The sequence below is a fragment of the Echiichthys vipera genome (genome assembly GCF_963691815.1).
Source record: "Echiichthys vipera genome assembly, chromosome: 11".
In the NCBI taxonomy this organism is placed as follows: Eukaryota; Metazoa; Chordata; class Actinopteri; order Perciformes; family Trachinidae; genus Echiichthys; species Echiichthys vipera.
In genome coordinates, this window is record NC_139836.1 from 25,013,723 (window position 1) to 25,157,171 (window position 143,449).

Sequence of the window (143,449 nt, forward strand, 5' to 3'; positions counted from 1 at the left end):
ACAAACATATATCCAGACATAGAGGTTCTTGTCTACACCTGTTAATGATCTCACATACATACAGGTCATCAGGAAGTGTTACCCAACTTGATTAAGGACAATATGACCCTCCTCAGGTTTCATTTTAGGTGTGGACACCTGGTGTCACACCAGAGTTAGAAAGGAAGGTAGAGCAAAAGGTAAAGAGAGAAAACTATAATTACCACCTTGCTTCTGTACGCCTCCACCAAACAGTCTCCTTACAGTTTACACCCATTTCTGTCCAGACGTCCATAATGTACGGTGTCTTGTCTTTGTCTTGTCTAGTCTACGCATGGGATAGTGAGAAACTAAATTTATATTCCTTGTATGTCTTGTTCATGTGAGGAATTGACAATAAAGCTGACATTGACTTTAACTTTGACTTTGTTAAATTAAGATTAAGGTATTAAGTGTATTTTTTGGTGAAACATGGATGCTTTACACCAAGGGTGTCAAAGTGATCCAGTAAAGGGTCGTGTGGCTGCAGGTTTTCATTCCAACCAATCAAAAACACACCTGGTCCAACAAGTCAACTGTGTGAAGACAGTTCAGGTGATTGAGTAAGTCGAGTCAGGTGTGTTCTTGCTGGGTTGGAAGTAAAACCTGCAGCTACAGCAGCCTTTTACTGGATCAGTTTGACACCAATGCTTTACACGCATCTTCAACCCGGCCATAATTAAGGTAGCGTACAAATTCTCAAGTTATTCTTTTAGTATTTAGTTGTTCTTGAACCCCAAATGCATTCTGTGAGGTCACGGTGACCTTGAATCTCCAAAATGTAGTCATTTCATGTGTGAGTCCAAGTTGACAGTTGTGCCAAATTTAAAGACAATCCCTCCACCATTCCTAAAATATGACGTTCACAAGGATGGGACGGATGGACAACCGGAAAACATGATGTCTTTGACCCCGGCTGTCGCTGAAAAAATAAAAAAAATTTAAAACATAAAACAGATCCATACATAATCAGAATCCTTAGAATTAAGTGGACATCATGCACGTTTTACTATCAATGATAATGGGGATCTCCACGTGAAATTTTTCTTTTCGTTTAAGCTGTGAGCAGCAGCTCTATGTCGATTGCACGCTCACTCAGTAATATTCGTAATATTTCACAAATCTACTGTAAGTTATGGCAATCAATAAACCAATTTAAACTGAACTGAATTACTTTAGAAAAGACACTGCAATAATAAAGTACAGAAATTCCAGGGAAAGGGATCGGAGAAAAGAATAGCAATAGAAAAAGCTGTTTCTAAACAAAGAACAGCAGTAGATAGATTAAAATTGAAAAAAAGAAAGAAAGTTGCAACAAAAAGAAGGAAATAATTGCAAGAGAAAAATTAACATGAGCAGAAAGAGAAAGAATGAGGGCCTTATGCAAAAGTTGTGATTCTATATGCGCTGCAGTAATGTGAAGGCTAATTACATGTACCGTTTTTTTTCTGTGTGTGAACAAAGACAGACAGATTTACATGGAACAGTAAAGTCAAACTAATCTGCTGGCCGGTCGGAGAAAGGGGGAAAAAAAGATGGAGGAAGAGAATAAAAGAGCGAGAGAGTAATAACACCAATCAGACAGCATTAGCAGAGCAGAGACCAGTAATTTGAGCTGTGAAGTGTGACTCATCAACAGCTAGAACTGACACACACACACACACACACACACATAGAAAAGCAATCAACCACTTGTACCACTCTCCCTCTTTCTTTCTTTCTTTCTGTACTGCAATCACTATTCTCTAAGTAACTCACACACCTCCTTTTTATGCACACACACGCACACCTAATCACTCACATTTTTCATTCACACAGAAACACAATAGTTTGCACATGCCCGGATTCTTCACATCTTTCTTTAATCTAAACATACAGACACACATGCAATCACACACACACACACACACACACACACACACTTTTTCTCACACTCGCGTCAACACACCCACACACACACAAACACACACACTGCATCCCCAGCTTGACATTCACACGCAGTGCTGCCAGCCACGCCACATAAGAGGTCCTTCCTGTGCTGCTCGCCCACCTGCTGCATCGCATACCATAGCACTGAGAGAGAAAACATCTTTTCAACCTTTCTGAGTGAGGAACACTTAACGTGAAGTGCCATCTTTTCTGCGAACATCACTCAAAATGTCCCCTTTCTCAGCAGGGACGTACATAGGGGAAATGGTCTTGTGCAGGCGGTGGACAAGTAGGTCTGGTTGTGATCTTTCGATATTAGTTTGGTACCAAAAGAAAGTCACAGCCATGTGATTTGAGTCCATTCTTCTACCAACCAAAGTAACATTACTTTTATGTAGGTAAGAAAAAACAGTCCTGCAATATCATCAGCTCAATATGTTACTGTTTATTACACAGTCATATACAGTAAATGTGTTAACTTTATTACAAACTCAGGTTCACTTTTATAAACTGCATTGATACTCAAGCAGGCACACAACATAGAAATATCTGTTAGCAATCAGTAACCATAGAAACATGCTTTGCCATGGCTACACGGCTGCAGAACTGTGACTACAGACCTCGCAATACACATCATCACAAACAATGATCCGTGTCCAAATATGGATTCAAGATTTCTTCTCTCTCTGGGGTGAATGAATTGAATTTGCATGTTATCATCTCTGTCGCAGGCTGTGTTGGGTGCATTTGTCTGTTTTGTCACATCAATTTCTCTGTCCATATTCGAGGCGAGGCTAAAATATTCAATTCAATTCAATTCAATTCAATTTTATTCATAGTGCCAAATCGTAACAAAAGTTATCTCAGGACACTTTACAGAGTAGGTAAAGACCACACTCTATGACTTATTTATGATTTACATAGACACAACAATTCCTCTGTAGAGTACAGTGGCAACGAAAACCTTCCCTATAACAGACAGGAACCTATAACAGGCGGGACAGACCCAGCTCTGTGGAGGACGGACATCTGTCTGCACCGGTTGGGGAGGAAGAAAAGGAGAGAGAAAGATAGAAAAGACAAAGACAGACAAAAGACAGAGAGACAGACACACTTCCAGAGATGCAAGCAGCCAGCGAGTAACAGTAACTATAATAATATCTATAGTAATGTGAATATGACTTATATCTTATGGCAGTTAATACAGCAGAATAGTAGAAGCAAGCACAGCTGAGGTGATAGAATATGACAATGATAAATACAAACATGATCAATGATGAGTAGGGGCAATAGCAGCTACGATACAGCAAGACATACCACTCATGGTGTTTTTATGGCTACAAATTTTATAATTTATAAGACTAGTGGCAGAATAAATGACTAATAGTTATAGAAGTAGCAGGAAGCACCATGCAGGACCCTGGCAGCAGGCACCACCACGATCAGCAAATACTGCTGACATTAAGCCAGATCTGCGTCTGGCCTCGATGATTTACCAAAATATTTGGTTTGACTCTGTCTGGATGGTCAAAGCTCAAATAAAAATCTGGATCTCTGGTCGTTTAAATAACTTTTCACTTGAGCTTTTGTAAGAAACTCCTCTTTGATGACCATTTTACTATATTACCGCATGGTGAATGTACAGATGCTTGCCTGGTTGTTGTGCGTTGCTGTTAAGCTCTTGAGAGTTGAGGTTTACTTTTTAAGGTGAACCATAGGCATCTTAGCTGCTTTGAGCACCCACGTATTTAGCTTACAAAACCTTTCTCATGACTTGTAAACATTTAATTAAATTGACCATGTGTTGGTAAAATGTCCATGTTTGTAAAGCACACTTAATAGAAATCACATTGAAACCCAAAGTTCATATTTGTCCAAGGCTGACACTTTTTATTTACTATTTATCATATAAGTTATCTCAATAAATAAACACTGCAAAACTCCTTCATGTTTTAATGTTTCTCTTCAGTAAGTGACCGACACCTCGTGATCGCTGCTGTCCGGTCACGGCTTTCATGTACTCGTCGCACTGTGACTGAGGCTCTCGTCCGGCTGCGTCTCCACAATACTCAGGTGTAAACTTTCATCTCTCTGCTCACATCCCTCTTCCTCGCCTTGTCTTCCTCTCCTCTTCACTCCCCTTTCTCCGTCAATACCCTGGGCCTGGTTCTTCAGATGCCCGCCATCACTTTGTCCTATCCCATTGCCCACACCTGTCTTGTTTTTACATCCTGGTTCAGTCCTTGGTGTTCTCAGACTGTCACTCGCCTTGATGAAGTAGTTCTGCAGCTCTGCCACGGGTCCCTTATCAGAGAACAGATGGTGCAGGTATGCCTGGGCGAACTGATCAGAGGTGATAAGGTCCAGGTTAATGGAGGAGGACGCTGATGCTGAGGTGGCATCAGTCCCAGAGACTCCTCTTCTTCTCCCTGTTAAGTTCAATTTAACTCAGTTAAATACAACTCGACTGAGAAAGGCATCGGCAGTTTTCTTGGTTACTTCAAGAAAGTCTACCTGTCTCTGTCTTCATGGTGGATAGGGGGATGGTCACACTTTTTCCTGTCTCTCTGTCTGTCAGAGTGAGTCCTGTCATGGATCCTTCATCTGGAACCTCACTAGAGGGGTCACATGATGCCACGAGACCGCCTCGACATTTCACGACACACACTGTATTAGACTTATAACGCCTAATGAAGAGATTGGGGTGACAGGATCACAGGAAGCATTAAGAAGAAAACAGACAATTTCAATCAAACTAATCATTTGATCAGTTTCTTTGTGACCCTATGAAACACTTTTGCACTCAACTTAGTTCATAAGGAGAGGGGCTGTCTGGTGCTCAAAAAAAGGTTTTAGCTTTCATTTCATTTGTTTTTCCTCATACTCACCCTGAACTCACGTCTGTCATAAATGCAGCCATTGTCTATCTGTCTGGATATTTTTTAACCATAAGCAGCAGCTCTAAATGTAATCTGTAAGTTTAGGGCTCAACTTTTCTGGCACCATGATGTGCGTTTGTGTGTTTTGCTGTCATATTTAGAGCAGGCTGGAGAGCTTGTCTCATAGTAGACAACCAGCTCCTGCATGACTGTGATTTCCCCTGTCAGTAAGCTTTATTAGGCTCCTGCTTCCACTGTAGAACTGTGTGTATACTGTCTGACAACATGGTGTCAAAAAAGCTTTAGTGTTTGTAGTTTGTACTTCCTGTCCTCACTGTAGTTCTGTTGTTCACCTACAGTCTCCAGCTACAAAGAGTCTGCATGTTTAAACTCACAGTCATTGCCAAAAGCAGCCCCAACCAGGAAGAGCTGACATTCCGGCCAAAAATGGTAAAAATAAAATAAACGAATTAAAATATACAACTTTTCATGTCTCACCCACACGGTAAAAACAGATACCATTCCCAACTTGTAGCCCCATTAGTGACCAAAATAAGCATATATAGTATGTGGTAGACAGTAGCCTACAAACCCATCAGGGTACCACACATATGTGGTGAATTGGTAGATTGCTGCAGCTACTGTATCACCTGTAAGCAGGTATGATCTGTGTGAGGTCTTCCTTGTATTGCTCCAGTGCAGCCTGAGCACCCAGGGGCTCAGCCTGACCCTCAAGTCCAGCCAGGTGAACCAACATCTGGGAGTGAAATGCTGCTCCACTGGCCCAGTGCCTCAGAGACCTGCAGGAACAGACAGCGTCAGAACAAAACACACCTCATGATCACGATAATCAGCGTTACCTACAATAGATGATGGTTAGCATGCCCCCAGTTTGGAGAAGCAGCCAGGAGTACCGACACAGAAGCTAATCAATGTACTGCTGTGGATGGGGGCAGCACTCTAAATGTATTTTAGACATCTGAAAGAAGGCACACCTAAATAAGTTTCAAATTTAGAATATTTTTGCCACTTTACCTTGCTGTCGGAAAGAACATTCCTCCAGTTTTCACAGAGCATCTCCCCCTCTCTCTTTTGGATATCCAGCCTCTGCCCTCGTCCACAGCATCTTCTCTGTTGGTACTCCTTTCTGCTTCTCCAAAATGGCTGCCTGCTAACCGCCATGGTAATACACTGTCTCTTTACTCTCTTCTTCTCTCTACGCTGTTTGGCATTTTACCCTGTGCAACATTTCTCCCACTCCCCTGTATGCTGCTCTACTGTGTGATTCTGATACTGTATGGTACCATTCTCTACTCCACTGTGCTCACTTCTACTGTTTTGTCTCACCTGGATTCACAGTCTCCCCCAAGCAGACAGGTCTTCAGCTGGGTGAGCGTGAGGCTGAGCTGGGCCTCGAGTCTGATGGAGTCCTGGATCAGCTTGCTTTTGTCATTCAGGTTGATCCTACATCGCTTCAGGTACTCCTCCATCCCCTCCTGGAGCTCCCAGACTCTCTGCTGCAGGTAGAAGTGAATGCATGGAAATTGCAGTATGGTAACTTTTTGGAACAATCTTGATATTCAGATTTGATGATTCGAACCCCCCCCCCTAAACTTCCTGTGTCCCTTCATCACTTTCTTGTTAAATTATAAATCAATATTTAATAGAATGCACAGCAGGCTTGTGGGAAAATAAAAGTTGGCTGATATGTCTCAGTAGAGAAATACATGAGTGTAATCTATTTTAATATTTCAGCAAGGTCGGTTATTACTTTCACAAAATTCTCATTACTTCTCAAATCTCTTTACCTGGCACGATGATGACCCCGCTGACTTCCCTTTTGCACCTGATGACTGTTTCGATGACGTGTAGGCCATATCCATCACCATAGTAACCACGAATCCCACCAGGCCGGCCAGGCGTGGCTCATCTGAGAAGGATGACAGTCGGCCAATGAGATCCTTCAGGTAGGTTGGCGTTCGGCTCCCTATATCTCGCTGCAGCTGGATGAAAAGAAATGAACAGAAGTATTGATGCCTGAATGATCACCGAATCCCACCATGCTGCTTTTTTACCATCTGTCTCAATAAAGTAAAAATGCTAGGTGAGTAGATTGCTGTCTCTACTTTTTAAGAACAACTCTGAACAGAATTTTGTCATCATATTGCTTGTTTCTTGGCATTGTCGCGGGTATTGATTTGACACCTCTTTACGATCCCCAACAGGACCATATTTCTCGTACTGGGTGGTGCTTCATTTCGCAAAAATCGCTCTTTCTTAATTGTCTCAAGGCAACAACATCTTTCTTCCCCCTCCTGTTCGTCTCCATCTGCACTGCACGACCGAACATATTTAAAGGTGAAATCAATGAGCAGTTCACTCGTTCAGTCTATTCCAGGAGGAGCAGATGGTTGTAGTCAGTCTATATTTTTGCTCACACTGTCACACTTTCTTTTAGATTCTTATTAACCTGTTGCATTTGTTCCTGGAGGCTGGCCCGGGAGTCAGAGCTCTCGCTGCGATTGGCTAAGAGGAGAGGGTCGGCCACTCCGAGGTCAGGGACGGCACCACCTTCCAACATGGCATCGTAGAGGAGAGAACCGATGGCATCTTTCACTTGAGAAAGCTCTTCTTCTGATGAGAGCAGCTGGCCCATAATGGTATTATTTATATGTGTATGTGTAGTGACAAACCAGTATTTACTCCTAATTCATTGCAGCATCTGAGAAAGACATGAAACAAAGTGAACTACTTGTAGTACAAATACAAACCTTCATATCTGAATCACTTGCACTTAAAGTCACACTCAGATTAAACAACAATTACAGTCTCTTATTTCATGATACTATGCGTTTGAGAACAAAAGTCTTTAAAGGCAACACAAGCAATATAAATATAGTTCATTCATCATATCAGCAAGATGTAACATTTTCCAAATACCTCCCAAATAGCACCCTAACATTTCATCCTAACATCCCAGAAGCATTTCAGTCACATGTAATCTCTCTGTTACTGCAGTGACTTGTGTTTTGGGCAGCCTGCCTCTCTCTCTCTTCAACTCCTCTTTCACTTCCTCTTCCTCCACCCCCGTCTGCTGCAGTGGAGAGATGAACCAAGACAACACAGCAGCAGAACGTAGCTCAGCAGTAAACCTAGACCTCCCCCTGGCTGCAGTGACCAGGAAATGCAACTGCTGAGGGGAGAGTTGTCACATCTTCAAGGGCAAGGAAGTCATCCGGGTGGGGTTTTGTCCCTGTGATCTCCATCTTTTTTGTTGTCTTTCTACTGTTGGTGCATGACGAATTGAAAACCTCTGAGGATGGTTATTGTGCACTCTTTCTTATAGTGCTATCTTTAAGTGAATGCATCATAGTTAAATTAAACTAATCCTCTCTGTGCCGGGGGACTCCCTGTAAGAATCCAAAGGTCCTTGGGAATGAAAGTAATAGCTACAAACTCTTTATTGCTTTGTTAAAATAGGCCAAGGGCTTTTTTATTTAGCTAAATGGAACAGTGGCCTTGGTGGTGGTGGTGGTGGTGGTGTGATGTTGCCTTTTTTTTACTTGATCAAATATGGGGCAAGGGGATTTGGGATTTCATTTTTGTGTGAGAGATGTTCTTTATTAACTGGGACAAGGGCTCGTGCACTGTCGAGCTCTCAGAGGTTTGCGTGTATTACAGCTGATGCTAAATGAAATAGCACACAAAACATCTGCTTTTCACAATCATTGTCTCAGTTGTCAAAGGGATTTCAAAATGTTATGTTATCTCCTTTCCCATTAGTGTGATGTCATTTTGCACAAGCACCATGTGCCATTTTCTGTGCTTACTCCAAAAGGAGTGGGAGCCACGCCGGGCACTATATTATATTATATTATATTATATTATATTATATTATATTATATTATATTATATTATATTATATTATATTATATTATATTATATTATATTATATTATATTATATTAGAATATGTTATATCATAATACGCTATATCATATTATATACTATTATATTATTTAGCTATATGTTTATTACATAATAACATATAGTAGTTACAATTTAATTCAACTATGATTATTTAAAGCTGCTCAAATAAATGTTTTTATATTAAAATGAAATCAAATAACTGTGTAAATTGAAACAGAGTTATTATTATTATTATTAATATTATTATTGTTATGGACTTTTCTGTTCCCATATTATATAATATTATATTATATTATATTATATTATATTATATTATATTATATTACATTATATTATATTATATTATATTATATTATATTATATTATAGTATGATATAGCGTAATATGCTATATCATATTATATTATATAATATTATATTATTTAGCTATATGTGTCCTACATAATAACATATGGTTACAATTTAATTCAACTATGATTCTTTAAATCTGCTTGAATAAATGCTTTTATATTAAAATTAAATCAAATGACTTGAATTTGAAACTGAGTTATTATTATTATTATTATTATTATTATTATTATTATTAATATCATTATTATAGACTTTTCTGTTCCCTTAAGATATAGAGAGAGTTTTAGTATTTTCCAGCTCACTGTATCAGTTTAAACTTTAAAGATGTAAGATTTTCATCTATTTAATTGTCTTTTAAGTTACTATCTATCGAAGAGTGAGTTAAAACAATGATGACTGATCATATGACCCACTAATGAAGGCACTTCTACTTGCCTTTTGCTGAGTATTACGATACCCATGTCTGTGGCAACACTCATTAGTGACGCTGCTTATTTCTGCTGTAAAGTCGGGCACTTTAACATCGGGTCCATGAAGATTGACTCACTTTTAGAGTCAGTCTCAAGTGGCCACTCCAGGAACTGCAGTTTTTGGCACTTGTGCGTTGGCTTTTTATTTTTCTTCTTGTCTGTGATAAAGGTGACTAAGTGTACTCACATATTTATAGTAGGTAAACCAAGGTGTCAAAGTGAATTTGACAACGATATGGTGATGTTTAAAAAATTGAAGGCGGTGAAGCTTTACGCAGCAGGCACGAAAACAAACCACGCATGGACCAACACACACCAACACATTTCCTCATTTCATTCTCTCCATGCATCCTTCTCTCCCTCTGTTTTCCATCTTCTTGCTTTTCCCCACTTTCCCTGTTATTGTTGATTTTGATAGCTTCTGTCACTTTGATGCCGAGTTTACGGTTTGAGCTCTGCTCCTGGGTGAGTGTGTGTCTCTCTCTCTCTCTCTCTCTTTTTCCACTCTCTCTCTCTCCACGGATGCTTGGCCCTGTTGACACACTTCACACTCCTCTGAGAGCAGTAAATATTTAAATGCAGTCACGGCACACACATTTACACACATCAGCACTCAGAAATGGGCATGGACGCGCACAAACACATGGTTAAGTGGTATAAATTCACTGCTCCCTCCCCTCTCCCGCTGCCGTTGATTTGTTCGCTCTGTCTCTTTGTAAAGGTCTCATTTCCATCTGAGAGTGAAGTGAAGATGAAAAGAAAGAAAGTTCAGAGGAGAGTGAAGACGAGATGATGACGAGAGGAGAGAGAAAGGAAAGAGAATATGTGGAGAGGAAAAGGAATAAAAGATAAAGTAAAGGTGATGTTGATAGAAGAGAGGAATTGGAGGACAATGAGATGGACTCAACTTACCTTACACACACACATGCACACACACACACACACACACACACTGGCCTTTTAAATAACAAGCCTCTTGAAACCTCACTGAATATTAATCATCACACAGAATGTGTAATTTTACGAGATAATGCCACTTGATGATTGATGATTCAGGGAGTGGACGGATAACATTTACATCTGTGTCACTGTGGGTTGAAGTGTCTGAATGAGTTTAAGTAAGACGAAGGAAAGTTTCTGTGTGTGTCCATTGTTGAAATCCACTGACGAAGGTCCTATTTTATTATTTAGGTTTGGATCGGTATTTTCGGGATTAGTGGGAAATTAAACCAAACATTGTTGTATGCTGAACATTCGATCTATGTGGTATACAGTATTTTGAGATCGTATGACCAAAGTTTCAGCCACAGCTCTTGGCCTTCCTCAGCAGATGGACGGAGTTATCCCAGTTGTAAATCACACAAACACATTTCTAGCTCCAAAACATGTTTGTAATAACTTAGGGTGCCTTTGTTTTCAACCTGGGTTCTTCTCCAAAACCGGAACAATTTGTCCTTTCGTTCTATGAATTAATTTTGTCACATTAAGGTCAAAAGTGTGTGCTGTGAGTCTGTTGCTGTATAATCTCTAGTAGGAACAGATTCTGCATATGAATGTAGAATCTGAAGGCAACAGGACAAGATCTGGGAAGCAAAGGCGATCCGGTTTCCATTTGCAGTCCAAGTAGCATCGACCAGACGAAATTGAGCATGCTTTGGTTGCATGCCGATAAACGGACCGTGTGGAGAGCAGAGAGGCAGTCGTGCAATCACAGAGAGCATTGGCTATTGTCTGGCAACAATTAAGCTTTACATTAGCTTTTTGTTTTTGTTTATCTGCATTCATATGCAGAAATCTGTTCATAGAGACGTCGTCGCTTAACTCCAACTCCATTCTCATGTGGCTAAGCGGACTGTAAACACTGACCGCTGCTCAAAAGCGAAAGTCTTGGCCTGGATATCCTCTGGCTACACCTGAAAGCCTGAAAAATTAGCCGTTGTCCCCCAGAGGCTAAATTGTCAGATCGCCGATTGGTTCTGAGATTGGTTACATTATTGTAAGGCTGCACTAATTCGATCAACATGATGGAGATGTAAAACAGAGCTACTGTTTTTTTGTTGTTGTTTTGGGTTTTTTTTGCCCTGCTCCATGCACATTATTCTTGTATTTATCCCTTTCTCTTCATTTCTTATTTTCTGTTCCTCTTTCCCTTATCATCATTACTCCTCTCCGCCCTCCACCGTCGTCTTTATTCCCCTCCCTCCCTCCGATCATTTATGGGGTGTGGAGGAGAATAAAAACAAGTTTAATGTACAGTAATAACTCATGCCATGACTGGTGTGCCAGACAGCATCCATTTTGTGAAGCTGTCGTGTTCACTTAGCAGCAGTGGGGCTAATTATTGAAAATGGCAGCTGTAGGAGTATTAATGTCTTCTTTCTACATGGACACATCCAGTGTTATGCGCTGATGAAAGTAGTCACAGGATACAGTTTAAGAGCATGAGAGTGATAAAAAAAACTTTGTGAGAGGATTGTGTCTTGTTAGGTAAAAGGTCCATAAATCCAACTGTATCCATTTTAATTAAGGCTGTCACTGACTAAAGGTATATAAAAGTTTATACCTTATGATCGGACACGACCTCTGACTGTGAGATGCTGGTAATTATGTGACCCACCATGGGTCCAGTATATGAGACAGTAGAGAAGCTTGATGCAAATAGAGACAGTGTTAAGAAATCTGTTTTATATTGCAAAGAAGAAAAAAACGAATATGTTTTTTGTTTGTTTTTCTGGATAAAACATTTTGTGCTGAATGGATGATGGAAGGCATTTGTTGAATACATGAAATATAGGAAAATAGTAAACTTGCATGGCATATCATGTTTACACCTTTATAGAGTACTCATGAAATATCGTCTACACTAGTTGAGTGTCTGCTGATCCACCACTCTGGTCCAAACTGCAATATCACAGTAACCATTGGATGGATTGGATAGACATTGGTGAGCTTAACTTCTCCTGTGAAATATCTCTCAACTTCCACAAGATGGGTCTGCACACACTTTGGTACAGATTTGGTTTGGTTTGGTTTCATTTATTGTCCACAATGTGGAAATTTGTCTTTGGTCTCAGGACGGCAACAACAACAGCAACAGCTTACACGCAAACATCCTCAGGGCAAAAAGCAGGACAGCAGTGGCAATAACAATAAAAACGCATCAACGGGACATGGTGTTCAGTGCTCCAATGGCATTCGGGATGAAGGAATTTTTAAAAATATTACCATTTGCCCTGGGTACCTTGTATCGTCTACCAGAGGGAAGAAGTTCAAACTCTCTGTTAAGTGGATGAGAGGGATCGTTTGCTATTTTGACAGCTTTTTTCCTAAGCACTTCCTCGTACATACAACTTAATTGTTCCTGTCTCATCCCTATGATTTTTGAGGCTAGGTTTACTATTCTCTGCAGCTTGCTTCTTCCTTTTATGTTGGATATTAGTGATCCCCTAACTCTTTCTCCCAACTACAAGGTTGACATTATGTTTAGTCTGTGAAATGTAACTCTTGATCATTGATAATTGATCATTGATAATTCGATTGATGCCGTGTAATCTGGTTAGCATGCTAACACACTAAACTAAGATTCAGATTCCTTCTGTGACTTTGCAGACTACACACTGAATTCAGTCATTGATAAATTGCAGCCTTTCAGGGAAGGAGTGGCTATGAGACAAACTTCGGGGGTCAAAAACGATGTAAACCTGGCCATCCAAATTCATGGAGCACATTGTAAACATTGCCAAATGGTAAATGGACTTATAAAGCACTTTTGTAGTCCTCTGACCACTTAAGGCACGTTTTACACCACTTCACGGGCGGAAGTAGCTCAGTCCATAGGTGACTTGGCTGGGAACCGTAGGGTCGCTGGTTCAAGTCCCCGTGTGGACCATGTATGGAGCGTGGACTGGTGGCAGGAGAGGTGCCAGTTCATCTCCTGGGCACTTCCGAGGTGCTGTTGAGCAAGGCAACAAACCCCCAACTGCTCGGGGCGCTGGTCACTGGCAGCCCCCTCGCTCTAGCATCTCTCCACTAATTGCATGTATAGGCCCTGTTTGTGCATGTGTGTATTTCGGGTCTGTGTGTGTAACATGTATAATAATAAGAGTGAAAAATTCCAATTTCCCCGTGTGGGATAAATAAAGTAATTCTTCTTCTTCTTCTTCTTCTTCACCCATTGACACACACATTCATACACTGACTACAATGTGGATCAGATCAGGAGATATATATCATTCAAATACACATTTACACAATTTTGACTTCAGTATCTTGTTCAAGGACACTTCGATATGATTGAATAACTGATCTTATGATCAGTGGACGACCTGTACTACCCTGAGCCATGCAAAGAAAGAAAAAATTCTGACAGACTTCTCTTTCTCTCTGGGCATTATGAAGCATCCTTTATGAAAAGATTTAGTTTGTGTCCACTACACTACAGGAATACCAACTAATAAATGTTTCAGTGTAGGCTATATCCCATTTTAATATAATGTTTTTTGCCTTTTCTCACTACTCAAAGACGCTTGACACGTTTATGAGAGGTTTCCTCACAGCTTTAGAGCAACACCTGTTCAGAGCTGCCTCCAGTTAATACACAGCTCTTTTTTGTGTCCCTCTGAAACTGGTTTGTATTAAATATGTACATGTGTAGCTTGTTGTTGTCAGCTTTGTTGTGTGTGTGTATGTGTGTGTGTGTGTGTGTGCGTGTGCGTGTGTGTGTGTGTGTGCGTGCGTGCTCTGATAAGAGATCTCACTTCAATTAAAATATGAATAATCACAAAGTGAAGGCTTGTTGTAGCCTTTCTGTCGTTGTATCCCATTATCATGTCATTATTACAAAGACAAATGATACAAACAAGTGTTACACATTATCACATTCATTAAGTGATACATGTTACGATTATTATGTAGATTGTTTCTGTTTGTAAAACCATGTCTCCAGTTTTTTCCATCAGGTTTTTTCCCCACTGTGTAAGAGAGACCCCTGCAGGCCAACGTTAGTAACTGCAGTCTGAATGCGTATTTCCGTTTCCGGTGTAAACAAACAAGCCAACATGGCGACTGTCGTAGTCAAATAGAAGGCATGGCAAACTCCTAACATATATGAGCGTTTGTTAACATTGACACATAATACAACATAATGACTGAACAGACAAGGGAGGATAGTTTAGTTCGCTACTACTGCACCGCCGGTAACGGGATGGAGCCGTTCTTAATCGACGAGGTGAAGAGGAAACTGGCAGCTGAAGATGTGAGTGTTATTTAGTTTTTTTTTTTTTTTTTTACTGTTAGTACGAGTGTTGAGACAAACTACCGGTCACAATGGGTGTTCAAACTTTTAATTTAATTTGATAGACAAACGTGTCACGGACGCCATTTTGTTTTGTAGCCGTATTTAAACCCATTTTAAATTTATTTGAATGAACTAGCTTGTTACAAGTGGAGGGAAGTAACTAAGAACTATAAACCTTTTCAAAGTTGTAAATGTGCCCTATTTTATTTCCTGTCGCCCTGTATGTGGATAAAATCAACTGACAGGAAGTTAACATGGACCAAGGCTGTTGCCTAGCAATGGAATTTCGTTGAAAAGGTCTATAACCAAGTACATTTACTCACGTTCAAATGCGGGGCAGTCCTTATTTGTAGCCTACTTTACAGTTTAGCTGAAAATGTGGTAGACATTTTCAATGACATTCCATTGCTAGGCAACAGCTTGGGTCCTTGTTAACTTCCTGTCAGCCCAGAACGCAGGTTGTTGCTTAGCAATCGAATTCCGATGAAAAGGTCTATCTATACCTTTTAGTCCACTACACTTATTTAATGCTTTAGCTATGCAGAACAAATCAACAAGCTACCTAGCAGTATATACTTTATAATGCAATATTTATTATAACATTAAGTAAATAAATAGACCCACAGATCAGCTGCAGTAATAAAGAATAAATAAAGTGATGTAGGCCTACACATTACATCCATCATAAACATTTGGCCTGCCATGTGGGAACCATGTTGATGCTTATACTTTTGTACTTTTAAATGTAATTTAACAGTTTTTATTGTCAAATATTGATATCATTGTCCACCTCAACAATCTGGTGTTGGCCCTCTCATAATCAATTTTCAATGTTTAATTTAAGCATTATTCAACATGATAGATAGATAGATAGATAGATAGATAGATAGATAGATAGATAGATAGATAGATAAGCTTTATTTCAGACTCAAGGTCCATACAAAAAGTAAAAGCAAGACACACAGTACAAAATGATTAAGAATTACACAATGAAATAATAATAATAAAAACAAACAAAAAAAACCATAATAATCTAATGACTGATTTTTAAAAGACACTTATACCAGTGCCCCAAAAACTGAGACGTGAAGCGCGTGTAACTATACATAATGTTCACCATTGCCACAACATTTAGATTCTCAGAATTTAACCGGAAGATGAACCCGTGCATTACATTTCTCAGATCCGCTTGCAGTGTGTTCACTCCCGTGCTCACAAACAGCTCACTTTCAGGCAACACAGTTATCAAATATGTTTTAAATATGGGATTGGATTGGAGGCCTTTTGGCTACATGGTGAAGTCTTTTAACACTTGTCTGCTCTTTTTATTGTTTTGTGTGTCCAGGTGTGTCAGATGCCTGGTAAAGTTTTGTTCAGCTCCTCTGTGGGGATCGACAGAGTCAGCGAGCTCAAGGCTGCAGAGAGGCTGTTCCTCCTGTTGAAACAAGACTCGCCTGTGCAGCTGTCTACCCACACCAGCCCAGGTACCAGCCTGAAACATTAAATATACAGCCACATATAATATAAGACACAAGGGATACCCTGGCAGTTATTAAATTGTATGCCTGTCCTTCAGTTCTTGTGTGCCTTACAATAATGATCTTTCCACATCACTGAAGAAAAAATCTCAAAGGAAAACAAATCTACCATGAATTTCAGTTTGGCTGCAATTGTGTATTGACTTTTGTGCTGTGGTCTCTGTAATGTTTGTAGCAAAGGCAGCGTCTGTTCTGCAGTCCAGAGTGTTGGGTGAAAAGAATCTGTGGACCAGTGCTGTAATGACATGGAGCCGCCTGCAGGGGGAGCTGGCACACATAAAGACTACTGTCAGTACACCAAGCACTTCCCCGAGAGTCACAAAGAAGAGGGACGAGGGTAAAGGCAGTGAAGAGCCGACTGTACAGAGAGGGAGCGGGGAAACCTGTGGAGTTGAAGCTCAGACACTGGTGAAAAAGAGAAAGAGGGATGATGAAGAAAAGGAGTCCAATGGTGACATAAATGCAGAGGAAGAGAAGACATCTGCGAGAGAAAGAAAGGTGCTGTATGAGGAGGATGATGAAGAGGGGAGGAGGATGGTTTTACAGATTAGTAACTGTGGACAAACTAGAAGTAACGGAATTATATCAGAAACAAATGTGTATGGCAGAGGATCAGTTTGTGTCCATGCAACACCAGGAGGGGACCAGACTTTGGAAAGAAGATGCAGGAAGATAGGTGACATGGGAAGGGAAAAAAATGAGAAACATGGTAATGAGATTTACACTTATTTCAACATTTCCTTTTTACATTGCTATGCTTTTCATTTCTTTTGCTGAATTATTTTTTGTTGCCTTCCTTCCTTCTGCCTTGTTTTGTTTGCCTCCATGTAATAAAGAGAAGACGACTGGAGCCACAGATAGGATACTACTGAGCCAACTAGAGCCTTCTCCTCCTGTCCCAGTCTCTTTTAGGATCAGCTGCAAGTGTACTGGATCTCTGTCCCGATGCTTCGGTGCACAGGTAGTAGAAGTTAAAATACACATGACAAAGGGTATAGAGTCAGTATTCTGTCTCTCTGTGTTCAGAGGAATAGTGTGTGTTTATCTATTGTGACCAATATAGGAGGTGAGCAAAGTGATTGGACTAGGTCTGAGCAGACTGCTGGGCTGGAAGGCTGATCTGAAGAATCCACAACTGGAGGTATACTTTTCTTTACTGTGTTAAAATCTTCCTGATCGTGATGATTTGTGTCCAGACAATTTAAAAGATAATGCTCTGTATGTCTTTATGGGAAAATAAAACTGGTGATATATTAATACATATCCCCACTCTCAGCTCTCTTGCCCTTTCTTTCCAATGCAACATCATTAGCTGTTTTACTTTTGTCTGCAGGTTACTGTTTATCTGAGCGATGACCACTGCCTGTTGGGGATTCCACTAACCAGGTTATTACCAGAGAAACATGCTCTACATGCAACACTAAAACAATTACTAATGAGTGTCCATCAACAGCCATTAAAGAAGCAGACTTTCAATAATAATCCAAACCTCAGAAACACAATGGATATAGAAATGTTGGTGGGTTATACACCTGTTTCATATTGCAACTTTAAATAATGTGATAAGCAGTCATAAGTTATAGGTCTCCTGTCTCTCTCCCTTAGGTTACCTCTGGCTAACCGGAGCTACATGAAAACTACAGGACTGAGGTCTACTGTAGCCTGGGCTATGGCCTCATTGGCTCAGATACAGGTACTAACACACTGGTGATGGGTGCGTTATTTATGACTTCTATATATTCATAATAATCTATCTTAATAATGTTAGTTGCCTATAACTTGACAGTCTGTGTGGTAATCATTTGTACGCACACCAACTAGACTGTGAATGTTATATTGCACTTCACTTCCACTGTGTATGCGGCTGACCACCTGTATGTGCTGTATGTTATCTTCTGTTTCCCAGCCAGGCTCCTGTGTGGTCGACCCAATGTGCGGGGTGGGAACCATCTTAATAGAAGCGGCACAGGAACACAAGGTCAGGATAGAAATCTACACAGAGCTCTGCTGTGTCCTTCAAGTGTAGAAAGGTCTGAAAAATTAAGGGTTTAGGTTTTGAAATTGGACAAAACATAAAACATATGAAAAATGGTTCAGTCATGGTACACACAGCTACACTCAATCCAGTTGTTGACCTGTTGTTTGTTTCAAAGTACAATATTAATACTATAATACAGTCTAAGTGTACAATTAGTGTACATTTTGTATGATTTAATCATCTCTGGTCTCAAGGGAAATATCTAGGTTTTTGTTTAAAGATAATACATAGTAAATGATAGTGTACTGTAGTGTGCAATTACAATACCACTATTATGATCTGATTCATATCTCTCAATGGGATCTTCAGGCTGTCCATTTCCTGGGTGTGGACATTGATGACGGACAACTGCAGAGGGCCAATGAGAACGTAAAGTTTGCAGAGTTGGGAAACATGATACACCTGCTGAAAGCTTCATCTATGAGTAAGAAACATGCTCAAAGTCAACCCTTTAATGTTCCTACAGTGTGTGTTTCAGTAAAATCAATTTCCAGGTAGGAGTTGAATAGTAAAGCTGTGTATAAATTATCCAAAGGTCAAAACTACAGTATTTTGACAATAGAACAGATATTACAAGTTTCTAGACACACACATGTCTCTGATCATCATACATATACCATTGTCAGGGGTTTTATTAAACCTGCCTGTGTTTATTTGTTTATGTGTGTCACAGTTTGTACGTGTAATTATATATCTAAAATGGCATCAGCTATACTTTGGAATATGAAATAAAGTTGCATAGAAAATACATTGACAAAAGGCAGGAATTATCTGCCTTTTGGAAAACTACCAAATAAACATAAAGATGTCTCACATTAAAATACACCGTGAACACTTTTAAAGCATTGTCAGCAACTTAAATGTGTCACACATTTAAAAATAGTGTCATTAATCTCTTAGATAAATTGAGTCATGAATCTCAGGTGATGAAGCGTTTTACTTGATCCATTTTTAGTTTTTAGAAATTGCTTTTATCTCGCTTGTATTCAGTTGTGGGAATTCAAAGCTGCGTGTTTTGGATGGGAAGTGAAGTGTGTGGGAGGTGAGAGTGAACCCTGCTGTCATGTATTAAATTACCATCTTGGCATTGCCTCCCCTCCCCTCTGTGCAGTGCTGCCTCTGCCCAGCGCCAGTGTAGATGCAGTAGTCTGTGACCTGCCATTTGGCAGGAAGTTTGGCACCAAAACAAACATGGCTGCCAACCTGCCACTCATCCTCACTGAGATGGAGAGGTGTGTTCCTCTGTGTGCCTGGTTTAATTGTTTCTTTTCGAATTGTTCATTGAATCAGGAAATGTTACTGTGTTACTGTGTTACTGTGTTACTGTGTGCGTGTGTGCGTGTGTGCGTGTGTGTGTGTGTGTCAGAATTATCAGCCTATTAATCAAGTTGCCAAGTTGCCCATCTGAATTACTGCTAAACTGTATAAAACGTAGATAATGTTACATTTTTTATGAAGTTTTTCAAATAATCATCAAGAGCATATTGTCTGTCCAATTAAAAGTTCTCACTCTAATTAATTTGATTCATATTTGTGTGTCTAGAGTTCTCTGTATCGGTGGTACCCTGGTTCTCCTTCTGAGTCCTCAGTTATCCTGTCTCCTGAAAAAACTCCTCTCCCAGAAAGACACTGGACCAACAACTTACCAGGAAACAAAGCCTCAAACCGGGATACAAGACTGCCCGAATCCATCAATGTCTTCCACAAAGCAGCAGACATTCCCAGTCCAGCAGGGGGTCAAATCCCCACCTACCCAGAAAACAGACGCTCAGTCTGGGCTGCAACACAGTGGGCCTCCACATCACTACTCCTTGAAGCACCAGGCAACTTTTAGAGTCAGTTTAGGTGCGATAGATGGACTTATCCATAAATATGTCAAGGCGGACACTTGATCAGTGTTTGTGGAAGTTACATTTCAAAGTAATTAGTTACTTTTATTAGTTACTTAAGTAGATCACAGTACTGAACTAGAACTACTTGTTTTGATTTTTCTGTTTGCTTCCCAACTGTTTTTCAATTGCAAATAATGAGGAAATATATATTTTTGAAACAGTGTTGAATTGGAAAATGTGCCATTCCAGACGACAAAAACACTCAATCCGTCTCATCTACATTTAACTTGCATTCAAATCATCTTAACTGCGTTTGAAAGAAGACTTGTGGTGTGGGTATTTATTTGTGCTTTTAAAGGATTATTCTTAAAATTCCATTAGAAGATCAAAACCAACAATGCCCCTGTGTACCACCCTGTCTGTGGTACACAGCCCCAAGACCATTGGTTCCTACTGAAGATGCAAAGTATATATATTTTGTAGTTTCACTTTTAAAAGACGGATCTGTCATTTCCTGAAACCAATTGGCACTGCAGTCTTTAGTAAATGTCAGTCAAACAGCAGTGTATCTTCTGAGTAACACGGGTTTGGTTCGTTTAATAGGATTAATGACACCCCGATGGTTTATGCCTAAATTCATGTTCACTCAGTGCAACTGTATGGCTTACAATGTATCAAATCATCTGCAGCGGTGTGTGTGCGCACTAGAAAAAGCTCTACCAGGCTTTTGTTGCACAGACAACACCTTTAAGTATGATCAATTCACTGTCGGTTTTGTTCTTTTGTTGACCAAAAATATGGACTATCACAATCATTATCCTGTAAGTGGCACTGACATGACAACTGTGAAGTTTTCTGTAATGGGACTTTTGTTCTGCCCGCAACGTAGACACTGCAGCTGAATCGCAATGTTGCCATCTGCCGCTGTTTAGCCCTGCTTAGCCCACTTTTATGCCAGGGGGGCCAGACGAGGCCACGCAGGGCTTAGTGTTTCCATTCTCTCCCCCCTTTGAATGAATGATTTAATGATGAAAATCGATAGGGTATATGTTTGTTATGGTGTTTTTCTCTGATCCTTTTTAAACTGAGCCTGAACAAATAAATTAACAAATGTCTGATTTGTATCTTATTGTATCAGTTTAGTATAGTTTTATCACCACACACTTATGTTGAAGATATTTGCAATATTTTGATCTAACAGCTCCATCTCCAGAGAGAAGAAGAAAGAGAGAGAGAGAGTGTGTGTGTGTGTGTATGTATGTGTATGCGCCATGATGTCCATTGCGCATGCTCAATGCGCAGTGGCAGCCATGTTGGAGCTACAGTGGATTCGGGCTGGGATTTTCTGACGCCGTATGTTTTTCTTTTAAAATATCCGTTTCATACATTGTTAGAGAGGGTTTCGTCAAAGCTGTGCGCGATCGGCGCCGTAAGCGGCAGTAAGTGGAAATGATGAACTCCAGTGTCGACCTGTCCCGGCGGAATCCGCAGGAGGATTTCGAGCTGATCCAGCGGATAGGAAGCGGCACATACGGAGATGTGTACAAGGTAAAACTGCAGTGAGGGAAGCAGCCACGGAGATCCATTATCGGACACTCAGCGGATAAACATCTCACCAATGCGTTCCCCATGTAGCTCTTCAGTGTTGTCATAGAAACACATAATTTAGCCAGAATTAGCTCATACATGTCTTATTGTTGTGACGATATTTACGGATGCAGCATTTAATTGCTACTCATGTACCTCTTTCCATTATCGGACACATATGATGTTTATGGCTGTTGTTGTTTTGGCCTTTCCACCGGACTACTTGCAGATATTGTGGACATCCGGGCAATTAGTAGTCAAAATTATAAACTACAGAGGACTCATAAATCACAATGGCTACTGTTAGTTAACTGTTGGAGCTCGAGCGCATTCGTTAACGTGAAATCTGATTTCATACTCACTTTAATACGTTTCAGTTATCACAAAAACAATTCAAACACGCTACGATGACTAAATATGGTAATGTGATTTTAAACGCAGTCAAAAATATGGCTGTGAACAATTACGGTCAATATTAAGCGAAACAATTCATTAAGACGTGTCAGTTAATAGACGTTAGCCGCTCCAGCTAAACGTTAGCTGTCCGAGAACGGATGCAGCTTAGCTACCCGATAGCATCCAGAAGCTAACCAGGCTCTTCTCTCGCTCGTTTCGTGGGAACATTTGTGAGAAAACAACAACAACCTATGATATGTTACATGTGTTAGTAAACAGAAGCAAACGCAACGTAACAGCGTCACCATTAATCATAATAGTATTATAAGTAATAATCACCGTTTTGCCCCCGGTAGAGCCTGACAGTTGCCTGCCTGAAAATCCAGTTTGGCTAAAGCAAAAGCTACAACAACAACACAACAACTGTCATTGCGACACCGTTATTTGCATTATTCATCGTTTCGACACAAGTAGTCGCCTTAAATAAGGAAGCGGGGGGTTAATTTATGCACATGTTTTATTTATGTCGCGCTACAGCTGTTATCTGGAGGTCCTACACTTTAGTGAGGCCCTGTGCTGTTAGCAGCAGACAGCCCGCATCCTACAGAGGAGCCAGTTCCTGGAGTACAACCACCATGTTTGCTTATAATGCCACTTTGAATAATTACAGTCATAATCACAAGATGATTTAGCGGAAAACAACGTGGAGACACAGCGAGGCCATCAAGCAGGCCATGCAACATTTATAATGTTGCAGAAAACAGTGAAGTAATGCTGCAGGAGATCAAAACAAATTCAACCATGCAGGATAGGGTTGCTTTAAATGCACACAGCTGAGCACCGTAGGCATATGTAAAGTCCTTGTATGATACTGTACTATGCACACCATATCAGATTATTTTAAAATATACAGTAAAGTATGATACCTTCAAGAGAAGCACAGTACTGAGTAGGACAAACAAGTAATGGGATCGTATTGATGTCTCATTCTTGCTGGGCTTGATTTGCACATCAGCTTTCTATAGTTAGTTAGTTAGTTAGTTAGTAGACCAATCAGGTTATGCAGGATTACACATCCAAACTATTTTAGCTATGGAGTTGTTTGTTTTGCAGTTGCTCTGTTGAGGTATTTAATTTCACTGCTGTGTGAGGGAGAGGCCTTCGGCAGTCTGGAGATTCATTAAACAAAGTAATAGGACTGGGTGTTTGGTTAACCTTTAAGCTCTTTGTGGTAATTACAGAAGTATCAATGTATTTCACAGACTAAATACATGAATGATTATAATTTGTTTCAAAGGTATAGCTGCCGCTTATTCCAAAAGAACATCCAAAACTCTGCTACCTGTCATTATTTATCCCCTTGTTTGTGTTGTCCGTGTTGCAGCCCTCCCTCCCTGCTGCAGCTAATCTAGTTTGTTTCTAATTTAGGTTTGATATCTTGCCCTGTTGCAGACACATCAGTCTGACAGGACCAGGCCAGCACCTCAGAGCCAACTTGCCTGCTAGATCTATCAGTGCATTGTGCACTAAAACACTTGCATCTATTTCACATAATTATGATGAAATCATTAGTTACAAATCTCCATTTTTACAGACAGTTGATGAATCCATTCATAAAGCTGACGATACTATAGAGAATGGACTTATTCTGTAGCTTGAGTTCATAGTAGTTGAAGGACACTTTGGGGGTTCAAACCTGACACCTCTGGGTTAAAGGATGTCCATTCAAGCACCGGGGCACTTGATAAACCTCATCGATGACTATATTTGGTTCTCCTGCTGTGTGACAAATCTGTGGCTTGCATAGGAATGTTTGAACAGGAAACAAAGTGTGAACATAGCTAGCTTGTTCTCCCCTCTGTTTGTACCCAGTTTGTATTAGTCAGAAAGTGAAGGAGGTGGATCGTCTGATAGTGAGACTGGCCTCCTGACTCCCCCAAAGAAGATTCCGTTATTTCCCTGTGGATCGTATCTTTAGCGTGCCCAACAGCATCTAGGTAATTCAGTCGCACCAAAACTCTCCATTCGTACTCGGGCTTATGCAATTCTTGAGTTGCCCCTTAAGGCAGGGTGAGGCAGTTCTGACTTCTACAGACAACCCTGAGGCTGTCTAGTAAAAAAAAAAGAAGAGGAAAATACAGAATTTAGGGTTGTGCAATGATCAATGTGTCACACTGTATTGATTGTCATTGCTCTCACACTTTGACTTCTCATCGAACAGTCAAGCGTAGATGACACCAGCCAGGCATGTTAACACGTTATTTACCATTCCTGAACACAAATCATTAGCTACGTGTTGATATTGGAAGTAAGCCACCTTTCTTCCCTTGTACTAAGGGGACAGCACTGAGTGATTTACGCTTTTTAAACCTGCATTAAGATGTTTCTCATATCGGTGTCTTGAAATACCAGTCCAAGGCAAAACAGTTTGAGTCATTTAAGCACTGAGAATTCCTGTGACACGATGCCAGTAAACTGCACACGGCACACGTATGTTTACAAGGTCTGACTGGTGTGTGTGTGTGTGTGTGTGATGCTTGAAATTGAAGAAAACCAAACAAACTGACGAGGAGAAATATCTGATGTTGACCAGCCATGCTTTTTATAAAAGGCCTGCTCGCTCACTGATGTTCAAGATACTGTTTGTTTTGATTTGTCGCTTTGTGTGGGCGAAGTGGAGACGAGACGACGCTCTTCTTCTGCAGTCTCGAGAGCTTCATTTAATGCCAACTCATCTTCATATATTTCTCTACAGCCATACAAACCTGCTCCGCGGGTGCTGCTCTAATAGCTGCCTTCATGCTCTTCTTCACATATGGCACAGGCCAAGTATTTACCAATACACAGGATCTGATGTAACGTGTTTTCTCAAGGTGACGGTGGTTTCGGATTGAGGAAGTAGAGGCAGACGACAGCCTTCAGCGGGGGTAGGGATCAGTTAATGACAAATCAATTTCAGTGGCAGTATGTGCTCTCGAAACATGCCAGCCATCTGGGTATTTTTGGACTCACACGTAAGGGGCAAGCAATGCTGCCAGTGTTTGTTTATGCCTGGACACGTTTTTTTTTCTTCTGTTTTTGAGAGTTTACCAGCACAGAAAGGCAAAATATCCCAAAGCTGTCAAGGTTTGTTTTGGGCATATAGAACAGAATAGAAATACTTTATTGATCCCAAGCTGGGAAGTTGCAGTAATATAATCATTAGAAATATAAAATAACATGATACAATAGTACATTTGGCCAAATTAGGGGAAATGTGTCCCCTTGAAATGCATTGCAAGACAAGAAGGCCTTCATCTCTAGACCATGACTCAAGTGGCTTTTTGTGTACGCATGCACACTTGTAATGTAGTCTATTTAATACAATACGTCATTTACTTAATAAATGTGGCGACTGTAACCATTTCCTGTGACCAGACCTTGGCGGGTGTGTGTGTATGTGTGTGTGTGGCACAGCTGGGTAGCCGTGGTCCAGGAATGCAGGAATCTTCACTTCCTCTCTGTGTGTGTGTGTGTGTGTGTGTGTGTGTGTGTGTGTGTGTGTGTGTGTGTGTGTGTGTGTGTGTGTGTGTGTGTGTGTGTGTGTGTGTGTGTGTGTGTGTGTGTGTGTGTGTGTGTGTGTGTGTGTGTGTGTGTGTGTGTGTGTGTGTGTGTGTGTGTGTGTGTGTGTGTGTGTGTGTGTGTGTGTGTGTGTGTGTGTGTGTGTGTGTGTGTGTGTGTGTGTGCGCGCGCGCGCGCACGCGTGCGTGTTCGTCCGTTCATGTCCTATTGTTTCACACTAGTCCAGCAGCCTGCAGCACAAAACTAGATGATTGCATTGTCATATACACACACACACACATGCACATATGGCTGTAGAGTCCCAGTTAAAAGCTGCTGGCCCAGAACCATCCTGTTTTTGTCACTTTTCCTCCAGTTGTTTGCGCACTGTGGTGGATATACACACCACAGGCTGCATTCACAATAGCTCTGAAGCAAGGCAAGGTTCCTGAGATCCACTTCTACCTTAGATAGGAAATGGAGTCTCCATGCCGGCAGTCTGGGTTCTGTTCCCCAAGTACAATTAATGTACGGTGCAGGAATTTGTCTCTGTGGTGCAGTGACATTGATAACTTGCATAGTTACACAGTAGTTAATAACACGGTGTAGTGGCAAGGGACAAAACTGGATATACCAGTAAAATCAGCCCTCTGAAGTCATTTTTGCTCTCATAACGTTACAAAAGAAGTTCATAAACAAGGAAATCACATTGCCCTCAATCAAGTAGCGATGTTCAGTGTTGTTCGGTGGTAAAAAATTCAAGTCATGACACCTTTCGTTTAGTAAGTGCAGTCTAATGTGTCTTTCAGATGCATTCACAGCCCGAAGTGAAATATCTCACAGTCTCTCCTTTACAGGCTGTGAGAACTGACATGTCTATCACCTGCTCAGAGCACTTCATGTATTCTAACTATGTCAACAAATGGCCAAGCTGACGTTGTCACATTATCTCGAGTAGTAAAAGTACAGTTAAATCATCTTTATAAAGTTTAAATCAAGATCGCGTGGCCATTGTTTACCACTTTTTATCAAATACTAAACGATGAACAACATGTCTGCGAGGATAAGATGTTGGTTTTGCAGAACGTCTGCAGTGCAGCCAGTGAATGGTATGACACTTCTCTGCAGTGTGGGTCGACACAAAAGAACTAATGGTGCGACAGGTGAAGAAGTCTGTCGGACCTCCCCCGGCGAACGCCCATATTTACAGCTCTGTGTTGCTGCGTTTGAAGTGGAAAACTTTCACTCAGCGGGTTTTGACTCTGCTGAATGAGCATTGATCTGATTCATTAAATCAAGCAAATGGTTTCCTCTTTTCACCGCCCCACATTTTAAGCTTGTATTAAAGGCCTGGAAATTGATTCATTATGAATTTATTGTGCATTACCATGAAACACAGGAGTTAACATAAAGCAGCACACTTCAACTGTATTGCTTTAAAGCATTTTTTGCATGTAGGGTGTGTTTCTCATAGCTTGATAAGGAGTTTAGATTTGTACTTCAGGAAACAAGTTTAGGCTGAAAGGGTATAGTGAACTGTGTTGTGGTGGTAGCTTTTTGAGCTGTACTTTACCAAGCAATTATGGGCATTCTCCCCCCTGTGCGCTGAATATGTCACATAAACCCAAAGCTGCCAGTGGGATTACATCTGTGAGGCGTGTTTTGTGCACCTTGGTGTTCATACCTCTGCCAGGCTACAACTCTACTTCTGAGCTGGTTCAGAAAATGTGAACCCTGTTTTAGCATAAGTATCAAATCCTATTCTAAGATTGTGTGCTCATGTGATGTAGGTGGGAGTGCTCAAACATGGCTTTGGCTAAATTATTGTTTAATACCAGATGAATGCACGAACAAATAAGAGTGGAAGGAATGTTTGACTGTAATTGCTGGAGTTTTTCTCTGACTCTGCAACAGCAACAACATACACGCTGTATGCACGCACTGTATGCACTCATACACACTCTGTTTGGGTGGGTCAGTGTGGTAGGAGTGTGTGAAGTGTGTGGTATGTAATGGGACTTCTCAGACTGACACCAAATGTGAATGCCATTGTGGAGGGAGAATCGGTCACATTCATCTTCAACCGCACTTTTTACTTTGGTAGTGCATAGAGGTTTTAGTTTTGAAACACCGACTTCCGCCTTGATCAGTCATGTAATGACGTAATTTAGAAGTAAAGTGATGTTCAAGTTTTTTTTCAATAACAAAATGAATGCATTTATATACTGCATTGGGGAGTAGTGCAGTGGGTTTGTGCCTCTGGCATTGATTTTGCTAGTTTGCTCTGGAGCTTCAGTGATTTCCTCTCAGCCCAACTGAGATGTATTGGAGACAAATGTCATTATATGACTACTGGCAGAGCCCATCACTTGCTTTAAGAAAGAAGGCTCTCAATACTAAATGCTGGATTCAGTGACTCCTCTGGGTGGATGAACTGACAGTGCATGGACGAACGCTTTGAGTGCTTAAAAACAGTTACTTTTCTAAATTGAAGTGTGTGAGCGTGCATGCGCATTTATGGCCGTTTTGCTTGAGTGGGTGGTTGTTTTGTTGAGAGACAGGTGTGCTAATTAAAACCACTGCACATTTTCACCTCACCTGTTCCCCTCCTCGGGGGCCATGTGTTGGTAACGGTTGAGCTCTTAAGACTCCGGGAACACAAGCTGCACAGTTGTGCCTTCACCTACTAATGAATCACACTTTAAACTCAATTTATACTCATTAAAGGGTGCTTTTTTCAAGTAGGTGTTGAAGATTAAGGTAAAAGAGGTACCTGAAGTTTGTTAACCAGCAGAGGAAGAAGAGGTAGGAGTAAATGTTTGACAGTAATATACTATATGAACACTGTCATGTAATGCCGATAAGGGGGCAGAAAACAAGCAGAAGCCATTACTACATGGCCTAATACATTGGTAATCTAGGTTGGGATTGGGAGGTCACCTGTTTGAAACCTCAAATCTCTCGGAAAAATCTAGTCAGAAGAAGTGAATAAACAACTAGTGCAGTAGCTTTTGCCCCAGGCCTTAACACCCTGACTCACAGTAGAAAGCCACCGAGCAGCTTGTTGCTCTCTCTTCAAAATAAGGGTTTGAAAGAGTCAAGAGACAGATTGGTGATGAGATCGTAAGTGAGTGTGAGATTGAATTCGCAGCGGAAAGTGCAGCGCAGAAGTTTTCCGAGTTGCCCTACATAACGTATGACACGGTGACAGGCGAGGGGGTGACTAGGATGAGAGAGACACTAATGAGCTCTCTCTTTTAAATAAAGACGCCACGGCCGGAGGCGTTATGTCTTCGGGTTGTCTGTCTGCCCACGTCTCAGGAACACCTTGAGGATTTTCATCAAATTTGGCACAGACATCCACTCGAGCATGAAGTGATTGGACTTTGGAGGTCTAAGGTCACTGTGACCTCACCAAACTTTGTTTTGTACATAACTCAAGAACTCCTGCACCAATTATGACGGCATTTAGCACAAATGTATATTATTCAAAAGGTCAACTTCACTGTGACATCATAATGTATTTAACGCCATAACTCAGCAACAGAAGAGGAGACATTTGGTCAGATACCGAATTGTTGACGCGGATGTTGAAACTGCTGATTGTTGAGATTTTCTGTGCTTCCAGGCTTGAAGATGTGGTGTGAAGCATCCACTTTTCACCCAAAAATACACTTCATAGCTTACATACAGAGTTTAACAATGCACTTGATCTGTATAGTGAATTTTTATCCCCAATATCAATTTATTCTGGACAATCCAATAGAAAAAAAAACTCTAAAAAACAAAGCACCACATTTAAAATTATTACATGAAGAGCTGATTTATTATTCAATCTGGGAGTCCCTGCCCCATCACCAGATAACCAGAGAGTAAGGGAGCGAATCCTCAGACATGATCCTGTGACCTGAGACGACTCGTCTCTACCACGAGGAACACTAACCTGAGGTGACCCCTGACCCTATCAGACACTCTCAAGACGACTGTCACACAGGATTAACCGTAAATACTACAAGCACGTCTGCCAGAGATGTAGTGAATGGACATTAGTTCAGTTTAGACAAAAGTAGTATAAGCAAACAACCTTTGTTTGTTCCTACAGTAGCTGCAGGGTCACAGCTCAAGCTGAGCGGGATGATCAGCACAGTGAGTGGTGCTGCGTGTTTGTTTTTCATGGTCAGAGAGGAGAGAGTGAAATGCCACACTGATCCTCCACTGAGCTGGCCATATGCTGAGTGTGTGGCGCACACACACACACACACACACACACACACACACACACACACACACACACACACACACACACACACACACACACACACACACACACACACACACACACACACGGCCTAATGGAGGTGTTAATGGTGGATATAAGCTCAGTTTCTCCATAACTGTGTAGTAAAAGCCCACATCAAGCCAACTGCTAATCTGGTATTAAAATACATGGCCTTGGCTTCTTAATTTTTTGATCCCTTTTTTAGTTCATTGTCATTTGGTAAAATGTCCTGTAGCCTGGGCATCAAACCCAAATGGTTATCAGTACTGAACAAAGTTGTCCATAACGCAGTTAATTCCAAGAAGCTGTCATTGAATGTTTTCTCCCATTGACACTCTTCTTTATTTTTTCTAAGATGTGACAGTTTCTTATTTTAAATCTTATTTTAAATCTTGCTTTTTGACTATTTAATGTACTTCATGTACAACTGTTTGTGTTGTGTTTTTAAGAACTTTGGCCTATTTTGTTAAATAAAAAAGTTATTTTACTCAAAGTGTAGTAAAGAGAAACACATTGATTTGATTTGGTATAAATACCTGAGCTGCAACGAATTAGCTGATTAATCAATTAGTCGTTAACTGGCAACACTTTTGAGAATCGAACATCACATTTAAATCATTTTTTTAAAGAAAAAAATGTCAGTTCTCTGATTTCAGCTCCTCAAATATGAATATTTTCTGTTGTTTCAGTCCAGTATGACAGTAAATGAAATATCTCTGAGTTTTTCACCATTTTATGACTTATGACCGAACGATTAATCAAGAAAATTGACAGATTAATCAACAACAAAAATACTTATTTAAAGTTAACAAGCCTTTTCCCCGTGTACACACGAGCGTCTGCTCAATCACTTCTCCCTTTGCCCTGTGTCACCATCACGCCCTGTCTGCTTTGCCCCAACGTGTTACTGTCAGGTGACATAATGAGTCATACATTTTCATAACATTGTAGGTTTGGAGCCATTAAATGTAACTAGTAACAAACGTTGTATTTAGTGGTTTCCTCGTTTAATAATTTGTTCAGTCATTCGTTTTTTCAGTCACCGCTCCATCACTAATGGGTTTTTCTGAAACGTTGGGGAATGATGGATTGTTCTGCTGTGTTGTGGCATTTTCAACATTACACCGAGAAGCCTACAGAGGTCGTCGTTTATTTATTTCCACAAGAAACCTAATTGGATTTGACGCACTGGGACATTTTAGGAATCACACTGATTGGTGCAAAAGTTTGTGAAAGTGTTTCACAGTTATTTCTGATTGGCCTAACGCTCATGAGCACAGCATGGTTGTTTCTTTCGCTGTTAGTTGGTGATCAAACCTACAACCCCAGCGTTACACCAGACCGCATGCTTCAGAGTCCAGTCAGACCGCTTGTTGTTGCCACCAGCAGTGACACGGGAGCGCTATGAGTCATCTCTGATCCATCTGCTGACTGAAGACATACTGTCTCTGCTCTCCACTCGGCTTCTTTTCTCTTTGCGTCTCTTTGTGTGTCCTCCCTCCCGCCGCAGCTTTGTTTTGGTGTGGGTTGGCTTCTAGTCTTTCCTCACTCGCCTCTTTTCTTCTTCTTCTTCACTCGATCTCCCTCGTTCTTGAATTGAGGAAACAATCTCTTGCCTTCCTGTTAGACAAAACTAATAAAAAATCAGTTTTAATCTCAAGTTTCACTGATTCATTTTGATATTGCAGCTGTTTTTCCTGCGGTTATCCTTGAGTTCTGTGTTTTATTTTGTCTTCTGACAGCCCCCTTGTGTGGGCAGTACTTCAGTGTCTTGTTGGTGAAATTTGAGTTTCTGTAGTTGCTACTTCTTTTTTTCTCTTAAGCCATGGTGGATATCCCTGCTCATCCAGTTTGCACATTAGACGTCACAGTATCACAGAAAACTTAAATGCAATTTAACGTAGATTTTCAAAACATCTCTTGTTGATACTGTAATAGGTTTGGGACATTGATTAAGCCAGTGCCGCAGGTCTTCCTTCAATAATGGCTAACATGTCTTTCCCTGCACTTTTAATGTTTAAGTATTTTCTGGCACTTGTTTTGTATTTCATACTTTAAAATAGGGATGAGAATTGACAGTATAGATTCTGCTTACTGGTCCGATTCTTTATCAATTCCTGATCAATTTTCTGTGTAAATAAAAGTCAATCTATTGCTGGTGTTTCCACAATTCAGTTCTTACTTGAAATTAGCATGTTACAGACATTATTAGAAGCCCTTTTCTCATGGCTTTTGCCGTTTCGTCCTCTCTGCCATCACTCCTTCTTGTTGCAAGTTTCCAGCAGCATAGTTGAGTTTCATTGTTGCACATTGTTGAACAATTGTCAGAAAAACATGTTGACATTAATAAAAGGAATGTGTGAGCTCGGAGGCATACGATTCCGGTTCTGACTCCGAGTTGTTACCGGCTCTTAATTCCCATCGAAGACGGTAGAGAGCTTACAGGAAAAGAGAGAGAGAGATGGGGAAGACCTGTAACAAAGGTCTGTGGTCGCTAGGGTTGGGACTCGAGAACCGGTTCCATTGAGAACGAGTCACAAATTGGAAACGGAGCCAAAATCATGGCGTTAAAATAACATTAGTGCCATCCAGGCAGGCTTAGTGAAAAATCTAAACTCAAAATGAAGCCCTGCAAATATGCTCTCATTTGTTCACTGTGTTCAGGGATAATAAAAACATGCGTTGATGCTGAAAACCTGCGTAGGCCTACTTTTCTCCACACATCAGTTAGAGAATCGATTAAGAATCAGACTGTTGGCATTGGTATCAATACAATCTTCCCTAGTGATGTGTTATTATCAAAATGGATGGAGGCTTGATGGATGTTCTTATAGAACAGAACGCTTACCATGCAATATGTGACAAGTGTCCAGATAAAGTGAACCGTCCAGAATGTCAGATGTTATTTCTCTCTAATGTTGCATATGCAGGTGAGGCTGCAGCCAGGATCAGGGTAGATGGGGGTGTTTCTGTTTCTGTCCATCTCTGCTCTGAGACCAGAAATGTTAGAGGCATGACACAATATGTTTAGGATATTAGAGCTGCTGTTTGGTCTCTCACGTCGAAAGACTTTGTTTTATCGGTTATCCTAAAACTTATTTTTCACACACATACACACACACACACACACACACACACATACACACACACAGGCTACTTCTGCAATGTCATACACAGTCAAACTTGCATATTCTTGGCCTATTTGAAAAACTTCATAAAAAATGTAATATTATCTACATTTTATATAGTTTAGCAGTAATTCAGAGGGGCAACTTGATTAATAGGCTGATAATTCTTAGCAGTACATATCACACACACACACACACACACACACACACACACACACACACACACACACACACACACACACACACACAGGCTACTTCTGCAATGTCACACACAGTCAAACTTGCATATTCTCGGCCTGAGAGAAGCAATTCATGTTTCCTCTGAAAGACCATCTTTTATTCATGCATATTTCATATAGGGCTCCTCTCCGGCCTCACCAGCTCTGCTGCTAAATGTAAACACAGCTCACTATTTATAGAAATCAGCCTCAGTATCCTGCAAAGCCCTGCTTTTCGACAAATGCCAGCTTTTCAGAAATACGGGAAAACGGTCTTGATTTCCTGTTGAAGTCCATACAACATTCCTGTGTTGCTCCGCCTGTGAGTGTGTGTTTTCAACGAGTTGTGGATGTGCTAAACTGGCTTCAAACAACATATTGGGTGATAAGTGCACTGAGCTCTCATGGTGAAATGAATTAAGCCTTTTGTAGATGGCTTTTTTGACACAGAAATTCTGCATTTAACAGTAAAAGAAATGCATTAAGCCTAGCTGATACGATAAAGGATGAGGGTTTGTGTGTCCGACAAATGGATTAAATGTAATTGTACGACAGTTCCAAAGAGGATTCATCTGTTCTAGCATGAGTTACACTCTCCAATCATTGTTTGCTGTTTCTCCCATGCACATACAGGTATGTCTCCATCCTAGCTGTAAGAACTTTACTGCAACTGTGTTGGTGAGAGATGTTGGTGAGAGGATAAAATGTAATCCAGGGTGGCTAGTTTGAGTGCAGATGTATGAGGTTAAAGGCTTATCAGAAGACAAAGTGCTGGTTTGTACTGACGACTAGTGGGTGGACCGGATTTTCCAACTCTGGAAAGTTCTCACTTTTGGCAATCGTCTTTTCCTCCGTGACTGCTGTGAACCAAAATACACGCTACAAAGTAGGAATATATGCTCGCACGTATCTGATTAAATTACCTCACTTTCTCTCTTTCCCTCTGTTAGGCGCGTAACGTAAACACAGGAGAGCTGGCTGCTATCAAAGTCATCAAACTGGAACCAGGTGAGTTATCTCCTCCATCTTGATATTTCTTTATCTCCCTTTTTGCTGCTAATCTGTATCTTCCTCTCTGCCTTTCTCGTTTTCTCTCTGCAGTCCTCTCTCCATCCTTTTCCTTTGCCCCCCCCCCCCATCAGACTCTTTCACTCCTTTTGTCACTAATATAACCACGCCAAGCATTAAAGTCCCAGATTACAAGTGTGTGTGTGTGTGTGTGTGTACACAGGTGAGGACTTTGCTGTCGTCCAGCAGGAGATTATAATGATGAAGGACTGTAAACACTCCAACATCGTAGCCTATTTTGGAAGTTATCTTCGGTAAGTGTGTGTGTGTCTGTATGTGTGTGTGTCAGATGTACTGTGTGCAAGATATTATGGTCTGTTTAGTTTACAGCATGTATGTTTGTTTGTCAGAGAGTCTAAAAGACGGATGTGTGAAGGTAAAATACTTTTGTGTATGTGTGAGGACTTACTGACACCGTGTTCTGTGTGTGCGTGCAGGAGGGATAAGTTATGGATCAGTATGGAGTACTGCGGAGGAGGGTCTCTGCAGGATATCTATCATGGTAAGAACAACATGCACACAGACACACCTTTTGATGGGAACCATGCTGTTTTACCCTTTCTCACTCTGTCGGCCTCTCCCTTGTTTCACTCCTCCAGTAACCGGGCCTTTGTCAGAGTCACAGATCGCCTACATGTCACGGGAGACCATGCAGGTAGCGTATACAGTATACTTATTGTCATTGGGGTCATTTTTCTAGTAGAGGGGGGATAAACAAAGATGCATGTTTTGGAAGATTGGAGCATCGACACCAAAATCATTAATGATCTGTTTATCAGCTCTAGTGCTTCATGCTAGCACTTTAGCATTGACTCAGTTGGCTACTTGTCGTACATTTACAAAGTCAAAAAAATGTTTTATGGGCCCAAGATCGAAATGTGCTCTACATTTTAGAATTGAAATAGTATCAATTGAAATTTAAACATACATCAAAAGTAAACAAATATTGAGACCAAGCAGGACTTACCCCAAAGCACCACAGCTGCAAAACATTACAGAGCAAACACTGCAAAGTGTTGGCGTTATACACTGTCATCTAACAGAGGCACAGATGATGTCGGTGCTGCCAACTGTAAATTGAGTCAATCTCCCAAACGTCTGATTTTCATTTAACCAACATTTGTTTCTGGTGAAAACTCTCTAAATATCTCATTTTATAACTATTTTAAAGTTGAGTCTGTTCTGTTTTTCACTGCCCTGTTGTCATTTTGATCACATGACTGCTTCGCTTTTTCCGCAACTGCCAATAACACCAGCCGCTGTGCGATTCTGTTCACAGGGTTTATACTACCTACACAATAAAGGCAAAATGCACAGAGACATCAAGGTGAGTGTGTCGAAAAACTGTGTGGAATATGCACGTCAACAAATCTTTAAATTCATGAGGCCTTAGGAAAAGAATGCAAAGAAAGAACATACATTTAGTGATGTTTAAAATAAAAATTGATCCCCAAATTATTGTTGAGACCAAGCTGATGGTGTTTGTTTCTGGGAAAATGATTATTGATCCATGACTGCAGGGGGGCGTTGATCAATGACAAACCAATTTGCAGCAAACGTGCGCTGCTGAATGCACATCTGAAGTTAATTTAAATTGACGTGGAGTGTGAAATTTTGTGTTTGGATCCTGATACGTGGCATGTTTGTCTCTGACAGGGAGCCAACATCCTACTGACAGACAACGGCTATGTTAAACTAGGTGAGAGGAACCGGCAAAGCTTCTTCAATTACCTTCTGCTCCAAAAGACTGAATCTGAACGGCCTCATTTACTGACTTGTTTTTTTTACTCACCTCCGTCTCTCTCTTGTCCCCCTTTCGTATAATATTCTTTACTTCTCCCTCATCACATTCCTTCTCTTTATCCCTTTTCATTTCTGCCACTCTCATTTTCTTTCCTATTACCCTCCCCCCTTTTTTCTCTCCGTAGCTGACTTTGGTGTATCGGCCCAGATCACAGCAACTCTAGCCAAGAGGAAGTCGTTCATTGGAACTCCATACTGGTTAGTTGTGCTTGTTTTTTCTCCATCAGCTCCCTTGATACTGCCTATGGATATGTATGCAGGTATAAAAATACAACCTCCTACTGCATCCAAAAGCATCGATCCGTTGGGGAAAATGTGGGAAATCAATGCATTCTTGTACGTCAGGCAGTATGAAGGGATTTTTTCTAGCAGAAATATAGCAGAAGGGGATTTTCTATATGTTTCATACATTTAGCGGATGGGTTTTATGCAGCTGTAGTAGAATCAGACTATTCACTCCTTTTGTAAAACCTCAAAGCCCAGTTCAGACCAAAGATTTGTGACAAGCCAGCTGATGGTGTCGCTTGTGACACGGCTTGATACGTCACCAGCAGCTGGTTTTGGAACATAAGGCACGTCACCTGTTGCACCAGCTAATCAGCTCCACGCAAAGTCCGCTGGTCAAGTCATTTAGAAACTGCCAGCTGGTCGAAATGGCATAGTTTTGGGCGGAGGCTGAATGAGCATGCGTTAGTGGGTAAGAGAGACAGAGCAGCGGTTAGGGAGTAAATTAGGAGAGGGAGCGCCGTTATTGAGAACAAAGCAGAGAATAAGAGAAATAAAACCTATTTTTTTCTTTTTCATCACTACTAGAAATGCAGCTGTAGCAAGTATCTCACTATCCCCGATCATATTTTAAGATGCATCAAATTCTATCCAGTTACAAAAAAGCCTGAAAAGTTAGAACGGAAGTACAGAGTCGTTGCTATGGAGACGATACACACCATCCCGTCCCATTGCATTGGTGTAAACTGTCAGTAGTTTCAGAACGTTGCAGACCTGTGCACCACAAGTATTCGGCATCTCGTCTTGATGCAAATATTCGATCTGAACTGGGCTTCACAAACCAGGACTGAAAAGCACCAGGGTCCATGAGGTGCTACTACAGAAGCAGAGTCACGATAAAGTCATAGAGGTTAATATCAGGATCATGGTGGGGCCCCTCAGTGCTGCTGCTGCTGCTGCTGCTGCTGTTGTGCAGCTCGTGCAGCAAGAGAGTAGTAGTAGATCTGTGTGTAGCTGTTTAATTAACCTGATTTAGTACTTGGTGAAAAAACTAGGACACACTTTTACTCCTATTCTCTTCCTCTTTTCCTGTTTTTTTCATGCCCTCCTTCTGTCTTCACTCTTTCCCTCTGTCCCTCCATAGGATGGCTCCAGAGGTAGCAGCAGTCGAGAGGAAAGGAGGTTACAACCAGCTGTGTGATATCTGGGCTGTGGGCATTACGGCAATAGAGCTGGCAGAGCTGCAGCCACCAATGTTTGACCTGCACCCAATGAGGTGTGTGTGTGTGTGCTTTGTGTATTTCAACATATGTTGTATGAAGTACCATAGAACAGAAACGCCTAAATGCTCCAGCGGTTACTCCTCTGTTTTAATCTCATCATTATATCTGAATGGTGTGAGGCTCTCTAACTATTATGTATCAACACTCTGCTGTAAATACTCAACGTTTAATTGTCATCTCTCTCTTTTTCCGCAGGGCTCTCTTCTTAATGACCAAGAGTAATTTCCAGCCTCCTAAGTTGAAAGATAAAGTCAAGTGGTAAGACAAGACAACACAACACTGTCCTTTTACTATTTTCAGCCACTGAGATACATTTCCTGTTGAGATGACCCATTTTATCAAATCTGTGCCTTTCTAGTTGCAAGGAAAGACAAACCCTTTCTCTTTTTTTCGCTCTCTCTACAGGACAAATAACTTCCACCATTTTGTCAAACTAGCCCTCACCAAGAACCCAAAGAAGAGGCCCACAGCTGAGAAACTGCTGCAGGTGAGCAATAAAACAGGATTTTCAGTAGCGTTACCCACTCCAGCTATAATATTACTTATGGATACACTCTGCAGATTAGACCATTTCCACAATAAAGCGGACTATGCTGTTGTTTGTGTTTTATGTAGTATGTAATACATGATATAGACCAAACCAAAAGCCCAGATGACACTCATATTACGTGGTAAAACATTATTTTATATTAGATAAACTGGACCAGCACCACTGCAAAATGTAAACAACAGAAGCCAGACACAAAGTCCACATGTGATAATATTTAGTCACAAGGAGGTTTTGTTGTCTGTTCATTCTCACTAATGCCATAGTGATTACTCCATGATTAATTCAAATGTTAATCTACTGTATGACAGCTCTAATAAGCAGTTATTTAAGTTTGTCAAGCAAAACGCCAAACGTCTGTCACAGTGCCTCAAACTAGTATACTTGAATTTGTGTTATTTAACGGCGCACTCACACTGTCCGTCCGTACCGTGCCCCAGGCTTTAGGGTACTTGTCCCCCCCGCAGCCCAGGCCCGTTTGTACTCACACTACCTGGGCCTCGGCGAATGCTTCTTGCCTGTCCATACGTCATCACGGCTTAACACGTCACACGCATTGACTGACGTCATCTCGATGCCTTGCTTTGTTTACAAATCTTTCCATAGACCTCAGAGTTTTTGTGCGTCTTGTCGACTGTTTTTGAATAATTTCATCGACCAAATCTGCAGTAAACACTCCACCTCCGCATCACACCAACGTGAACCTTTCACAACCGTTGTTGTTGTTAAATGTCCGTGCATGGTCTGTCTTTTTTTTTTTTCTATGTCCAAACAGGCGCCCATAAAATGACGTCAGAGCCGCCGTAGGCCTCATGCTCCTGCTCGGACACGTGCGCACACTCGTACATGTGTAAATGCTCTTACAAAAGCCCACCTCTCCCAAACAGTCCGTGGCCGGCAAGCGGGCTGCAGCTAGGCGCGGTGCGGTTGCACTCACACTGGTCAAACGAGCTAGGCTTTACCCGTAAAGCCTGTTTGGGCACGGTACAGATGGACAGTGTGAGTGCGCCCTAAGTATTGGTCAGGCAGACCGATACTTAAATAAATACGACACAAGTGATCTTTAACACACCTCCCTCTCTTGTCCTCCAGCACCCTTTTGTGTCCCAGCCTCTCAGCAGGACGCTGGCAATAGAGCTGCTGGACAAAGCCAACAACCCCGACCACAGCACCTTTAATGACTTTGATGACGATGACCCCGAACCAGAGGTAACTTTGACCTTCTCAAGTTTTGCTTTCATTACAAAAGTGTCATCAAGCTTGCAGAGGCCAGCAGAGTCGTGATAATGCTTTTGCTGGATCTTGCTTCCCTTCAAATCGTACCCTTCTCTCTCTCCGCAGTCTCTCTCTCTTTTCCCTGGCACATGTGACTCATCTTTCTGCTCTCTTGTCCTTCTCCCTCTTCCCCCTCCTTGCCTTCTCGGTGCTCTTTTCTCCACTTCCTCATCTCACTTTTCTTGGCTTTTATCATCTCTTTTCTTCTGCTCCTCTTCTTCCTCTTTCCTCTCATCTTCCTCCTTGTAGCACTTCTCCTTTCTCTTTACCTTTCTCTTCTCCTTCTTCCTTCCCTCCTTTTTTTCTCCTGTCTTCTTGTCTCTGTCCCACATCCTCAGTTTAAGTACAGGGGTCATTTCCTACCCATAAGCCCCGGTGCTCGACGTGCACCTCGTTTTGCGGCCCGTAGGAAGGTACCAGTTTGGGCTGCGGTGTCTGCAGTGATGTCATTCTAACACAAACGATACTGTTTTACACTTCGAGGAGGACCACAGAACTGAATGAATAGAAAGTAGATTTCCATTCAATTCTGTGTCTGCTGTTGCTGTCATGGAAACTGGCATTGGTATGTAATTTATCAGACAGCTGATGGAGTACGTTGGCAGTAATTAGTTCAACATACCAGTAAGCATTTGTATTTAACGTGATTTACTGCTTCATCAGCTGGTGTGGTTATTTTCATATAATCATAGGATTACAATTATAGGATTATATAATCACAGTTTTAGTGACCTTTATTTTAAAAGAATGGAATATATTCCATTTAAATACATTTCATAGACCTACATGTAGATGCCTGTCACTGTTTTTTTGTTGTTGCTAGTATTTACTTTGGGAAATGGGCTCATTTACTTTGTTAGAGGTTGATCAGAAGATTGATACCACACTCATGTCTTTGGGAAAACAGCCAGCCTGGCTCTGTCCAAAGGTAACTAAATCTGGCCTCAGGCACCTCTAAAGCCCACTAATTAACACATGATATCTATGTTTTTTAATCAATATAAAAGTCAAACAAACTGTGATTCTTGGGGAGGTTATGTGCATATTTTGTTCTCTTTGGACAGAGCCAGGCCAGCCCTTCCCAGTCTTTATCCTATGCTAAGCCAACTGCCTGCTGGCTGTAGCATAGCATTCATATTTACTGTACACATGAGAGTGGGCTCAAGCTTCTCTTCTAACTCACAAAAGAAAAAAACTAACTTTCCCAATATGTCCAAATATTCCTTTCATTTCTATGTAGCTGTAACAAATATTCCAACTTTCTAATGACACACACTGACCACTCTCACAGAAATACTAAGCTCACTTCCATGACAGCATTATTGCCATCTTGGCTAAAGCACAGCAGATCACTAAATGGCAGCTCCTTTCTTTTCCGTTCTGTGGCTGCGACTGGTCGATAAAGAAATGGTTCAAGTCATGAAGATGGCTTCCAAAGTGTGACATCATCACATTATAATGCAGAATAGGGCATCCAAACCAATGTCCAGGTCTAATTGTAATTGCAAACTACCAGAGAGGTAGTGTTTCTCTTCTTACTCTTCTGTTTTAGGATGGTTTTAGGTGAGGGGAAATGTTTAAACATCAGCGGTACAGTAAAGGCTGCCCATCTGTTACTGCAAGCAGCTTAAAAATAGAGCGTAAGGATGGTTTCACCCAGCTCTGATTAAAAGATCAAAATCTTCTCTCTCCATTTGGGGGTTTGGAAACGCAGGATACGGGCTGCATTTAAAAAAGGGTTGGTAGTATTTAAATGTCAGTTATGGAAGCCATCTTCATCTACCTTTGCCAGTACCGTTACTAACCATGAGTTGTGTGTTATGATAATGAACTTTGCATATATAAGATTGGGTTTTTGAATTGACAAATCTGTTAGTGGATCTGTACTTCACATGGTCTTTGTTTCTCTTTTGCAAGCACGGTTTGAGGTTGCTGTGTTTTTAGCATTTCTACAAGGAAGCATTTAAAAAAGATTAAAGATTAAGAGTTGGATTCCCATGTCTTTTAAAATATATATTTATATAAACCAGGTTGAGGTGTGATACTGTGAAAATGCCTGTATTCAGAAACTGTGACTTGAAACGAGCCGTCAGGGCTTCTGTAAAGTTGTGATGCCACAACAGTAGAGCGGGCTGGGCTTTTTCAGGATGGGGGCTTAGGGCGGACTCACACTGTCCATTCGTACTGTGCCCCGTGCTTAGGGTCTGCTCACACTGTCCTCCCGGACCATGACCCGGACTTTAGGGTACTTGTCCCCCCTCCCTCTCCCCCCCGCGCCCCAGCCCCGTTTGTACTCACACTGCCTTGGCCTCGGCCAATGCTTCTTGCTGTCCATACGCCATCACGCCGTAACACGTCACACGCATTGATCGCGTGTGTGTGGCTTTATTTACAAATCTTTCCACAGACCTCAGAGTTTTTGTGCGTCTTGTCGACTGTTTTTGAATATTTTCATCCGACCAAATCTGCAGTAAACACTCCACCTCCGCATCACACCAACGTGAACCTTTCACCGCCATTGTTGTTGTTGTTAAATGTCCGCGCATGGTCCGTCCTTCTATTTACATGTCCGAACATGCGGGCATAACGCCACTGCCGTAGGGCTCGTGCTCGTGCTCGTACACGTGCGCACGCTCGTGCTCGTACATGTGCAAACGGCTCCGCTAAAGCCCACCTCTTTCAAGCGGGCCGTGGACGGCCCGCTGGCCGCAGTTGAGCGCGGAGCGGGTCCACTCACATGGCTTAAAGGTACTAGACTTTAGCTGAAAAAACGGTTTTGCCCGCGGTCAAAAGGACAGTGTGATCACGCATTACTTGAATTGATGCGGGCCTGGGCGCGAATGTGTCTTGCTTATACTTCATCACCCCTCTGAGATTTAGCTTCGTCCTACTGTTTTTGAACATTTCCTCGGACCAAATCTGCAGTGAACACTCCTCCTCCGCATCAAACCACCGCAAACCGTTCAGCAGCATCTTTTTAAATGTCTGCCGCGAGTGAAAGCTGCATATAAACAGAAATCAAGACTGCCGTCAGTGCTTGCACATTGCTCGTACATGTGCATCCATGCTTTGCAAAAGCCTGCCTCTCTCAACCCGGGCCGCGGTTATACTCCCACTGGTCAAACGAACTAGACTTTAGCCGTGAAGCGCGTTTGGGCACGGTACGGATGAACAGTGTGATTGCGCCCTTAAAGAGACAGGCGCTAAAATGGGGTATTTTAGACAGTGTGAATACAGGTATATTCAGACAGACCGTATGAGAAAAATGAAGTGTTTTTTGAGCATTAAAGCATGTAATTGTTCAAGTAGAAGCCCCAAATACAAGTATATGAAAATGAGCATGATATGGGATCTTTTACCTCTGTTATGTTTAAAGGAAATGAAACCGCCTGGGTTAATGTGCAGGTCAGTGGATAGTGTGTGATGCCAAGACCGTTCAGCTGTTTGCCACATGGGTCACTTATATTAAAACATACGTGCTCAAGGTACTGTATGGCCGTCTAAGACAAAGAATATCCTCTAGCGTATATGTTTAGGGGGTATTTCACCTCACAGAGACCCATGAGGACAGTTTAAACACTAACGGAAAATGTTCATGTTGTTGCCAGGGACAGTTTGTGTTGCCCGTGTTCTGTGTTGCTATGTCTTGGTTGTCTGGTTGCAGAGTGTGGCTGGCTGTTTTTTTTGCTGTGTCATCAAATCCCACCCACAGGAAATAGCAAAGGGATTGTGTGTTTTTTTTAAAAGCCTATTGTAATCTTCTCAGTGCCGTGTTAACTAATACATTGGGTATATTCTTTGAACAGCTATTTGACTGTGTGTGTGTGTGTGTGTGTGTGTCTTTCTCTTTCCCGATAGTCTCCGGTCTCTGTTCCTCATCGTATTCGTTCCACAAGCAGGAGCACCAGGGAGGGAAAGACGCTGTCAGAGATTAACTGTGAGTCCACGCACAAGTTCAGTGTGAAAGAATACATTTCCAGGCAGAAAACAGGAGTGACCTCCAGAACGTTCTAACTGTCTGTATTTCACCCCTTAATCTTTCTCAGTTGGTCAGGTGAAGTTTGACCCTCCATTGAGAAAGGAGACAGAACCTCATCATGAACCGGTGAGTTAATAGATGTGGCATATATATGTGTACGTGTTGTGTGTGAATGTGAGCGTACGTCTGTGTGGTTGTGACTTCACCAGTACCAGCATGGCTGATCCTCACCTACTCACAGGAAGCATCCCGACCAATCCATGATGTTGCCGGTCTGTGTTGAACCAAACATGAAGCCCATCCACACAGGATAATATTTAATTAGGGATGTCCCGTTCTATGCCAGCTATGATTCAAGGATCTTTTAGCGAGTAGAGACGAAAGCAGATTGCCAGAGATCAGAGTGTCTGGGCTTGTTGTTAGAGTCAGGGTGAGTGGTTTACCTGTAAATGCCCAGAAGGAGCTTAGAGTAGCTTTGAAGGCTCCAGTTGAGGGGATACAGGATGCCTCCTGGTTGCCTTCCTGTTGAGGTTTAAATCTGTGGAGACCCTTGCATAGAACCTGAAGTGCTGTAGGGCTCATTTGTCCCACCTAGCTTGGGAAGCCTCAGCATCCCCCTTTATACGCTGGACGATGTTGCAGGGGAGAGCAACATCTGTTGCCACCAAGACTCAGACCTGGATAAGCAGCAGAAAGCGGAAGTATGGATGGATTTGCATGAAGCAGTAACCGTCTAGTGGTGAAAAATGGTGAACTGTGAAGTGCTGCTAATATTAGCTTTCTTGCTATATTGTCTCCTCATTTACATGGAGACATGGATACATATATACCAGATAAGATTGAAATATCAGGGCAGAGGTTGTACCCTTACTGTTTTGTTAGACCTACTAATTTGTTTATGCTTGATTTTGGCATAAAAATGCTATGTTTTCATGCAAAGATCAGGACTGGGCTTGTAAAAATGTGTATTTTTGGAGATGTAGCTGCTTTTTAAGATGTTTTTTTAGAAACTAAAGAGGGTTCTGCTATTGCCCATCACTTGTAGACACTTGCTGAAAGGAGAGTTTGCTTGTGGATCAATGGGGTGGTGCAGGGTTCATGCACAGTCACGGCGTCTTGTCAAGTCCTCTGCTCCCTCACTCCCTCACACTTGTTCTGTCCTTCCTTTGCACTTTTTCCCACAAACTCCGTTTTATATTCGTCCCTTGCTTCGAAAAAGTTGAAACTTCATCCTAAAATGCCCTGTCTTTCCTCCCTCCCTCCCTCCCTCCCTCCATCTATTCTATTATCAATTACTGTGAATTCATGTTATGAAACTTAGTCACCGGTGTAGGTCTTGGCAACATTCATCTACATTCATCAATTGTCCTTCAGTTTTATACCCTGTCCTTTTAAAGTAACATAACAACACGGGGTCTCTCTCTGTCTTCAGTCATTGTGGGTTTTAGCCCTTAACGATCTGTGTAGCATTTTAAAATCAATAAATCATGACCACATTACTATTGTAATATTGATCACATAATTTCTGATTAGTAGAAGAATTTCATTGCTCAAAAGAGACTCTGCAAAAGCAGATGGTGCAAAGAGTCATTGTAAACTTTCAGCATGTTTAACTCTCTTGTGTAATACGACACAAAAAAACAAACAAACCCATAGCAACACAGGATTAAGGTAACATGTGGTCTAAATTCAAATAAATACTAATAGTAATACCACTGGAATGAGACAGAGGCTATTAACTCTCATTGTTCACTGAAGAAGGCAACACAAAGCTATATATACTCATTGTTTGTTTTAGCTTCACATAGCCCCGATGATATATAAATGTACTATATTAATGTCTCTCTCCTCAGTTCTGCCGATTTTGAACCCCCATCTACACCAGTGTGCTCCATCCTTCCCTTAACCCATGCCCCGATTCATCCCCTCTTCTCCTCAGATTAATATTCTTGTATCTCCCCTCTTCTCTGTCTCGCTCACCTACAGACTTCAGAGCCCATTTTGGCCTTAATCCATTTTTCATCCATCACCCTCCTTCTTGCATAAGTCCCCTCCACCCCCCCCCCCCCCCCTCCCCCACCCGTTCCCTCCATCAGTCCAGGTTAATGTATTAACTGAGGTCTCTCTCGCTCTGTCTTGCTGACCAGTGTGAATCTGAGCCCTATCTGGACTGTGTTGAGGAGCTCTACTATACCGCGAGATCTAATCTGGTAGTACTCTTTCTATCCGTCTCTCTCTCTCTCTCTTTCGGCCTCTCCCTGTCCACCTGTATTGATCAGATTATTTTTTCTCTTTTTCTTTTCAATCTGTCTTCATTTCTTTAACCGTATGCCTTCTTTTTTATACCTCCGTCTTACTCTCTCCATTTTTCTCTTTCATTCTTAATCTGTCTCTGAAGGGCAAGTCCTTGTCCTTCCCTTTGGGTCCCTTGCTTTCTGAGTCCTTGCTGTAAATTTTGTTTTTTTCTCATTTTTCCAGAGTGCTGATTGTTTTTGGCTGCTCCGTGTCCAACGTGTGTTTCTGTTCATTTTCAAAGTTTTTGTTCCATCTATTCTGGTCTGTCCATCTGTTACTTTTTCGTTATTCTCCTTCCAGGCTTGGTTTTTTGCCTCACTAACTGGTGTCGTAGTTGTCATGGTGATGAGAGTCCTTTGTGATGTTGTTTCTGTTTCCAGATATACGTACAATACACACATTCGCACAAAAGTTACAATCAATCAGATCAAATTTGTGTGTTTGTTATTTAGGAAATGTGTGTGCGACAGACAAACACACACATGCACAAATGAAGCTCAGAGGTCAGATTACAGTCATAGAGCTACACCTCTGAATGCTGTTATGGGGGCAGTGCCTTGCTCAAGGACACTTGTGAGGGGTTTGAACACAGGCATTCCTACTCAAAAACATTAACGCTTTTGTATCCAAATTTATAAACACACTTGACCTTTTAATGTTTGCTGTATTGTACCTAATATTTGTTTGACATTTCTCTCTACAGAGTGTGTGTCTCTCTTCCCTACTGCTTATGTATCCTCTAATCTCTTACTTCCTATATTTTCATGCGTGAGTGTATCTGTATGATTGTATGTCTATCTGCAGTATGTGTGTTTTCCCTCTGCTCGCTTGTTACTCGATGTCATTATCTTAAAACAATGTTTTTGGGACACGATGCTGCATTCACATTGTGGCTTCATGTAATAGATGTTAGATGAAGATAGAGCTGCAACGGTCAGCCAACTAATCAATTTGAGTCGATGTATAGAAAGTTAATTTCAAACTATTTAGATAATTGGTTAAAAGTCAGTCATTTTTCAGTCAAAAATGGCAGGAAATGTTAACTGTCAAATATGGAGATTTCCTTCTTTTCTCTGTTTTTATATAATTTAACTAAATAGCTTTGGACTGACAAAACAAGTTTGTTTAGTACTTTTTTTCAGACCAGAGCACAGAAACAGGCAGAACACATTTACACTATGTCTGCTTTGAGGTGAAAAAAGAAAAACACAAACACAGACAAGAAGAGAAAACCCCCAACATGAATCCCGCTTTCCCTCCCAACAACCCACGTCAGGCACGGTCACAATAAAAAAAAAGTAACCGAATAACATGTATCATAAGTATTAAGTAAGATAAAGTAAAAAAATAATAATAATAAAAAAGGGGGAGGAGGGGTGAAAGACACACTAAAACTAATGGCAAAAATAATTAACACAACAACAAAATGGGGGGTCTCTCTCCTTCCAGTGTCCTCAGCATCGTCAGGAATAATAATAACAGTAGTATATATAGAGAATATATATATATACAGAATAACAGTAACAACATTGAATTGGATTTGTGAAACTGGGATAGATATTTTTCACCATTTTCAGGCATTTTATGGACCAAACGATGAATTGATTAATGTAGAAAATAATCAGCAGATGAATCCTTAATGAAAATAATAGTAAGTTGCAACCATGTGTGGAAGCAAGTCTAACCTAGAGTAATGAATCACAACTATATTATATTGTCTTTCATTCAGGTGTAGAAACAACACTTTTCTGACATACTTGACTTCACTTTGACACATTATTGCTTATGTTTTCTAAAACAGTGGCTCCCTATGAATCTAAGGGTCGGGATCGACCAGAAATGTATGAGGGCCCCTTGTACATTTTGGGTGGATCACTGAGGGGTCCACCGAACAGCTTTTGATCAATCATTGCTTAGCAACATTAGCTAGGTACAGCAGGCCTGTCAAACTCTGGATTTCTCTGAATGCTGGAGTGGTGTGCGTAGGGCTCCAGTGAAAGAGATACTCTTGTTTTGAAAGAGTTTGAAGGATAAAACACTTTTCCAAAGTGTGTTTATGTAAGATGTGATTGTTGGCATCATGTCTGGCAAAATATATAATCGAGTGTTACTTCTCAGGCATAAGCAGCACATTGATTAATTAGGTTACAATAATACTAGCACATCCACTGTGCAGTATTTCAGCGTAGTTTAATTAGCGATCTACAACTGATAAAACTTTCTAACTATAGTTCAAATTTCTTTAATTTTTGCTTTTGTCCAGTGAAATACTTGGTACTTTTCCCCCCTAAGGGCCTACAATGAAACATTTGGAGGAACTGGCCACAGTTCAAGTCCACATAGAGGCCATAACATGTGATGACAGGTCATAAGCAGGCATCTAGAAGTTGCCTCATTTTAGGGCGTCACACGGTAAAAAAGGTTGGAGAAAAACTGGATTAAAACCAACTTTTGTGTTTTACCAACTAAGCGCATATTATTAAACAGAGCAGGATTACTGCAGGTATCTACATGTGTCAACCTGCTATCCATGTTCTCCTAATGAGGACAAATAATAATAGGTACAGTTTTTATCATACCAGCAAACTTGTCATTGTCTTCTTTATCAAAACTATGAAGACAAGATGCAATACCTGCCATGGTTAACATCTTTTTGATATATATATATATATATATATATATATATATATATTTTAGGCCACAATGTGAACACAGCAAGAGTCAAAGCTATACACAGAGTCAGCCATGCGCTCACTGTGTCCGTGGTTAGGAAATGAACTTGTTTTGATTGTTGTTTTACTGGGGATAAGATTATTTCTAGCAGTCACCATGGTTGCTACAGTAGCAGCCCCTGCAGTAATTTGACTATGAAACAGAGTTTCAGTTGTAGTCACTATTCCAGTGTGGTTTATGGTGGCGCTTGGCCAAGATCTTCAGCCCTGTTTATGCCCCTGGAGAAATCAAATGCAGTAGCACCTACTTCAATAAGCTACTTCTACCTAAGTGTTATGTCACAGGAGTAATGTAATTTGTTTCTCTCGTAGGACTTGCAGTTGGAGTACGGGCACGATTCACCGAGTCTACTGGGAGGAAACAAGTAAGTCTCTCGTGAACTTACCGTCCTTTTGTCTTTTGCACATTTTTATTTGTGATGTCTATTTTTTAAAATATTTTTACACCTTCATCTCGTTATCTCTCTGATGCTTCAATCGCGTCCCATTCTTTCATCTACAGTTGCAGTTAGTCTACAACCTTGAAGGAGGTTGTGGACTAACAGGGAGAGCCAGAATATAAGATAGGACGAGTTTTCTGTGGGCTGTATGTTTGATGATTTATTCATAATTGCAGCTTGAGGGTGTTCTGTTAGCTGTGTGTTTGTGTGAGCTTTTTTGCTTTCAAGTGCGCCTTGTAAGCAGAAAAGCTCAGGTTCAGATCAGGGCAGATTAGTTTTCAAGCATGTCGATTTTTAGTCCTGTTGAATAAACTACTTTTATAGACGTAATTATTTTTCTTCTTCTCAATTCTACTTTCAATTTGTCTGACAAACAGGAGTCTTCTCAAATCTGTGGAGGAGGAGCTACAGCAAAGGTAAGTCAGAGCCTTCCCGTATCCTGATTCACTCAGGGCCTCTTGATTCGCTGGTGTTCTAACCACACCCACCCTTCAGACATTCATTGTTAACGGCCGGACTAATTGAGCCAATCACATGCAACTAACGCTGTTGTCATGACCTCAGGCTGTCGACGCTGCTCTCAGCACTTTGGATTCTTCTGGGTTTTGTTTTCCCTCTGCGGCTTGCTTCACGCTTTGATGTCATCAGGAGATGGCTGTGCTTTTATAGGAGCTTTCTGCAGAGCATGGCTTACACACACACTCACTGACTCACAATCTCATGCGTGCGTTCAACACACATGCTCATATATATACAGTTTTCCAGTCAAAGCTGCACTAGGTGTCTTTAGCAATTTTATTGGCAAGTCTGTGGAGACGTTTTCTTGCCCCAAAGACAATGATGATCGTCGTGCTTTGCTCTTTTCTTGAATCAATGTTTTGTATATATGATCTACATAATGTCAGAACTATGATATTCTGTAAGACTGTTTGGAGACACACTTAAAATGTAGTTTCTTAAGTTTGAGTTCTCAGTTTTTGTCTTTGTTTTGTGGACAGACGTGGTGGTAGTAGTAGTAGTAGTAGTAGTATGTATATACTGTATGTATCAATATACAAGAAAAAGTTTAATTTATGTGGCCTGGATTTGGAGATTCTAGCTGTTTGGCGTAAATGCAAGTATATTCCCTTTGAATGGAGGCGTTTATTAATTTAACAATATTGAAAAGTTGTCCCTTTGGAAAAGATGCTGTGTTCCATCAAAGACAGGGTTTATTATTACTGTAAATTCTCAAATAAAAACTGAGATCCAGGTAGAAATCTTAAAGATGCAGAAAAATATACCTGTTGTGTGATGTTATTACGCTCGCTTTCAAGTTTCAGTAATATGATTTATATTCAAAATTGATTTTAATTGCTTCTACTGTGCTTTGCTGTTATTTTGATCCGTGTAAAGCTACTTTCAATGAAACTTACACTTTCTGCAGATGTTTCACATTAAAAACTTCCACTGGCTCAAATGCAAGCAGCAATCTGCGGCCTGAAAGATGAAGCCAATACAGAAATTCTGTAAACATGCTTTCTTTCTAATGGCCAGCAGGGGGCAACTCTACAGGCTTTTCGAGCCTACTTCTCACTTGATTTATTACCTCAGTAAACATTTTCCTCATAAGTTTATGCTCTCAGTTGCTAGTTTCAAGACTTACTCATTACAGCACAATGTTAATTTTGTTAGTTTTTGTCCTGTTTAGAGTAAAATAGACTATAAAGCAGGGGATTATATAGAGCATGGCTACCTTTTGATTGACAAGTGGCTACCACGACGATGTCCTCAGGTTGTAAGTCAGCTCCACTCCTTGCTTCTCCTCAGCTCTGCCCTCTCTTCCAAATATGGTCACTACTGTCTTCAGAAGGGTAGACCACAAACCAATAGGTGACGTTACATCGACTACGTCCACTTCTTTTATCGGTCTATGTTTAAAAGGCACCCCTCCCCTTCTGGGTGGACATTACTATGAAACTTCTGCAGGAAGTGTTGCGTTTCATTGGATAGAGCTTATCGCTGATCAAAAGAACAGCAAAGTAGAAGCAATTGCAATTATCTTGTAAGAGAGTTTAGCGTTATCTGTTCCATTTCAGAACTAAATTAAAACTAGCAGATTAGAAAACAGGAAGGTGTCACTAAAACAGAGAATCAGGATGGTAAAGTTGCTATGAATTGACAGATTAGAGGTTAAGTCTACTGTGTAGAGTGGTGTGTAGATCTGCAAGGACTGTACAGGTTTAAGAAGTACAGTGGGGTGTCATCGGCATGTTATGGCTGCTTCTAGGTGGTTCTGAGCTCAAGGAATAATTGGACATTGCACTTTTTTGTTTGGATCTGTTCTGTCCTTTCGGATCTGCCCAGGGTTCAAGGGTCAGAGGTAGTTTGTGGATAAAGCTTCACTCAGATCTCCCTCCCCTGTTCCTTCTTCCTCCATCCTCTTGCACCTCCTCCTCCTCCTCCTCCTGCTGTTGTCATCTCCTACCTCCTTTGCTTGCTCCCCAAAACTCTCTGCCTCCAATGCCCTCCCTGCTTCAACCACTCTATTTCTGTTCTCTACCTCCCCTTCTCCCATCCCTCCCTTCTCCTGCCTTACCCACCCTCCTCCTATCTTCACCTCCACTCCCAGGGGCCATGTGGCACACTTAGGGGATGATGATGATGAGGATGATGATGGTGCAGATGATGATGAAACTCACACTCAGTAAGTTCTCTCCCAGTCTTAGAACTGGAAGCCTCTCCTTCCTTGTCTTCCCCCATCTCTTTCTTTCCCCATCTTTTGGAAGAGGAAAGGATGAGGATGAGGAGTAAGACAAGGCGGAAGGCTTCCGGTCTTTGCCACAGTTTCATCTACGCATTTCTATGCAGCACACCCCACCATCACGTCACATATGCCACCTGTGTTTGCGTGTGTTTACAGCCTGTGTGTTTTCTGTGCCATCACTACTGTCTTGTGTGAAGTTTAATAGCTACTAACAGTAACCCTAACCCTAAAAACTCACCTGGAGGTTAATTAATATAGAACATTGTTTGTTTATTTTTCAGTTATTTCTATATTTTACTTCCTTAGATACACAGGGAGAGAGAATGTCTTTAGCCATGGTGAGGGCTCAACACCACAGTATTAAAGAGTGCATCGTAGCTACATGTTAACCCAGTTACATAGAAAATTTCAGGCATGTCGTATCATTCAGTTTTCACCGGACTCTAGCTGTTTTTTTGATGCTTGAAATAGGAGCTCTGCGTTTTGGTGCTTAGATAACCGATCCTCGTGACCTTGAGATCTTATTTGCTGTTCTCTTGTTTTGTTCTCCACTCGCACCGCCATCTGTGTGCCTCCTTGCTGTGTGTGTGCATTCACGCTGTCCTCTCCTGCCTCTTTAAAACTGTATATTTGGCGTCCAGCCTCATCCCTTATTGTGTAGAAGCCAAATGTCTGCGGCGGACCAAAGCATTCTTTGTAGTCAGAAAGGCCTCAGTACTTAGCACACACAGTACAGGGACTGCAAAAATAGAAAGAACCTGAATTCCTAAATGGACTGCAATCAGTACTAGTGTGTAGTGGAATCAGAGCTACGGTACCTGGCTACAAACATGTTGTATAAGCTAATGATTTGTGCACAAAAACACTTCAGAAACTATTTCAAGTGTATACTCGCAGTTCAACATTTGTGCTGTGCTGGCTATCTATTACATGCCTGGCTCCTGGTATTGCATGTTTTGTCATATAAGCCCTGCCCACATTATTCAAGCACAATTTGTAAAAGTAGGAGTGGAAAAACAGATTTGGGCACAATTCAAAATGGTGGAAAAACGATCTTGAGGGAAGAGAAATTAATTTTGTTTTGCAGACTACGGTTGAAAAGTTACATGCCAAGACGTCAAGTTTGTTGTGAAAGTGCTAGCATCTGGCCAAATTGCACCAAATGAACCGAAACATGCCATTGGGCTTACAGCGACACATCCATCAAGTGTGAAGTAGTTCAGGTGAACGCTTTATAGTTTGATGCATTCGCGGTAAAGGGCCGGTAGATTGTTCCAAATCAACCTGCTTTCTTTTTTTGGGGGGGGGGGGGGGCGGGGTTAGCGGCCCTAAAAATTTCTGCACCCATAGGTGTTTTCTTAGACCCTTATATGCTCTCCGTGTAAAGGCCAACTGCCACCCACCACCATGCCACATTTCCCAATACAGTGTCTGTATGCTACCCTTACCAAGCTCAATCACATTCTCAGCCCTGAATGTGTGAACCGCGTCTGTTACTCATGAGTTTTTACTGATAAGATTTACATTAAGAGCTTAGGTCAAATACCTGTTGACCAACCATCCAACCGTTTCACGTGACTCATTTTTATGTGTGTTCCTGTATTTGTGCGTCACTCTGATTTGCCCCCAAGTCTTTGTCTGTTTTGATGTGTGTGCTCCGATTGGTTCTTTGTCTGTCAGTCATTAACACGCCGCTCAATACATCTGCATTTTATAAGGCAAAATGGATAAAGTCTCTGTGAATATAGTGCTGGTAAAATTATAATTCTGTTTAAAAAATAAGGTAGAGAAGCTGATCAATTTGGAATATTGGCTGTAATCGTATTTTCAGTTTTTCAGTGTCAGCGCTGCTTTTCTCAGAGACTTTACACATGCTCCATCTGTAACTGTTCTTAATGGTCTCTAATGTGCCATTTTCAATTTGTATGCAGTTGGTAACCTGTTAAAGTAGTTCTCTTTTATCTGTCTTAGTGTCAAATAATGTCGGGCTATGGTTATACTTGTCATTTTAGGTTGTTTTTTTTCTAACTCTCTGATCACAGACACCAAATCTAATCCAGTCTAGAAGCCAGAAGATGTCTCCACATCTTTATTGATTTATCTTTTTTTAAACAAGATTTTAACGGTGTGGTTGTACTCTTTTGTCTGTAGGTGATCTAATCTATTCACAAAAGAGCAATTTAAAGAAATTGACAGTACCAAGTATGGATACGTTAATATGTGATCTTATCAAATGTGTCCTTTATGATCAAAGTGAAAATGGCTTGAAAATGGCAAGTTGACCCATAGCCTCAGTAGTAAAATGTTGAATACATTGCAGTTTATTGTCTATTTTCTGTTTTGTCAAGGAGTATTTTAAATGTTCTCTTCTAATTCTTCAGTAAATCAAGCACTATCATGAGGCCAAAGGTCCCACCTCCACTTCCTCCCAAGGTATAAACAACCGAATGCATCAGTTCAGTCAGTGATTTGTCATTTTAGGATTCATTTAAAAGTTTAGTCTTATTTTTTAACATGTTGTCTTGAATTCTGTTTGTCATTGAAAATGTGAGGTGACTCTTTGTCCTTTTTCTGCATTTCCCTTCAGCCCAAGTCGATCTGCTCGTCCCAACAACCACAGCAGCAGCAACAACAAAAACACGATGATAGCCAATCACACAGCGAGGACGACGGCGGAGGGGGAGGGACCATCAAACGGTGTCCGGTCCCAGAGACGGCGAGCCCCGCCAAGCCGGCCTCAAACGTCCCACCGCGGCCCCCGCCCCCGAAGCTGCCACCCCACCGCCGCAGCAGCCTAGGTAACGAGAGCCCAAAGCGCACGGACGTCGAAAACTCATCCGCCCCAGAGGATGATGGGAGCTTTAGGCATTTCTGGGAGTGGCTCCACACGCCTCACACAGAGGAGGAGCTGGAGGAGGCGTGGGAGGTGCTGAAGGTGGTGAAAGAGGAGCAGGAAAAAGAGGAGGAAAAGGAAGAGCGTAAGAGCAGCCACTTGGTAGATTGATAGTGTCCACAGACCCTGTCGTTCCCTTCGATTGGTTGTGTGATCTCCCATTAGTCAGTCCCCGTAGTCTGATTTCTTTGTTCCATAAGCCCATTAATAACAGTGCTTTTTAAATCTTTTGTTTGTAGTTTCTTTCGTCCATCAGCTCCTGCTCAATATAAGTGTTTGTCTATTTTTTTTTTGTCCAGTCTGATTGGTTGTTTAATCCAATCAATCAAAAACTAATAGTCTGCTACCACTCCCGCTCCCCTCCTAGGAGGAAGAAGGAAGAGGAGAAAACATTGTCCTGGCTGATCAGAACTCAGGCAACAACACATGATGGTGACATGATGTGATAGAGTAGATCTGTCAGGAATAGTGTAGGTTTAGTTCTCTGTTCATGAGTCTTCTTATTATTTGATTCACTTTATACATTTATCTCATCCGTTCTACTCAACAGAAATCAAACATCAGAAAACTTACATTAAAGCACTAATTAGTACAATAAAATATACTTTTAAAGGCACATTTTTGTCTCTCAGACTCCACTAGAGATGGAATAAGAGCAAGAAGAGAAACACCAAAGCAGAAGCAAACCCTTTTTGATTCCAACGTACTAAGAAAAACTTAGTAATACTGTAAGGAATACAAGAAATGCATTTATCAAAACACATTCAGTATGACTGGAGTATTTTGAACATTCCCAGCATGCCTGTATGATTTACATTTGATAATTTCCAGTGCATTAATCATTTATATTTTCATTACTTCCGCTGAAGTCAGAGTTCTGTGAAATCTTCCTTCAGTTTCTATGCAACCGCAGGGCTAGATATTTAGCAGCAGTTTGTTAGTTTGGTTCACCTGCTGAGAAGATAGGTCCTATGATGACAATAACTGTTGGTGCACAGATCTCTTTCTCTCTTTGGTGTTTGGGGTTGCGCTTAGAAAAAGCATTGAAAGATACGGTTGAAGAAATCAACATTAAATAGTCTGAAAACAAGGCGGAGCAATAAACAGTAATAATGGTTCTTTAATCTTCAGCAGACACACAGTGGTGGATTTGCACAAACCTTTTTTTAATAGAGCAGGATATGCAGGATATCAGTCATAATTTACCAATATCTATGTGTTGCATTAACACCTTACTTCGCTCATGACTATATTTGATCCTCTGTGTTCTTCCTGCTAGCCTGCTTCCTCCTTCCCTCCCTCTCTGCCCACAGTAATCTGTTTATTGTTTTAGTTTAACTCCTCTGTGTTTTCAGTCCTGCCAATCAGATTGTACTCATTTAAACCAACTATATGCATTCTCTGTCGTTCACACCATCTTTGAGACGTTGAGTTGTGTGTATGTTGTTGTAGGAAATGGGCTGAACACAGCTCCACACTGTGGTGGAGAGCGGGACACTCCACCAGAGAGACAGTCCACCATGCCACCGAGTGTCCCCATACGGAAAGACAAGAAGGACGTTCCGGTAAGCAGCCTTGGCTCTGCAGCAGTGGCTCTCAGAGATCTTTGAGGAATTTCCTGTGTCCAATTTTAAAGTGAATGTTTCACTAAATTTCCTTTTTTTTGTTAGTCGGGCACTCTGTTTAAAGTAATTGGGTGCTGTGTCTGTCGGAAGCCAGTGAAGGATCACATTCTTTTCTTTGCACTAGCGGCTCCTAATGGTCATTCGGGTGCCTGTGCAAAGACAGGGTGGGATTTAAGCACCTCTTAAGACAACTAACAATGCACAGGAAGGAGCTCAAAACACATTTCAAACCACTGAGTTTGCAGGAAATTTAGCTAGGGATGAAATGGTTACCGGTTTAATGATAAAACCACAGTAAAAAGACCTGACGCAAAGTATTTCTGTTTCAGAATTTAGTCATCATTTAAACTAAGTGCAGATGATACTGTCCACTACCAACCTAAGTGGGAAACAGTGTGGGTTTGTTTTGCATCATGTGGCAGAAGGCGGTGACAGAGCTCCAGAGCTTTTTCAGCCTTTTGCGAGAGTCTAAGTCTTAAGTGTGGTCGTATTTTGGTTTTTAAGTGTGCTGTGGGAAACTTGATCAAAGATGATCACCCTGTCTGCAGAACATGCAGAAAGAGAATCGCTGTAAAAGTGCATGTTACTATTCCAATGTTTATTCAAGCAAAAAGTGCTTAGTGCTGCTAATTTTACTTGAGGTTTTCATTACAAAACTTGGTGTGTATCATGCGTGTTCAGTCACTATAATTGTGATGTGAAATGTTCACGTTTCATCTCTAAATTTAACATTTGAAAAAGAAAAATTGGTGCTGTAACAACAACTAGGGTCTGTATCTTTATGTGCTCATGATCCAGTGCTGACTTTGTGTGCGTGCATGTGTGTGTGTTTATCTGTCTGTCCCAGAAGCCGATCAGTAATGGCCTGCCTCCTACACCTAAAGTCCATGTAAGTAACGGTCTCTTTCTGCTCTTCTTTATAAAACTCACTGTTCTTGTACAGGGAAAAAGCTTCCTTTGCAAGGATATACCATCATATTAAATAACCTGCTTCACATGGTTTGTTGAATTAAATCGTATTATCCGTTGGTTTTATTGTATAGAGACTCATGAAAACTTAAACAACCCGGCAACGAACATCAATATTTAGCTCAATGAGGTTTCCTGTTCCCTGAGTTAAAAAAAACCCTCTTTGCTTTTGAACATCTTAATCTGCAGAATATTCAGAAAATAATCTTTATTCATCTTCATCACATGTATTCATCTGCTCCTCCTGTTCCTCCAGATGGGTGCATGTTTCTCCAAAGTGTTCAACGGTTGTCCTTTAAAGATTCACTGTGCCACCTCCTGGATCAATCCTGACACCAGAGGTAACCAACAGGAAACCTCATACATCCTAAATCCAACCACCACGACTCTCGTCATATGTGAGGGGTTGCTTTGCTCTACACAGTGGTGTAATGTCTGTTTCTGTGTGTGTGTGTTTCAGACCAGTATTTGATATTCGGAGCTGAAGAGGGAATCTACACACTAAACCTTAACGAGCTGCATGAGACCTCGATGGAACAGGTGAGACTGGAGATCATGCGCTTTAAGATAATAGCAATATACTTTATGAAAATACAGTTTTCACCTGCTTTACATTTTGGTTTATACTCTTCACTGTTGTATGTGAGACATTCTGAAATAATGCTCCTCTCCAGTGTTAAATAGTCATATATATATATATATATATATACATATGTCATAGATAAACCCCAGATAATATCAGGAGAATCAGGTCTGGAGATAGTCCAGAGTTTCTTTTAAACTGTGACATACTATTTAACCTAGGATGTAGATTTGTGCATCTTAATTTCCTCTCTACCTTGTATCTGTCCGCAGCTCTTTCCTCGGCGGTGTACCTGGCTATATGTCATGAACAACTGTCTTCTTTCCATCTCTGGTGAGCTGCAACACGTCTGTATGATGGAACTGTTTGGAAGTTGACTATATAAATTGTTTTATTCTTAACACTTTTAAACATCTTGTACCTAAATGTCGACATTAGCCAATCTTTACTTTTACCCCTTATTGCCTGTTCTCTTTTTGATCCTATTTCTTTCCATTCCAGGAAAAGCCTCTCAGCTGTACTCCCATAGTCTGAGTGGTATGTTTGAACAGGCCAGACAGCTACAGAAGTTACCAGTAGCCATTCCCACACACAAGCTGCCTGATAAGATGATTCCCAGGTAGCTCTCCCAACAATGTCCTTTTGAGAAACTGAATTGTAAACTCGTCTTTACGTATATATCCGTCTGAAAGTCATAGAAAATTCAAATAACTTCAATGAAAACAGTCACTTTGAATCATCTCAACACAGAAATCCTTTTTGAGTGACTCTGATTTCTCTCTTTGTCTGTTTATAGGAAGTTTGCGGTATCCAATAAAATTCCTGACACTAAAGGGTGCCAAAAGTGCTGTGTAGGTGAGTTGTAGTGAAGAAAGATTTCTTTTTTTGTCACTGGTAGAGCCGCTTGTTCAATGGCTCTGCACTACCGCAAGTTCAAGACTGATTGTGTTTAAATGTGTTGACTACAAACAGAAACCAGACTTGCGTCCACTACCATACTCTTGACCCATTTCCTACAAATCCTACATTCCTATGCAGAATCTCATTATAGAGATGAAATAGTTTGTATAGCAGTGTAAAACCGCATAATGCAAACTTGTAACCGTAAATATTTCACAGGTAAATGTGAGTTTAAGATGCAAAGGTTACCAAGACAGAGAATTCAAAGTTACTGATAACTGGTGTTGTTTCTCTGCAGTTCGTAACCCGTACACAGGCCATAAGTACCTGTGTGGAGCCTTTCAGTCGAGTGTCATGCTGTTGGAGTGGGTGGAGTCCATGCAGAAGTTCATGCTCATCAAGGTCAGTTTTTGATCAATGAAACCTCTCATTTGTGTGTCCTGACCTCCCGTGCTAGCTCAATTTATTCCCAAACTCCAAATGTATGCAGAGTAAACATGTGACGTATTTTTTATAAGGTTAGGATGTGTTGTTTAAAATGTTTAAATCTAAGCTCTAAAACACTTAAAAATGTCTTTAAATATAGTACTCAGCTACAACTGTCTATTCTATTTCTCTGGCTGAACGTACTGCGGACATCCTTCCTTTGGGAGAAGTCATTTGTCGTGTATCCTGTGAGATTGCAGACAACACTAAAGCAACTTCCCTTTCTCACCAACTTTCTCTTCGTCTACTTGACAGAACATCGACTTCCCGTTGCCGTGTCCGTTGGAGGTCTTTGAAATGCTGGTGGTGCCAGAGCAGACTTACCCTCTGATCTGTGTGGCGGTCAGTAAAGGCACAGAACTCAACCAGGTGGTGCGGTTCGGCACCGTCAACCCCAACTCTACCTCCTCCTGGTTCACAGAAGCAGGTGTGAACAGTGAGACCAGTTCTTGTTACGTCAAATGAACAACACTTGAACCGCCCTGAGATGTCGCGCGAAAATAACTCTCTGATCTCCTCTTTCTCTCCGCAGACACACCACAGACGTGTGTGATCCACGTCACGCAGCTGGAGAGAGACACCATCCTCGTCTGCCTCGACAGTGAGTCCCATTTTGACACATGCGTTTACACTATAAAACAGATTCACCAGAACTTCACTCAGCTGCTTCCTCTCTCTACCACCTCTCTCCCTCTGCAGGGTGTATAAAGATAGTGAACCTCCAGGGCAGGTTGAAATCCAGCAGGAAGTTGTCAGCAGAGCTCACCTTCAACTTCCAGATTGAAGCCACAGGTAAAGCTCGGGGGAAAAGCCACACTTGTATATAATACCTACAGTACCAGTCAAACCTTTAGACACACTTTCTCATCTAAGTGAATGAGAGAGCTTGTCCAAACTGTTGATGGTACTGTACACACAATTATAACTTGTGGCATAAATATGGAAACCAAAATGGCTTTCATGAGCTGAAAGAATGAGTGATATTTGTTACAATTTGTTACGGCCTCCAAACGATTGAATAAATTGACTAGTGGCTCAAACTGGAGAGCGAAACATAAAAGAAGGACACCAAAGAAGATAGAACTTTTAACGGTTTTTATTAAACAACTTATCCCAACAGGAAACAAACATTCCTGAAGGAAAAATAGCGAAATACAAATGAGGATCTTACCAAAAAAGAAATCGGCAAACCCAAAAAGGGACCTGGAGATGCCGGCCAAACTCAGCAAAAATGGAGGGGGGACCAGGCCACCCCTTATAGGGACGTTGGAGCTGGCCCCCCTCCCTACCTAACAAAACCAAATTATAAACTAAAAACCAAACGCAACTTGAATTGACATGCTCATCTTCTAGTGGCTTTATACAATGCATGCGAATGTGTCTCTCATGTAATTGCTTCTGTTTCTTTGCAGTTTGTCTCCAAGACAGTGTCCTGGCCTTCTGGAGGCACGGCATGCAGGGACGCAGTTTCAAGACCAATGAGGTGAGATCGATCCCGAGTGTCTCTGTAGGTGTGTGCCCGATTTAAGAAGAGAATTCACACAGGATTCACTTCACCGGGCACCACATAAGGGGTACATGACAATCAAATAGTGGTACATGTCCATCACAGTGTTCTCCAAGGTTTGAATGTTTTGTTCTGTCTGCCCAAAACCACATAATATTCAGTTTAATACGATATAAAACAGATGGGAGACAGACATTTTCAGATTTGAGAGACTGAAAACAGCCTTTTTTGCAACTTTGCATGAAAAATGACTTTTTTTAACGATGAATCGATTATTGTAGTTGCTCCAGAAACTGGTATTGGCATCGAAACAACTTTAGACAAAATACACCAATAGTTCTTGATGAGAATAATTAAGTATGTCATCATGTGTCCGATACTTTAGCTGGTTCATTTTTTTAATTAGCCTAAAAGAGATTGGGAGAAAAGCTGAAGGGAGAGTTCCCCAACCCATTATTTTATCCCGGTTTTACTAATGAAGTGAAATGTGTCACCGTTTCTAAGCATATAAGCGTATTAGTGCATGCCGCAATCCCCTTCTGTTATACCACCTAGGTCAGGTGTCTGCAACACGTTCTCTTGGGCCACACGCAGCTCTTCAGGCCCTTTTCAGTGGCTCTCTGTAGCTTTGCCAAAAAATTATATAAACAATGTGTAAATCATGTGTTTTTTTGCACAGTGGACAAAATATTGAAAAAATATTAAGTGAAAATATGCGTCACACCCTTGGTCTACGGCCCAGTGCCTCTCCCTGCAAGCGGCTAATCTGGAGTTGGTGACCTGCACTCCTGGTGGATAAATCCCCCCAAAAAAAAATTAGTGTGGAAAACAGTGTTTCGTGGACATAATAATTTGCTTTCACATAATGATGGCTTACCTATATGCTTGATATGTGGTGAGAATTAGCGAACAACCACAATTTTAGGACAGGTGATAATAGGAATAAAATATCAACAGTAACTGTATATAAACCTTTATGACCTGTGACATCAAATATGTTTTGCGGCTCCAGACAAATTTTATGTGCTGGAAGAGGGGGCAAAATGGCTCTTTTGATAGTAAAGGTTGCAGAGCCCTGACCTAGGTCATCACTGACAATGTCCTGGAAAATGACCTCTTGCACCAGTTTTCATTGACGTGAATGGGGAGAAAAATCTGGTCTGGCCATGCCTCAGTGCTGCATTCATTACATGTCAGCAGAATGGAAAGAATGTGAAAATCTCCCATTATTCCAGCTCTGAATCCTTTAGACGTCACATTAGACGGTAACACCCACTGCTTACCTTTTAATTGCAGCAGATAACGGGACATTTAGCCTAACTTAGCTTTCTTTGAATCACGTTTCATTTGTTTTTTATTTGTCTCAAATGCTTGAAATTGTGTTTGTTAGCATCCTACATTACATAAAGACATTCGGACTGATTTCTCCCGGCGAGCTCTGACCTTGTCCTTGTGCCTCGTCCTTGTGTCTGTTTTTCTCTTCTTTCTCATATATTCATCAGATCACCCAGGAGATCTCTGACAGCACACGCATCTTCAGACTACTGGGATCAGACAGGTGAGAACGCACGTACACACCACCTCACTTCATACACATTACACACACACACACACACACACACACACACACACACACACACACACACACACACACACACACACACAGACCCAGGTCTCTGTTAACATCCTCTCTGATGTCTTATTCGACTGTATGCTGACTGTAGAGATCCAGATGCTGAGGACATAGGCCTCACTTTGCCCAGGTACACTCACAACAGCTCACAACGCTGACTCTTTCTTTCGGGAAACTCAAGGTCTGCTTGACGCAGGATTTCATGGATCAGGAGCTTTAAGACTGTGTGAGAGGAAGAGGGAGTGTGTCTGAGGACATTGTGGGGGGATTTGACCTGTTGTCATAACAGCATAGACACCAAAATCATCTTTGTCTTATCTGCTTCTGCAAGCTCACAGTAATATAACTGATAACAATATATCAAAGTCGTAGAAGCTCTTCAGTGCGGTAAATTGTGTCAGGGATTATTCAAACCTGCACAAAATATCATTGTTTTGAATCACCAAGAAGTAGGGACTGGATCATTTTGGTGTTTATGTTGTCATTACTGAGCAGCTGAGTCATTTGAGTTAGGACGTGTGAATGTGTGAGCCTTTGGGTCCCTCTTATAACAGTATTAACAGCTTTCTCACTGTTATCCTCAGGGTAAACAGAAGGGAAGGGTTTAGTGTTGGAGCAAGTCGTCTCCCTCTGCTGCCTTTTTCCTAATAACAGGGCTTTTACAGGCTTGGACCATATCCTGTGTGGGTTGCTGGCTGTCTGTACACATTTGCTACAATAAATTCTGGTTCTTTATAATGTCTTCATACTTTCTTTTATTCAGTGTTGTACGTATTTTTGCCAGAAGCAGATGGGTTGTTCTTTTGTGTGGGATTTAAAGGTGAAATGAAGACCGATTCATGATTTGATACCTTCCCTTTCCGCTAAACCGGATGTTGCGTTGCTTATGTCTTTGACTGTGTGTGTTTGTCTTTCAGGGTGGTGGTGCTGGAGAGCAGGCCTACAGACAACCCTACAGCCCACAGCAACCTCTACATCCTGGCAGGCCATGAAAACAGCTACTGAGACGCACACACACACACTCAAACACACACTTGCACACAAACACACTCTCTAAACAGCCTACCACTAATGCAAGCGAGGGAGTGAGCAACCGGGGGAGACACACTCAGCCCGTGGGGTGCAGATGTGGATTCCCAGTTGCAGACGTTTAAAATGCAGCGCAGTGTTACATGTGTATTAGTTAAGCGTGTTGTAGTAGGGCAGTGGGCTGTGGAGAAGTTTCTGGGATCTGCACCTTAGTTCGAGCAACTTCAGCCCAGAATCCTTCCTGATACCATCCTTCTTTTCCCTGCATAGCGCACACTGGGCTGCACCCAACACGGAAGTCTGACGTGAACACTACTTCTACTACTCGTTCTACACATACTATTACTACTACTGCTACTTGCGCTAAAGCTTCACAGAAGAGCCATCTTGCACAGAAAAACCTTTCTCTCCTTCGTCATCCTTTTCCTCTGTCTTCCTCCTCCTCTTTCCTGCCTTTTTTTTAAACTACACCTTTATTTATTGTGGCATGATATAACTTTAACAACAAGGATGGCTTTCCTGTTTTATTAGGGTTTTTTTTTTTAAAAAAAAGGAATAAAAAAAGAAAAAACAGACTAAAAAATCTTCGCCACCTCTGCTAGCATCGAATTCTGATACCCGTCACCACACCACACAAGTGCTTAATTGACCTCTATTTAATTGTTGTAAATATAAATGTAGTATTTTTTTGAAAGAGACGAACACTAAAAAGACTGGGGGCGTGTAGATAGATGTGTGTATAGTTGCTCTGTACAACTGTGGAGACAAACAGAGAGACAAAGAGGCGCGGAGGAGCGACAGTCCGGTTAACTCACTTCCTGGTTCCCCTGATCATGTGACGAGGGTCAGGAAGCAAAGAGCCCTGCGGCGTCCTCAGGTGGACGGCTCCAGCAATCTGATATTAACTCTAATAACGTGGAGCTCAGGACTGAACTGAGCAAACGCAGGAAGCAGCACCGATCGGTCATTTTCATGTTGCATGTGCCACCATCGAAACTTCCTGCTTGTTTGCACCATAGCAACAGTCGTCGGGGCAACAGACATTACAAATTCTGTTCATTTAAAGGTTTTTCCTCCTGTTTTGACATCTTCCCTCTTTTTTTTAAATGCTGTTTTAATCAGAAAGCTTTTTTTAATTTTGCTGTTTTTTATTTTTAATGAACCACTGGTGTTAAAAATTTGCACAGAGAAAAAGGTATTGGATAAACAAATGTGATGTCATTGTAATATGTGACCTTATGTGTATGCACAGTGTGTGTGTGTGTATGTGTGTGTGTGTGCGTAGACATAGAATATGCACATACAAGTGCATCATGTACAGATCTGGTCTTTAACAAATGACAGTTGCGTTTCTGCCCGAGGCCACTTGAAAACAGCACTAACAGATATTAAAAACCAATAGAAAATCCGGATTTACAAGGAAGGAAACATTTATATTTATTCAGTAGACCTGCTATATATATATATAAGCCCTCACGCCTTCATTTCTAGCACTAAATTGAACTTCTGTTTGCACCATATAAAAGTACAATGAGCTGTTCTGTTAAGACAGTTGCATGAAATAGTTGATTTAGAAGAATTTGAATAACCCCTCCCATGTGGTCCCCCAAAGAAGATGTAACAAACAAACAGATTGTTTTTTAAATACAGCTTCAGAAAATACGGATGAAGCCAGGACCACATTGACCGTACAGAGTAAAATAAAACTCTCATCCTTAGCTTCTGTTCTGCTGGCCTCTAAAACCAAATGGATTTCCTCATAGAAAGCCTGGAATTGGGGCGGCAAGTTGAACTTCTGTGTAAGTCCAAACGTTTTATTCCTTGTAGGTTTTAACTGCGGCCTTCATTGCTGTGACTTTTTTAAAGGCCGACATCTGTATAAGAGATCACTACATGCATGTATATGTGCAGTGTGTGGTGTGTAGAGAGTCGACATGTGGCAGTTACACTACCGGTCTTTACAGGCTGTGACACTAGAGGTTGCTTCAGAGGACGTGGACGCTACGGTTGGCTAAATTTTTGCGGTGACACCGTCGCTAAACCTGAATCTTACAGAGCTGAAACGTTTCGTTCATTTTCCAAGTCGACCCCTTTATATGTAGGAGTTGATTTCCCATTCACTGATTAATATTCTCCATAGAAAAAACGATCTAAGCTTATAAGTGAACCAACCAGCTGTGACATATAGTATATGGTATATTCAAATGTAAACAACACACATGCAACACTTTTTAGATACTTTAAAGTTAAGGAGATGCTAACAACAAAGCTGAAATCCTATTGACACAATAAGAACTGCAACAATTCCAGTATTTTGAAATCTGTAAAACGGACAGAATGGGAGATTTATGAATGGATGACAACACTCCAGCTCTGTAGAGACGTGTCACTGAATGTTACCGAGGTGGTTGTAAACGGGACGTGTCGCCATGTTGGGGGACAATTTAAGGAAAGAACGTAACAGCTTTCTGTAAAACGTTTTCCTTCCACTGCTCAGAAAGTCTAAATGTCACAATCTGAAGTTTGTTTTGTCACTTCACCAACATGGCAGCGTGTCCCTCCTTTCAAACTCTCAGTGAGAGGAGTGACAACAACGTCCCTTCACACTATCCCACATGTGTGTCACTGTCACGCGGTTCAAACAGATCCTCTCACTGGATTCCAGCTCCTGACGCTTTGTTTCACTGTTTGGGATGAAGTATTATAGTCAGGGCTCCACAGTAACAGATGCCAGGTTGCAACCAGTTTAAGAAACTGTTGGCCTTTAGTTGGTGAGTGTTAATTACTTTTTAATATCTCATCTCATCTTCATCCGCTTATCCCGGGTCGGGTCGCGGGGGCAGCAGCTTTAGCAGGGGACCCCAAACTTCCCTTTCCCGGGCCACATTAACCAGCTCTAACTGGGGGATCCTGAGGCGTTCCCAGGCCAGTGTGGAGATCTAATCTCTCCACCTGGTCCTGGGTCTCCCCCGTGGCCTCCTCCCAGCTAAACTTTTTAATATATAGAAAATAAATATGTTTTAATATATTTTGCATTAGTCATATTCAAATATTGCGGCTACAGTCTGAAGCAGAACTAGACGAATGCTTGTGAAAATGCTGCCTGTGTGTTGTCACATGCACACGCAAACATTTTTTTAAATTAATTAAGTTCGACTGACCCGTCAACATCAAAATAAATGTGCAAATTGATTTAACAGACGAACCTGAATAATAAATAAAGGAACTTTGTAATCTCTTAGGTCACATTTTCATCATTAGGCTGACGTGGGACTGCATTGTGTCTTAATTACTCAGAACATAAGATAACCAAAAAGGGCAACCAGAAGTCATTGGATTGTTACCAACCTGGCAACCGCTTTTAAAAGTTAGTGTTGAGCCCTGTGTTTTAAGTCAAGAGAGCTTGAATCCACTGTGAGGACATAAATTGTGTCCTTTTTTATCGCCTGTGCACACTTTTCTTGTATAAAATGCCAATGTGGCTTTGCGCCTGGTCAATAAGCATCAGAAACATGACTCATGTAAGACATGAAGACAGCCATGTAGTACGTTTGGGGTGGAAACTGCTTTCCCTACTGCGATGCCCTTCGGAGGATATAAATGTCACACCTGGGGTTGATTCACTTTCAGGGACGTTTGCTCACACCAGTAAGTGAAACTGCTGACAAGTGTAATTTCAGAGCCTTGAAAGTGGATCCCTACCCCGAGATGAGCTTCATCTTAGCCACGATCATGTTGATATGCTGTACGTGCTTCTAGCCAACACCCATTAATGCTAAAGTGGCGTAGTTTCAGGGCTGCAACCAAGTTTGATTCACACAAACATGTTAGTGAACAAAACCGTTTTCGCATGAGCTTCTTTGTTCAGTGTCATAAAGATGGTAACACTACCAATTATACTTATTAGCCTCACAATGACATTGTCAGCCATTAAGCCTAATCAATCACTTTTTATATATTTAGGCTCAATTCATCGATATCCTTTCTTCCTTTTACGGTTCATCGTATACTCTGGAAAACAAATGTGTCACATTCCTTTACATCAGGGCTCAGTTGATCTCCAACAGCATTTATTTAACACTCTCTATTGTTATGCCAAAATACATTTTAACGTCCAAATCAAGATGTTCGACCTCGTGGTATGATCAAAACCCCTTTTCTGATTCGAAACACAGCCGTCAACAGCGTATAATGTTCAAACGTGTTCTCTTTGTTAAAATGTCTCTGTCCTCTCAGTTGAAGTCTGTGAACGATGACAAGCTCAGAAACCAAGACAAGTTACTAAAACACATGAAGACAAAATGAATCGGGTTTTCCTTGTTTTCTGAAATACCCGTTTGCTTTGATTCTAATTATCATATTTTAATCCCAAGAGAAGACTCATCCTGTTTCATAGCTGCACATCTTAAATCAATCGGTCAAAATCTCCTACTATTGTCCTCTGTGGCGTTCATAACTGTATCTTTTATCGTAAACTGTCCCTTTTGCATAACTAAGTATGTCTCTGTGGGATTGAATGACGACTTGATTTTGTAATTTCTGCCATAACAGACACACAAATAATCCATAATCCCGTCACGCGGGTGCCAACACGGCCTTCCATTGTGCTGAAATGTCAAAAAAAGTCCATTTGTGTTTTATCACCTCACTTTCTCCCGGGTCAAAGCGCGTGTGCAAATAATTCACAGGGGTTCGCTTGAAAGACGATGCGGACGCCAGACGGGTGGATTTTTCTGAATGTCAGAAAACGATACCGCCCTACAAAACGCAAGTGCAGCAAGTTTGAAACCACCAATAACACCAATTCTGCACCATTTGAGCCTGAAAGTACAGAGGCTAGGATCGGTTTGGATCCTAGATATACAATTTAAATTACAACTATTCATTCAGTAGGACAGTAAACAAACTTTAAAGCAATTTTTTAATTGTTCAAATGATTTGGTAGGTACTGCTCTTTGGCTTTGTAGGGTAGAAAAGTAAGTTTGCGCTTCTGTTCCCTCTGGCTCTCTTAGCTTCTGTCTCTCTGGTGCTCCGAGCAGATTCAAGTGAACACTGATGAGTTGTTTGCTCGAGCGTTTTGATCCCTGCTCTCCTCCCAATGTGAGACGAGACACAAAGGGTCTCCTCTGTCCCGTCGCCATTACATCACCTTTGTCTTTTGTTTTTTCATGATGCAAATGCACACGTTACGAAATGTATATAGTGTAAAATAAAAATGGGTTTGTTTTACATACTGTATAATTGCCTATATTTTGTTTCAGAAGTGTAACAGATTTATGAGATGACAGGTTAACACATTAAAAAGAAGGAACTCAAATACTTGGTGTCTTGTGGTTATTTCTGAAGGGCGGCTGTGTGGGACTTTGATTTATTATATTAATATTTTGATATCATAGTGATATTGTTTGCTTTTTGGTTATTGTGCATGCCGGCTCAGTGTCGCGGCTTACTGGGACACTTAAATACATGACATTATTTATAGTTGTAACATTTCCTTTGTCTCATAAAATGACCTACTCATCGATATGTTTAATGTCAGAATCTTCATTTAGAGATAAAAAAAGAGGGTCAATAGCAAATACGTAGTAGTGTAGTTAAAGCTTCATATTTTACATTTCTTATATATTCTATATTCAACGGTTCTTTTGTTAACCTTTATTATAGTAAGTTACATATCCATTGTTTATTGTTATATAATCTGCCCTGGGCCAGCAGGTCCCCACCTTTTCATCATGTGAATCCTTTCAAATTAACATATGACCTTAATTTTAATCAGTTTAAAGATATTTTTTGGGGGTTTTTGGCGGCAGTAGCTCAGTCCATAGGTGACCCTGCTGGTAACCGGAGGGTCGCCGCTTCGAGTCCCTGTGTTGACCGTGAATGGAGTGTGGACTGGTGGCTGGAGAGGTGCCAGTTCATCTCCTGGGCACTGGTGAGGTGATGTTGAGCAAGGCACCGAACCCCCAACTGCTCCAGGCACCGATCCATTGGCAGCCCCCTCGCTCTGACATCTCTCCATTAATTGCATGTATATAGGTCCTGTTTGTGCGTGTGTGTGTGTAACACGTATAATAATAATAACAGTGAAACAAATTGAATTTCCCCTTGCAGGAATAATAAAGTTCTTATTATTATTATTTTGTTAATAAACTTCAAGATGGCCCATTCTGATGGATCAGAGCATCCACCACACTGAGCTGTACTTTGTGTTTAGTGCTCATTGATATGAACTTCGTTGCTACTGTTTCAATATCTACTGAAGGAAAGTGTGACATGATGATGTTTCCTTTTTATTTAAGCTAACCGCTTCTTTCTCACAGGAGGCAGACGTTTGGATTACAAGGTGTAGGAGTAAGGAATCTGCAGCTTAATGTCAGTGAGTAAAAAAAAGAAGAAACAACAGAATACAGTTGAGTTTAATTAATGGAAGACTGTTGATCAGGGCTCCCTCAAGATGATCCTCAAAGGCCCCCTCAGCAGGTTATTTAAAGGTAAGAGGACCCCTGACCTGGTTCCCAAGACAACTGCAATGTGTCCTGCCACTTTAATTAGTTAGGAATGATGATAAGCTACTTATGCCAATATGAATGTCCAAATCTGAGCTGTGGCTCAGTAGAAGATTGGGTCGTCCTCCATTCGAGAGATTGGCGGTTCGATCCCCACCTCCACCGCTCCGCATGTCGAAGTGTCCTTGGGCAAGACACTGAACCCCGAATTGCTGCACATGGGTGTGTAAATGTAGTGTGAATGGTTACATTAGATGGTCTGTAGATGTCCACTGCCATCAGTGTGAATGTGACAAACACTTTGAAAGGGCCTTGAGTAGTCAGAAGACTAGAAAGTCGCTATATAAGTATATAAGTCCATTTACCAAATCGAGTCATTCAATTTTCAGTGTGGACCTTTATTGAACATTCTTCATGGCTCTTGATTGTCACATTAATCTCTTTAACACGAAAACTCTGTTCAATGCATAGAAATAATTGTCACAAAGAAAAACATTTGTTTGGAAACAAAATGCAAAGATCCACAAAGCTTAATGTGTGTTCTCCTGAGTATACGCACAATAATAATTAATATAATCATTAATAATGTCTGGTTATGGCTTAAGACATTAAGCAGACTGGCAGAAAGTTGAACCGGAGTGAAACCCAAAACCATGAGTGTCAGAGCTCGTTGAATTGGTGAAATGTAGGCGCTCGTGTTCAGGAAACTTTCCCATAATGGAAGACAGAAGGGGGACGACCTGTCAGTATTTAACACGTTAACCAATGTAGAAGAGGCTCTTTACGTTTGCACACATTTGAAACTCGGGGTGCAAACAAACCCCTTGAGAAAAAAGGTTTTTAAACTGGAGGTAGAGCAGAGCTATTTACAGTGTGGGGATAGATGGTGCTGAACGATGCCCTCTAGTGGTCACATGTAATCAAATCATTGACAAAGAAATAATTTGGCCTTTTACTCTACAGTCATTTATGTTTGGATTATTTAAAACAAAGGCCGTAGTTAATTCATTTCCCCTGCTCTTTGTCAGAAGGCCGCACTGGACCCGATCACCCACACACACACACTTTTACAGGCGGAAAAGTGTCAAAAGTGTCAAGGAAGAAGAGATACATTTTTGAAATTTTTAGTTTTTGATACATCTCCAAAAGTACAAGAGAAAGAACAGCTTCGATTATACTCCTCATGTTTTCTTTATCCATATGGAAATTTAGAGTTTCTTGTAATCAGACAAACGAGTTATGTGGTAAGGATGTCCTCTTACCTTTGCTTAGCTGGCAGTTTCAGCTGGACTCCAGCCTTTCTCAGAGCTCAGCGGTTTGACGTGTTTTATACACACTGATTACAAGAAACTCAATATGGAAATAACAGCTTATTTTTACATAATTTACATACATATTAACATGAAAACATGCATTTTACTCCTCATTTCCCACATTTTGCTTTATTGCACCACCTTTGTTTTTGTGCACATTTTCTTAATCAATGTCATGGCGTGAACTGTGCCAACCTAGGCCCTACTTTTATAGTATTCATATGGCTTTGAGGGAAGCACAGTGGTGTGGTGGTTAGCACTTTCGCTCACAGCAAGAGGGTTCCTGGTTCGAATTCCTGGCTGAGGCCCTTCTGTGTGGAGTTTGCATGTTCTCTCCGTGTCTCTTCTCTCCGGCTTCCTCCCACAGTCCAGAGACTTGCACGTGTTCGGTTAATTGATGACTCTAAATTGTCCGTATGTGTGAAAGGTTGTCTGTCTCTGTTTGTCCCTGTGATAGACTGGCGTCCTGTCCAGGGTGTACCCCGCCTTACGCCCGATGTCAGCTGGGATCGGCTCCAGCAGATAAGCGGTTGAAGATGGATGGCTGGATATTGCTGTGCACTACTACTAACTGTGTGCTAGGACCATCAATTTCAGGAAGGGGACGTATCAAAACCATGGTTGCGTCTTGTTTGACCTCAGGTACAGGTATGTGAAAAACTAAAGCCCTTTTTAAGATTTGTACCAGGGCATTTCAAATAGAAATCAATTGTATATATGGAGACGATGAAAAGAAAAGTTGCTTAGCAAAATGGCTTAAACCTGTACAGCATTTATAAAGTGGTTGTAAATGGTGTTGTACCTATTAGGTAGGCTTAAACATGCCGGCCATGCACACACTTTCTGTTTGATCAGTCCGTGTGTTATAGTGGTGTTCATACAGCTGTGCCACGGTTTATCTCCACATGGACCAGTTTGGGATTTTTCCCCGGTGTCTCGTGTTCCCCCTTGTTTTGGTTTTCCGTTGTTTTCTCACCCGCCTTCTCTTTCTTCTCATCACCGCTCCTGTGAGAGAGAAAGATTGGAGGTCAGTTTGATCTGTCAAAGCAACTACAGCGTCAAGCCATTCGTGTGCAATATTTCCTTTCTTACTTCTTCTTGAAGAGTTTCTTGAACGAGCTCCTGAAGCCTCCTTTGTCCTGCTTCCGACTCCTCTCGCTTAACGGGGTGTGGTCATTTTCCTCCGTCCCGCTTCTCCACTTTGACTCGTCCCCCCATGACTGGAACCCAGAGTCCTGGTGAAGTTGAACCCAATATTACACTTAAATTATGGTTTGAATGCATTTGGTTATTCATGGTGTATTTATGATATATTGTTTTGCTGGAACCCACAATGCTCAGCAGCCCATGACGGTCATCGCTCTGCTTGTCTATATCCACTCCCAGGGGGCTGTGGACCTTACGGGATGGGGTGGGACAGCCTTTGCTGCCCCTGCTGCCCTGGCGCTCCAGCTTAGCATGGCTTCCCAGCCCCAACCTCTGGAGGTGGTCTGATATAGGACCACCATCCAGACCGCTCACTGTGTTGTCCATCTGCAGGCCGTTCAGGGACTAAACGGCAGAGAAAGGTACATGATGATTTTACACGTGTAAAGAAAACTGGGACGCTTCTCTCTACCTACATAAGCACAGACATGCTCACCTTGCTCTTACGCTGGCTGGCCTGAAGGGGACGATGCTGGTTATGGCGCATCATTACAGCTTCATCCGGAGACACACATCCTCGGTTTAGCTGTTTGTAACCGTTCCCGTGGCTCCCACCATTGCCAAAGACATCTCGGGTTGCTGACACATGAGCTGCCATTGTGTGATGTGACGCTGACGGGTTTTTGGGGCACTTCACAAAGGCAATGTCAATGGAGGAATCCGAAGAGGCAGAGGAGCAGCGGTCGAACATGGAGACATCGTGAAGTGAGACGCGGTCCTCCTCATAGAGGCTCTCCATCCCTGGAGGGTCTGGGGGGAGAAGGAACTCTCCGAGGGCATCGGCCAGAGCAGAGCCAGGTTGAACCCGACGGAAGTCTGCAGGTCTGGGGGGCAGGTGATGCTGGGAAGACCTCTCAGATGCCTCACTCTCTGGGATACTGCCAAGACCTGAAAGCCAAACGTTGGTTGATTGGTTGACCAATGGGGAAATTGCCCCAAAAGCATTTAAGTGACATGGGTTGTACGCCTGTTTCTGCCGAATCCCTACATGGGATACACAAAGTGACATTATGAAGAATATTATTGCAAACATTGCTAGGAAGCCCACAGATATGACATGGGACTGATACCTGGGAGCCATGATTATCAGTGTACCCAGTCCTGGACAGACATAAGATATAGAAGCATGTGCTTTGGACTTAAGGGATGCAAGATTTAAATCAACATTTGCAAGAAAATGTCTGATTTCAATGGGGGTTGGACCTTGGACTTTTTCAATTTTAATCCATCTTCTATTCCTTCTTACTGGGCAACAAGATGCAATAGCTCGGCAGACCTTCCTTTGCCAGGGTTGAATCCCTGTGTTGGATGGCAGTCACCCTGTTGGAGACATACCAGCTCCAGGTGTGCTACTCAATAGGGTTCAGTATGCTTCAAAAGAAGAAGTTTATATGACCACGTATGACAGGAAGAGTCTTTGTGCCTGTCCCAATTGGCCAGATTATCGTCATAGCGATGGTCGAAGCTCAATGAATCGTACACATTGGATCTTTGACTCAATTGTAAACCCCTTAAGAACGGGAAGTAGTGTGTGTGAAGAATGGAAAGAGAGAACCTGAAAGTAAAGGTTTAGATCCTGCCTACTTTCTCAATTTAAAACATAATGACGCCCTAACGCAGGATTCCTGTCGATGCCCAAACGTGTAAAGTCAAATCAACCAGAAACCACGGAATGACTATAATGAGAAGCTTGTGTGAGCACAGACCTGTTGGTTTGTGGTTCCGTGAGTCCAGTTCGGGGCTGAAGAACGGGATCTGGGCGGGCCACTCTGTGTCATAACAATGAGTCTCAGGATCCTGGTCTCGATCCCAGTCTTGAAAATGGTGAGATTGGATCTGCTCCAGGAGACGCTGCTTGCTCCGCTTCACCTGGTTGGCATGTTCCCTGTGAGGGATAGACGATTCATAACGGATTCATAACGGATTCATCCTGGATTCATCCTGGATTCATTGACCCTGTTACAGCAAAAAAGCTCTGACTGTGTGCTTCCAGCCTCGCAACAAATACGGAGTTAGCCCCTGGGTAGTTAAGAATGTAAAAATACTCACAACATGGCGCTGTTGCAAGGGTACGGTGAACCAATGTTGTGAGCTTGAATCCCACTTTCCACTGTCTTTAACAGCTGTTTCATGGTAGACCTGCAGCGCACAACACCTTGTTTTGTCAGGTTCAAACAGTGAGAATATGTCTTCTTGAGTAGAGCTGGATGGTCATTCAATATGATAATTTATCGTCTTTCAGTGGAATCGTATCGTGATGAAAGCATATATTGAGAAACCCAGATATTGTGGTATTATGACAATAATAAGCACATTAGCTTAAACTTCTACGTGAGGGAACATTGTTGCAGTTCGGGTTTTATAATCAGATGCATTATATTTCCCTGTAGGGGCGCTCAGACGTATGTTGTTTTTAGATTTTCTTTCTATCACGATGTTGAAAAACCAGCGGCCCAACAGCATTCTGGCAATAATTACATAGTTACACATTATGTTTATCTTTCTTATTTTCTTAATAAAATTAGAAAAAACTCTGCTTTTCATTTGTTCAGTATTTAATTCATACAAGTATGAAAAAGCATGCTATATGGGGATTAATATCATTATCAAGATAGAAGATGATCTATATCAGGATAGAAGATAGATAGTGTGTCCATATCACCCAGCCCTAGTTTTTTTTGGGTGTTTGTTTGTTTGTTTAAAGATTTTTTTGGCAGTTTTTCAAGCCTTTATTATATAGGACAGACAGGACATTGGGTGTGAGAGGGTAAGGGGGGAGACATACAGCAAAGGGCCGCAGGTTTGACTCCGACCTGCGGCCCTTTGCTGCATGTCTCCCCCCTTACTCTCCCGCTGCCTCGAGGACCTTCAGCCTCTCTTTACATGGGGCGACTGCTCTAACCACTGTGCCACTGGCCGCCCCAGCACCCAGCCCTATTTTCAAGCATACATGTATAATATTCGTTTTTGATGAGAGGTAATACTGACCTCTTCACCTCCTTGCGGTTGTGCAGCAGAAGTTCCTGGTTGTGCTGCAGCAGATGGTGGTACTGAGCCGTGAAGGACCTGAACTGCTGGATGCACACCAGCAGCAGGTAGTAGTCTGGGTGCTCTGGGCTTGTCTGCCTCAGCAGGCCCTGCACACACACATATTAAACATTTGTGGGTTTTTTAAAACTCTGTTATTTTGTTCTCTCTATAACTTACATTGTTGCTACATGTTTGACGTGCTATATGAAGTTTTGAGTCTGCATGGACAGTGTATTGCATTTTAAAGTGTTAATCTCACCTGTAGCAGCAGCAGGTACTCAGGTATCCTCTGAACCGGCTGAAGGAGCAGAGTGTGGAGGGAGGGTCTGGATTCGTCACCCATTATTTCACTCTGATAGAAGCAGCCAATCAGAGCAAACAGGCAGCACAGGAAGGACAACGTTCAGCAAGTACAGCAGGTATGAGCAATATTGCTTTATTCAGCTATACTACACAAACAGGCTGGAAATGGACTTTATGGATCACCGGTCCTGCAGTCATAAGGATTCTTCTCTATCTTTCCATCCCCTTTCTCTGACGCTATACCTTATCATGTCCTGCCTTTTCCTTTCCTTTCATTTCATAGCCACGTCACGTCACTTCCTGTTCTGATCTCTTACCTCCAGGAAGGCAGAAGACTTCATGGAGCTGGAGGCGAGCATGGTGACGACTGACAGACAGTCTGGAAGCTCCTTCAGGTAGGACACATAGAAGCCCAAGAAATCACTCTGTGGGGAGACAGAGAGAAATCCTTGCCTGGGTTTGCATGGAGGTGTTCATGCACCAGCCACATGCATTTCCCACTTCCTCCGCCTTCTTAACTGTCAGTCTGATGTGACTGAATAGACATTAGACAGCAGATCATGTGCCCATGCGTAGATAGGAACACAGTTTGAAAATAAGCTTATTATAAACTTCCAGCTGTTATTCAGGTTAACAATTTACAGTTTGTGGTTTAAAGCACTTTACTCATCTTACCAGCACAACACATCCCGTTTAGGCCTAATTCACATTAAATATAAGCAGCTACAACAATAAAATACCTACAAAATGAACAATTCAAGTAAATAAATATTCTTTAAACTGATACAAAAGTGCAATAAATGTATGACGATATATTTAGATATAATATTGGTTAAAAATAACTAGATAAGCTTGTAATTAGAGCATTCCTTTCATTTTAATTGTTTTATTTCTCTCCTTCCTCAAACTCTCGGTCCATCAGTGAGCGGTGACCCGTAGTGCATTGTAAACTTGCCTTTACTTTTTGTTTAAATGGGAAGGTGTTCCTACCAATTACTTCATTTCCTCCCATTCACTCAGAGCCAGTTAGCCACACATTGGCCTTAATAGAATAGACCCATGGGCTGTGGTGTATTATGTCTGCATTTGGCTTTCAGCTGGGGTTTGGTCACAACTAGAATAAGAATAAGAATTATAATAATAAGGAAACTTGATTTATATAGTACCTTGCAAATCATAAAAGGGAGCTGAAAACACAATAACTGGTATTAAAACAGAAAAGTGACAGTAAAAAGTAACACAACAGTAACATCCTAAAACATAAAATTAGATAATATTAGGAATAAAAGAAGTTAATAATAAGAAAAGGAACAATTTTACGATACAAGCCATGTGAGAAGTTTAAAACTACAATGATGTTAAAACCTTCCCAATATTACAACACACTTTTTTTCAAGTATATTTGATCCACACACGTTCCTGGAACATTTGTTTTTTTACACTACACTAGATTCCTAATTTTGTTCAAGTCCCCTCAAAAGGAAGTTGTGAAGTGCATAGAAATAACCCTTTTTCACACCATTCAGTGTCTATAATATCATATCTACAATACAATAAGACCTGCAATGTCGTCAGCTACTGTAAGTGCCAGTGCCCAAGGATCACTGTTATCTTCGTACTACATCTGCTCTCCAGCTCTCAACATAGCTCCGCTGGAATTTGGCATTTCATTTCATGTCCGTCACGGCTGCCAAAGTGATTCAGATTCATTATACATGGCCGGTCACAAGACCAAAGCTTTTGACCCCTCCACATTCAACCGCCTGAAGCAGCTCTGTGGGTTGTGAATGTCAAGTTTCTTGATTTACAAGCGAGTAAACTGTAAGTTCACATCTTTTGTCTTACATGGTTGTTAAAACATCCACAGAAATACCAGATATGTCTTACATTTTCAGAGATTTTCATGTTGGGTTCTTAACAAAGAGCTGATTCAGCTTTATGGTTGTTTTGGGGGCTGTGGTTTGTGGCGGTGGGGTTAAGTGAAATACCAAAAAGTGACATGATCTGCTTTGTCCACAGTAGTCAGAACATTACAAAAAGTTGTAACAAAGTGCAAACGAAGAAATGATGTGTTATAAAATCAGAAATGGAGTGATCACAAGCTGATCAGGCTGTGCTTTTTATTCAAGACAGGTCGGGTTTGTTGGTATTAATGCTTTTATAAAAACATGCATCTGTAACACTCAGTCTAAGTGGCACAGGTGTCAGGAGTTTTCTGATATCAATACCAGTATCAGAAATGCCTCTGATAATGCCTAGAATACTGGCATCGGTATCGGCGGGCATGCATGTCCGTGCACTGATTCAATACCATATAATGTAGCCTCGAAAATGGACTTTTATTAAGTAAAACTAAGTTGTTTGTTTATGTTCTGTTCTCGTTATGACTGACTGTCAAACTAGATAACAAAAGAAGGTTCTATGGTACAACAGTAGCAATCATATCACATCCATGCAGGGTTAGTACAGCTCATCTCATCTCATCTTCAGCCTCTTATCCGGGGTCAGGTCGCGGGGGCAGCAGCTTTAGCAGGGGACCCCAAACTTCCCTTTCCCGGGCCACATTAACCAGCTCTAACTGGGGGATCCTGAGGCGTTCCCAGGCCAGTGTGGAGATATAATCTCTCCACCTGGTCCTGGGTCTTCCCCGAGGCATTAAAATATATTAATAATAATATATATGGGGTTTTTTTTATGCACTAGTATCAGATCAGTACTCCGTATCGGCCAATACGCAAGTTCAGGTATAGGCATCGGTATTGGGAAGGAAAAAATGGCATGGGAATATCTCTAGTATTGACTTTACTTGTCAGAAGATGGTTCATGTCAACAGAAACAAAAAAGCATCTAGTGAAATGTTTCCAGAATATGTTTCAATCGTGCACTGAAGCTAGCACTAGCGTCTTTATGAGCTACTGTCTCAGGCAACAAATGGTGAGAGACGGTAGTTCATGCAAGTTATTCCAAATATGTATTTACCTCTGTGCTTGTAAGCCTCATAAACACATCCCCCATGATGCCTTGCCACTGGCATTTAAGCACACGCTCCTGGAGAGTATGAAGGAGGTCAAGGTGCTGCTGGATCAGAAACCTCAGAGTGCTGGGAAACGGACTAAAGACGGCGAGAGAGAGAAGAGGAGAGAAGAGGAGGGAAGAGAAGAGGGTCGATAGAGAATACTTTCTTTGTTGTGTAAACACAGAACAAGAGACAGCATGAAATGATGTCATCAGCATGAAACACGTTCTCTTACCCAAAAATTACACAAGAAACCAACATGTGAAAATTATTTTAAGGCACGTGCTTTTGGAACATTTCTTATTTTTCCCCCAAATGTGAATATTTGTTTTGCACTCTCATGAAATATAGCAACATCCTACTTCTGCGGAAAAGAGATGACTGGAAATAAAACAAGTAAGGGACAATTTTAAGCTCCCAGAACCGGTGAATGGAAACAATATAGAAGCAATTGCAAACATCCTTCATGGTTGTACTGTCAATATACGCCACTCTCTGACAATTACTGTGCCGTCTGATGTGACAGACACCTTGCAGTGGGTAAATCAGGTTCAAACAAACGCAGTCATTTACGAATACCACTCGACCCAGTTTAGCATTTGCACCTTTCCATTGGTGCTTGTGGTCATTGGGAACACGGGTGCTGAAGCTGAAGCAGTGATCACATTAGCGAGTCTTTTTTTAAAGAGTACCCTTTCTGTCTCACTGGTGTTTATAACCTTTTTATTTGATTAGTTTATTTCCTGTTATTCCCTCACTGTAAGCTCTGAAATTAGATCAGCGGGCACTCCTGCGCCTGGAATGAATGAGCGTTGATCTGCGTGTGTGTTTATGTGAGAGACAAAGATAGAAAATAGCTGTGATATATGTTGAGTTCAACATCAGATTCTGTGTTTACAAAGGTTGTGTCCGTGCACCCTCTTAAGTCTACGTTTTGTTTAAGTAAGACCTGTCTAAATGACTTCCTTATCCATTATTGGTTAATTTCATTAATGTCTGTTTTTGTCAAACTGAACTCCGTCGTCTTTGTGTGTCTGCGGACTTACCGTTTGTCTTTGGTGACAGTTTCTGATCCGTTAAAGGAGATGTTGGCCTTCAGTAACAGAGACAGGTGGGACACATAAACTCTCTCTGACTCCAGCAGCTCCAGCGCCACTCTCTGTCTCTTACCTGCACACACACACACACACACACACAGACACACACACACACACAATATGAGTTTTAAACTGTTAAGTTGCACGAAAGTCCTATGTGAGCTGAACTGATCCTTTTGCTGTTTTGAGCCTGGTGTTGACGCTCACCATAGTGAGACATCACCTGGCATAAGAGAAGAGTCAGCTGCAGAGGGGTGTGTAGTGGTATTAGTGAGCGGACTGTGAGTAGTAGTAGTGACTTGTGTTGGTTTCCGTGGTAATAGAAGTGCAGCGTTGTTATTATTATCATTAGTTGCGTTAACATATCTATTTCTCACTGTTTTCAGGCTGGTTGGTGGACGTCTCTGTGTCGTCTCTGTTGTTCCTCTCTCCCCACGCTGGAGATTTGGACGGACAACCTCTCTGCTGCTGCTGCTGCTGCTGCAGGGCCTCCTGATCAGAGGTGGAGGCTGCAACACACACACACACACACACACACACACACACACACACACACACACACACACACACACACACACACACACACACACACACACACACACACACACACACGTGCACCGGTCTGTCATTATTTTTTCTCTCTTCAGCTTCTCCCCTTAGTGGACAGACGTGGATGCCACTCACACATAGACTCACTCTGTGTGGATGTGTTGCTCCTCTGTGGTGACGCGCTCTGTGGCAGACTGGAAAAGAAGTGTTGAATAACACTGAGGTCTGACTGGCTGGGCACACAGATGTGCTCGTCCCCTGACGCCGATAGCACATCTGCCTTGGAGCTCTTCCTGCTTTTCCAAAAGTCAGCAGTAGAAGAAAAAAAAAAATCAACCCAAATCCTTTGCATCCCTGCAACTATGAATCTGTTTAGGCAGATCGAAAGCAGCACTGGGGTAATTTTATTAGAGGTCAGATTAAACTATCATGATCTCTCTTTACAGATATAAATAATCAGAAACAGCAAATAGGTGAGAAGAGTGCAAGAGTGGTGCGTTAATATATATTTGAGGATGAAACAATGTTGTGTGTATCTACAGAACATCCCTCGGGTGTGTTTCAGACCTACCTGTGTGGAACAGAGATGATATCTTTGGTGTTTTCTGACTGCAACAGTTCGATGCTCTTTTGCACCTCCCTCTGTCTGCAGGACACATCCTTTATGTGGAACAACGCCACATTCAGCTCCTCCTGCAAGCAGATTATAACAAAGAACTGCATTAGTGTCAGTGCGACATTTTATACCGTGAGCTGTCAGGGTTGCTTTCAGGCACAAATAAGGAAAATATAGTTTTTTCTTCCAGAGCGACGAGATAGAGATGGAGAAATCAATTCCTACATAGGAAAAGTTCTTAAAGGCCCCAAATTCTGCTCATTTTCAGGTTCCTACTTGTATTTTTTGCATGCTTTAATGGATATTTTTCTCAAACTGTCCGTCTGAATATACCTGTATTCACCCTCTGTCTGAAACGCTCTTTAGGCCCTCCTCTTAAAAAGCCCAGTCCAGGTCTTCCACATCTGCACTCTGCTATTGCAGCCGTGAAATGACTACAACGTCACTCACAGTATTAACATATATATATATATAACTCAACCTGGTTTATAATAAAAAAGGACTCACTTTTTACAAAACGGGACCTTTAAGTAAAGTCACGGACACAAATATTCATGAGGAAAGATCGGGATTTTTATGAAATGTATTCTTCATTTCGCTAAAACTAAAAAACACCAGTCGTGTGCACCATCTGTGGCGTGATAACCATGGTAAATACGATGCAACTTACACATATACACATTTAGTATACTGCTGCCATTATAACAACCTTACATTATAGCCCACATTTGTATAGCCCTGACAAAAATACACCACATGCCTAAAATACCTGTGTGCGAATCCACCGGGTGAAAGCAAAAAAAAACACAATTATGTTATGAATGAATATTCCTTTTGTGGTTTGATGACGTTGGTATGTCTGTGCAGGTAAATGTAATAAACAGGAAACAGATCGTACAAACTGCGTACCAGAGAAGTTGTACAGTCAGTATTTCTAAAGCAAGAAGGCTGAAAGACTTGCCTTCCTATCTAATAAATGAAATTAGCTCAAAGTTCCAGTCAGATGCTTTAAATTATGTTACAGTGGCCTCTCCGCCACACCAAGAATAGACAGTGTGTGTGTGTGTGTGTGTGTGTGTGTGTGTGTGTGTGTGTGTGTGTGTGTGTGTGTGTGTGTGTGTGTGTGTGTGTGTGTGTGTGTGTGTGTGCGTGTGCGTGTGCGTGTGCGTGTGCGTGTGCGTGTGCGTGTGTGTGTCTCGAGCACCTTGAAAGTGTTAAGTGAGTTCTTGAGGCCCATTATCTTATCATCCACGTCGGTCTGATGAGCCTGGAGCTTCTCCTCCAGACCTTGGTCCCTCTGATGCAGCTTGCACAGCTCCGTCAAAGCAGCATGGAGCCCCTCGCGCAGCTCAGCCACCAGGCCCTGCAGCTGTGTCACAAGAACCAAAGGAGTACGTAAGGTTTTCAGTGACGTGTTTGTTGACTGTTTCAAATTAAAAAAAAGAAAAGTAGTTTGTAGAATTACATGTTAGTTCCCTTAGTTTTAGGCTGTTTACTTCAGAGATCTTTGAGTTCTTTAAAATAACCTAATTTTCTTCATTTATTTTAAGGTCATAAAGTCGTACAGTTTATCCATGAGTTTGGTCTTTACGAGCTCTTTTATAAGGTTTCCGCTCTTCTGTATTTATGATGTATTTGTGCAGTTTTTGTCTCATCATAGTTTCATTGTTTTGATCTCTAACATCCTCTTTTATGTTGTGTTTTTTAGGTCTGTGACTTCTGTAGTCATCTGTATTCTGGCTTACTGGCTGAACAGTGCTTGTTTCATCCCTGCCATCGCAGAAATACAAACAAACCAATCCCCTTTATTTCGTAATTTTTCCCCCTATCCATGAATGATAAGCAGGTGGATCCAAACCATACTCCAGTGCTGTCTATGTGACTCTTCTACTATAGTGGAGACCATTTTCCAAAACGCTATAAATCCATTTTAATAGTTTTCAGGAACATTACATTTTTTACCCAGACACATTTGGTTAATATTCAATGTATCTTGTCTAAATGGTTCATCGCTCAGTCTGAACATGTTGAACGGACGGACAAAAGAAAAAACTCTCCCGCTTCAGAGAGCCGTCATGTTGGATCGCATAGAACGCTCCCTGAATTCTGATTGGTCGAGAGGACGTATCGCATTTAAGCTAAAAATAGGTTTGGCGCTGGTCGCGGTTTGGAAAGGAACTGCATCTTGAGGACCATTTTAAACAAGGAAATATAGAGATTTGGCAGAAACACTGATGAAGCAGTGAAAAGGTTCTGTACACAGCAAAGTGGCTCAAACTCATTTTTTTTTTAAATTTGGCTTTAATCTTGTTTTGGAAAAGAGCTCTTCATATGCTTTCAACAGGCAATACTTGCCCCTTCATCATCATGGTTATTTCTTACATGCTCAGTCCTGATTTTTTAAAACAAATGTTCTCACCCTTGCTATAAGTACAAGCTTCTTTACCCGCCTTCCCCTTTTCTCTGCAGTTTTTGACTGACTGAATTCATTCAGCAGGGATAACTGGATCAGCTCATGGGAACATGACTTGGGTTGAAGCGGTTCTCTCTCGTCCAGCCTTTCCATCTCTCTCTTGCTCTCTCTCTCCCTGTCATGTGAAAGGCATCAGGCAGCGTGCTGAATAGAGTGTCTGTCCTGTCGGCCTTCTGCTCTGCTTCCTTTTCTGATGCTATCAGTGGTCGACATTTTACGATTTGTCTTTACACCTGGGGGTTGCAGCTCTAAAGAGCCCCCACAGTGTGACCTCCTCATAAATCTCATTGTTTAATTATATCAATCGCAGGTTTAGCTAAAGTTGTGGTTGGTTATTTTAAAGAAAGTGAGTATGACTGTACACTAACTTGATCAGCTGTTAAAGTCATTAAAAAGGAACAAGAAACAAATGTGCTGGTGAGATTCACACTGATACACAAAGGGGAAGATATGCACTTTATATTCATTTGGATCTGAATGCACATTTGGACATTAAGAACTTATTTTGTGAGTTATGCTAGCTTTTTTTGAGCGTGTAAAACATAAACTCACGGCTATCAGACCTACATTTACTCAGTTATCTGCATCAGGTCAAGTAACTCCTACATTATGAGCACATTTGCACAATGCTTTTGTCTGAAAAGATCCTGAGAATGTCACGAGTCATACGGCCAAAACATAAGAGAGTTTAGTGAAAACCGGTTAAACAGAAGGTTAATATTAGCTTAAGAGCAGAGTGAGTTTAGTGTTTAGTGAGAGCAGCCGACACAAAAAAACTTCTTAAATAGGGAAAAGATTAGACCTCTACTCCTGACAGATGAAGGGGAGGCTTAAATGACGAGTAGGAAATATGACCAGCCTCCAGTAAAGTGTCTGGCAGGTTGGTGAAATAATGACCGACAATGAGTGGTGTTGTAAATTGTGTGGAAAAGAAAAGTTCTTGATTACCTGAGCAATCTCTGGGTTAGTCTCCTCCACGTGTTCTTCTTTATCTTATAGAAAAGAAAAGACAAGAACAACTCAGTTAGGTCCTCCGATAATGAATCATTCCATCCAGGGCCAATATCCACTATACAGGATATAGGACATTTCAGTAACTCTTTAAATTACCAATATTTATATGGTGAATGGACTTATATAGCGCCTTCCTAGTCTTCTGACTACTCAAGGCACTTCCACACTACTTGTCACATTCACCCATTCACACAGACATTCACACTGATGGCAGTGGACATCTACAGACCATCTAATCTAACCATTCACACCACAGTTACACACCCATGCGCAGCACGGGGAGCTATTCGGGGTTCAGTGTCTTGCCCAAGGACACTTCTGCTGGGGATCGAACCGCCAATCTCTCAAATGGAGGACAACCCCCTCTTCCACTGAGCCACAGCCACCCCATATGGAGGTACAGGGGAACAAAATATGCAGTAATGAAATAAGGGGGTAACAATTCGGGATCTTACGAAGAACGTATACTTGAATTACTTACAGCAATAATCTAGACATGAGGAATTTAGAAAGAATGGGCCTCTGTAGTTATTATTTAACAGCTGGTATCTTCTAGAGCCACAGGGTACTAGAAATAACGCACACTGTAGTTATTATTTAACTACTTTATTTTAATTGGGTAGGACTACAATATGACCGTAAAACTGAGCAAACATCTGGACGCTTCAGGGAAGATCGAGCAATGATTTCTGCATGTCAATGTGTACTTTTTAATGGCGTTCAAACAAAATATGTGTCCCCAGTGAGTCGAGAGAACTCCAAAGTGTGAGAAAAGAGTGTCCTCTCTTTTTCATGCCCTTATAAAACCACCTCGCTGTAATAACAGGGGCCGGCAAATCTTAGGTTATTAACCAAACACGATCCAAAGTTAAAAGAACGCACGAGGATCAAAACGTAAAGCGTCTGCAAGTGACGTGAATGATGTGCATTCAGCAGCTCGATTTGCAATATAGAGACAATCTAGAAAAATATGTAATATAGATATTTTTAGTTTAGTTGTACAATGATTTCTCATTTTGGTTTCTGGCCCAATCGAGCCAAAACCAGCGGTATGCTAGCCGCGGATATATCCCCCCCAAAAAATGATCTGAGGTAAATAGTGTTGCGGAGACATATTCTTTCTCTTTCACATGATGATGGCTTACCTGTATGCTTGATATGTGGTGAGAAATGATCAAACAACAACATTTTTAATGGCAGGTAATAATAGTAATAAAATGTCAACAGTAACAATACCTAAACCTTTATAAGCTATGACATCAAATATGTTTTGAGGCTCCAGACAAATGTTATCTGGTGGAAGAGGGGGCAAAATGGCTCTTTTGATAGTAAAGGTTACAGACCCCTGCCTTAAAACATCAGCCAAAAACACTGTGACTCATTAAACACACATTTAATCTGCAATGAATTGTCTTGTCAACCACAATTGTGCACACAACCCCATATTTCTATTCAAAACGTAGACATTATAAACTGCACCGCCTATCCTACCACTTACACGTGTGGTAGGATAGGCGGTGCTCATGGTGTCCTCATGGTTCAGATTTCTGTCAAAGCATTATGATAAGTCTGCAGTGGAGGGTGTCCGGACGGGGTGTGCTAGAGGTAAAGATGTCAGACATTTGCACCAGAGTTCATGCTAAATATTTAACGTCGAGGTTAGCACAGTGAGGTTGAAGAGTTTCTCGGCAGTCATGTGAAAGTGCTGCACACAGCAGTCCTTGTCAGAAGAGAGATTCAACCGACGACGCACAAGAACAAGCTCCGAGCGCATGTCCTTTCACTCCCTTTAATCTGCCTGTGATCTGTGGTAACGGCAAGTCTCTATAAGTCTCCTATTTATTGCAAGTGGAGCAGCTCCAGGAAGCAGAGTTACGAGGGACTGTTGTTCATGTTTACAAAATGATTTTAAATTCAAATTTATTATCTTTTTTTGTTTAATACAGTACAGTTTGGGACAGTTAACCAGTTGTGGTAAAGTACAATGCTCGTGTTTATGTAGAAATGTCACAGGTCCAAGCTGGTGTCATTATTGCAGAGGGTCATTATGAATACGCACTTAACATTTATTATCATGCATACTTTAAAAAAGCCTCCGGCCACAATGCACCATATCTGTATGACGTAACATTGCTTAACAGTGACAGAGCAAAAGAAGGCATATACAGTGTCCAACAATGGAGTCTCTCTGTCTCTCTGTTAAACAGCATGACACATTTCCTCCGACAACTTGGCTTTGTGCTATTGGCCTCAGTTGTTACAGGCATCGAGACGTCAACATCGAGCTAAACTGTCCCAGAGTGACGTCCAGCTTAAAGACAAGGCGGTTAAATCATTACAGTTGAGAAACCACTGATAAGGAAACACATGATGTTCCTCACAATTCAAGTTCATTCAAGTTATTCATCCATGGCCTTACAACTTATTATATAACATAGAGTCCTCCACTCAAACATATGTTGTCCTTCTTGTTCCTACAGTTTGATGTTTGAGTTTCACTGTGCAGAAGGATGCATGCATGATGAGAGTTTAACATGAGGAGGCCGTTTGCATCATTCATGATGAGAGTTTAACGTGAGGAGGCCGTTTGCATCACTGATCTGCTGAAAATGGAAAGTTTCGGTCCAATTTCCAACTTGTAAAAATGTCAGTGATGTAGAAACTTGAAGCAGCCCTTTAACACACACCGAGAACTGACTTGGAGTGAAGTAGGAGACATTTTGTGTCCAGCAGGGAAACTTTAGAAATGAACAAAATTTACATATTAAGGATTTTTTAGAAGGTGTAGGTCTGATGTGTCCTCTTAAATTCTATTATCACCCCAGTACGCCTCCTTTTCCAGACTTTTAAGCACTAGTTCTTTTTAAGAAATTCAAAATGTGAACCTGTAGTTATCATTTCAGGACATGGCGTCCAGTAAACACTATGCGCTCTTTAAGTCGTGCTGTAACGCCCTTGGAAAGTACTATGTGAGGGTCCAAGCCAAGCCTTGTATTCCTACAATGCCTCCATGCCCTTTTGAGTTAAAAAAACAAAACAAACCCAGATGTAATTGTCATTTTATCTATTTCCTATCAATGAAAAGGTTTCTCACTGAAGAAACTGATAGTATTAGGGTTTTGTTCGACGGAGCTTTTGGACCTGGAAATCGTATTTTAAAAGGGTGTCACATCTGACTTAAAGACAGGATTGTGTGAAAATGTTCTGCGTGGTTCATTTTCATTTCCTTTCGTTTCATTTTTGGAATGACAAGGTTCAAAGGTTAATCACAGAGTTGAATTATTTAGTTGCAGTCAGACTGATCAATCAGCTGGGTCCGTGTTATTTGGTGTTCTCAGTAGCAGCGCCAGACCATTAATTAAGTAATTAAGTAATTGCAAAACAGAATTGCTTGTCGCAGTTAAATGTTTTGTCCACCAAAGAACACTGACAAGGTTAAATGTCCTGCTGCATATCCTGAAAAATAAATGGAGGCATCCATTTTCTACTGCATGTTTTTGCCAGGATGCTTTTGCTCTTATGCTCCATCCCTGACAGTGAAATGATCACTTTGTCATTGCAGATCCAGATGTTATGATAGTGTTAAAATACAATAAATGAATCGTGCTGGATCAATTCGAAAGATGTAACTGACAGGGTAGATACATGAAGAGTGACATCTGTCATATCAAATGATCCACTGCCAATCGAGAACAGAAAACATGCCCAAGAGATCCCTGCAGTGCTGCATGTGCATGTTTTCACTCAAGACACATCTTTGGTGCGTTCTGTTTAATACAATTTGTATAGTTCTTCAAAGGAAACACTTCTGATTCCTATTTATGTCAAAATGATACAAAGGGACACAGCTGAATGTGAAGATTTACTGTTCTTTCTCTGTTTTGTATCATTGAAAGTTGAAAATCTTTTTTGGTCTTTGGAAAAACAAACGATTTGAAGACGTCTCCTTGGGAAGTTGGCCTTTTTTCAGTGTTGGTTTACATTTTATCAACTAAACAACTCAATTAACAATTAATTCACAAAATAATCAATTACCATAACAGTAACTTGCGGCCAGCGTAGAAACCAGTTCTCTCCAAGTTTCTCAAATGTTACAGCTCAAGTTGTTTAACCCTTGTTTTACCTTCTGACATGCCCTCTACGTTGTCTTCTGTTTCTGTTTTCCCATTCTCCATGTTCAGGTATCCTGTCCAGCGGTCTGGTCAATTCAAGCTTACAGATGTGGTTCAGGAAGTCCTTATCCAGCTTAAGGTGACTTCAGTCCGCTCTTCTAAATGTGTTCTCCTCTGAACAACCCTATCCTGTACTGTGATCCCTCTCTTTCTCTCTTCCAAAGCATGTGAGTCTTATGATTTCCCTTTTACACAAAAAGGCCCTTGTCTTGAGAGGGGTAGAGGGACAGAAGGGAGAGATCAGGAGACACACACACACACACACACACACACACACACACATTTGTGTATCAACAACCACACAGTGTTGCTAATTCATCAGATTTAAAGAGGTGTGACTGGTTACAGCAGCACTCATCGGAGTCAGCTTGAAATGGGAAATCCAGTTGTTGCAGTGAGTAAAAGTGTGACTGATATCTGATGCCATCTGATTTCACAAGATTTCAAAGCTGCAGTGTCAAGTCTGCGTGGATGGATTATTTAAAAGCATGTGTTGGTAGATGTGACACCAGGACATGTGAACTCCATGTGCTTTACGGTGTTATTTATTTTTATCTTTCACTCCTTTATCAAATTAATTTATTTGACAGGCCTGACCTGACACATTTGTACACCTGTGTGACATCACAGGTAGGGAGAGCCACCATCACCACTGTGTCTGTTTGTCTGTAGTTTACTGCTGAGCAGGTAAGCGTATTGCAATTTTTGTTGTTGCCCAAAACAGCTTCCTGAATGCGAGAATGAAGCCAGAACAGCAAAGTCTGCGCAGCGTAAAATGAAAACAATGAGCCGAAAGATGTGTAAGGTGTAAAGCTCTGTAGACATGAGAGAAACTTGAGTTGTCAGTACCTCACTGTCCTAAAGTCAATCTGTCTGCATCTGCTCACATCTACGGCACACGTCTGTTTGTCACCTCTGTCCCTCTGTCCGCAGTGGAGACAATAAAAGCCCGGAGAAAAACAGCTGAGCTGCTCCTCATTTCAACAACAACCTTGTGTGTGTTTGAAGGCTACATCAGTACCATCATCTGATTCTGTGGTCACATGCGAGTGTACAAGGCGTACGTACCGTCCATTTCTCTCTCCACAAAAAAAACCAAACCATATCTTAGTCACCAGTCATTTAAATGGGGTTCAGGGAAACGTAGGATGTCATTGGGGCCTTGAAATCAATTTCAGGCTCTAAAACAAGTTCAAAACAGTTATTAACCCCTTATTATATCGTTGTACAAGTTTTATACTTTAGTCTTAACCATCCTTAATGTCATTTATCTCCTGTTTGTTCCTGTGTGTCATGTATTGTTGAAAGTGTACATAACACGTCTTCTGAATAATGTGAATCGATAATTCATTGCACCAGAGGGTGGCAATTTTCATTCATTTGAGAAAGAGGCCTTACATTAAAGCAAATTCACAGGTCCATTCCCCCTCAACTCGTCAATATTCAGATCTTCGTCCTCCTAAATTTCTTACTAGTAGAGGTCGATTTTCAATAAGATTTAGGGTTTTACCAAATTATGGAAAAGGCTTTTCCCATCTGGCAAAGAACTGTTCCTCCATAACACGCTATAAAGAAACTTAAAAGATCATTTGATGGTTGCTTTGTAATTGCTTTTTTCATGTATTGTCGTTAATTCTTTACACATTTGTCCATTTACATATTATACACTCTCTTTCTTTGCTTTTATATTGTATGTTATTATTATTTTTTGGTATTATATATAATTTGTTACTATTAACTTTTTATTCCTTTATGTACTTTTAATTTCTTTTTTGTTGTATGTTAATTTTGTGTTTCTTTATAATATTGTGAAATTTTAACATTATTTAGTGGAGGCTTCAAATAAGCCCACTGGGTTTTCTGCCTCTTCCTGCACTGTGTGTTATTTCTCTTCTTTGTCAGTATTTGTGTATTTTTTTTAAATTGTGCTAAATAAATAAAAACCTAACCTTAAAAAAAACATATTTTTTGGATGTTAGGGTCAGTCAAAGCAGGATTCAGTGCATTTTATGACCCATAATGTTATAATGGAGATCTCAGCCTGCCTCAGATCATCCAGTCTGTTGTGCAAAGAGACCGTTTCTGGCCTTTTATTATGCAGACTTGCCAACATGCACAACATTTGTTTTCCTAACACAAGGACTAGAGCACAAAATAGGAAACCCTCAGTCAGACAGTCATAATAAGCAAGCGGTTGTGTCCTGCGTCTGAGTCTAATGTAATTAGATATAAAAGCTGGAACAATGAGGCTCACGATGGTAGAAAGGTCTGAACTTTGTCCTTTTTGACCAAGAAAAAAAACAGCGTCTCAGCTTATAAACAAGGCAGAGAAAATATGACCTTTTCATTACCTCTAACTATAGATCATCATGCAGTTGCCTTTATTAGACACGACTGGGTCTCACATTCACAAACAAAGACAAGGAAATATAAGTACAGGACATCAGTACAATAACAGAAAACTATAAAATAAGATAAAGTATACACAAATTTGAACACAAGAATACACAAGGATTTACCTAATTTGTTATAAAGTTATAATATAAACATTAACGTAACATAAAGTTACTGATTTTTTGATTTTGTTGAACCTGAAGGTAAAACTTTTTTACATTTTTGCTCATTTCTATTTCACAATCAAAAAGACACTGTATTCAAGATAATAGAAGAAGAAGAAGAAGAAGAAGAAGACGAAGAAGGAGGAGGAGAAGGAGAAGAAGAAGAAGAAGAAAAGAAGAAGAAAAGAAGAAAAAGAAGAAAAGAAGAAGAACAAGAACAACAAGAAGAAGAAAAGAAGAAGAAGAAGAAGAAACGGAAGAAGAACAAGAAAAAGAAGAAGAGAAGAAGAACAAGAACAACATCAAGAAGAAGAAAAGAAGAAGAAGAAGAAATGGAAGAAGAAGAAGAAGAAAAAAAGGAAGAAGAAACGGAAGGAGAAGAAGAAGAAGAAGAAGAAGAAGAAGAGGAAAAAGAAGAAGAAGAAGAAGAAGAAGAAGAAGAAAAAGAAAAAGAAAAAGAAAAAGAAAAAGAAGAAGAAGAAGAAGAAGAAGAAGAAGAAGAAGAAGAAGAAGAAGAAGAAGAAGAAGAAGAAGAAGAAGAAGAAGAAGAAGAAGAAGAAGAAGAAAAACTCATGGAAGAAGAAAATGTGTTTTCCTCGTACTTCCGGTCAGGTGGCCCTCGTCATGTGACGTCAGTGAGTGAGCGTGTGTCGTGTCTAGTGTGGCTCAGCTGACTGGAGGCTGCGGGGACGTTCGCTTCCTGCTGTGTGGGTGGTTGTTGTTGTTGTGTGGTGATGCTGTAGAGAGTTTACTGCTGACTGGAACATGGAGCGGTACGGGTCGGACACGGATAGGGACGATACACCGCTGCTACGCCGAGGACACGACGACAAAGTCCGGAGAGGTGAAGCTAAAATACCGCCATCTAGCTAAGCTAACGGTGGCTAACAATACCCTCCGCAGAAGTGAGGTATATTTTTGGTAACAATGCCGCGCGGGGTTTTGTTTAATTAAGGGGAAAAGCAGGGACACCTCTTTAATTTACACTCCTTTGCATCAGCCGATAGCATAAAGCTGTTCATACAATGTTAATATTTAACACAAACATCAGCTAACTAGTATACACAGAGCTTCTCTTGCAGGGTGCATGGTTCTTCTGTCACCCAAGGTAAAATGTGAATATGAAGATGTTTAATAATAACATCCACCTCCATCCTGTGCCTTTGTACACATGCTGACATTTGCTTGAATTAGTCACGAGTTTAGGGACATCTGCCCTGAGTGAACTCATCATAAGACACACCTGCTGTGCACCTAACCTAACCTATGAGTCATGTGTCACTTTTGCAGTCTGATGAAAATGCCAGTGTCACAGTCATGCCAAGTGTAGACATGAAAGCTGCAGACAGCTCTGAGAAACAGTGTTTGTTTGTGTAAAAGTGTACTGAGGACCGGCTTGGAAAGGTTCTGCTTTGTTTAAGCAGATTCTGTTTTCTGTATAAGCATGGTAACCTGCCAGATTAGGGCACTAAAGTGTGTCGTGCCCTCTTTTTTTTAATATAATAACAAAGGCAAACAGGTGCTATCCAATCCAGTTTTTACACAAGTACTAAAGCAGCAATGGTTAACATGATGACGACCATATCTACAAGTTGTTGCACCTTCCACACAATGCAGAGACTTATTAGACACCTGTGTTTGGTTTAGAAAATAACAAGATGGGACAAGATGTTCTCCCTGTGTGGGTTTTCTCCGGTTTCCTCCCACTGTCCAAAGACATGCTCGTGTCAGGTTAATTGATGACTCACGTACAGCTATATATGTGTGTTACTTTATTGTGCGTTGAGGATATTATATGCACATATATACAGTATATATATATTTTTTTTGCTTAGCACTCAGCAAAGCGTTTTCTATTTTATGTTTTTCTATAAGAGATCTGTTGGGCTAAGAAGCTCATTTCTATTTTTGTTGTAAGTTATAAAGAATGATAATGGGTGGGAGTTTATAAGTTTAACTTCTCACTCCTTTTCGAATATTTATTTCATGATGAATGCGATTACTTTTGTAGATATGTATGTGCATATATGTGTATGTACACATATGTGTGTATTATTATTTTTCAGAGAAATATTCGAAATAAATGCAACAAAACAAAACAGACAAAACTCAAAAATTTCCCGTAGGTGTGAATGGTTGTCTGTCTCTGTTTGTCTCTATGTGCCCTGCGATAAACTGGCGTCCTGTCCGGGGTGTACCCGGCCTCACGCCCGATGTCAGCTGGGATCGGCCTCAGCCCCCCGCGGCCTCGACAGGGACAAGCGGTTGAAGATGAATGAATGAAAGACATTCAAAAATCAATTACTGATGGAACTAATCATTCCACTAAATAACAAATTATAGAAGAGAAACTCATGCTTTCGTGGAATAGGTCGCTGCAGCAACAACAACACACTATATTAGCTCATACATTTTTAATACTGTGTAATGTAGCTGGTAAGAGCAGCACACTACAGTACGTCATCATCTTCTAAACATTGTTCTCATTGTTATTTCTGTGTCTCCCTCACCCCGTAGCCCCAGCATGCTGTTCATCTCGCTATGGCCTAGCGCTGCTCTCCTCTTTCGGCTTCTTTGTGGTCTACTCTCTGCGTGTGAACCTCAGTGTGGCCATGGTGGAAATGCTCAACAGCACCCACCAATCCAGCACCAACCACAGCGGCTCAGTGTGTCCCGCTCATAACAGTCCTGCACGGCCCAAACACAACCACACGGTGAGAGCGAGAACGTGACAGGGCAAATGAATGATGAAAACTGGGTCAAGCCCCGCATAAGGGCATTTCTTTAATACTACATTGAGTCCATTTTGCCAAGTAACAACAGTGAGCTCTGTGCATGGCTATGGGTGTTGTACACTAACCAGCTGGCCGACAGTTTGCTGGGCTGGGGTGGAGGTACACGGCTCAAAAGAAAAGCCCAAATTTCTGGTCGAAAGGGAAAATGCAAGACTTTGATTTCAACAGGTTTGTGGATGTGTGCAGAAATCGCGACACCAACCTTTTCAATGAGGTGCCTGAAGGAATTAAAGGGATAGGTTACTTTTGCACGGTCAAATAAATCTGCCACCAGTAGGAAACGTTGCTTTTTGCACAGCTGCATAAAAGTGGAATATTCATTTTCATTAGCCATGTACACAGCTTACATAAACAAATATTGCCTTTTTTTTTTACATCAAGCAACATTTTAGCAAAGATACTATTATTTTGCTGACGACCGAAATTTTGGCTTTACGTGCTGTGTGTCATTGCGTGTGTGTGTGATAGCTTTGATGATGTCAAACATGGACTTCAGGGCTTTCTAAAGAAGATGATTGTAAAAAGAGGAACATAAAGGGGAGAAAGTGTTAGCTTACTGTGTACTGTTGTACTGTTCTAATATATTCAGTTAGACAAACATCAACCTGTATGGAAAAGCTAACGTTTATTGTGAAGGGACCGGATGTGGGGTTAAAGAATGTTGTTCTTGTTGTTGGTGACGGGCCAAGATGGCCAATAAAGTTGGTGTTGAGCTGCAGTTAAAGTTTGTATTCTTATCCTTTAACAGAAAGCATCAGACAGCTGCAACAAATTCAGACTGACTAATGAAAACATGATCACATAAGCAAAGGTCCAGATTAATAATATTAGACATAAAACTCTCAACTCCTCCCCCCCACAGGCCAGTGTGTACGACTGGGACTCTGAGACACAGGGCTGGATCCTGGGCTCCTTTTTCTACGGCTACATCCTGACACAAATCCCCGGGGGCTATCTGGCCGGCCGCTGGGGACCCAAGTGGCTGCTGGGTTTTGGAATCCTGGGAACTGTAGTTTTCACGCTGCTCACCCCTGTTGCTGCTGACCTGGGTGCAAGCTACCTCATTGCTGTCAGGGTGCTGGAAGGGATCGGAGAGGTAGGTTGTTTAATGGGTGGGCCAGACTACCTGCGCGTGGGCGTCGCCAAACCTGTTCCTTTTTTTTTGGCACCCATGTTGACAGATCGCAGCAGCCAGATACCAGTGCAGGCTTGGCCCGGCTTCGTGTCGTGACAGTCAAATTTCCATCATTCACCACAGTTTCAATGTGTATATATGTGTGGAATAAGTCAGACATGAGAAAACAATTATATTTAACACTTTCTGTTTCACTTCTGTGGACAGAAGCTCAACTTTTTCTGTTTAAAACGAATATAAATGAGATTCAGAATCAATTAAACACATTATTTACGGCCATTATTATAAATAAACTCAATGTAGAAAAGCAGCAGCTGTATGTACGGAGAAATTCAGACGTGAAGACACAAGACAGAGTGACCCCGAGAGTAGAGTTGAAACTGTGTTTTTACCATAAGAATTAGCTGTTCTTCATTCAAAATACAAAATGTGCTGTGTTTGCCTATGAAAATGCATCTCTGCACACCCATAATCCCTTGAGGGTAATAATGAAATCTAAATGGAGACTTGGACAACCTGACAAACTAATACAGAGATGGTGTGTAAGGACATGGCCGGTGGATGTTTCATTGTACTTGATTATTTGTGCACTCTTGTTCATGTTCTTGTTGGTTTGACTTCAGGGAGTGACATTCCCCGCCATGTACACCATGTGGGCAGCGTGGGCCCCACCACTGGAGAGGAGTCGACTGCTCACAATTTCCTACATTGGTAAGACGCACAGACACAAGGGGTGCAATGAGTCAACACAAAGAAAAATAGTAGGCACGTACGCACTGTGAATCTCGCTCTGATATATCAGTCTCACCCAATCGTGTGTACGTAAGGGGCTGAGCTTGGACTCCTCTTGCACGACATCAGCTGCCACATATTTGCTATTGTTGACTTGTTGCTTTATCATTCAACAGTTACACTGTGTGCATTCAGACAGCTGTGGGATGCAGATGTTTGTCCTTCTCTTCCACCACAGGAGCCCAGCTGGGGACAGTAATATCTCTTCCTCTGTCTGGTGAAATCTGCTTCTACCTGGACTGGACCTATGTCTTCTATGTGTTTGGTAATACACCTGGGGTGTCACTATTGGAGGGTGGGGGTGGGGGGGTCAGTCAAAAATGTACTGTCCGAGTGAATCAAATTGAGATGTTCTGAATATTTGACCAGCTTCTCTGGTGTAGTATTTGTGGTGCACTAACATTACCCTCAACTTGATCCAGTTTTATTGTCATTTAGTTTGACTTGTAATTAGTTAGTTGCATTTATATTCACTCCTGTGCACCGTGGCCTGTGAGTATTGTGTTGTGTGCCCCTTTTTCATAGTAATTTGGTTCTTGCATAAACTTCAGAACATGAGAGACTTTTATTCATGATCGGCCTGGCGGGAACTTCCAGCTTTATTTCTTACACGTGATGCATTAACGCTTTGTTGGAAAATCATGAACTAGAAAGATTTCAGGCCACTTGGAAAAAATGACTCCTTTTTATTGAATTTCCATTACAGATGATGTCTCATCTCGTCTGATTTGGATAAAACACATGATAAAATGTCTGATGAAGGTGCAGCTCTTGCATATTTCTCTGACCTCGAGTGGCCTCTCCATCGATCGCTGTTTTCCACCAGAGTGCTCCTTTTTTTGAAAGCCTCAGACGAGCTGTTTCCAGCGTCTGTTCCTCTGTTCCTCTTTGGTCTGTGGAAACGATGATTTAGCAGTTTAAAGAATGAAATGTGCTCACGGATGGAACAACTGCACAATCCCACTTAATTTAGTTGCTTTCCTAGTGAACCTCTGCCACTACTACTAATGTAACAACATCTCCAAACCCCTGGACAGATCTGAGTGTTAACAAACATCTATTATATTATTCTCAGTGAATACAGAATGACAACAGCTGTGTGTGTGTGTGTGTGTGTGTGTGTGTGTGTGTGTGTGTGTGTGTGTGTGTGTGTGTGTGTGTGTGTGTGTGTGTGTGTGTGTGTGTGTGTGTGTGTGTGTGTGTGTGTGTGTGTGTGTGTGTGTGTGTGTGTGTGTGTGTGTGTGTGTGTGTGTGTGTGTGTGTGTGTGTGTGTGTGTGTGTGTGTGTGTGTGTGTGTGTGTGTGTGTGTGTGTGTGTGTGTGTGTGCAGGTGCTGTTGGCCTGGTGTGGTTCGTCTTGTGGGCCTTTCTCGCCTTTGACAGTCCCAACACTCACCCACGAATATCCGAGCAGGAGAGACTCTACATCACCAACTCACTCAAGAGCGAGGTAACGCCAGAAAACAGACTAGCCTGTATGTCTTAAAACAATAAGTAAAAACAAGGTTTCACAGTTTTTTTATTCACCTCATGTCCCTGGCCTAGTGTTTCCCCATATAAGTCATTATCAGAAATACCAAAAAGAGGCATTAGTGCAGTTTCTCAAAGGATATTTAATATACAGACAAGCGAGCCAGACCGCTTTATCAGTATCGCTGTGTATGTATTCTGATATGCTCTGATATAAAATCTTTTTTACAGTATGCTTGGGGTTATTTTGAAAGGGTGTCATATAGCTTTTTTTTTTTAATCAATTTGAATGTACCATACATCCATCTATCTATCTTCAACCGCTTGTACGTTGCGGGGGTGGGGGCAGGAGCAGATCCCAGCGGGGCATGAGGCGGGGTACAGCCTGGACCGGACGCCAGTCTGTCACAGGGCACATAGAGACAAACAGAGACAGACCATTCACACTCACATTCACACCTACGGGCAGTTTAGAGTCATCAATGAACCTAACACCCGCATGTCTCTGCACCGTGGGAAGAAGCCGGAGAACCTGTGCAGATGAGGGAAGAACATGCATACTCCCATTTGAATGTTAAACATTAATATTTATTTAGTTTTTTTTATTTAAATGGTCAGAAATTGACAGTATACTGAACATGATGCTTATTTAGCTATTTCTTTATTTTATTTTCTCATTGTTGCTAGAATTGGATGACAATAGAATATGTTGTATATATTTCATAATAATGTTAAATATTCTCCAAATAAGTTAGTTGTTTAGTTAGTTGAGTTCTTTGTGTCAGACAGACAGAGCAAGTTATAGAGCTAAAAAAATCACAAAATGATTTAACTATTTGCTTATATTTTGTTAGTGTGTAACAAATAATGAACACTCCCAAGAAAGTAGATTTTTCTTTCTTTAGATTTCTTTGAATGTATCGCTGTTATTAATATGTAACGGCAGATTATAACCATAACTGTTTCTAATTGTTTCTTCTCATTCTATCGTGTGAAATGGACAGTTAGCAGCAGTGTGCTTGCAGGCCTTTCCGGTCTGGCGCAGTCATCAGATAATAATGTTAGATCATCTCTTATCTGTCTTCCTCAGCTGTCGGCTCACAACACTCGCCATGACTCTGCAGTTTATAATGACGGTCAGATTCTGGCTCGTGAATCTTGACACATATTAACCATTGAAGACAGTGTGAAAAAGTATTGCTTTTGAATACTTAGAGGCTTTCTTTGGTTCATTATGGTGTTTTAAATAAAAAAACAAAACAAGAACACAACATTGAGCAGGAAAAACATATTGGCATTGTCTTGTCCACTTGAGGAATAAACAGCTAAAAATAGAAAAATAAAACCACCAGTATATGCAATAGAGGACAGGTGGAAGATAGACTTAGGGCGCACTCACACTGTCCGTCCAGACCCTGCCCCAGGCTTTAGGGTACTTGTCCCCTCTCCCTCTCCCCCCGTGCCCCAGGCCCGTTTGTACTCACACTACCTGGGCCTCAGCGAATGCTTCTTGCGTGTCCATACGTCATCACGCCGTAACACGTCACACGCATTGATTGACGTCATCGCGATGCGTCGCTTTGTTTACCAATCTTTCCATAGACCTCGGAGTTTTTGTGCGTCTTGTCCAACTGGATGGACAGTGTGAAGAGTGTAACACCACCATATAGGGCCTCTTGCCATTTAAAGTTGAAATTAAAATTACCGCAGATCTATCACTTTGTACGGGTGGATGCATTAATGAAGCACTTCCTAATAAATCTGTTTTCTACTCCCAGCTGTCCACCTCAGCAGGCTACATCCCCTGGCGAGCCATAGTGACGTCCACACCGCTGTGGGCCATCGTCGTGGCTCACTTCTCCTACAACTGGACCTTCTACACCCTCCTCACCCTGCTGCCGACCTACATGAGCGACGTGCTGGGATTCAGCATACAGCAGGTGAGGTCCACATCGCATACAGGCGTTCATTGGTGCTCAGAGGTGCTAGCCAACACACTAAATAGGAAGAGGAGTCAAATAAGAGGTATACATCTTTGAAACCTTACTTCTAGGATTCTTGTATTTGAGAATGTAACTTGAGGTGAATATCACAACAGAGCACCTTTAAGTCTGGATCTTAGAAAACATTTGTCAGTTAGTGAAGTAGAAATTATATTTTATATGATAGGGTTCCCACATGTTTAGAGACTAGTTTTCCAGTCATGGAAACCTGGATTTTATTTTATTTTTTAAATGTACCAAATTTCCTGGAAATAATCTATGTTGTTTTTAATTTTAATGGTATTTTACCCTCTCGGTCAGATCCCCATAAAACCTAGATGCATATTTTCTTTGAAACTTGACTTGTTGGTAAAATACGCTGCAGGGTAGGACACTTCAGAGCAGGGTCACCAGTCAATCTTCGAAGCAGAGCGGACTTGCAGCGATCCAGGGTTCCTACACAGTATGGAAAAGTGTTTTCAAATGGAAAATGTGTAGGAACCCCAGCGATCTTTTCGGCGTCAACTCTATATTTTCCAGAGCGGTGAGTAGGTTCAACATGTTGGTAAATGATCCTGTATTTCCTAGAAAAACTCCTGGATGTTTTCTGGAAAGAGGATAAATGGGTAAACCTTAATGGGAAGTTACAGCACTCTTCAGTCCAACAGAGCTCTTTGGAATTCACGACCACCGACGGTATGCAAGAATATAATGACCCTGTATTGTCTCCTCTTGTCTGCTATAGAACGGTATGCTGTCAGCTCTTCCTTACATTGGCTGCGCTGTGTTGGCTGTGCTGAGTGGCCAGCTCGCCGATTACCTGCGGGAAACCTGCCTCTACCCCACCGTCAAGGTCAGGAAGTCCTTCTCCATCGTTGGTAAGGAATGGCAACATCACAGCCGAGTCATGTAATTACACAGGATGTGTCTACGTCTTCTGAAGACCGTCCCCTGTCCATCAATGACCAAGCTGTAGAGTCTGTCCAGCAGTATAAATATCTGGGGACAGTAATTGATTACAGGCTGTCCTTTGAGCATCAGGTCGATGCAGTGTGCAATCAGCGCATGTACTTTCCTCGAAGCTCAGGAACATAAGCATTGACTCCAAGTTCAATGTTTGATTCTTGTTTTATTGAATCTGTCCTGACATTTGCTTTTATCTGCTGGTTTGGGTCAATTAACCTTAAGAACCGCAACAGACTTCAGGGTATTGTTGAGTGTTATTGAGTGTGCAGTAAAATTATCGGTACTCCACTCACAGACTTTTACATCTTGCACAAAACCAGAGCCCTGAAAAAAGTGAGGCTTTTCCTGTCTGACCCGAGCCATCCCTTGGCACCTGAATTTAAACTGCTTCCATCAGGACGCAGATTTAATGTGCCCAGATGCAGGACGGGCAGATTTAGAAATCCTGGGTTCCAGTGGCTGTTTGCCTTCTTAACAATTGATAGTACTGTGGTCACTTGCTGTCAAGTGACCACAGTACTTGGTCACTTGTGTTTTTATCCAGTTTTTATCCAGTGAGGCACTGTTGCACTTTGTTGATTGATGATTGTTAATTGTTGTCCCATGTCACTCATGTCGTTGTGTATTCCATCTCTTTTAATTATTAGCTCTTTGTCATCGTATGTGTCATTATTGTGCATTTTACTGTTGTTTTTGCTGCTGACTGTACTGCAAATTGCCCACCGGGGACAATAAAGATCTCTTGCCTGTGTTGTTTCTGCAGGTATGATCGGGCCTGCGGTGTTCCTGGTGGCAGCTGGATATACAGGCTGCAACTACATCTTGGCCGTGACCTTCCTCACCATCTCCTCCGCTCTGGGTGGAGTGTCGGCCTCTGGCTTCAACATCAACCACCTTGACATCGCTCCTTCGTAAGAGTTACCAAGTTCTGTCACTAAAATAAGCTTTTACTGTAAACGTAATCACAAAATAATACTGTGTTCTTGCTCATGATGCAGGGGAACCTTAACGTTTAAAATATTTGGCACTCATCGTCTAATCCTGTATCACAATTTTAGCTTTCAAATGTAATAATCTGATAATCACAATACGATATTTGCTGATATAAAGTCTGCCGCCATTCGATTGAATTAAATTCAAGAATCTTTGATTGATCAATACGCCCATTTACCACAATCAGTTAATTCATATCAACTCACAAAAAGCAACAGAAATATGATTTGAGAATTTTATAACTGAGCTCTTTTAGACATTTAAATGGAAAACAATTTTTTTAGATCAATTGAGTCACTATAAAGTTAGAATTTCAAAATAAAGGCGTATCTTAAAGATGACAATACGTACCGATTTTTGTCGCCTTGCAGCAATGATACAGGATTGTTGATTATTGAACTTTATAGATCAGTGTATCGTTTAGTGCTGCCCCCTCTCAATCCATTAGACGACTAATCGGTTGTTTTGGTCGTAGTCGACTAAGATTTCATAAGTCAATTAGTCATTTTTTATGCTTTTATTTCTTGGTGAATTACTGATGAGTACCGTATTTTCCGGACTATAAGGCGCACCGCATTATAAGGCGCATAGAAAAGACGCTACAGTCGAGGCTGGGGTTACTAGTTCGAGTTTGTCCTCCAGCTGTAGCCGTCTCGCTCTGTTCCCTCTAAACTCTGTTTAGTTTTCTTTACTTGGCGCAGGTCGTCTTGTTGCTTCCTCCACTTCCGCACCATTGATTGGTACATGTTAAACTCTCTGGCTGCTGCTCTATTCCCGTGTTCTACTGCGTGACTAATGGCCTTGAGTGTAAACTCTGCGTGGTAAGCGTGTCTCTTAATAGGAGCCATTTTGGGCTCTTTACACAAACACACACATGGAAATGAAACGGCATGCTTTGCACAGTCATATATCTCAACATGCACCGCGCGTTACTTCTTCTACGGGGGGAAATAGAGTCGGCGGCTGCTCACCGTAGTTGCGAGACCTGTTGTGGCTCAATATTGGTCCATTTATAAGGAGCATCGGATTATGAGGCGCACTGTCGGCTTTTGAGACATTTGAAGGTTTTTAGGTCTAACTTATAGTGCGGAAAATATGGTACATCTCTTGTAAACACAATATTCAAATTTAGATTCTTTGTGGAGGGACCCAGTTTTACAGATCTGTCATTTAAATCAACTAATCAATTAGTCAACGAAATCGTACGTATAATAGTTTCGTAAATTGGGTTTTAATTGATTAAGGCTTTCTTTAATGCAGGACAGCCCTAGTGATTATACATGGGTCTAGAATCTTGTCACGGTATGAGTAGATTAAGTAAATCAACACTGTCGTGGATTTAGCAGGTTAATAACAACTCCTGACTTTAATCAACCAATGTACTTGTGCTTGCAGGTATGCTGGCATTCTCCTGGGAATCACCAACACCTTTGCCACCATACCTGGCATGGTGGGACCAGTCATAGCCAGAGCACTCACCAAACAAGTAAGAAACTCGTGTACAGTCACAGTTAATTAGCCGCGGGTCTGCACAGCGGGTTCGAGTCCCTAAAGTTTTACAGAGCAGTAACTGTTTTATGTTTCAAAAGGTTAAAGACTCAAGTTACATGTGAACAACTTACCCAGTTCCATGTCCTCTGTGGTGATGCATGGGCAGTAGATACACTTTGTCATTGTTTGTAGTAGGCAGTGTGCTGCTGCTGCAGGTATCCTGACCTCCAGTGCTCCTCACTTTGGCATGATGCTTCATTTTCTGTCCAGTTGGTTTTGTCAGTACAGGGCATGTAACATGTTTGGCCACCAGGGGGCATTCAAAGTCCTCTATCAAAAGTGCAGTCATAGCCAATACATTCACCTTGCTACTTGTTTCATTATTAATTTCCCTGTAAAGAGGATAGGAGAACTATAAAAATAAAAATGGGAAAGACATGACACCATGCGGTCACTGCTGTTTTACTACACTGCCCTTTAACAGAGCAGATTATAGATTAAGCCACACAGTTAATTAGTCAAATAATCACACAGCGCTGTCATTCAGATCATAGATACATACACTCGGATACAAATAAAAGATAATGACTATTTTGAAAATGAATGTTTATTAATTAAGAAGTGGTTTTTGGACATGACCCAACGTGACCTTACAATACTGTACTGTCAAAAATGTGTGTATTTACTGTATGATTGTTAACAAGGAGATATTCTATTGTCAGATTCAACTCCTCAGTGTTTTAAATTTAGATGATTGGTCAGGAAATACAAATCTTTTCAAACCAAATCTTCAGGTTTTCTTTTGCAAAATAAGTAAGCAACATATTCTAAAATATTGGGTGTGTACAGTATGGCTACCAGGGCACCAGTGGTTTGAGGAAACATAGATATCCTGTGCAGATGTTTCACAGAATGCACTGAATAAATAAGCTAAATCATTAATGACACACACGTCCATTGAGGGCTGAACCCTTACTCACTCTGAACTGTGCTGTGTTGTACTTTAGAGCACCATAGAAGAATGGCAGACTGTTTTCTACATCGCTGCTGCCATCAACGTGTTTGGAGCGACGTTCTATACTCTGTTCGGCCGGGGAACGGTGCAGCCCTGGGCCGTCCACACAGCCTACTCTCACGGAGACTGAGGCGGATGACCGGCGCCGGACTCAGATGGACAAGTCTCAATCATGGGGTTATTCAACGGGTAATCAGCACGAGATGCGTTCCAGCTGTGCAAGTAATTCTCAAAGTGCGGCTAACTAACAGTGAGTAGCAGCCACAATACCCTCAAGGATGTTCTTTACTGTGACTGTGGAGCTACAGTCACAGCAATGAACAATGACCATTGCAATTTAGTAAAGGGAATATTTTTTGGAAGCAAAAATTACAATTAAGCAGAGCAAACAATCACAGTGTGCATCTCCAGGAAGTGTCAGGGGAAGCTGTTATTATGAAGATGAGCACTCTCGTCATTAACTGAAAAAAAGGGAACGTAGCCAGTGAGTTGTATCGTTACAAGTTAATCTAAACCTTGTTGATTGTCAGGCATTATGAGCACCGTGGTAAATAAGCTATGAAAGCCCAGTTATCCAAATGTAGTTCCCTTTTGTGTTCGGGGTTTGCCAGTTAGCCAACATGCTAGGATTCATTTTTCCCCAAAGAGCACTCCTGCTTTAAGGGTGCACTCACACTGTCCTTCCGTACCGGGCCAAAATAGATTTTACGGGTGAAGCCTAGTTCGTTTGACCAGTGCAACCGCTCCACGCCTAGCTGCACACGAGTACGAGCACGAGGCCTACGGCGGCTCTGACGTCATTTTATATGCGCCTGTTGGGACATAGAAAAAAGAAGGACGGACCATGCGCGGACATTTAAAACAATGGCGGTGAAAGGTTCACGTTGGTGTGATGCGGAGGTGGAGTGTTTACTGCAGATTTCAAAAACAGTCGACAAGACGCACAAAAACTCTGAGGTCTATGGAAAGATTTGTAAACAAAGCGACTCATTGCGATGACGCCAATCAATGCGTGTGACGTGTTACGGCGTAATGATGTATGGACATTCAAAAAGCATTTGCGTGAGGCCCAGGCAGTTAGAGTACAAACGGGCCTGGCCAACGGGGGGAGAGGGAGGGGGGAGACAAGTACCCTAAAGCCCGGGGCACGGTACGGGGGGGACAGTGTGAGTGCGCCCTAAAGGGTTTCTAACCCCCGGACTCCAAAGTAAACCCAGATCATGCCGTAGTCAAAGTCTGCGCTCTTGAGAAGGATGTTTTCTTTCACTCGTGTGTGTGAAATAGTTTGGGATAAAACCAAATGTGCTACTTTACAACACATAACTAAGTGCCAATACATGTTGTTTAAAGTGTTTAAAGGTTTCCCCTTCCCCCAAAAAACATAACATGTAACAAGGAACATGTAGGGCTGCAGGATTAGAGCCGGAATGATAATTTTGATATCACGATTGTTACTTGAGATTATTCATCGATTTTAAAAGGGACAAAATGATTTTATTGCACTTTCACGTTTAAATCAACACGTACATGTGCTGCATTAATGCATTTAAATGACTGGTCCTTATTCAACAGTGCATCTCAGAGCAAATTATAAATAAAATTGTTCCTAATTCTATTTTACCCAAAGTTAATTTGATATGCAGTGCAGAGTTTTTCATGAGCACGCAGTCGATCGTGTTTATTTAATTGTGAGACACCGTTCACACCTAGGGGCAATTTTAGAGTCATCAATTAACCTAACATGTGCATGTCTTTGGACTGTGGGAGGAAATCCACGCAGACACGGGGTGAATATGCAAACTCCACACAGAAAGGCCCAGGCTGGGATGCAAACCTGTAACCTTCTTGCTGTGAGGCGACAGTGCTAACCACTACACCACCATGTAACCCCTTGATTCTTGCAGTCGATCGTGTTTATTGTAAATCGTGAATGCGATTAACAGCGGGTTAAATGTGCAGCCCTACATGACACAAGCATTTAACGACGTCTTTTTCCAGAGGCCGTTGTGACTGCGCAGCACGCACAAACACTCGTTTAGGGAAACTTGCCTTACAGTGAACCTTCCTTAAAATGATCTCTCTGTCTTTCATGTGATTTTTTCAAAAGGGACCTTTTTTTGTATTTACTTGTCATATGATGCCGTTAAGGGATTTTATGTGCACAATATGAATTGTTTTTTCAGGTTCTGTCTACCAAGCACCTCTTTACGCTTACCCCTCGTGAATGTGGAAAGCACAGATTGTTATATTTTTTAATCTGTAACACTAAGAAGACGTTAAGCTGTCGGTGCTCTTGGCGCCTTTCTAAAGAAGGGAAATGAAGACAAAGTGCTTTAAAGAGACTCCTGGTGGACACAGCCTTGTTTTACTCACAGGATTTGCACTTTGTGTCAATTCTCAGGTATCTTATTTCGTACGGGATTGAAAGGGATGTTTACTTTTTACAGATCGATTGATCTACCACATCGAGGTATGTGACCTAAAAATTTTTAAGTGTCAACTGCATTAGATCCCATTTTGAAATGATTTCAAAATCGCGGTTAACAACTTCAACACCTCAAAATACGGCTGGTGGTAATTCTTAACTTTTCAACACTATGACCAGCTGGATAAAAAGATTTGTTTTCATGAAGTTTGCAGTTTCTGCATCTTCTCCATTTTATCCATAACGACTATAGAGGGTTGAATCACGGTTCATTCAGAAGGGAAACATTTAGTCGTGGTTGCAACTTCTGTCAACGTGTAGCCTCAATTTAAGATGCAATGACATTAGTTCAACAGGGTCGGACAATTCAGGACTGTAGACTCGTTGTTTTCATGAAGGATTGTTTTTCGTTACTGATTTTTCTTTTTTCCTCCTTCATTTTTACATTAGTGTCTAAACACATGTATAAACACATACCTCTCTGTACTGAGAGGGTGATCATTGTAAACTTTCAACCTGGAAACATTCCAGAAACATGTCTTAAATCACTGTCATGTATTGTAAATACTTCACCATATACAGCTGTGCTCAAATCTGATATTGTGTTGGGTTATTCTTTCATTATACAGCCACTGTCACAGCTGACTAAAGGAACAATGTGCTTTTTATCTCTGGACTTCTAATTATTTAGTCTGATGAAGAGGTGTGACAGAACATCAAATGAACCAACTGGTTGGGGTGCGGCGGCAGCTCAGTCCATAGGTGACTGGGCTGGGAACCGGAAGCTTGCAGGTTCAAGTCCCTGTGTGGACAATGAATGCAGAGGTGCTGTTGAGTAAGGCACTGAACCCCCAACTGCTTGGGGTGCCAGTCACTAGCAGCCCCCTCACTCTAACATCTCTCCATTGGTTGCATGTATACAGGTCCTGTCTGAGCGTGTGTGTAGCCCTGTTATTTTCAGAATAAATTCCACTTAATTGGATTATTGCTGTAGTTGTTAGTAAGCAGTGACCTAACCCTACTCCCTGGAGTGTTTAACAGTGAAATAAAACTTAATTATGTATGACCCTTATAAAAAAAAAAACCCTATTCACACAAACAAATTTGGGGTGTCGCAAGCTACAAAAAGCCAATAACCTAGATTAAAAATAATTATTAGTTGTCCAATCTCACTCCCTGGGTACACAGTGAGAGGATGAGCAGACCTGCCTAAATGCTCATCCTCTCACTCATCTACACCCTCATCTACAGTGCACACAGTGATCCAACCCTGTACCCAGCCACGTACGCAAACAGAAATATTCCCATATGGGATACTACTGGGAAAACCGTGATTTCACTGAATGCAGATCTATTTTAGACACGCGTGTCCAAGGATATCACCAGTTGCTATAAAGCTTTACAGCAGCCTGCAGTTTTAGAACCTATCATTTCATGACTAACCTACTCCATGTTCCCCTGGAGATTGCTCTCCTTGAATCGCGCGGTACCAAGCAGACAGACCGACAGACAGATGCACTGGGCATCGGGGTTCATTTTACTCCATCTTGGGAGCGTGTGGAAACGGTGAGCACTGCACATGCTGCGCGAGACGGACGCTGCTGGCTTCATTTGTCAACATCATCTCTGAACAAACACTATATCCAGTGTCTCTCCGGTGACCCACTTCAGTTAGTGGATGTAGGCCAATTCTGCAGCGTGTATGTGATTTTATTCCTCCTGGATACTTTTCTATAATGCTGAGCCGACAACAAATACACGAGTTGGGCACATGCAGAATATCTACTTTAGGCAAGGCACATTTATTTGTATAGCGCATTTCATACACAAGGCAACTCAATGTGCTTTACATGATCAAAAGGTGCAGCAGAACATTAAAAAACATTCAAGTTCAGCAATAAAAACATTAAAATTATTCAGAAATAACATTTCAATTCAAAAATAAAAACATTTAAATTCATCCATAGAAACTTTTGAAATAAATTTCATCAACATGACCAAAAATCAACCTGTAAAAAAAAACATTTTTTTTAAAAAACATTTAAATTCAAAATAAAAAAAGAAACATTTAAATTCAGGAATAAAAATAAAAACATTCAAATTCAAAAATAGAAACATTTAAATTAAAAAATAAAAACATTCAAATTCAAAAATAAAAACAAAAACATTTAAATTAAAAAATAAAAATAGAAATATTTAAATTCAGAAATCAAAACATTTAAATTCAACAATAATAATAAAAACATTTAAATTCAAAAATAAAAATAAAAACATTTAAATTCAAAAATAAAAATAAAAACATTTAAATTCAAAAATAAAAATAGAAACATTTAAATTCAGAAATAAAAACATTCAAATTCAAAACATTTAAATTCATCAACATGACCAAAAATCAACCTGTCAGAACATTCAATTTCAGAAATAAAAATCAAAACATTTAAATTCAGAAAAAAAAAAAACATTTAAATTCAGAAATAAAAACATTTAAATTCAAAAATAAAAATAAAAACATTCAAATTCAGGAATAAAAATAGAAACATTCAAATTAAAAAATAAAGACAAAAACATTTAAATTCATCCGTAGAAACCTTTGAATTAAACTCCATCAACATGACCAAAAATAAACCTGACGAAATCAATCAGACGCAGTAGAGAAAAATAGTGCCTTTAACTTTACGTCAAATAATAACGTATGCAACGTCTCAGGTTTGAATGATTTCATTAATCACACACACAAACCAGGTTTCCCTTCACTTTAAGGTCACCATCATTTCATCAGCCTGCAAGATATCAGGTTACAAAGGCGCAGATGAACAGAAATGGTGAGTTCCCGTCGGTTTCTCTAAAATGTGTCCCAACTCTCGGGCCGTGATGCGTAGTTGCATGACTACTGAGCGTGCTCGCGGAATATAGAGCACAGCCAGACGGTGTTGTGTCCGATAATGGAAGCTTAGCTCTCCGCCGCCGGTACTCGTGTCCTTGGATAAACTCGTTTACGGTAACCTCTCTCGGAGCCGAGTTGTGATTCTGTACGACAGCGGGTGCGCGCAATTACGCAACACCCCCCGCCTGTCCTGTGCGCTCTAACCAGATCAGCGTCTCCTCCGCCTCTCCGGTCCTGCACCTAAACTGACACCGGACAGCTCTCAGGTAAGACACCGTACATTACATGATGCATTGAGGGGGTTTTTTGTTTGTGATGCTCAAATTGATACGCGTTTTCTTTAGCGGCCCGGTCTCCACGCGGTGTTTTGGGAATGTTGTTGTTGTGATGCAGGGCTGGTACTTAGTACGCATCCAGCGTCAGCGAGCGGGCAGATGATAGAACATGGCGGAGGGTGGTTATTACGTTAAATACTTTCAGACATTACATTCATCGCAGTGGCCGTGTTGATTTGTGTCTATTATCCGCTGTTTTTGCATCTTTTTATACATAAAGGCGCACTGCGGCAGCTCCCGTGACGTTATAAGCGAGGGCTGAGTTAAATACGCACATGTAAATATGATCTGCCCTGGAGTTCACCTGGACAAGTCTGGCCAAGATCAGGTTCCAGTTGGATTAAAGCTACTGACCCTTTCACCTGGTGCAAACTAGATTCACATCAAATAATAAATCCTCCTCTCAGGGCTTTATTTAGAAGAAGACATTGTGGTGCCTGTGTCAAGTCAAAGTCAAGGTTACCACCACAACACTCCTGCAGAGTTAAGAGTGTTTACTTTCCTCTGCATCAACCTGTGTGCAGTAAACTGCAGTGTCTGACAAATGGCTGCTACACTCTCCGTGGATAGGACCTGACAAAATGGTGGATTCTGGACTGGAATGAGGCTGTTAGTATAAGTCTGTGAAAAGAAGAGTGTCTGTGAAACATCAAAGTCTCGTTGTTGTGATGTGTTAGTGCAGGACAGTGAGGGTGAGGATGTGAAATGAGAGCAGAGGTGTGGATGGATGGACGATGGAGTAGGAGGCGGAGGGTTTTGTTTTCTCCTTTCTTGGCGCAGTTTCAGTGGCCATTGATACCATCCCTAATCTTCTGAGACACACTGTTAAAGACAACATCTATCACCAGTCAAGAGCCAGCATTGTCAGTAAGCTCAGGTAATCATATCCAGGACGGAACAGACAATAGTCGGCTTGTTTCAGCGCTGATGAACTAAAAAAATAGACTCATGTCGTGCAGCATTCGAGATTATTTCTGCACCAGTCACTTGGGGACGCATTAGCACTCTACTACTGTTTTTATCCTCCGCGCTGCAATGAATTGTTTTTTTCCCAATCTCCGGCTGTGTGATCTTGCAAAGCCCATTCAATCCAACAGGGTTAACTATCATTTGTTTTTTTAAATATCCACAATAACTAGTGCATGAAAGGTTTCGGTTTCCTGCCCTGCGAACCACCTTTGTGCCGTACTAACTGTAATTTAACACCGGCTTCATCTGACAGACTGCCTCGTGACTTGGGCCCAATCCAGTAACCATGGGAAAGGAGAAACTTCACATCAACATTGTCGTGATCGGCCATGTGGACTCCGGCAAGTCCACCACCACGGGCCACCTCATCTACAAGTGTGGGGGCATCGACAAGAGAACTATTGAGAAGTTTGAAAAAGAAGCGGCCGAGGTGAGGAACACACAGGTCTCCTTGAATCAACAGTCTCCTTCCTCAAGACACCCTTCTGACCATAAGATAAAAGCCATACCAACTAAGACCAAGTTACTATATTTTACTTGTTTCTCAGATGGGGAAGGGGTCGTTCAAGTACGCCTGGGTTCTTGACAAGCTGAAGGCAGAAAGGGAGCGTGGCATTACCATCGACATCTCACTGTGGAAGTTTGAAACCAGCAAGTACTATGTGACCATCATCGACGCCCCTGGTCATAGGGACTTCATCAAGAACATGATCACTGGGACCTCCCAGGTCTGTAACATGAGGATGCTCAGCCATTCTGCATATTACATGCGGTTTGGCATAGTTGTGTGGTCCTTTTAAGACTCAGCGCTGCTTTGAGAGAGTTTAACCAGTGACTCTCATCTATAGTTTAAATAACATTATAAGGAGCCACAAAGTTATAATCAACAGCATCCAATCAGTAGCTGGAAGTCGATCTAACAAGGTTCTGCTGAATTTGTTTATATTGTTTTGAACTTCAAATCCTAAATCTATAAGTGCAATAGTCAACGCTGCCATAGTACCAACAGTGCCAATGTTTTATATTCTACATCTTCAGGCTGATTGCGCTGTGCTGATTGTGGCGGCTGGTGTGGGAGAGTTCGAGGCCGGTATTTCCAAGAATGGACAGACCCGCGAGCACGCCCTCCTGGCCTACACTCTTGGAGTAAAGCAGCTCATTGTAGGCATCAACAAAATGGACTCCACCGAGCCCAACTACAGCCAGAAGCGTTATGAGGAAATTGTGAAGGAAGTGAGCACCTACATCAAGAAGATTGGATACAATCCAGACACCGTTCCCTTTGTGCCCATTTCAGGCTGGAATGGAGACAACATGCTTGAGCCCAGCCCCAATGTAAGTAGAACGCTTGAATAGTAATGCAAATACTATAGGAATTCATTTGGCGTGTGCAGCCTTTGAACGTTTGAATACTACTTTGTATAGCTGGTGCCAGGGCTGGGAAGATGTAGCTCAAAGGCTAACTAGTTGTTGTGGCTGTCGGTTCAACTCAATCAATCAGACCAGCTAAAGAGTTTGGGTAACCCTTTTCCCTTTCCCTCGCAATTACCATAGTGGTGACCTTGTGCTGGGTATTTAAAGCAGCTCTAAGTAACTATTGCTCAACAGGGATCACTGTAGTACGGGTATAGAAGAGCCGCAATATGAATGATTCAGTGTGTCCGTTACACAGAAATATCTAGCCTAGTTTTGCTAACATAAGCAATACCTGACCAACTACAGTTCTAGTATCTAAACCCCGGATTCTATTTCTCTTCTACTATGACCATAACCTTCAAAACTCTTTATAGAGTAATTGTATACAATGTATAATATAGTACATTATCTTCTTGTCTCTAGATGACATGGTTTAAGGGGTGGAAGATCAGTAGGAAAGAAGGCAATGCATCAGGGACCACACTACTGGAGGCTCTGGATGCCATTCAGCCGCCCACCCGTCCAACAGACAAACCTCTGCGTCTGCCCCTGCAGGATGTCTACAAGATAGGAGGCATGTAGCGCACTGATTAAGAAAAGGATCGAATCTGAACTATAGCAGGGGGATCGTGTTATTGTGTGACAGACTCTGGAAACATTGCTCTTGGTCAGCGTGAATAATCAAAACAGTGTAGGTTTGAACTACATTAATGTCCTTAATGGAATACTGTGCTGAACTTCTTCCCAGGTATTGGAACCGTGCCTGTAGGTCGCGTGGAAACAGGCTTACTGAAGCCTGGCATGGTGGTGACCTTTGCCCCCGTCAATGTGACTACCGAGGTGAAGTCCGTGGAGATGCACCATGAGGCGCTGACTGAGGCCCTCCCTGGCGACAACGTGGGCTTTAACGTCAAGAATGTGTCGGTCAAGGACATTCGCCGTGGAAATGTGGCTGGCGACAGCAAGAATGACCCACCGCAGGAAGCTGCCAACTTCACTGCTCAGGTACACGCTGCAAAGGATCTATTTATAGAAATGAAACAAGCTTTGCCTTAAGCCAGGACTATTTTTAGTCTCAAGGAATATTTGTTATCAAATGTATTTTGATTTATCTTAGAAACCAACTTTAGCCCCAACAACAGTCTGTCAAAGAGTTTTACCACACAACACACTCAGACTGACACAGAGGGAAGGTGTAAAAACAAGACGGTGACAGCAACTATCGTCAAACAAACCGACAGTTGAGTCTTTGCAGTGAACTTGACGGGAAGGAAATAATCTTTCTATTAATAGGCCATTCATGTTGTGTCTTTCCTATGTAGGTGATCATCCTTAATCACCCAGGCCAGATCAGTGCCGGTTATGCTCCTGTGCTGGACTGCCACACCGCTCACATCGCTTGCAAGTTTGCAGAGCTCAAGGAAAAGATCGATCGCCGCTCTGGCAAGAAGCTGGAGGACAACCCCAAAACCCTCAAGTCTGGAGATGCTGCCATTGTGGATATGATTCCCGGCAAGCCAATGTGTGTCGAGAGCTTCTCTGAGTACCCTCCACTTGGTAAGTTCAAGTGGTAGTAGTAGCAGTGATAATAATGGATTGGATTTATATATCACCTTTCTCAGTACTCAAGGTACTTTACAGAGTCCAAGTTCCATTCATTCACACAGACATACATTGTGGTGGTAAACTGCGATACTAGTCACAGCTGCCCTGGGGCAGACTGACAGAAGCGTGGCTGCTAATCAGCGCCTACAGCCCCTCCGACCACCTCCTCAAACATACAGCAGTCATACACATTCACACGAGGAAAGGTGGGTGAAGTGTCTTGCCCAAGCACACAACGACTATGACACAAGTAGGGCAGGGTGGGGATCGTATCGCCGTCCCACTTTTTTTCACCTGTCAAAAGAGTTGTGACTCATCCAAAGGAATACTAGATTAAACATCACCTAAAATACCTATTTGCCTCTCTTCACCTTGCAGGTCGTTTTGCTGTGCGTGACATGCGTCAGACCGTGGCCGTCGGTGTGATTAAGGGCGTGGAGAAGAAGGTCTCCACCACTGGTAAAGTCACCAAGTCTGCCCAGAAGGCCCAGAGGACCAAATGAATGTTGTGCTACTCTGCCGACCCCAGGGTCTCCCAGGGCAGGACATCAGTCATCCAACTCCATCCAACAATCGGCTGCTTCAACGTAATAATCAAAGACTGGTTAATCATCACAATGCATCGCAAAAGCATTCGAAGGAAAGAACAACATTTAGACCTTAAGTCCGTGAGGCGGCACTCCTAACTCCATTCCAGTGGTTAAATTACCATCCCGTACATTTTAATATCGAACAGATAGTTTTAAATGTGCAGTGTTGATTTGGTTCATGGCAATACTTTTCTGTGATACTGATAGAAACATTGAACAATAAGAGGTACTGAACTGTATCACCGCTCTCCCTCTCTCTCTGGAGTGCAGGCACTGGTGTCTTTACCTGCTATATGTTGTCTTGCTTTTAGTGTTTGTTTGCAACTACATGGTGCTCTGTAGGAGCCTATGGCAAGATGCTAAAACTATGTTCTTCTAAGTAGTAGATAAGTATAACTTTAGAGATTTGTTGTGTTTAAGCTGTAAAAAGCACTTAAAACAAATGGTCCAATGTGTCCTTCCTGAGGGACTCTGAGTAGACCACCTGTTGATTCTTAAAGCACTTTGATTGGCATTTTGCTAACTTTGCACTTGCACTGGGGATATTGGCAGAATAAAATTGCGTAAGCTATTGCACCTTACTGTAAGATGGCATGAGCCTCTTTGCAACATTAAACATGTTTCAACCAAAATGCTGAGCTGTGTTTCTTAGTGATTTTTCGCTGTAAAGAAGTGACAGGAAAACGGAAACCTTGAACTATCCTCATCAATAAAACAGGTCTGACAAAACCAGAGCCTTTTTACAATACACACTTGTGTCCACAAGATGGAGCTATTGGTATCAGAATTTGATTTTCAAGTGAGTTGTAGAACAATCATATAAACACGTATGATAAAGGGCGTGTTTTCATACACATGCCGGAAACCCTTTGAATGTAACTGACAGCAGTTTCATTCCTCTCATTGTACTATCATGACTGGAAGAGGGAGACCACGCAAAGCCAGGAGTCCAGACACCAAGTGTGCCAAGAGTAAAACCACACCTGAAGAAGCAAAGCCAGTAACTCGGCCCAGATGTCGAGGTAAATACTTAACAGAAGAGAAACCGAATGAAACCACAAAGGAACTGAAACCAGCGGAAACCAAGAAGCAGCTAAGTACAACTGCACGCGACACAAAGGCTCCTGTAGCAGCCACAAAAGCCAAAACTTGTGCTGGCAGGTCAAAAACAACATTGAAATCTGCAGCAGCGATAAAGACAAAGCCAGAGGGACCAAAGGACATCACTAAAGCGACCGTAAAGGCCGCAAAAGCAGAAATATGTGCCGCCAAAGCCAAATTGCCTGGAAAAATCCCAGAGACGACAACAAAGATGCAGCCAATGCCACCTAAGGACACCAAAAAGGCTTGTGTAGCTGAAGGCAAAGTCGACTCCATCCTCAGCACAACTCTGGACAAACTGAAGATTAAAAGGGATGAAAGATCAGATGCAGCAAAAGTCGTCAATGAAATAGTAGACACTATAATTGCGCATTTGAAAGAGAATACTATATGCTTTAAAGAAGTAGAACCACTGCGCACTGGAAGTTACTATGAAAATCTAAAGGTAAGTCACCTTAGTCCCATTCCCCTTAGTACGTGGTGTGTGTAGCACCCAGATTAGAAGAAATGTACCCACATGTGGAACAGTACTTTGTGCATTTATGTCACTGCAGGGCTCCGGAGTGTGACCATTTTGGTCGCATATGCGACCAAAAATTTTAAGAGTGCACCTAAGGATTTTTCGAGGTCGCACCGGTGCGTCTAAAAAATATAAATGTACTTTGCAAGCACATCATCTCTGTGTGTTCTCCTGTGACTGAACTGACAATCATGGTAGATAATTATCTTGGTCTAAACCAATAAGAGACAGAGTTTGGGCGGAACTTTGCCTCAGATTGGCTGTGATCACTGCTCTCCGTTGCGTGTATTTAAAATTTGCGAGCGGCAAAATATATAAAAAAACCTGAGCGCCACAGCAGCGGAAGGTAAAGGAAAACAGACAAAACGAGGCAAAAATGAAGAGGGGCAGAGGTATTGAAACGTTTTTCACTAAACAGTGTAAGCCGACAACCACCTCTATTGCCACTCCTTCGGTTCCTGCTGAGATGCCAAGCCCCGGTCCTTCGGCGGCATCAGACGCAGAACCAGAGGAGACAACCGAATCAGAGCCCGGCCCTGAGACTCAGAGCCAGAAGGTCAAAACCTACTCTTTCAGGCAGGACTGGTTAAATCAGTTTCCCTGGTTAAGGTATGATAAAGGCCGTAATACAATGCACTGTGTTTACTGCCATGAGTGCGGTCAGAGTATGGCCGGTAATAGCGCATTTGTAAGCGGGTCAACAACGTTTCGTATCGAAACTTTAAAAAAACACAGCGTGTCCAAAAAACACACTACATGCCGGGACCGGTGTGTGGAGAAAGTTGCCCCTCTCCCAGCTGCATTTCAGCGGCAGGCAACAGCAATCAGGTCCTCTGAAGAATCAGAAATGATTATAAAATTTAATGTTGCATACAACATCGCCAAAGAGGAGCTGCCTTTCACTAAATTTAAACCCGAAATTATTCTGATGAAGAAGAATGGATTAAACGTCAACCCGACGTACAGCAATGATACTGCATGTACTTGAAATGTTTGAAGAAGAAGAAGAAGAAGAAGAATTACTTTATTAATCCCACACGGGGAAATTGGATTTTTTCACTCTTATTATTATACGTGTTACACACACAGACCCGAAATACACACATGCACAAACAGGGCCTATACATGCAACTAGGGAGAGATGTCAGAGCGAGGGGGCTGCCAGTGACCAGCGCCCCGAGCAGTTGGGGGTTCGGTGCCTTGCTCAACAGCACCTCGGAAGTGCCCAGGAGATGAACTGGCACCTCTCCAGCCACCAGTCCACGCTCCATACATGGTCCACACGGGGACCCGAACCAGCGACCCTACGGTTCCCAGCCAAGTCACCCATGGACTGAGCTACTTCCTGCACTTTAAGCACAAGCACTGTTTTATTTTGTAATGTTTTATTGTGCTTAATGTTTTGTCTTAATGTCAAGCACCTTATTTTTCTTATGTCAATGTCCCTCAAATAAAGACAAGGATTTCTCAATATCTTTATCTTGTTTGGAAATCATTCACGTTATATTAAAGTTATGGAGCCAGAAAGGTCTCCTTATGGCGTTAAAATTCGAGTGCACCTAAATTTTGTGCCAGTGCACCTTAAAAAAAAAGTAAGGCGCACCAGTGCAACCAATTCAAAAAGTTAGTCTGGAGCCCTGCACTGTATAATTTGTGGCATATTTACAGTGATGTTTTTGTGTATCCAGATTTCTAATCCTGATGAATTTGATGTCATGCTGACCATTCCTGTCGACCGAGTGACAATTAACCCGTTTGGAGAGGATGGAGCCTTTTACAGTGTGGAATTGAAACGTGGCAGAAACCCTCTGAAAAGATTTCAAGAGACCAGCAACACTTTATCCGCCAGTGAAATGCTCAACGACTTCAGGGATGAAGTGAAGAAATGTGTCAAGAAATTCACAGGCGAGTACCATAATTAGCACTTTTTAATTGTTCGGTTGGTCAATCGGTCACTGTATGCAGTAAACAATGAATGAATACAACGTTAACATTGTATTTCCCGTTTGTTCTTTCAGAATGGGAGGTGACAAGAAAGAAAAGAGGCTGCCCTGCAGTGACCCTGACCACAAAAGTACAGTCAATCACCATTTCACTTGATGTCGTTCTCAGTATCGCGGTTAAATCGAGCTGGCCACCTTTCACCAATGAAGGCCTTAAAATAGAAGGCTGGCTGGGAGCGAAAGTAAAGCAGGAATTCAAGCAAAGGCCATATTATCTTGTCCCAAAATATGAAGGCAGAGGAGACGTGGAATGTGACGGGGTCCTCGCCAAGGGTAAGTCTTACTCTAAACACGTTCACACCAATTTGGGGCTTCCACATGAGCCATTTCATGACTGAAGTTGTGTCTTCTGTAACACACAGACAGTTGGCGTGTGTCATTCTCTCATGTTGAGAAGGCCATACTGAAGAATCACGGATCTCAGAAGACATGCTGTGAGAAAGGCGGAGACCGCTGCTGCAGGTTAGATTTATAAAAAGTAGAACTCTGTATAGATCTTCTTTTATCCCAGCCATCTTATTCCCATCACATATACATAGAAATAACGGAAAATAAATCAATTCTATTTGGAAATAATGATCATTTTATAATTACTGTCCTTGAGACAAAAGTCCATAAGTCCCCTCCTTTCTCTTTTCATACAGGAAGGACTGTTTAAAGCTCCTCAAGCACCTCCTCAGTCTGCTGAAGGAAAAGGACTCTTCATTTGACAAGTTCTGCTCCTATCACGTCAAGACCACGCTCTTACACGCCTGCTGCATTAGAACTAAAGACAGTGATTGGAGACCCTCGAGCCTGAGCCACTGTTTCCAGCTGCTTCTGAATGACTTTGAAGACCATCTCAAAGCCGGTGTACTCAACAACTTCTTCATCCCAACTCAGAATCTGCTCTCCGGTCCTGGCAAGAAGAAGTGCAATACTCTGGCTCTTCGGATCAGGGAGGAACGTGACAAGGGCTTTCCTATTTTCAAATGACAACTTTACCACAGGGCGACACGTTGGTATAGCAGTTAGCACTGTCGCCTCACAGCAAGAAGGTTACAGGTTCGCCCCGTGTCTGCGTGGGTTTTCTCCAGGTTCTCCGGTTTCCTCCCACAGTCCAAAGACATGCACGTGTTAGGTTAATTGATGGCTCTAAATTGCCCGTAGGTGTGAATGGCTGTCTGTCTCTGTTCGTCTCTATGTGTCTAGCGTCCTGTCCAGGGTGTACCCCGCCTCACGCCAGTTGTCAGCTGGGATCGGCTCCAGCCCCCCGTGACCCCGACAGGGACGAGCGGTTGAAGATGAATGAATGTGTTCAGCCTCAGAGCATTCAAATCATCCTTTAAGTAAAAATTAAACCCAGGGTAATCTTTCAAGGAAGATTGAGGTGGAATTTATGTCAAACAATATAGATGAACGATTGAATTCTGGTGTTGACCCAATTTCATCAACTGAACCTAATTTTAATAAATGTCTTAATTGATCATTTCTTATGCTTACTTTTTTTATGTATTCATTGTTTTTTAAAGACGTCATCTTAGGAAGTGCTACATTTGAGTCAAAGAAATAAGAACGAAAAACAGGAAACAGGAAACCTTTATAAAGTCAGAGTATATTAAAAAAAGTCATAGTATAGTATGCTGAAAAGAAGTCATTATAGAATTTATGTCTTAAAGTCATAGTACAGTATGTTGAAAGTCAAATGTTTAATGCCATGAAAAAATCAGTATAGCGTTTAGTATGTCCAAAAAGTTAAATAAAAATATACATATTTGTCCAAAAATGCTTAAATCAGTCATAGGAAAAAAATGAAAAATTCATGGTATAGTATGTCAAAAAAAAAAAAATATATATATATATATATATAATATGTCCAAAAATGCTTAAATCAGTCGTAGGATAGTCTGTCTAAAGGAGTCATGGCATCATTTGTTGAAAAAAAGTCAGTAAAAGTCTTAGAAAAGTGTGTCCAAAAACAAGCCAAAAAATACAAAAGTCATAGCAGAATTTTTTGAAGAAAGTCAGTAAAAGTCAAAGTATAGTGTCCAAAAAATAAGCCGTAAAAAATTCATAGTACAGTATGTTAAAAAAGGTAAAGAGTCAAAATGTAATAGGTCCAAAAAAGCTTAAATCAGTCGTAGGAGAGCGTGTCAAAAGCAGTCATGGCATCATTTCTTATGATTTTTGTTTTATCTATTAAATAGGCTAAAACATTTTTTTTTTTTAAACTGGTGTCGCGTAGTTACAATGCTGGTCACTGATTGTGAATGACGCAATAACTTGAGTACTCCGCCTCATTGTTAGAAATGCTAATAAAGATTTTTACAACACAATTCAGAGAGATCAAGTTTTACACTTCTGCATTCAAACATACACAAGCTGGCATGGCCTACTTCAGTGACAGACAACAGTGTGAATGGTTTAATTTTTATAGAAATCTGCAGCTTATGTGCTTATTTTCTCGTAAACTTACAGTCAGGTGAGCACAGTCACTTCCTGTCCGTGTACTGTAGACAAGCTCTTGGACTTCCTGGGAAAATAATAATTGGAGGATTAAAAAACCTGAGTACATTTGCCTTTTCCTAACTTAAGTTATTAAGGACAATAAAATATTTACCTTTGGCATCGTGAAGGTAAAATCTTCCCGTGAATGTGGAGGTATGGAAACGATCCAAAGCAGAATAAATCATGACTGAATCCCATTGTGAATAGTTCAAGTTACCAAGCCAAGAAAATACACTGGGTGTCACATCTCTTCAAAAGGAAAATTTATTACACAGATTTATTTCTGCCCAAAACCAGAAATCACATAAACCAAATATTCAGAGAGAATATTGTGCATTTTAAACATTTCTTTTTTTTTAAAAAAAAAGGTGCACAACGTGAGGTGTAACTGCCTCATTTCTCATCAATGATAATCCAGCAAAACACAAACGCTTAAATCAAAGAAAATAAAGCAAATATATATTCAAAATTCACCCTGCTGGAGGAATAAAAGCATAGGAAAATGACCATTAGTCCCAAGTTATTTGTTGATCAGAATACCAGACAAATACTCATAATACTTAATATTCATATTTATGCTAACAGATGTTTGATTGACTCTTATGTAAAAGTGTGGATACTAATGTTTTTCTGTACATTCATGTGGGTTAATGATGCATTAGAATGACCAATCTCTGTCTGGATCCCTGCCTTTTCTCCCTCCACCATCTCTCCTCCCCCATCCTCCTTCTCCTCCGCCTCCTCCTTCCCTTCCTCCTCCTCCTCCTCCTCCTCCCCATCCTCTTCCTCCTTCCCTTCCTCCTCCCCATCCTCTTCCTCCCCCTCCTCGTCCTCCTCTGGGATTGCTCAGGTCCTTCTCCCTCTTGTGTTTCTCATATCTATCAGCCATAAGCACCAGCTCCTCAGGAACCTCCTGCAACAGGATTCACAAAGATGACATGCACTTTACTATGGTTTACCAAATATTTTATTAAATCCATTTTAAAAGTTGATAAACTTAAATGAGAACGTCCCACATGCTCTCAACTCTATAACAATATGCATGTCAGCTTTCAGGTTTAAATAGAACAAAGTATGTACCGTATATATATTAAGTGAAACCCATTACAGCCTTCTATGGGTTTTTCTTTAATACAAAATCCTCCTATTAGTTAGTTTGCAATTAAATACCAATAGAAATGTGTACATGCACTAACCTGTCCTGCTCGCTCCAGGATAGATATCAGCTCAGCGGCCATCCTCCAGTTTTCTCTTGTTACCAGGGTAATAGATGCACCTGAGCGACTGGCACATAAATGCATCAACATCACAAACTTGAGCAAAGAACAGCCAGACGCTGACAGTGATTTTCAAACCTGTGACACCAGGAGAATGCAGAATAAAGTGACAGGGTGACAACTTTACCCTGCTCTGCCAGTGCGGCCCACGCGATGGACATACTCCTCTATGTTGCGTGGGAAGTCATAGTTAAAGACGTGAGATATGTCAGTAACATCCAACCCTCGAGACGCCAAGTCTGTAGCGACCAGGATACGAACTCGACCTGGAAAAAGATCAAACCGTTATTCTCGGGTCAATTTGACCCCTTTACTTGTGGTAGCTCATTTGCCTCAGGATAACACAGCCCGGTAAACCCCGAAATTTAAGTTTCAGTCTCTGCTTTCCCTCCCTCAGGAAGCAGCGAACATTTTAAACCCACACTTTCCTTCTTGTTACGTACTGTCTTTAAAGTCTTTGAGGGCCTCTTCGCGGTCACATTGCTCACGGTCACCATGGAGACTTTGCACAGCCATGCCGTGCAGACACATGTCACTGGACAGGTCATCAGCACTGATTGCATGCAAATAGAGACAAAAGTATATACACGTGAAATTGTTACTTAAGTTAGAAAGCATTGCCAATGTGCGGTTAATTTTGGTATTTACCAACAACTGTGGGTGGTTGCTAAATCCACAATTTACTCCCATGTTCACAAGCCATATGTAAGTGACCGATTCCCCACTCACACAATCTTCTTGCCGACAAAGATGAGGACTTTATCCAGGGGCTGCAGGTTTTGGATGAAGTCAAACAGGTAGGACTTTTTCTCTTCTTCGTGGATAATCAACACCGTTTGCTGCACTGTGTTGACGGCCTAAGACCCAGAGAAACACAGGAAGCGTGAAAACATGGATTTCTAAAATGGAGCACATACCTGAAATTCCCTTTCATGTTTCCCGTCTTAATTTCCACTTACGGCCAAGTCCAGGGTGCCCACGTAAACCATCATGGGATTCTTCAGATAGGACCGGGACAATCGTCTCACCCCGGTGGGCCAGGTGGCGCTGAAACATTAGAGTTTAAGATGGAAAAAGGAAGCTTTAATTTTTAGTTCTTTAGTGCACTTCCTACAACATACAAACCTTGACAGCACTTCTGTAAGGAACAGTCTAACAAAGTAGGGAATAACTGCAGGGGTTGAATTTGCTTTTTAAAATGTACATTATTTATTATATGATATTCCTTCTCTCTGTGAAAAGGTCATCAATCATACACAGTTGTGATATAAAATATCTAACTTTTCCACTTAAGACAGTCATTCCGAGTTTATTATATGCATTGCAAAACTGGATGGTTTTGTGCTTCTATTGTCTTTTATGCTCAAGGTCTGCAAAGTAAATGCTTCCCAGAGGGGGCTGAACACTTGCCCTTTAGGGAGGCAAGCCCTGGCTAATTCACCGCAAAACACCACATAAGATATCAAAATATATGTTGTTTCCCGTAGAACGATAACTTGCAGTTAGTGGGAGGGTAGAAAGGGGAGGGACAAGGCCTGACATCCAGCCACACACTGTATGTGAGGCTTTATTTCAGCACTGTATCAGTTGAGCCAGACTACCCACATGATGAACATCTGTTTAACGTGCTATAGGTTAGGACTTGACTCATACCTGGTCATGACAGTCTGTCGGTCTGGGCGGATGTCCAGGAGAATCTTCATAATCTGGGGTTCAAAGCCCATATCTAGCATACGGTCGGCCTCGTCGAGCACCTTTTCCCAATGATCAGAGCAGTTGTTATACTTTTGCTACATTGATTTTTCTTCCAACACCTAAGACCTGAAGAATTTCACAAATGGACTGATGCACTGAGAAGCACAGACACAAACAGCTGACCAAGTAGGTGATGGAGCGAAGATTGATGAGCTCATTCATCTGTAGATCATTTAGTCGGCCTGGTGTAGCGATCACAATGTCCACGCCGCTTTTCACTAGGTTGATCTGGAGTCTCCTATCCCCTCCACCGTAGATACAGATACTGAGAGAAGGTACAGGGGAACAGTCATGGTCGTGTCACCACTACATCGCACAGAATTATTGATTCTAAGCTCATCTTCTATGGCTTATGATCGTATTAGACTCCTGGACCTTTTGTAGCCCTTATAGCTGTATTTCTTGCACTCAGTTTCAATCTGCAGGGCCAGCTCTCTAGTTGGAGTCAGCACCAACATGCCCGGACCCCCCCGCTCAGCTCTAGGCCTATCAAGGAAGGAAGGACAAAAACAGAAAGAGTTTGACACATTAAACAGGCATAATTATCAAAGCTGCACACCTCTGAAACAAATGGAAATTACCAGTACTTTCACTGTTTGGAAAAAATACCATTGGTGCCTACAGATAAGATAAAAATCAATAAAAAATACTCACACAGGCTGTCCGTCCATGTGGATGAACCCTGGCAGCAGGTAGGCCAGGGTTTTCCCCGTTCCTGTCTGAGCGATGGCGATCAGGTCCTCCCCACTCAGTGACACTGGCCACGCTTGAGACTGATGAGGAAAAACGTCACCATACAAAGATTAAAACTACAAGTCCAAGTGAAGCTAAATGTTGATTGGATGTGGATGTAAATGTGGATTTTACTCATTTCACGTTAAGAAAAATAAAAATTATACTATGTTGAAGTTCAGTGAGCATACATTCAAATTTCAATTCAATTCAATTTTATTTATAGCGCCATATCATAACAAAAATGATCTCAGGACACTTTAAAGACTAGGTATGGACCACACACTATGACTTATTTATGATTTACATAGGCCCAACAATTCCCCCGTAGATTACAGTGGCAACGAAAACCTTCCCTATAACAGGCAGGAACGTCAGACAGACCCAGCTCTGTGGAGGACGGACATCTGTCCTGACCGGTTCGGAGGAAGAAAAGAAGAGAGAGATAGAAAAGACGGACAGATGGACATAGAGAGACAAAGACGGACAGATGGACATAGAGAGACAAAGACAGACACAAAGACAGAGACGGACACACTTCCAGAGATGCAAGCAACCACAAAAGTAACAGTAACTTTAGTGATAGCCAAAGTAATGTGACTATGACTTACAAGTTATGGCAGTACATACAGCAGAACAGCAAGAAACAGGCACAGCTATAGTGACAGAATGTGGCAAACATGGAGTTGAATTAGTAACATGCATTGATGAGACATGAATTATACAGACAGACAGGATAAAAGCTAAAAGAGTATCAGGAACAGGATTATCCCCCCTCAGACTAGGCCTATAGCAGCATCATTAAGCATAACAAAATTAGCTTAAAAATAACAACATAGCTTAGGGCTCGTAAGCCCTCGCTGTAAGCTTTTTTCAAAGAGGAAAGTTTTAAGTTTACTCTTAAATATGGGGACAGTGTCTGTCTTCCGAATAACACTTGGGAGTTGGAGAGGAGCTTGGTAGCTGAAGGCTCTGCCTCCATTTCTACTTTTGGAGACTCTGGGAACGACACATAGCCCTGCATTCTCAGAGCGCAGCGATCTCGCCGGGTAATACGGTACTATGAGCTCTTTAAGATACGACGGAGCCTGACCAAAAACAGCTTTGTAGGTAAGGAGAGGTTTAATATCAACAATTTTGGAAATACACTTTGTCTTTCCAAGAGATAAGAACAATAAATATCAATCTCATGCATTAATTACAGAGCTGGAGTCGGGACATGTTTAGCCTAACATGAACATGAAACAGCTAGCCGAGCATTACTTCTGACTACTGTAATCATTGCCTAGCTTGATCTGCGCTGTACAATGCGCTGGGGCTTCATCAAAAATAGACAGGGCACACTTAGTGGAGCAGAATGGAGACGCTTCCGATACACTGGTTGGATCACAATGATTTTCTAGAGTGGCTACGATCAGCTGCGCCCGGCGGAATCTAGTCTAAGCAGAAATAAGACATGCAAGACATTCAAATAGATATTAATACATGATTCAATAAGCATCTAGGGTCCTTTCTATGGAATCTGCTGTGTTCTTTATTATTTTCTGTTTTATTTCTTTATGATAGTTTTCTCTGTTTTAAAGCCATATTCTCCTAGAAACACGAGGATGTCACTTTCAGTTGAAGTTGAGATGTGGTTCTGAAAGGGATAATGATAAATTAACTAACTATCCTGATAAAAGTATGTACCTATATAAAAAAAATTACTGAACTGGTCGGCACACATACCAATAAACAGCATTACACCAGCAGACGGGCAGTTTGGATCAAAGCAGAAGGTGTGGCAGCAGCTTCACATCTACCGCAGGATTACATCATTTTGTCCAACTGGTATTGCATTGATGTGTGTGGGGGTGTGGCAGGATGCATTTAACTAACAAACTTTTTTTAATGTTTAGTCTTGTGTTAGGAGGGTGTATATTTGTACTATGTAAAAAAGTCAAGTCTTGGGCTCAATCGTGTGTGTGTGTGTGTGTGTTGGTGAATATTCTACCCACCTGCCCAAGGACTATGGTAGGAAAATAGCAACTTGCTTATACAACAGTGTACCTGTTCAAACATTGTTATATAACATTATACAGAGAATGGTGTGCAACCCTTTTAAGCACATGCCAGTAACAATGCATTACAAAAGGCTTTCATCGTTTCAGCGTTTCATTGCCCCTTGCAGAACACTTATTATTCAAATTCTGCACTGACAAAGCAAACACTTCCTGCCTAAGAGCTTCTGTTTAACTAAGGAGTAACAGTTAACAGTTGTCACCATAATTACAACACGTACATTTGTCTAACGTGAGTCCTGTGATATTACACAGATACATGTCTGAATGTTTGAAACATATCTGGCTTGTGTAGCAGCAACCTATTGGATTTGAATAGTACAGAATGAATTCAATATAAATTCAGAAAACTTGAATTGTGGAGTCCCTAGTCATATCTTTGTTTCATAGAAACCTAGAATTACCGCCTTACAGTTTCTGCCAACCAGTCAAGTTGCAGTTTACATCCAAACTATTCAAATGTATGTAAAATATGTAGTGAAGACTGGAGTTATTTAATAAAAAGGTATTGAATGTATTTTCTTTGCTGAAAGGTAGATCACACACACATCTTCAACCTGGCAGCACTGAAGATCTAAACAATCAGCACAGTTTCAAGATTCGTGTCACCACTTCTGTGGAGCTGACCTTTGACCTTTTGGATATAAAATTCCATCACTTCATTTAAGCCTATTAGACATTTGTGGAAAATGTCACAATTAGTAAAGGAATTCTTGAGTTATCATACTCGTGGAAATGTACGCCTGTGGGCTTAAACAGCAACTTCAGCAATTTGGAAAGCATTTTTATTGTGCAACACTCAAACACGAAGTTATTAAACGTATTTGAAATCTTTGGGCAGAAGTGATAGTAGACCTTCAATGGTTGCTTCCCACTACTCTGAATACAGTGGAAACATTGAATGATTATTTTAAGCACGAGGTCATTCATGTACATAATAAGTGTGGATGAAATGAGATTTTTTTTTTTGCTGAGCTCTCAACAAATTGTGTCATCTAAGATACCCTTTCATTTCTGCTTTCTGCAGGGACAACAACCATTAATTCAGAAGAAAAAAGGCTCAATATTTCCCGTCAAGGCTGCCGTTATACAGCATACGGGTATTTCCAAATATGGATCTTTGTAAATCACGGGTATTACCCATGGATAAGATAGATTGCAAAGACAAATGCACCTGTAGTAATGTCAAACCACAGTAATGTGACAGTATGTCACATGGATTTTTTTGCTAAATGGGGGTGCCTATTTATCAGAACAGTATTTAAAACATTTCACAGAACACAGGGCGATGTTGCCTGGTTGAGAAGTAAATACTTACTCAGTAACTAACCTAGGTATTGGGTTTTAGGTAATTACCCAATTAAGTAGCAAATAGCAGCTGGGTTTAGATTCATCTCATGCAACTTGTTGTCCATCAGTGTAAACCAAACAAACCTCAGTAACAGCTGTGCTAAAGTCTAACACATCATTAAGTCCCTAACAGGAGAATGAAGGGTCTTTTGATTCTAAACTATTCAGCAGTGATAATTCATATAAATAGTGATGAATAAGAAAATAAACTTGCCCAGGTGCCAGCCACATACCTGGATAGGGGTTGGTTTGGCAAAGCCGACTCTCTCAATATTTTCCATGATCTCTGGGTAAAGCTCGAAGGCCTCCAGAAAGGTGCGACAGGGATTGGGAAATGGCCGCTTCTCCCCCTCCTCCTTCAGGTCATCCACAAAGATATTGTTATTCTCCTTCCTGTGGAAACGTAACACAAACAAGAGGGCTGTGGAATTGCTTGGAAGGGCAGAGTGGTGGATACCGAACCGCACTGCCGTCGTAGATAAACCAAATACACGTGTTTAGTAGTAGTTAATGTTTAAGAAACCACATTTGGTCTTAACTGTATCCTATTTCAACCCACCTGGTCTTTTGTGTGTGAAGCATGGAGCCAGGGTTCCCTTCGAATTACACACTTGATTCAATCAATTCATAGCAACGCACAGCATTTAACGTTTAGTAACGGTAACGCTGTTGTAACGGTTGAAACATTAATTTGTACCCCGTTGCTGAAAAAGTAAAAGGCGTTAATTAAACGCTGTCACTCCCAACACTGGCGCCCATAACGGGGGAGAACAGCTGACAAATTCCAAGAGGAGCAGGCTTGCAACTGTCTGCATTACACATCACATAACACATGAAGATGCGGGTAAATGGTGCCACCTATTTGCCTGAGGCTGTAATGGAAACAATGCAGACATCACACTTAAGGGAAAAGCGTTAGTTGGATAAAAATCTGGCGAAAACGGGAAGTTTGAGGTTTGCCCGTCAATAATTCCCTTAGTCATGACATTTGACTCAGCCTCTACTCATAAAATGTAATAATAGTTTTAGAATAATACTGGTGTCTCCGCTTGTGTAATATAATGAGGACATCCCCTTTAGTAAACTCGACAGATTTACCTCCATTCACTGACTTCCTCTGGTGTGAGCATGGATACACCCTCTGCTTCTATGTAAAACTTCTTCTTCATGGGTGGGAGGTCTGAAGGAAAATTCAGAAATAGTTTAAAAGCCACAGATGAGGTCCATTCATTTTTGCTGACTAAATTCTGGTGTCATATCACAAGAGTAAACTACAACATCAACATAAGTACCAAACAACAGACAAGGGCAAACTAAGAATTTGGGTGTTTACTCTTACACATTGAATTTTAAATGTAACAATGATTATGAATTCAGGGTGATGTGTCTGCTTTAATTTACCTATGGACTAAATGAACTGTGTGAAATTGTACCATTTATATACAGATACTCCATGAGGGTAAAAAAGGGCCACGGTCCCCTCACTGCTGAACCAGTATGGTAGTGAATGTGTGTGCAAGTGAAAACACCAAAACACCATTAAAAAGGTGAAACGTTATCACTTCTCATACTCAGTGTTTAGTCAATGTTTAAATTCAAATGCCTTATACAGCAGCAGAGCCAAATCGACTAAAATCATATCACTTTTCAACTACTTGTGGACTGCTGTGTTTGTACTGTGGTGACATACGAGTCCTCACCCTTCCACTTGAGCTCTTCATACTTGTCCTTGTTCTCCCGGATGGTGTTCCAGTCTATGGGTACAGGGGCTGGGGCAATATACGAAGCTTGTAATTCTGCAGTAGACCAGTCAGAGCCATTCATTACTCCTCCACCACCTGTCCCTCTGTAGCCTCCTCCGTCACCTCCTCCTCTGTAGCCTCCCCCTCTGTAGCCTCCTCCGCCACCTCCTCCATAGTCCCCCCCCCTACCAGGACCTGAGAAACAGATCAGTACACTACAAAATATTAATTTTAATTTATAACCCAAAATCAACATAACCTTGAATCCACCATGTGCTGCATTTCATCTGTGACACTGCTGCTGATGCTCTCATGGTCATTATTTGGAGGCAGATCATTATATTTGCAAAATAAAGAGACAAAGATCAGTCAAAAACAATAGCAATGTACACTGCTAATTACAAACCTATTCGTCCAGTCGTCCTAACCTAGTGGTGGATATAATTCTGAATACTGAATTCTTCCTACTTCCCTGCCACGACTGCACTCATATTTCTCTTTCCGAGGAACTGGAAGACACTATGGATCAATCTATACAAACCCCCCCCCCCCTACTGAATTTGTTAAATTTTTAGTCAAAGCTATGGGGCACTGTTAATAGAATCTGTCTATTATTCACTGGATCCCTAAAAAATAAAAATATTAAGAATTCTTTCACATAAAGCACATGAGGCCAATTTATTACACTGAAGGGAAAGTTAGATTTCTTCATGGATACAAAATTAGTTCATGTTAAAGCATCAAATGTAACCACATCAATGCAGTTAGGCTTCTGTTAGGACCTGACACATCCAATACCCAAATTATGAGGTTTTGAACATTTTCTCGAAAAAAAAACAAACACTGTACCGTTGCAAAATCCAGAGTTGCCATGGGCCACCAGTTCTTCAATCATCTCCTTGGCCTTCTGCTGGGCAGCTGCGGACCCAAAGAGGACCACCTCACCTTCATGGTCCCCTTTATTTATCTAAAAAAATAAACAAAACGAAAAAACAAACAAGAACAGCAGAGTTACACACAACAAAGAAAGTTAACATCTTATACTGACCACCGTACAGTACCTCTTTAGGCAATGAGCAACAATCAGTATTTTAAGCAAAGCATACAGGGCAGTAGCACAGCAGTCAAATCACATTCACATTGGTTGAAGATGATTTACGTCTTGATCTGCAATTCTGATAATCTATGAGAACAAATCTACACTGACTTTTGCCAGTTTACATCGTCATAAATTGGCCCTGATCGCCTTTGGACTTTTAATTTAGCCGATTTGGTTCTTGTTTTAAGATTGCTTGTTGCTTAACTAAAGATGATTTTCTGTTTATGTAGCAGGTTGTGTAGGGAAGCATAATTACACAAGCATTTCTTGTTTTGGTATTTTGACGTTTTGTAGCTTGAACCCTGATTACAGTGGGTAATCTGACTTCTGTCATTTAGAAAAGAAAGCCTCCTGCCGACACTAGGAGGGACATTGAAGAAAAATCAGGCACAAGTCAGCAGTGTATAGACAATTTTCCATTTTCAAGTGTAGACTTTACACTCAGCGGTCACTTTATTAGGTGCAACTGTTCAACTGCTTGTTAACGCACATTTCTAATCAGTCAATCACATAGCAGCAACTCAATGCATTTAGGCATGTAGACATGTTCAAGACGATCTGCTGCAGTTCAAACCGAGCATCAGAATGAGAAAGAAAGGTGGTTTAAGTGACTTTGAACGTGGCGTGGTTGTTGGTGCCAGACAGGCTGCTCTGAGTATTTCAGAAACTTCTGATCTACTGGGATTTTCACACACAACCATCTCTAGGGTTTTTACAGAGAATGGTCCCAAAAAAAGAAAATACCCAGTGAGCGGCAGGTCTGTGGGCGCAAATGCCTTGTTGAGGCCAGAGGTCAGAGGGGAATGGCTAGACTGGAGCTGATAGAAAGGCAACAATAACTCAGATATCCACTGGTTACAACAGAGGAATGCAGGAGAGCATCTGTGAACACACACCACCACCTACTTTCTAGCAGATAGGTAACAGCAGCAGAAGACCACACTGACACTTTATTAAGCACCAGGTATGCCTAATAAAGTGGCCAGTGAGTGTAGTTTACCAGCACCTGCAATTTATTCATGGATGTGAAATGGACTAGATCATAGTTTGAAAGTTGGTCAACTTGCCTTGATCCTTGCACCAGTGGTCTCCTCAAGTTCACGAATTTTGGCTCCTCCTCGACCTTTAACAAGATTTAAACAATTCTAAAACAGTCAAAGCCTATTAACATATTTATACACACACACACACACAAAGGTAATAACACACACTTAGCAGTTTAGGCAGGAAGGGGATTATTACACCAAGCCATGTCAACGTTATCGTGTAGCTAACCTTAGCTAGCATAGGTAACGGCTGCTGAGTTAGCATAGCTAGCAAACAGCGAATTTGGTTAAAACTCCATTGAAACTGGAATTACTGCTTAAGAAACATACCTATTACTCTCCCAACTAAATCATTTCCCACGGTGAAAGTGACAGGTGGGGAAGAGTCCGACTTTTCATCGCCAAACGTTCCTCGTCCCGGGCCTCTGCGATCCGTGCCCTGGGGAAATGAGCGACCTCCGCCGCCGCCGCCGCCACCTCTCCAACTCTTGTACTCGGATCCCTCGCCAGCTCTCCACTCACCGGAGGGTCCAGACCTGGCTCCATTTCTTACACCGAAAAAAACATTTTGTCCTCGACTCTCTTCTCGTGTTAGTTTCCATTCAGTGGGAGCGGATTTTATAGCGTTTTTCTCCGGGACAGCAACGCCGCCTTCGTCGTACTCATCTTCCCAGTCAGACATTTTTAATTAGGCCCCGCCACCTGTAGCTAACTACTTACCGCGTCACCTGTCAATCAAGACCATGTCGCCTTCACCGCCTCTCAGAAGAGTTCGTACTTTTCGGCTTTAGGATTCTGGAGAGATTTTGATGAATAGTAACATTCATAAATTTTAAAATGAATTATTTTAAAAATGTGACATTAGAAGTAAAGCATAAAAGGCTGGAGACGTGCAAAAAAATCTACATGTATTCGATACCCTACTCTTTACATTCATTATCCACCTCCCTGAACGTAAAAATTCCTTGTTTCCATAAAGGCAACATGACCATGTCTTTGCTGTGCTGTTACTAAAAGACACTTCAAAAAAGACACATAACATAAATAGTTTAGTTAATTCGTACTTTATTAATGAATAATAAAATTACTTTTGCATTTCTCATCCAGAGAACATAATGTGCACTTTAATAAATTAATTTCAAAGAAATAATAATAATGTAACATTGTCAAGCTTTAAGGCCCAGTTGTGTAATAAATTACTGTTCAAGCAGTAGAGAAATGGGATTTTTAGCCATCCAAGCTGTATAAAGTCTGTGGCTAAAGCTAGGACTGAAATGCACTGGATGTCCAGCCCAGAATTAGCCGTTTGACTTCAACTATACAGTATGCTATCAACTATAGGCAAACAGGACCTTTATAGCCCTGTGAAAAAAAGACTTTTCATATGCAAGAAAGGCACCCTTAAGCAATTTACAGATTGTAAACATGAGCATGTTTTATGCAGGGAATAATCCATTGGCTTTACTTGTGTTTGATATCTTGCTCCAAAGTTTTGACGGTTTTTGTTTGGCCTCTTTTCATATGTTGCAAAACTCAAGCAATGACTACTACAAAAAAAAATCTATTCCAATATTAAGCATTAAACTACCGTGTCACATTTTCAGGCTCCTCGACCTCACCGAAAACAACTGTGCTTTCATGTTGATAATTTATTTCATCATACCAGAACAACTTCTGCATGGGCTGTAGAATATCTCAGAATCGGTCTACAAGTGTTTACAGTTGTCATTTGTTAGGTAAGGTAATACTTGTTATATTCTACTACAGAATGTTAATCTGCTAAGTATGCACTTACTCACCATTCAAAACAAAGGGTATATAACTGAAAAAACAATGACGAATAAAGGTCGTAATCAAAACATTAAAATACATTTTTTAAGACTGTAGTGACGGCATATTCCTTAAGCTCCTTAAACATGCAAAAACAAATCAAAACAACTTACAAAAATGAAGATGGCTGACAGTTTTGTGCATAATTTTCATCCAAGAGCAGTCAACAAGCAGGATGGCAGCGAAATGGTGCTCTCGTGTAGTTTTTAGGACTATGTCATTTAAGAAACTCAATCTGAATATGGACTAAATAAACAAAAATATAAATGTGTGCACTTGAGTCATTTGAAGCTCATTACAATAACCATAGAAGGTTAAATATCATAATTGTGACTGATATGGTGAGGAGGCTGTGCATGCACATTTAAAACCCTGGTATATTATGATTTTATGAGGCCATACAACCCACATCTTTTAGTTTTTCCTCCTGTCAAATGTTTCCTTGAGGACTCAGGATAGGAGCGCTAGCTGAGTGCTGAAAATGCCCAAGTCACAGAAAAAATCAAATAGGACTTTGTGCCTGGAATCACATTTTGCTGATTTCATTCCCTCTCTCTCCTATTTTATAGCATGAATGCATCACATTTTCGACATTGTCAGCAGCAGAATGGACACATGGATCAAGTAAAACATGCATACTGGATCAACGACAGAGCATGTACAGTATATTGTTATCATGGGCTTCTCAGGCGAATCCAAACTAACTTGCTATGTTATAAATGGAGCACACAGCTAATGTCGCTCTAGACTGGAAGGGGGGAGTATATTCATTCCGGCAGCCTTTAAACATTAGTGATGCACATGGTGCAACCAGCACCCAGTAAAAAGAGGGTTTGTCAAAAAACAGAGTTGTATGTTTCTTCTAAAAGGTCATAGAAACAAGGTTATCCATATCACTACTTTCAAATTAGTTCGACTTTGTTCATACTCTTTTGTTCAAGATTTAGAGGAAAGATCAATTTAACATGCAGAAGGAAATCCAGGCCACCAGCGAGTGTGTGACTGCTCTTGACTTTAAGTATTGCAACAGCTTAGACATGCAGCGTCTCATGCTCGGCTGAGAAGGCCCACTCCATAAGCCTACGGCAATTCCGCGTTCAGACCATTAGCAACTAACTCACCATGCTACTGTCCAAACCGACAGATGAAACTAAGCAACCATATACACATTAACTTACTTTAAGAAAATGAACAAAATGGACGCTTGTGGTCTGAATACATGACCTTAAAACTCTTTTTTTTTATATAAATCAGCTATTCCCATCACACCGGGCCCATAATTCTCCTTTCATTGGTTTGTTTTTTGAGAAACAGTCCATGCAGTGATATGTATGAAAGCATGAGTAAAATATGACATTTTACATCGGCAGACAGACATTGAATACGGAGAGTGAGCGACTCGCCTCTTGTTCCAACAAAGTCTCTGAATACAAGCACTTGTATGAAATGTAATATGTCAGTCACAGCTCATCGTCAAGTTGGCTGGAGTGCTCATCAGTGTGTGTGTGTGTGTGTGAGTGTGTGTGTGTGTGTGTGTGTGTGTGTGTGTGTGTGTGTGTGTGTGGTTGTGTGTGTGTGTGCGCGCGCATGTACCTGTGTGTGCTAGTTTCACCGCATGTTAAGAAAGCAGTGGTCAACCTAATAGTTTCAGTGGCTTTTTTGAGGTTCAGCTACACTCTTGACTTTTGTAACTTACTTCTATTTATTTGTTTTTTGGCTACAAGACAATCATACTGTATTTCCTTCTTATGTTATTCACCCATTTAACTGTTAAGGTTGTCACAAGGTAGATGTCCTTTTATTTCCACAACAAACCCTCAATGAAGATCATGTTCACGAGTGAGGGGACGATGGAGCGTGAGTTTGGCCGGAGAATCAGAGCAGTGTGGGCGGTGTTGCAGTCGCTCTACCGCACCGTTGTGACGAAAAGAGAGCTGAGCCGGAAGGCAAAGCTCTCGATCTACCGGTCAATCTTGGTTCCTACCCTCACCTATGGTCATGAAAGCTGGGTCAGGACCGAAAGAACGAGGTCGCGGGTACAAGCGGCTGAAATGGGTTTCCTCAGGAGGGGGCCGGAGTCTCCCTTAGAGAGAGGGGGAGAAGTTCTGAGGAATCTGTGAGGAACTCGGAGTAGAGCCGCTGCTCCTTTGCGTTGAAAGGAGCCAGTTGAGGTGGTTCGGGCATCTAATAAGGATGCCCCCTGGGTGCCTCCCTAGGGAGGTGTTCCAGGCACGTCCAGCTGGGAGGAGGCCTCGGGGAAGACCCAGGACCAGGTGGAGAGATCTCCTCACTGGCCTGGGAACGCCTCGGGATACCCCAGTTAGAGCTGGTTAATGTGGCCCGGGAAAGGGAAGTTTGGGGTCCCCTGCTAAAGCTGCTGCCCCCGCGACCCGACCCCGGATAAGCAGATGAAGATGAGACGTCAATGAAACTGCTTTGTTCAGAGCTGAGCCCAAACTAGGGTCTTTGGTTGGGGTTTAGGTTCAGACTGAATTAAAGGGTAGGACTGCTGGAAATGACATTGACAAGAAAGTCAATGTTACTTACAGTTATTTTTTGTTTTGAACCAAATTATCTGGTTTGTTTCTACACTCTGGTGTCTATAGGCTCAGAAATCACAGTTAACATTCCTTCCTTGTTCTTTATTCTAAACAGAATTGTATTTTATCGTTATCCTTTTTATTAATATATGATCATGTATATGAAAAACCTCTTTTGTATTAAGTTAATAAACCTACCAAAGGTATTTTATTTGTGTTTGTGTATTGTTTGTGAATTTTCTCTAACATGAATATGCTCACTTTCATTCAGATTTTAATCACCATTATACTTTTGATTTATTTATTGTAATGTTAGTATCCTGTAAAAGGTTAAAAGGTAAAACAGGATCGAATCTGTATGAAATCGGACATAATCATGTTAAAGAAAATGTAAAAACATTGTATGTCCATATATAAAGTACTGATTGGACATTTGAATTAGTGTCCTGTAAAAGTAAAAGGGGCTTTCCCAACATTGGTGTGTGTATACAGTATGCAAGTGTTTGTGTTTGTGTGTGTGTGTGTGTGTGTGTGTGTGTGTGTGTGTGTGTGTGTGTGTGTGTGTGTGTGTGTGTGTGTGTTTATGCCAGCTGTATATGTGGGGACTGACTGAGAAAGTCGGTGTGAGGTGCAGCCTCCTCTGCAGTCTGTAAAAGGTCCGAGGAGCTGCTGTCGGGTCCTTGGGACAGGAAGTGGAAATGTTCTTCCTCTGGCTCTAGCTTGCACTCCCTAATGAAGAGTTCTGTTCCATCCCAGTTGCTAAGGTCACCATGGGCATTGCCATGTTTGCTACTGTTGCTGCGGCTGCTGTTGTTGAGCGCGGAGGAGAGACCAGGGGCACAGCTGGTTAAAGGCTGGCTGACATTGTGCACGGAGATGGATTTCCCGAGGCTTCCTCCCCAGTCTGAAGACCTCTCGTCTGGGCTAGACGAAAGCAGCAGCAGGGGGTTAACCTCCAGGCTCGTGTGCCTCCTCCAGACCCCCTCGGATTTCAAGCCAGTCTTCTCCCGCAGCTGCACCCTTCCTTGGGCAGGGCCTGCCTCACTGTCCTCTTCCTGTTCAGCCTCCCCACTGGTTCCCACAACAACAGAAGGGCCCAGGCTGCCCTCATCCACCGACACTCCATCTGTCATATCATCTGGGATGGGGTCAGTGGAGTATCGGAGGTGGGAGGGATGCACCATAGGGGGTAGTCGGAGGGTGAAACCCCCTGTTGAGGAAGGTGGGGGTGGCAAGTCAGGGAAGTGTGCTCTTTTGGTGGTACCATTCGGGGTGACCAAGGTTGGGTAGGGGCTATCGGGAGGGAGCAGGGGTGATGGGGAGAGTGAGGCTGTGGACGGGGGGTAGGATGGAGGTGCTGAGTCTGGGGGGCCGTCATCATCAGCAGGTGCCAGGATGAGCCGTAGGCCTCTAGGATTGGTGCTAAGAGAACGGCGTATTCCGCTACTGTTATCTCCTCCGCCCCCAACCGGATCACCTCCCTGGGGAGAGGGGAGATCCCTGCTGATGATGGAGGTCTGGTAGTCCGAGTTGCGGTGTTGGTGGTTGTCCAGCTCGAACAGGGGCAGGGAGGAGAGGGTGAGTGCTGTGGAGCCTTTCTGTAGGACTTGGCGGTAGACGTCCAACAAAGAGTCCAACTTTGATTCAATTGAAGTTACCTGGGAAAGGAGGAAAAGTGTGAGAAAATGAAGGGAGGACAAGAGAGAGAGAGGACAAGCGTGATAGTGAAACTTAAAGGGCTGTTGAGCAATATATGACTTTCACTGAGTCACATCCTAAACCAAGGAATTTCTTCGTAACATTGACAAATCTCTGGTGTTTCCAAAACAGATGTCAGACCGCAAAGTGAGATTTGAAAGCCAGAAATCTCAGCACCTGGCAAAGTAATCCCTGAGTCACTGGTATTGAACGCCTGAATCAGCTCCTTGTAGATTGTATCATCTATATTATTAAAAAGGCAATACAATCTTGCAAATGCATTTTTAAAAAAGGATAGTGTTTGGCAGTCGCCCCATGTAAGGAGGCTGAGGGTCAATGAGGCAGTGGCTGCAGGTTGGACTCTGACCTGCGGCCCTTTGCTGCATGTCTCCCACTCTCTCTCTCTCACCCCATTTCCTGTCTGTCCTATCTAATAAAAGGCTTGAAAACTTCCTGTTTTTTTTCTCAACTCACCTGCCTCTCCACTTTACACACACGTCCCAGCATGCTCATGCCCTCAAGAGAGTCTCCGTCTGGGTGCAGCTTGTCTCTCATCTTCTTATCCACAGGAATCTGGCCTTTTCCCAGAATCTGATCCACCCTGTAATACACACTGGTGTTAATATATTTGACAATAATTATGTTGTAATACTTTGGGTAGGCACCTGTGTTTCATTTCAGGTTATCCCAAGTTAGGCAACAAACCTAAAGCAGCAGTAGGATGTTAAGGTTAGAGTTAGTAAAACACACAGCACACACAGCTTGGGCTCATAATGTCGAATTGAAAACCAACGTGCACCAGAGAAATAACAAATAAAACACATTTTCACAACAACAATAAGGAATGGGGATAAAAACACAAGTCACTTATGAGCGCTACAGCTAATACACTATGTTCAAAGCAAAGATCAGATTGTTGCTGGTATCTCAAGCTTGACAATGCATTTTTGAGTTAAATTAATTCATCAGACCAAGTGTCCAGAACATCTTCACTGCCCAGACAGGATTATCCTTCTGCTTGAAAAATACCAATACTGAAAGGTTCTAGCAGAACAACGTTGAGGTCCATCGCCAGCTATTTATTCCAAAGGAATAAGGAAACATGTATACATACATATATCATGACGTTGAGATATTTATTTATTTTCTCAACATCAGAGTATCAATCAAATCCGACAAGTTCTTTGACACGGTCATATATGTGGAATTAGTAAAGTTAATAACGTCTGTAAACCTCAAACATGCATTGATCTAAGCAGGCCAGCAACCAGGAAATACCACACAATTTTGTTTCCTCTACTGCAAAACACATGAATTAATTGTAAAAACGCTTCCAAATGCACACAAGTTAGCAGCATTAACACACACAAATGTTTCCCCTGGCTTGTAAAGGAAACATGGATGACGTATGCTACTGTGGATGGGATCTAACGGAGCAACAGGGATGATACGTCTGGGCTTGTTTGTGTATGAACGTTAGTACACATTCGTATTAAATGCAAATACCAAATGGCTGGAGCGAGTTAAAGTTAAATGCATTAGAATAATCATGTTCAACACTTTAACATGTTTTCACTTCCCAATTACTCTGTGTGACTAAACATTTTCATTGCATTGTCTAATGCAAACTCCAACCATCTGGTGTTGAAAGAATGTTAATGCAAACGCAAATGATGTGCTTATCTGTTTTGCGTGTGACATTTCAGTCATCCACACCCTTTAAGTGACTGCAAGTACACTAGTGGTCACTGTAGGGGGAACTAATGAGATTCTACTGTAGGTAAGATTTGAATGAAGTTAAATAAAAGTAACCCTGAGGCAGGGGGCTTCTTCCTGTGGTTGCTGTAATAATAGTGCAGGGCAGGAGAGGACATGTTCCTGGGTCGGCTACTGAGGCTGGGACCAGAGCCTGCTGCACTGGCTAGTCTGGAGACAGGAAAAAGACTGGGTCAGATATACATCTCTCTCTCTGTCTCTCTGTCTCTCTGTCTCTCTGTCTCTGTCTCTCTCTCTCTCTCTCTCTCTCTCTCACACACACTCTCACACACACACACACACACACAAACATACAATAAAGCATGAAGCACAGGTGAACAAAGCAATAATCCAGTCCTATACTAAATGACAAAAAAAACATTGGCATGTAGTTAAACACAGAGGGTGAGAGGGAAAAGTTGGCTAAATATGTAATTATTGAAAGCTGATATTGGTGCTGACATTTTTAGATGTTCAGGTTTTTAGTTCTTAATGTTTTTATAATAAATCATTTTCAGTTTGACCATGTACGTAGTCTCAGGCCCACATTTTAAACCATGTCCAGGCAGAAAACGTTTATAAAACAGCATTTAGACAGTGATGTGTCACTAACTAACACTTCACTGATTCACTGATCAAGAAATATTACTGACAAATTATGTTTTTCATGTCATTTTATGCCCAGATTTACAAGATCTGGGTATACAACCCCAGCTCATACCTTTCCCTCTGTGCCATGTTTAACAATGAAAATCCTTGTAATGAGATTATACAAAAGTGAAGCATCAGCTTTGCACTTCTGTTTGTTTGCAGATTAAGGTTTACACTCAGCTGTTTCTTTCATCCTCAGAGTAAACCTATGAAATATATTCTGTAAATACAATAGTTATAAAGAAGACCAGCATGTTGGAGGTCTAGTAGTGATGCTAATGAGATACAGTAAATGTACATTCGGGCGGTCTGTGTGTATCTACAGCCAGTAGACTCTCATACAGAGAACAAGCACTATGTTATTTAACAGACGTCCCACTGAACACACCAGCATCACCTACAGTACTGCTATTCATTCAGCACAACGAAACACACGATGAACACAGGCTTAAAAATAAACTTCCTGTTAAAAAACATGGTTTGTAAATGTGAAAGTCCCAATCCACAGCAGCCTTATAGTGCCACCTGTTGAAACAACATTTCCAACTTTCCTTTTTACAAATGAAGTGATTATACACTTCAGATATGAGAACTGAAAGTCTCTATAAGTGGACCGAAACTGCAAAAGGAAACAGGAACTGGAGTGAAGCAGCTGGATTTTGAACGAATGACGATAAATAAGTCTTATTTTTATTGGATCAAATAGATTCTGGATTGGGGCTTTTACACTTAACGACAACATAGATGCACTGCTTCTATAGGTAGCGCTTGTCTTATGTCTACAGTCACCTAAAGTATGTTAGCTGACAAAATGTTCCAGTTAGATGAGGTATTCAAGGAGCCTAAATCAGGATTATCACAGCTTTCAGTGTGATATAAAAAGGTGAAGTGTGTGCCTTCCTTATCAATAAAACATAGTGTGATAAAGGACCACTTCCTTAGTTGAAGAGGTGAATAACTATTGTCCAATGTTTGATCTTAATGCGTGTCATTGCCAGATCACCACAGTTATTTTCTACCCACAGTGTAAAATCTGAATCAAAAACTTTCTTTAAAAATAATAAAGCATTGTCTGTAACCCATAGCTCCTTGATGACCTCTCCAGCCAGATCTGAGCCAAGCAGCCTATATGCTTTCTGCTGCATCTTACCATGCACTATCTCAGATTCACTCAACCTCACCTATCTCAGACTCCAGAATATACTAAAACAAACTAAAATGATTTCCTGACACTCACAAATTGACAGGACTGCGTCGACACTAAATTAAACTGCATAAAGCAGAGCTTCTGTGACTGTTCCCATAGTCACATATGGGGTTCCCTATTAATGTGTGAGGATGCACTGAATTTTTATATAGATGCATGAATGCATGCTGCTTGACCCAGGTGCGACATCACCAAAATTCTGGTTATGTTAGAGATGGAAGCAGTTGGCGGGGTAGGTCTAACCCCGGTGCGGACTGTTTTCTCCGGGCCTGGCTGTAATATAAATGCAGGGAGGGAGAGGAAAAGTTCTTGCCGCGCCTGTTGAAAGCCCTCGGAGGAGGACCCACTACAGTGTCTAGTCTGGGAGAGAGAGGGGACACAGGTGTACATGTATGATACACACACACACACACACACACACACACACACACACACACACACACACACACACACACACACACACACACACACACACACACACACAAACACACACACATACACACACATACAGTGGGTACAAAATACATAGCGGAAAGTAAGTGGGTTTATTTAATTTAAAATTATTATCTTTTAGAAGACTGGTATCTGAAACTACATTGGCAGCAACATCCACCTATGCAAGAATAGAAACTCTTATAAAGAACAATTAACAGGTACATTCAGGTCAAAAGTGTTACAAACATTGCCCAAATGTAGAGAGAATGATGATGTGATTTTGTGATGTAAATGTGTGCGAGTGTCCTAAATGTCCTGACCTAGTCTGAAGGCTCTTGATGCGGCAGAGCATGTCCAGGTGTCCGGCCGAGTACTGCTCTATGACATCCTTCACATCGTACGGTCGCAATGTCTCCTTAAACTTCTTTTTTGCCACGTGGAACTTCATGATCCTGCACACAAATACAAACACACAAGAAGCAAAAAGAGGTAGCAGGGGGAGAGAGGGATGCTGACGTTAGTAAAAAAAAAAAAGACTTGGAAAAAGGAAAAAAATAAGGATGTAATTACTACAGGCAACCACTAGATGGTAGCAGCAACCTTGGGACTGTCCTTGTTACATATCACTTGTTGATCTTTCCTATAGCGAGCAGGGCCGGAGTGGTACTCATTTTCAGCCCTGGAGTTTCATACCTCAGACCGGCCCACTTTAGATCACGACCTATTATATTAAAATAATGTAATTATAACTTTACATGTTAAGCAAACAATAGCGCACTGTTCTCTAAAGCCTTGTAATTCCTACTGTAATTCTTACTATTACTAATGATCAAAAGTATAACGGGCCACTACTATCAGTGGGGCAAAGAAAGTGGTTTTATTGGAACTGATGCTTGCTTGTTCACACACTAGCTCACCTGATTCTTCCTCACCACTGGCTCCTGGCTCTGCCTCTGACTCTAAATCATAAAAATGTTCATAAATCTCGTCACAAATCTCCCCTTTTTCAAGTCAAAAATTCAAGTCAGTTTCATTATTGTAGTGCTGAATCCTCTATCATCATCAATTGCAATCTGGGTCCAATCAGCTCTCGTTTACATCTTCATGCAGTGTTTGTTTACAGCCTGCGCGCAACGTGATTCCCGGCCAAACGTTAGCGATTGGTTATGGCAGATCCAGAGTGGCACTGGGCAGATCCAATAGTTTTAAATTTCAACAGACACCTGCCTGCCAAGTTAGTTAAAGTCTATCAATTGAGTAGGTCCAGACTCTCTGTGCAAATGAAATGAAGTACGAGTCTGGTAGGACCAGGCTAGGTCTACACCATGCTCTTCATTATCTCATCTCATCTCATCTCATCTTCATCCGCTTATCCTGGATCAGGTCTCAGGGGCAGCAGCTTTAGCAGGGGACCCCAAACTTCCCTTTCCCGGGCCACATAAACCAGCTCTAACTGGGGGATCCTGAGGTGTTCCCAGGCCAGTGTGGAGATCTAATCTCTCCACCTGGTCCTGGGTCTTCCCCGAGGCCTCCTCCCAGCTGGACGTGCCTGGAACCCTCCCTAGGGAGGCGCCCAGGGTTCATCCTTACCAGATGATCCTGAACCACCTCAATATTCACTTAATGAGCAATCCTACCTGCACACTCTGGACCTGTGGGCTGATGGCTGGTGCTTGGTGATGCATCTTGTATCTGAAGGGCTACAAATCCCCTAAAGTTTGTGGCCAGTTATGTGGCGTTGCATCATAATATTATTTAAATTATGTAACGTTAGGTTAGACAGGCTATAAGAAATTATTATGCCAATTATTAGTAACATTCAGGGTTGCCGCGGTATGCGGTATTACCAGTGGTTGAGGCCAACACCGAGTTATTTTGTATTATTTTTTTCCAGTAATAAAGAAAAATCCGGTCTTGTGTGGAACGCGGAAGACCGGTTCCACACAGCAACGCCGGTAAACAAACCCCGGGAAGCCCAATCCCTACGAGAGCTCCTCGTGCT

The 143,449-nt window shown here is 41.5% G+C and overlaps 9 protein-coding genes across 21 annotated transcripts in view; 5 read left to right on the forward strand and 4 right to left on the reverse strand.

Moving 5' to 3' along the window:
• Positions 1 to 3,834: 3,834 nt before the first annotated feature.
• On the reverse strand, positions 3,835 to 7,869 carry LOC310954220 (uncharacterized protein). Its single transcript, XM_083923586.1, has 7 exons — positions 7,767 to 7,869; positions 7,297 to 7,548; positions 6,635 to 6,829; positions 6,174 to 6,343; positions 5,477 to 5,626; positions 4,462 to 4,634; positions 3,835 to 4,376 (listed from the first exon to the last, which is right to left on the reverse strand). Exons 2-7 carry the CDS (start codon positions 7,480 to 7,482, stop codon positions 3,961 to 3,963), a joined length of 1,290 nt encoding a protein of 429 aa, XP_083779712.1. The 5' UTR covers positions 7,483 to 7,548; positions 7,767 to 7,869; the 3' UTR covers positions 3,835 to 3,960.
• Positions 7,870 to 14,718: 6,849 nt separating this feature from the next.
• Positions 14,719 to 20,445, forward strand: thumpd2 (THUMP domain containing 2; the record flags this gene model as incomplete). Its single annotated transcript, XM_083922472.1, has 12 exons — positions 14,719 to 14,829; positions 16,217 to 16,355; positions 16,585 to 16,769; positions 16,923 to 17,118; positions 17,246 to 17,370; positions 17,473 to 17,550; positions 17,743 to 17,795; positions 18,015 to 18,102; positions 18,316 to 18,387; positions 18,757 to 18,871; positions 19,559 to 19,679; positions 19,991 to 20,445. The coding sequence occupies 12 exons, from the start codon at positions 14,719 to 14,721 to the stop codon at positions 20,337 to 20,339; spliced, it is 1,632 nt and encodes a 543-aa protein (XP_083778598.1). The 3' UTR covers positions 20,340 to 20,445.
• Positions 20,446 to 21,597: 1,152 nt separating this feature from the next.
• LOC310953766 (mitogen-activated protein kinase kinase kinase kinase 3-like) lies at positions 21,598 to 68,747 on the forward strand (the record flags this gene model as incomplete). 13 transcript variants are annotated; one of them, XM_083922949.1, is made up of 35 exons in its annotated part: positions 21,598 to 21,827; positions 34,378 to 34,435; positions 34,659 to 34,749; positions 34,933 to 34,997; positions 35,095 to 35,150; positions 35,775 to 35,822; positions 36,152 to 36,194; positions 36,424 to 36,496; positions 37,668 to 37,799; positions 38,002 to 38,064; positions 38,212 to 38,293; positions 39,446 to 39,562; positions 39,967 to 40,041; positions 43,487 to 43,565; positions 43,675 to 43,733; positions 45,755 to 45,817; positions 48,947 to 48,999; positions 49,452 to 49,490; positions 51,686 to 51,760; positions 54,202 to 54,253; positions 54,408 to 54,798; positions 56,166 to 56,278; positions 57,186 to 57,227; positions 57,564 to 57,648; positions 57,768 to 57,847; positions 58,163 to 58,223; positions 58,392 to 58,509; positions 58,687 to 58,745; positions 59,089 to 59,192; positions 59,532 to 59,703; positions 59,809 to 59,877; positions 59,976 to 60,068; positions 60,689 to 60,759; positions 62,286 to 62,341; positions 63,334 to 68,747. In XM_083922949.1, the coding sequence occupies exons 1-35, from the start codon at positions 21,729 to 21,731 to the stop codon at positions 63,419 to 63,421; spliced, it is 3,024 nt and encodes a 1,007-aa protein (XP_083779075.1). In that variant the 5' UTR covers positions 21,598 to 21,728. The 13 variants fall into 13 exon arrangements, with proteins under 13 accessions (XP_083779075.1, XP_083779071.1, XP_083779077.1 ...); XM_083922945.1 differs by lacking the exon at positions 39,967 to 40,041 and adding an exon at positions 62,508 to 62,546 and having other exon boundaries at positions 59,532 to 59,712; XM_083922951.1 differs by lacking the exon at positions 39,967 to 40,041 and adding an exon at positions 62,508 to 62,546.
• Positions 68,748 to 72,043: 3,296 nt separating this feature from the next.
• Positions 72,044 to 88,824, reverse strand: arhgef33 (Rho guanine nucleotide exchange factor (GEF) 33). The gene is made up of 17 exons (XM_083923020.1): positions 88,692 to 88,824; positions 84,503 to 84,546; positions 82,286 to 82,450; positions 81,037 to 81,158; positions 80,613 to 80,761; positions 80,294 to 80,425; positions 79,866 to 79,989; positions 78,783 to 78,915; positions 76,121 to 76,228; positions 75,760 to 75,852; positions 75,459 to 75,607; positions 74,520 to 74,609; positions 74,177 to 74,355; positions 72,907 to 73,358; positions 72,597 to 72,815; positions 72,357 to 72,499; positions 72,044 to 72,269 (listed from the first exon to the last, which is right to left on the reverse strand). The coding sequence occupies exons 1-17, from the start codon at positions 88,741 to 88,743 to the stop codon at positions 72,140 to 72,142; spliced, it is 2,484 nt and encodes an 827-aa protein (XP_083779146.1). The 5' UTR covers positions 88,744 to 88,824; the 3' UTR covers positions 72,044 to 72,139.
• Positions 88,825 to 91,973: 3,149 nt separating this feature from the next.
• slc17a5 (solute carrier family 17 member 5) lies at positions 91,974 to 106,958 on the forward strand. Its single transcript, XM_083923471.1, has 11 exons — positions 91,974 to 92,142; positions 93,816 to 94,012; positions 94,956 to 95,189; positions 95,852 to 95,939; positions 96,199 to 96,285; positions 97,350 to 97,468; positions 99,267 to 99,428; positions 100,216 to 100,348; positions 101,200 to 101,347; positions 102,825 to 102,915; positions 103,928 to 106,958. Exons 1-11 carry the CDS (start codon positions 92,064 to 92,066, stop codon positions 104,063 to 104,065), a joined length of 1,476 nt encoding a protein of 491 aa, XP_083779597.1. The 5' UTR covers positions 91,974 to 92,063; the 3' UTR covers positions 104,066 to 106,958.
• Positions 106,959 to 109,361: 2,403 nt separating this feature from the next.
• Positions 109,362 to 114,690, forward strand: eef1a1a (eukaryotic translation elongation factor 1 alpha 1a). Its single transcript, XM_083923415.1, has 8 exons — positions 109,362 to 109,510; positions 110,802 to 110,978; positions 111,097 to 111,276; positions 111,587 to 111,883; positions 112,388 to 112,538; positions 112,713 to 112,969; positions 113,287 to 113,521; positions 113,948 to 114,690. The coding sequence occupies exons 2-8, from the start codon at positions 110,835 to 110,837 to the stop codon at positions 114,070 to 114,072; spliced, it is 1,389 nt and encodes a 462-aa protein (XP_083779541.1). The 5' UTR covers positions 109,362 to 109,510; positions 110,802 to 110,834; the 3' UTR covers positions 114,073 to 114,690.
• Positions 114,691 to 115,072: 382 nt separating this feature from the next.
• cgasa (cyclic GMP-AMP synthase a) lies at positions 115,073 to 119,243 on the forward strand (the record flags this gene model as incomplete). The annotated part of the gene is made up of 5 exons (XM_083922574.1): positions 115,073 to 115,705; positions 117,469 to 117,685; positions 117,799 to 118,056; positions 118,146 to 118,245; positions 118,428 to 119,243. The coding sequence occupies 5 exons, from the start codon at positions 115,073 to 115,075 to the stop codon at positions 118,756 to 118,758; spliced, it is 1,539 nt and encodes a 512-aa protein (XP_083778700.1). The 3' UTR covers positions 118,759 to 119,243.
• A 1,685-nt stretch (positions 119,244 to 120,928) lies between these two features.
• On the reverse strand, positions 120,929 to 132,013 carry ddx43 (DEAD (Asp-Glu-Ala-Asp) box polypeptide 43; the record flags this gene model as incomplete). The annotated part of the gene is made up of 16 exons (XM_083922473.1): positions 120,929 to 121,183; positions 121,467 to 121,554; positions 121,675 to 121,813; positions 121,991 to 122,100; positions 122,277 to 122,404; positions 122,507 to 122,594; positions 123,201 to 123,301; positions 123,426 to 123,567; positions 123,678 to 123,788; positions 123,957 to 124,075; positions 127,678 to 127,837; positions 128,543 to 128,624; positions 129,145 to 129,315; positions 130,036 to 130,153; positions 131,353 to 131,408; positions 131,662 to 132,013. 16 exons carry the CDS (start codon positions 132,011 to 132,013, stop codon positions 120,929 to 120,931), a joined length of 2,220 nt encoding a protein of 739 aa, XP_083778599.1.
• Positions 132,014 to 136,282: 4,269 nt separating this feature from the next.
• The window catches only part of kcnq5a (potassium voltage-gated channel, KQT-like subfamily, member 5a), a gene marked incomplete at both ends in the record, with an annotated part of 98,145 nt that continues 90,978 nt past the window's right edge, over positions 136,283 to 143,449 (reverse strand). Inside the window, 5 exons of the mRNA XM_083922366.1 lie at positions 136,283 to 137,359; positions 137,874 to 138,000; positions 139,212 to 139,325; positions 141,256 to 141,372; positions 141,768 to 141,899. Coding sequence (XP_083778492.1) covers positions 136,283 to 137,359; positions 137,874 to 138,000; positions 139,212 to 139,325; positions 141,256 to 141,372; positions 141,768 to 141,899 — 1,567 coding nt within the window. The remainder of the gene's footprint in view (positions 137,360 to 137,873; positions 138,001 to 139,211; positions 139,326 to 141,255; positions 141,373 to 141,767; positions 141,900 to 143,449) is intronic.

Bases quoted from the DNA above. Each gene is read 5' to 3' on its own strand.
- eef1a1a (XM_083923415.1), top strand. From the start codon at position 110,835: ATGGGAAAGGAGAAACTTCACATCAACATTGTCGTGATCGGCCATGTG. The intron at 111,277-111,586 runs GTCTGTAACATG...CTACATCTTCAG, and splicing joins TGATCACTGGGACCTCCCAG to GCTGATTGCGCTGTGCTGAT. The intron at 113,522-113,947 runs GTAAGTTCAAGT...TTCACCTTGCAG, and splicing joins CTCTGAGTACCCTCCACTTG to GTCGTTTTGCTGTGCGTGAC.
- slc17a5 (XM_083923471.1), top strand. From the start codon at position 92,064: ATGGAGCGGTACGGGTCGGACACGGATAGGGACGATACACCGCTGCTA. The intron at 96,286-97,349 runs GTAATACACCTG...GTGTGTGTGCAG, and splicing joins CTATGTCTTCTATGTGTTTG to GTGCTGTTGGCCTGGTGTGG. The intron at 102,916-103,927 runs GTAAGAAACTCG...GTTGTACTTTAG, and splicing joins CCAGAGCACTCACCAAACAA to AGCACCATAGAAGAATGGCA.
- arhgef33 (XM_083923020.1), bottom strand. From the start codon at position 88,743: ATGGAGAATGGGAAAACAGAAACAGAAGACAACGTAGAGGGCATGTCA. The intron at 80,762-81,036 runs GTAGGTCTGAAA...CTTTTGGAAAAG, and splicing joins ATCATCTCTGTTCCACACAG to CAGGAAGAGCTCCAAGGCAG. The intron at 79,990-80,293 runs GTGAGAAATAGA...GTGTGTGTGCAG, and splicing joins CACCAACCAGCCTGAAAACA to GTAAGAGACAGAGAGTGGCG.
- LOC310954220 (XM_083923586.1), bottom strand. From the start codon at position 7,482: ATGGGCCAGCTGCTCTCATCAGAAGAAGAGCTTTCTCAAGTGAAAGAT. The intron at 6,344-6,634 runs GTAAAGAGATTT...TTCTACCTGCAG, and splicing joins CGGGGTCATCATCGTGCCAG to CAGAGAGTCTGGGAGCTCCA. The intron at 5,627-6,173 runs GTGAGACAAAAC...CTGTTCCTGCAG, and splicing joins GGGGGAGACTGTGAATCCAG to GTCTCTGAGGCACTGGGCCA.